The sequence below is a fragment of the Embiotoca jacksoni genome, unplaced genomic scaffold, assembly GCF_022577435.1.
Source record: "Embiotoca jacksoni isolate LCO1_2020_lvr unplaced genomic scaffold, fEmbJac1.0.p SCAF_36, whole genome shotgun sequence".
Taxonomy (NCBI): Eukaryota; Metazoa; Chordata; class Actinopteri; family Embiotocidae; genus Embiotoca; species Embiotoca jacksoni.
This window is the reverse complement of record NW_027185388.1, coordinates 700,237-844,094: the sequence shown is the minus strand read 5'-3', so window position 1 is coordinate 844,094 and position 143,858 is coordinate 700,237. Positions and strand designations below refer to the sequence as shown.

Sequence of the window (143,858 nt, the reverse complement as noted above, 5' to 3'; positions counted from 1 at the left end):
ACCCCTCCACCCCCCCACCCTTTTCCCCTCCCCCCCCTCCCACCAAAAACACACATCTGACACCCACGAAAAACCACCCTGTCTTCTAGCGTCGCGTCATCGATGCGTTGTGACCTGGTGGTAACTAACTGTTCACACTTGGCATTCAAATGCATCTCGTCCGTACTGAGCGCGTGCGTCACTTCACATCACATAAAGCGTCACAGCCCTGCACGTGGAAAGCTCTTTACTTTCGTTTCAATTTTGTTTTGTTTTGTGTGGTTGAAATGTTTCCAGGAATCCAAAATCACGAGCGTTCAATCGAGATGCGTTCTGATGCCACGTGCGAACTGAAATCCATCTCCACTAAAATCTGGACCCGCTCTGGACTCCAACCCACCCGGATCTGACCTGAGCCCTTTTTTTTTTTTTGTCTTTTTTTTTTTGTCCATAAATCTCCGCATTGTAAATAATTCCTGGGTGGTCCGTTTTTTGTTGTTGTTTTTTTTCCATATATAGCGCTGGATATCTCGTCTGCTCTGTTCTGTTCTGTTCTGAGCTGAGCTGAGCTGAGCTGTGCTGTTCCCCCTCCGGGCTAAATTTAGGGATGAGGTAAGGTGAAATGAGATTCAGGGACCTCTGGGGCTTAATGGGCAGCACCAGGGATGGACAGAGGCAGAGAGCTGGATAAATACCCCCCGTGTGTTTGTTTTTAGATCACACACACACACACACACACACACACACACACACACACACACACACACACACACGCACACACGCACACACACCGAGTCCTTCCCGGCAGAAATTTGACCATGACTATGTGCCATTGACACGCCACTGCAAAGTGACAGTGCACACACACACACACACACACACACACACACACACGCACACGCACACCCACACCCACACCCACACAGTAAAGCTCAGTTTATATGCAAATAGTCTCCAAGCAACAACGCCGAGGTGGGTCAAACGCTCGGCACACTCTCAGGAGTGTCAAGTGTTTCTGTGTGTGAGTGTGTGTGTGTGTGTGTGTGTGTGATGCCCCTCCCACCCCTCCACCCCTTACCCACACACACACACACACTTCTGCATAACTGTCCTGGAAAACAACGACAGGATGGTTTACCGAGAAGTGAGGGGTCCCCTGATTCTATATTGGTTTAATAGGTTAGGACGAAACTGTCCCAGGAACATTCCTGCCTCCCCACCGGTCCTTTTGTGGAGCGTCAGCACAGCTTAACGTGGCTCGAAACACTGTCGATGGATTTCACCGTTGCTACTGTTTACGCACAGAAGAAGAAAAAAGAAAAAATGCTAACTCGGTATTTAACGTTTAACCGCCCTCGGCCTCGACGCAAAACTACAGAGGACAAAAAAAAAAAAAAAAAAAAAAAGAGTCTCTCGAGGACTCTGGTTTAAATAATTGATCAGCTTTCACAATCAACAGGCTGCTCGGTGCTTAAACCCCCTTTTCTTTCATTTGTTTTCTTAAATAACACTGGAAAAGAAAACAGCGTTAAAACACACACACACACACACACACACACACACACACACACACACACACACAGGGAAAACATGATATGCACATTTCTCTCCTTCACAAACACCCGTACACGTGGGGAGCACATGCACACTGGCGTACGCCACCTGAAGCTCATATTACACACACACAGATCAACACGCTCAGGAAACAACGCTATCAACCATGTTTATGTGCGGATCGTAAAGAACTCCCGAGTCGCAGCGCTGAAAGCGGAGAGCGATGATATCACGAAGAGACGCTTAAAATCTTCAGATAAGTCCCACTTGTCATCGGAGCAATTTTTCCACGTACGTAGTAATAATCCGCAGCCGGTTATTTTTAGCGACTCGCTGTCATTGTGTTTGTGCGCTCGGGGGGGGGGGGGGGATCGGGGGGGGGTCAACGTTCGCGCGTTTTCCGTTATCATTTCGGGCGGCGCGACCTCGGTGCGGCGACCTCGGCGTTCTGCGCCGTCGAGTGTAAAGTGACCCCGTTCGCTAAGTCGCGCTCCCCTTCGGCAGTTTAAAGATTTATCGCCGGAAACCTCCTCAAATTATCAGATTCAAGGGATTATCGGTTTTCAAGGAGTTTGTGAAACAATTCGTCCTCGATTTTGAGACGGGGAACAAAAATCACGGCCCTTTTTATGACAGATGTTGCCCCCTTTTTTTTTTCTTCTTTTTTTTTATGAGCTTATCATTTTAATATTAACTCTGAAAAGCTGGTTGAAAACTCTAAGATGATTTCATGCCGTGAGACGTGATCGCAGGTTCGAACTGTTCGTTCCTTGTATTTATGAGCTTAATCATTCTGACGTGATCCTGCTTGTCGTTAGTTTACATAATTGCAAACTTACACAATTGTCACGCTAATATCTCAGATTTCTCTGGGGTGGGTTCAAACTTCTCCAAATCTAATAAGAGAGCAACATTAAGCTGAAGTTGGAAAATGAGACGGTGGCTGTTTATTGATTGTTTTTTAAGTTTCTAACTTTTCTGGAAACTAACCTGAGCGCAGTGTTTCATTCTTTCCTGTTAAAATTTTGCTCTTGCGAAAAAAAATTAAAAAAATCACAGCCTCTCATATTGCAAGTCACCAAACACTGGAGAAACCTGACCAATGATCTGAGCCTCGTTGTAGTTGCTAAGCTACCAGCTGCTGTCCAGAAGACGGGGTTAACGAACGGTCAGTTAGCTTTGATTTTTATCGTAGTCATGTTTATGTACTGAACTAAATATAAAGTGGGCACCAAATAAACACCTGCGTTCAAATTTGATCCAATGTGATAGATGGTTTATGAAAACACGCTAAAGGTGCAGTTTGTGTTTTTAACACGTTGTCAGGTTCGTTCCCCCCCCCTCCCCCCCACCTGCTTCCTTTGAATAATCTCCAGCGCTGACATGACTGAGTCGGAGCCAAAAGGAGCACCGGCCAACAGCGCGGACCTGTTTTTTATTACTGTACAGTTTTTGCTGCACATTATGTACCCTGATCTGTGGGCGCCTGCATGGTTGCATAAGTGTGTGCGCGCATTATTAAAATGCCAAAACCCTTTTTTTTTTTTTTCTTTTTTTTTACAGTGCGAGGTAACTCACCCAGGCTGACGAGGGTGCGCGCCACCCACAGCACGTCGGCCACCAGCGCGGGAAGGATCAGCAAGCTGCTCATGACGTTCCCGTACTTCTGCTGGAAGGGGTCCATCATTGTCATGTACTTGTTCTCTCTCATGGGCTTGGCAAAGAAAAAGCCACCTGTGAAAAAAGGGAGGGAGGTTAAAGGATCAAAGCAACGTCAGATTCTTTTTTTTTTTTTCCACACTTTGGAAATGATGTTGCTTTAAAGCCCCCCCACTCCCCCCCGGGCTATAAATTTGTCATTTAAACACCCAGATGTGAGAGAAAGGAAGCGGGTAGGCCGGAGAGCGAAAGAACAAGTGGCGAAGGAACAGTTAGAAAAACAAGTGGTCCCTCCAGATAACACAATAAACTGAACTCGGGGGTCCACTTGGCCAACAATGGACAAGAGCAGAACGGGGAATGTTATATTTCCTGATCAGAGAATGGTCTTTTCCGCTTTCCATTACTCTCACACCACGCTACTGTGACATTAAAGTGTGTGTGTGTGTGGGGGGGGGGGGGGGGGGGGGGGGGGTGCGAATGTTTTAACGGACGAGCTTGTCAGTTTGGTGAATTCAGGGGAAGGCGATCCAAGTCTCTGGGCGAACTGGTCTCCATGCACCTGTTGCCTCGAGTTACAATCCTAAACTGATTTCTCATGGCACTATTTTTATCGTGAGTGACACTTTTATTGGTGCGTGGCATCGGACGGGGAACTGGGGGAGGGGGGGCGGGGGGGCGGCGCTCCGGTGGTCAACAACACTTCACGGTTTTCTAAACTGTGCGGTATGGACGTATTTTTGTGTCTTTGATACGCGAGCAAAAAGGAAAAAAGTTTTGAAAGCAAATTTCTCGCACCGCAATTTAAGTTTGTAGGTAAAAACATATATAAACTGAGAATATCATTATTTGCATTGCAAGCAAATTTGCTTTTACAGTTGTGTTAGTTTTGGTAATAAAATTAAAACCTTTGCTTTCAAGTCAAAAACCTTTGTGAGTTGAATTGGACGTAGTGGGCGGGACTACTTTGTGTATATATATGTATATAAATATATATTTTATATATATATATCCAATGATCAAATTCCCTATTATTTCCTGACCTCTGGAAACCCTGATAGGACTTTAAATGAGCTTTAAAATAAAGGCATACAGTGAATGTCAAATGTTGACAAAAAAAAAAAATCTCTCTTCTTTCCCAACAATAAATCCTGACCTCACAAAACTTTGATAAGAATGTGAAGAAGACAAACTCAATCAAATGTCAAGCTGCATAAAGTTCACGTCTACTTTTATTTAATCCTGATATACAAAAATAGCACGCACCGTTAATTCACTTTCACTGGCACAGTTGCATCCAATTCAATTTGACCCACAATGAAATAATCTGGAAAACCTGCATAGCCGACAGATAAGCTTCGACTTCTATTGTTTACGTTTCGAGTCTGATTTGTTTTTCCGCTCTACGTGCTTTTTGTACACCAGCGCCGATCGCCGGTGCTACTCACCTAAGAAGAAGGTCACGACGTAAGGCACGGGCATGAGCGCCCACACCGCGCCGAGCGTCGGGTTGTACGTCGCTTCGGCTATACCGAGAATGAAGCCTCCGCCCACCCAGGTAGCTGCGTTGGCGGGGGGGGGGGGAAAGAGAAAGAAAAACACACGTTAAAAATAGAAGGAGAAACTGGCTTCGCACTCGAATCTCGCGCCGCATTTTTTCGCGCCATAAACACGTGTGCGTTACCGGTGAGCGTGAAGATGCCGACGAGCAGGCTGATGTTGCGTCCGGCGAGGAGCGTTATTTCCATGCCGTCTCCGCTGCTCTTTTTCTCCTCCTTCTTGGAGCGCATGGACGCCCAGATGCCCGTGCCCAAGATCAGCAGGTAGAACACCGCCATCACCACCAGACCCGGCACATTGAGAGCCATCCTCCACTACTTCTGTGTGCGTTTCCTGCCGAGAGACAGATTGAAGGCCAGCATGAAGATCTGAGATGCTAACAGCCAGAAAAAGAAACATGCAGATGCTGCTTGCAGTGTTTTGTTTTTTTTAAATAAGTGAAAAATGCAAGCAAAACCTTCTCAAATATCTTCTTTTTTTTTTGGAGGGGGTGGGGAGGGGTAGGAAATATATATATATAAAAAAATTATGATTGCAGGGCAAACATGATTCTGACAAAAAAATAAAAATACAAAAAAAAAAAACATTCATAATGTGCAGAGAGATCAAGCGCAAATGATAAAACAATGAACAGAAAACACACCAATGAAAAGAGAAGGGTGAGCAAGGTGGAAAAGAAACTACACGTCTTCTGAAAAGAAAGAAAAGTGGAATAAAAGGCTACAAATGGAACAAAAAAAAAAAAAAGAAAAGGAGCAGCAGCATTTCGGATGACCTGGCTCTGCTTGCTTGGCAGACGGGGGGGGGGGGGGTAAAGAGAAGAGGGCAAGGTGGGGGAGGGGGGTGGGGGGAGTTTGGGAGGAGGTTCGGAGGGTGTGGGGGGGGTGAAGAGTCGAAGAGACGAAAGGGGTCTCACCATCACGCTTGGCATCACTGACAAAGATGGCGGACAGATGTTGTCCCCCGTCTCCAGTGGTCGGGCGGCCCCGAGTTTCCACCCCAAACATCGAGAAGTGAAAACAACTCAGAGCCACGTTAGTTCCAACATGTGTGTGTGTGTGTGTGTGTCTATGTGTGTGCAGTTACTGTGACCCGTGTGTGTCGGACAGGTGAGAAAGAAAAAAAGACTTGAATGAATAGCGTTTATCTTTAACTGCTGCTCGGCATCTGTACTTGCACCCCCACTTCCCTGGACGGTGACACGGTGGAACATTTACTGTATTAACTGTTTTAATGCAGTCGAAGGAAAAAGTGAAGAACTACAGGTTTTTTTGGGGGTTTTTTTCCATCTAAAATATCACAATAAAGCAGTTTCTTAAGAAAATGTTCTCTTTATTGTAGACAAACTCATTTATCATAAACACAGGCCATTTTCATGTTTAAAAAAAACAAAACAAGACCCCAATGTACTGAAAACGTTCCCGGTTTTTGGGGGATTCGTCCGTGATTTATTCAGTCATTCATTCAGTCGGGTTTTTGTGAGTATGATCTACTCTTAAGCCTCTTCTAAGCAGCGCCTCCCCACTAACCAGCCCCAACACTGTTTCTGCCTTTTAATTTTCCAGCATTTTGTTTTTCTTTGCTTGTTTCCATTTTTTAACCTTCGCCTGTACGATCCAAAACAATTCCAAGACTTGCACTGATGCGCAAAAACACGCAGCACAGAGCCGTCGGGCGGACGGAGCGAGAGGAAGCTACAACCTTGGTGAGAAAGTATTTCGAGTTACGTCGGCTTGATCGTCACCCGCACCCCGAGTTGCACTCAGTTTTTGTGAGCAGCGTCGGACGTGAAATTTGAGGAGAGAGCGAACACCCGGATTGTGTGAAATGTTTGGGGAACAGAAACGGAGTCAAAATCCGGTGAGTTGAGGGCGAGAGACTTGGGAGAACCCGATTTACCACGGCGACAAAAGTTCAGGTGGTTTTGCGGCGAACGTTCGGTTCGTAAAGTCCCAGTAAACTCGGTGTTGACGGTCTGACTCCGAGGGGACGAATTCGCGGCGACGCAACCACCGCCGACGTCAAAGACAAAACCCACCCGGTTGCTTCCCGACCTGACGCGCCTCCTTCGGCCTTGGACGGTGACGTCCTGCCCCTCTTTAGCTCCGAACGCCTCGCTCCTGCTTATCGCCTCGTTGTCGTACACTTCCTGAAACATTTCAAGTGTCTTTCTTGCACTTTTAGCATGTGCTCTCTCTCCATGATGAAATCCCAGATATTCCCAGACCGCTGTTTACAAAAAAATGTGTGCCACTGTTACTTTCGGACTCTCTTGCTCCCAGTTTTGTCTTTACTTGCCTGTTTTGTTTTTGTTTTGTTTTTTTCGTCATCTCGAACCCGTTTGAGTCTCCCTTTCGTTTTCTTTTGGGTCCACTGATCCGGGCTCTAACCGAAAACAACATTTGTTTTACAGAAAGCTTTGGCTGAAATCCTGAAACTTAAAGAAGAAAGAATGCATGTAGATCCCCTGAAGGGGGGGAGGGGGGGGGGGGCAGAGAGATGAAGTAAAAATAAAAAGGAAATACTTGTGAAAGGAATGCACTGAAAAATACGGGTTGGAGGCGTATGTGTGTGTCTGTGTGTGTTTATATGTGAAGGTATGGAAGGAATGGTTAAGGGGGAGGAGGGAGAGGAAGAGGAGGTGGGGGGGGGGAGGGTGGTGGTGACAGGTGGATCACTGCTAAAGTCAACAAAAGCCTGAAGCCTCATGAGGGCCGCGTGTTTTTGCGCGTGTTCTTTAAGTCAAGTTAGGTTAGGTGAGGTAGTTACTTTATTAACATTTTTTTTTAAAGTTAATTAAGTATGTGCGTCTGTAACATACAGAGCGCAGAGCGCAAACTGAATATTCATGTGACATTACGGCGTTGATGTTTTCTGGGCTCGGACCAAAAAGAAAAACCAAGAAAAAAAACCAAGAAGAAAACTGTAAAATATTAACAGCTATCGGCTCCACAGATGTGTGAAGAGTCAAAAAACACAGGCGGGAAACAATACAGCATTTGAAAGCTACGGCACGGACTTTATACTCAATACTAATGATCTGCAGCTGCAGCAACGGGCTACTTTGCATGAAAAACTTGCAAAGTCTGCAGTAAATATGCAGGACTTGGATGATTGCGATGTTTCACAGTAGTAATATACTTGGTCGATACCCGACCGATGCTTATTCGACTCAGAAAAGGCACGTGCTCTATAAATGTCAGTGTAGCTTCTTTTTTCCCCCCAGGGAATCGTAAACTTTTTTTTTTACAAGGTTTTATGCAACCACGTCGGTGGGAGAGTTCTCTGAGGGCGGCGGGTTTGTTTTTTTTGTCAGCTTGTAAAAAGTAAAAGAACATTTAAGTTGAACTGAGGCCGGATAAGTGCCGAGTCAGTTGCTGCTGAGGAACATTCGCCTTGAAAGTAACCAGACATTTTCTGAATTCACGGTATGTGACGCTTTTGAACTCTAACCTGTGCTAATTGATACAAAACAAGTCCAACAAGTTGTTCTCGCTGCTAAACGTTTGCATTTAGATGGTATTTCGGGTCTCTAGGTCAATGCGAGTCTGCGAGCTTCTTGGATCCACTGTTGCTTCTTAAAAATGTGCCATAAAACCAAAACAGTGAGCTTAATAGAGGCTAAAATGCTGTGCATGACTAAACTGAGTGATATTTTTCCTCCGGGTTTGTTACTGAGAGCAGCCACATGTCACGTCTCATTTGCAAAAAGGTTAATAGGATTAAAAAATTCTCCTAAATATTCTTTCTCAGTCCTTTTCAGCGGGCTAATATTTTCAGTCCGGACTATTTCGGTACTGTAACAGTATGCGAGACATTTCACAGACCGACGAGAGGCCTGGAGTCCTTCGATGAAGGTATACATGTCTTTTGACCTATTTTGGAGTTGAAAATAAAAAGACCTCTTATGTCTCCCATACGCTCCACACACACTAACACTTTCTCTGCCCTCCCTTTTTTTTTCTTCATCGCGATAAACATCATCGCCAGCGATGTGGATCGTCTCGCATTTTTCCTCAGCGGGACTCGACGTTCCCCGCTCCAAACACAACGGCAAAAAAAAAAAGAAAACAAGAAAAGCATGAAATTCAAGAATTCAAAATGAATCCATCGCATTTAAGTGTCATTATCAAGATGACTCATATTTTGTTGGCTGCCGTTGAAGTTTCTGGTTTCAATAGAAAGTTAAATTTCTCCCGGATTTGCATCTCACACCAGATCAAGAACTGATCTGACTACTAAAGGGATGCCAAGTTAACATCTGACTCGTGTCAATTTTGGCAACAAAACTCACTGCAGCAGAGTTATTGGAAAGAGCAAATAAAACCCGTTGGGGTTTTGTATTTGAAAGCGCTCCAAGCAGACCCGGCTGGGGAACTATTGCTCACGGTCAAGTAAGGATTCTTCGATTTTAACCGGAACAATACATAATCAAATCCCTGATAAACGACTGCAGACCGTCACTCGACCCGTCGGATCGACTTTCATTCACTTAGATGGCGAAGATCGAGGTCAACAGATACTGGAGCAAAAATGTGGTGATTTTTTGTTTGCGATTCTCCTTTAGTGTTTTTAAAATCTGCTTCACAATACAAAAGTTGCCGTTTGTGTAAAAAGCTCGTGGCGTCAGCAAAGACGTCTGTTGCCTGAGAAAAAAAGTCATAAGTTACAAGTCGGGGCTCGGTTTACCGCTGATTTTGTGTATAATAAATATAGCTGAACATAACTTCAAGTCAACTTTGTAGCTCGTCGCGACGATGCAATCAAACTTCAGAAAACATATGCAAATAGACAAAAGGAAGGAAATTAAAAAAAAAAATAACTTCAACTCAACATTTAGTAAAAGCACCTAAAATTCTGACAACATAGTAAAGAAATTACACCCAACGTATCAGACATAAACATTTTTTTTATCTATTTTTTTTTTGTGTGTTACCGATTGACGAGTCCTAAAGTAGGTTATCCGCCAGTCTGGTTGAAAATAAACCAAAAAAACCTATGTGTTTTTTGATTTATTTTAACATTGTCTCAAAGGATTTCGATATTATTACAAATATCTCCAGTTAACCTAACGTCCCTCTTATGAAATTTAGATTTGTCGCTAATAATTAGTAGCTTGTTGCTACAAAAATCGTCATCTAAATTCATGTGCTAAAGTATTGGCCAATTTAATACCATTTTACATCCGGGGTGAAATGAGCCTTCAGTGTTTGACACGTATCTAATTTACATAACGTTCTCACTGATGGCACAAACATTTTTCTTTACGATTACGTATAATTTTATGGAGGCAATCGAGTCCGTTTATCACACGGTTCAGGTGTCGAGACAAACGTAGGCCGACATCTGTTTTAATGAAGAATTAGGATTCGCAGAAGAGTTTTTCTTTCCTCTTTTTGGTAAAAAAATAAAAATCTAAAAGTCTATACTTTCATTTTTACACCACAAACAAGAAAAAAAAAATATATCTAAATTCTCATTCAAATTAATACAAAATTAACAACCGCATGGAATAAGAGCTACTAGTAAATAGTAATTTGACATGTTGACAATTTCAGGAAGCGGAATTCAATATTGATGAATTAAAAATCCATCCAGTTGGTGCTTGAAAGTTTGTGAACCCCAGTGTTTTTTTTTTTATTTTTCAACCCTGCTGTGAACAGATCGTAACATAATTTTGTCTCATCGGTCAAGAACAAAATTTGTTGAACAACAGACTACCGATCCGTCTTGGAGAGCGGTGGCTTTCTTCTTGGAACCCTGCCATGGACACCGTTGTTGTTCAGCGTTTCCCACGACGAGGAATTAACAAACATTAACATTAGCCGTTGTGAGAGAGTTGCTTAGAGGTTACCCGGGCTTCGTTTGTGACCTCGTCAGCAATTACACACCTTTGTTTCACACCTGACTCTAATTTCACCTTCAAACTACCTGCTAGTCCTTGGGGGGAAGAGGGGGAGCGGGACGGGGGGGTTCACATAATTTTGACACTCACAAATGTTTTATTAGATCATTTTGGTCGATAAATAAACCGCTAAATATAATATTGCTTGCCTAATTTGTCAAAATGAGTTCTCTTTATCTACTTTTAGGACTGTTTTTAAAAAAATATTTTAGGTCATAATTATGCAAAGAATTCTAGAGGGGCTCACCAGCTTTAAAGCACCGCTGCTGCCGTTACTGCTTTCGAGTTCGTGACACTGCGTACTGAATATATATTACAATATCATTTGGGTTATTCAAGTTCAAGTTACTGTGCATCGTGTAGCCGTACGATACGTTGGCCACCACAGACCTGCTGGATTAAACAACAACAACAACAACAAATAAAACCCTACGTTTCTTTTTTGTTTAACTGGCATATCGACCCTTCAGCGTGTGCCAAAATCCATTTTTGTTGGCAGTTCATCCCCAGCCGACATCATCCTAAAGTTTTGGATCTTATACATTCATTAATAAAAGCAAAACAACATTCAACTCTGACCTACTGACTTATTTGCCTGTCAAATATCTTAAGTCTCCGGGTTTAGATGGACCGAAACACCGATCTACAGGGACGTGTACATTTGACTTCTTAGAGTATCTCCGGACACGAGTGTTTTCTCCGTCTAAAATACTCCCTGTGGTGTTATCCTTCATACGGATGCAGAAGTATGTCTTGGCTCTGTGACAACAGCTTTCTACAAATAATACCTCCCAACACACACACACACCTCTCGGTACTTTTCCATTCAGACCGACTCTTCAAGGACTCTTCTTGCGAGGATGTTATTATCCACTGTTCGTGAACTGGTAGCGTTCGCTGCAAGTCTGCACACGCACGCACACACTGCAACTTCAGCTGGTGAACTATGACTTTGCTCCTCTGCTGACAAGAGTCAGACAATGAGGGTCAACAGAGAGATTAGGAAGTAAAGAAAACAATCTGGCAGCTACTTCTGCTTCTTCTCCGGTACTAACATCCACCTCTGCGGTCTGAACACTTTGGGAGATTAGTTAAGTCGTAATAAGGCTGAAAACAAGAAGGACGAGAGCTACGATTTCCAGAAGTCACAGTAAGGATCACATTAATAACTGATGCGGTTTTGATAAGCACCGAACTGAGACGTCTGGGCTGAGGAATAAAACCTCCCGACTTAACGTCAAGCGCAGCATCTTTACACGTAAAAGCTAAAGAGGTTTTACACTCGCGGGAAAAAGGAGGTGACTGGGTCAAAGATTGATGAAGTGAGAGAAGTGAGTATGTGAGCATGACAAGGCAGTCAACCAGAACAAACTGGAGCTAATCTGTGTCTCAGAGAGAGCTGCTCAGCTTACACAAGGCATGGCGATGAGAAGATGTTGGCGTGAGGCTGTGGGCCAACCCTCGGGGAGAATGACTTGTACTAACAGAGCTGGGAATGATTAAAAGTGCAATGAGGAGGAAATACGGAGCGAAAAAAATTCAATAAAGTATTATTCCTCGAAAGGTGAGGACTGCCAAGAAATACCGTGAGATATAAAAACAAAAACAAAAAAAACAATGTCAAAAGTGTTTTTAAAAACTTTGCATCTACAATTAGGTACATATGCAACCATATCTAGGGACATATGGAAAAATAAATAAGATATACACAGTCACTCTAAGATATCATTTACTCAAACAGGTTGGTGGGGATCTCAATAAAAAAAAACAGCCTTTTTTTTTTTTATAACATCTTCAAAACAAAAATATCAACATTAAAATTAAATAAATAAAAAATCAGCCTGACACTGAGTGCCACATACAATCCACAGTTTGACCACAGTCTCAGCCTCAGCCACTTCTCCATTCTCACACCAAGTGCAGTGGAGATTTATAGCTTATCACAACCATTGATAGAGAGGATGCAAAAAAAACAAAAAAACAAAGATAGGCAGCTGCAGTCACATTAGACAAACCACAAGAGCCAATTTGGCACTGCAGCAGAGACCAGAGCTATTTCTAGGAGAGCCATGCACTCTCACTTAAGGTGTCCCAACCTGACTGAGTTTAAGTAGTATTACATACAATCTGTGTGCACTCAAACTAATAGTCCAAAAATGATGTACAAAAAGTAAAACAACAAAGAAAATAAATACCGATACAGGAGATGTGAGTAAGGGAGCATATTCAACGACTGAATACATACCTACGGCGAACAGTACGTGTCAGTTCTGAGTGATGATGTGAGGAGTCTATTCAGAGGACAGGCCAGGTGATAAATTCAGTCCAGGAGGAGAAAGATTCATACAACACTCATCCACAGTGTTGGAGACTGCCAGGAGATTGAGGGAAACACACACAGACACCAAAAAAATAAATTAAAAAAAAAAAAAAAAAAAAAATCGATGGGTGGACTTCAATGCCTTTCACTGAAGAGGGTTTAAAAACAAAACGTCAAATTTCAAAAAGAGTTTTTTTTGGACACAGCGCTGTGCAGTGAGGAGGGAGAAAGGAGTCAAGAGTTGATGGTTCAAAAAAAAAAAATCTCATGAGGCAGGTTCAATGAGGGAGGATGGAAGTCTGTCGAATCAACACAGCCTCCCCCTGGTTTTAAAGCTCACGGGGTGGGAGTGGTTAGACGGTATGTGGGGGACAAGGGAAGCTGCCATGACTGCCACCTGATTGGTGACTGCGGCGGTGCCCTTGTCTGCAGCCTATTAGCTGTTCTCAGAATGTGTGTGTGTGTGTGTGTGTGTGTGTGTGTGCGTGTGTGTGTGTGTGTGTGTGTATGTGTTGGAGGCGGGGCAGATCCCCCCACCCCCAGTTTCGGCCCACACGGGGATGGCTTTGAGTGTAGGGTGGCACTGGCACCTCCGGCTCCTCATGATCAGCTCATTAACACCCCCTCCTACCCCCCCCCCCACCCCACCCCACCTCCGTCCAGCTCTACTCGATCACCTCTTATCTCCCCATTCATTTCCCCTTTTTTTTCCCCCTCTTTGTAACTTCCCAGTCTTTATACCCTGCAGTTCCTCTAATAAAACTTTATCAGAAATTATTCACCCCCCCCCCCACCCGCCATCTGTCACCTACCTGCTGTGTTTCACAGCAGCTGTACAGCCAGCGTCACAGAGCCAACCGCGATCCTCAAACACACCCACCCACACACACACACACCCACACACAACCTCAATACATTAAGAAAAACATCTCCTTGTGCAGTGTTTTTTGTTTTTTTTTCTCTCTTCAGTTTTATTAGTGTGTGTGTGTGTGTGTGCGCGTGCGAGTGTGTGGGCACGGAGCAACTGCCTCTTTGCCTAGGACTTCCACAAAGCCTCGCTTGTTCTGTCCATATGGTTTAGTGTATCAGGCATTTAGTGAATCACATGGGAAGAGCCAGACAGAGAAATATGAGGAAGAAGAAGTCGCAGAGAAGAAAGAGGCCTGGGATTCGATTAAAAATAGCCTGTGTTTACAGAGGAGCTCCAGGCAGTCATTTAGTCCAAAACAGCCTCAGGCCAAATATTTTTCAGACAGCTTTTCAAATATTCTCACATCAGTGGGGAGAGATGAGAGCGTTTCACATTCAACAGACCTGACGTGAGTGAATTCCTGCCGCCTTTTTGCAGGAAAACAGCGACAGCGCTCTCCATGGTGCAGCTGCCAACCAACCGCTACAGTAAACAGAGATAAAAAAATAAAATAAAATGTGCCGATCTCCGTCACGTAAACAACACAGGCGGTGAAAAATTATTACAGCGGTGCCAATCGAACGCTGACATCGATATGGATGCAGATCGCCAGATCAAACGACAGCATCCTGCTTTTCTACAACTGACGAAAAGAGAAACAACAAAGTTGCTGACAAGCTCTTCTTCACTTCACCTGAAGGGATTTCGATAACAGTCCTTTCACCTCCTGTCCTGCCTACTTGCACATTACCTCAATTACAACCATTTAGCCGTGTGATCCAACCCACCCCCCACCCCCCCTTTGCTTTTTTTCCCCCTCAGTTTGAATCAACAAAGAGACCAGCTGTGCAGCGCCGTGGTGATGCTGTGCCTTTAAGAGTCCTTTTCCTGCACCAAGAAAAGCTCAGTAACTCTCCCCTTCGCTTGTGTGTGTGTGTGTGTGTGTGTGTGTGTGTGTGTGTGTGTGTGTGCGCTATATGATTAGTCAGTGCCCTCCTCACACTGCCTTGCATGCTTTTAAGCTTCAGTGTCTGCGTGCCTCACTCCCCGTTGGTTTGCATTTATTTCCATGCATATCTTCAGGCCTATCTCTTTGCCCTTTTCACTCAGTGGGTATAAAATGTTGAGGGAAAATTTAATTTAACCCCTCTTAAACCATTTAGAGTTTCCTAGTCAGACGTCACATCAAGTCATGATGATGTGTTATGATTGTTACGGCATGATATAAACGCAGCTCATTATAATGAATAATTATCTGAACAAAACGAAAATCACTATACCAGGCCACTCAAAAACCTGGGTGGGGAAAAAGTTCCACTTCATTCAGAGGACGTCATCCGGACGGCTGATAGCGTTCGTTTTTAATACCGACAGATACAGAAATATTACTCTCTTCTCCTTCCCACGAAACAAATATTCTCGGACCTAACGGACAGGTCCGGCGAAATGACTCATTTCCTGAGAGTTGTGATGCTTAAAAGCTGTTTATCTACAGTATTTACAGCAACAACAGAAGTTTTTGTATTTACTCTCTCAGGTTTAAAAAAAAAAAAAAAAAAAATATATATATATATATATATTCACACTTATTCACTCTGTAAAATCAGCAAATTAGTTTTTCGTTTTAGTCAAATTTGTATTAACTGTTATCATGTCTTTCTTTGGTTGGTTTTACTCAACACAAAACTGAAAACATATTGAGTCTCGTTTTTTTTTTTTGTCTTCTTCCGTTTTCCTTTTTTTTTTTGACAGCCGAATTTTGAGACTCCAGCTGTCGCCATCTTTGTTCGTAGTTGCTATGGTTACGAGTGTTCATCTCGTACGGTGACTTTAGCGGGAAAAAAAAAAAAGAAAGAAAAAAGACTCGGTGTCCGTGACTCGGTGTCCGTGACTCTCTGCTCCGTAGTAACAGCAGACAGACTCTCCACAGTAAATCCAGTAAACATTATCATGTCGAAACTCGTTTTGTTTTTTTTTGTTTTTAAACAGAACCGTTTCTCTCTTTCTTTCTTTCTGTCCTGCTTCACCTGACATTAGCACCCCCCGCTAAGAGTCCCGTGTTGGGTTTAGTTCAAATGGCGTCAACACAGTGATCATTAATTAACGAACACCTGGAGAAGGATTTGGATGCAGCCATTTAATCCTGAAATTTACCTCTTTTCTGACAAAAAAAACAAAAAAACATGAAAGATGTCCGACTGAAAGCTACGGCCTCATCTCCAATGCTACATTAGCAGCGTTTAAATCATCTTACCTACTCATGAATATCAGCTGCTCGTAGTTTTATCTCGGCTGGTTCGGCTGTTAGTTTTCTTTTGTCTCTCGTCTGCTTTTGTTGTTGTTGTTGTTGTTGTTGTTCCGGACTTTTCCACGAAAAAAAACCAAAAAAAATAAAAACCCGGTGACGTCATGTGACGTAACTGACCCAATACGTGACGTCCCTGAACGTAACGGAGCGTCTCATTAACGGCAGCGCGGCAGGTCACTGAATGCAGCTTTGTATTCAAACAGGACAATTTGCGGATTCATTGAGCAGAAAATTAAAAGCAAATTATTTTGATTTTTAATCAATCATTTTGAGTCTTTTTTTTTTTTTTTTAAATGGAGAAAAAAAAAATGCAGACATTTGCTGATTCATACATCTGCAAAAACAACAAAAAAAATGATATTATTTTAGTTGTGGACAAAACAAGCTTCGGGTAATAATGATTTTGACATTTTTCCAGATATTTTGATATTTTAAAAACAAAAAACGTATACATTTATTGACAAAATTGATCAATAATGAAAAACAACCGCTATTTGTAAGCCCTATAAAACAGTATTTTATTCATTTAAGTTGAATTGTCTGTAGTTCTTGTTTTGGAAATATTGCTTTTTAATTTAATTTTCTTTTCATTACTGTCGTGAAAAAAAAGGTCATCTAGGAAAACAGATGAAAATATCATTTGTTTTTGTTGACTAGGGGTCATAATAATCAGTTCTCTTGGTGGAAAACATTATTATGATATTATGCTGTAGGTGGAATAAAACTCCATCCAGAAGCAGCTCCAGCACCAAATGAATTCACGTTTGTTACACTGCTGAAATGTCAAGTAAACAGCCTTTGGACCAACAAAACGCTCATTGTGGGGGGCATCAGCGTCGCTCGACTCGGTCTGGCTCACCCTTGGTGAGCAAAAACAGGGAATAACAGAGTACACATGCCCACCAAGTTCTGGGAGGAGGTCTGATCGAGCTTGTTAAGTAAAACCACCTGTGTGGCTGAAACTGTGCAGGGGTTGAAATCTTTAACATCTTAAAGCAGTTTTAAAACATTTTAGCACAGAAGGAAAAGTGTACCGCATGAGATTAGGTTAGGTTAGGTAAGGTAGTTACTTTATTAATCCCCGAGGGGAAATTTGTTCGCTGCAGCAGCATACAGAAGCAATAAGATAATTACAACCTCGGTGAAAGTGAACATACTATTCCTTCAGATGCCCAATAAAACCCTTCAGATGGGCGCGTGTTCAGAAATCAGCGACTGATCGCTGCAGTCCATCTGCGCCTGCCCGTGAGCCATTACAGTTCCAGCATGTTTTGCAAGTGTGGCTGTGAGGGGATGCAAAAGAAAACAAGTTCCCACTGGCTATGTTTGTTCCTTTCTCTCTTGTTTCTGTCTCAGCTCTTTCTGTACGAGACTTACCACTTCCTTTATGGTCCGTGGTAAACGGTCCAAAACATGTCAAACTTTTGCAATTGTCTGTGGTCAGACTTAATTGCTGTCTGGCTGAAAATTACTGCAAGTAAAAGAAAACAGGAACGAGAAGTGACAAAATCCCCAAGAATACAAGACGTTCAGTTGTATTTTAATTACGTCATTGATCGTATTTTGATTTCAGTGACTAACTGCTTTGTTGTAGACAAACACGGGTACATGACAGAGAGCTGTCATAAAATGACTCCAAGTAGTAGATTTAAATTTATCTAGATTAGTCATAATTTTTGTTGTCAAAATGAATTGCCACAGAAGCAAAACAATCAATAATAACATCCGTAACCACGGCAACAACTGCAAATGCTTAGGTGATATAAAAGCTAGAAATACCAAAATGAGACTTAAAAAATATCACAGAGGAAAACTAGATGAAAGCATAATTTTTTTTTTTTTTTTGTTTGTTAACTATGAGTCAAAGTTGTGTTTCGTCAACCACCGATGGCGGCAAGGCGACCATGCAAGGCGCTCGTCTGCCATTGGATCCTGAGCCATGTCAGAAACATGCAGATAAAAGAGATCACAGGAGCAACACAGAAAACCCCAAAAAACTGGTTTTAATCTATCCTGCATTGGTGTGCACTAAGAGTAAAAGAGTGATTACACAAGTGTGCAGTGGAAGAGCAATTACACTGGAAACTAAGATCAAGATATAATCTGCTCATCGTCTGCCTGTGTTTTGTTAAAACATGAGATATTGCACCAGATGTGAGAATCTCCAAACCACAGAGGACATTTTATCCACTTCATCAAATGAAATAAACATCAGTACATCTGAGAAGTTATGCTGGGTTTTTTCTGTTTTTTCTCGGATGGTTGCTGTGTGTGTTTTTAATTAGCTGTGTGAGAGAGAGATATGCAACACTTTCTGTCAAAAATAGTATTTATTACCTGATTTATGACCCATCAAGTGACCCATTAGCCCCGCCCTCTTTTATGAAACAGTATGACCTAAAATAATGTTAAAATCTAGCTTTTTGATCCCAACAATCTTTTGTGCTTGATCCAGTTGCATTTTATGCACAACACAATCAGACTACTCAAAAGTTGAAGCGCTAAGGTTTAGATGATGAGGAGATAGGAAGTTATTCAGGATATGAGAATCCAGAGTTGTGCTACAGGTACAAAGCTGTACTGAGCCGGCTAAAGCAGAGTAAAAAAGCAAGGGACAATTCTTTTACTTTTTATTTTATATTTACTTTTATATTTGTTACTCGCCTTCAACCATTAACATGAAATGGACGGTTCTATTCACATCTCGGCTGCTTAAATATGAAATGAAGATATTTTCAGTGAGCCCAGAAACAGAACAGGACTGAACCAGTCAACCCTGCTTCTCGTCTTGCTCATCATGTCTCCACTTGTGAACAACGTTTGACTTGTCACCCGTCTGCCTGCTTTGTAAATCGTACAGCAGGTCACCACAGTCTCTCTCGTTTTCACTTTCTTCTGAAGAGGTATACTTCTTTGTGACCGTTGTACATCGTGGAAGGATGAACAGCTGACCAACAGCAATATTTGAAGATACACTGATACAAAACATAGTGTTCGTCTTCAGGAGTGACAACAAAGTGATAAAAGAAGCCTTGTTAAAAAAAAGCCATTTTTTTTGTTAGTGACATAAAGAGATTGCTGGATTTGATGCTATTTGCTCCGAGCTAATTAACAAGGTCATATGTTGTTGTGACATTGCAAATTGTATAGATTGTCACTAAATTTCCACGTGTAAGATGATTTAAGCCTTTGTAATGTTTTATAGTAGTTATTTTAAATATTTTAGCGCCTCCATCTGAGGCAGCGTTCTCCTGTATCCAAGTGAAACTTGAAAAAATAACTGGCCTTTATTGTGTGCATGTTGATTCAGCATTTACACTATTAAGATCCTGTTTCTGACTTCTTTCCACACGTTTTTTTTCCGTCGCTAACTACTTCTGCATACTCACAGATTTCAACCATTCAAATTTTAAATTGTTCAGCTCTTTCAGGACATTTATGCTGACATTCGACTTTTTCCAAACATTTATCATTTTCAAATTTTTAACATTTGAGTGAATGGGGGGATTCTTCAACTCCTCTAAAACTTTCTGTCATTGTCACAACAGCAGCCATACATCATCTCGCTTAGATTCCTAATGTTTCCCGTTTCCCCGTGTTCCTTTGTCTGACTCTGATTATTTGTCCAACGTGGGCCGAGCCGTCCTCTCCTGAGTCGCAGCCCCGCTCCTTATCACAAGTGAGTGACAAAACTGCAGTCAATGTACTCATCAGCCTCTCCTGCTGAAATGGTCTGATCCTTAAACTACTCTGTGCCAAGTCAAGCCAGGTGGTATTTGTGTGCCTTACATAACTTGTTTTTTTGTTGTTTCCTGGATTGCAACCTGTTCAGTCATCAGCTCTGATCTGCCTGGGGCCATATACGTCTTTTGTTAAGTTTAATTAGACAATGCATTTCTTTTTGTTGAATCCCCGGTGTGCATCGTCTTTGCTATGGCCAAGAACCGGGCCGTAACACAAAATATACAAATAAAAAATAATATAAAATGCTAGTCAAAACATTTCAACGTTTTAGTTTTTGTCATAAACAGCAACAGCATTCTTCATAATGCATGTAGGTAAGATTGGAGGGATATAATTTAGAGTAAGGAATTTCATTTCCAAAAGTTCTTTGTCATTTAGACTAACAGTAGTTGTAATGGTTTTTACTCAAATAAAACAATAGCAAGATCGCCAAACAATCTAATCAAAGATTGTGATTCAGCCCTTCACTCAAGGCCTTGTGAGATAGAGGTAAGATAAATCACTCCCTGGGAAAAACCGACGTTAGATATAAAGTTAAAATGAATGTACAACGTTAAATCATAACAAAATAGCCCTCCGACAAATATTTAATGCGTCCTTCAAGTGTATTCATGTTCTTAGTGTAAAAATGTTTAAACATGCATAAAAGAAAAGCCTGCTGAAATGTAGCATTAGTGATACATGAGGCTTTGAAAAAACCTAAAAAAAAGATCTATAGGTTCTGGTATCACTTACAAAACATGGCACCACTCAGACTGAGCATCTTCAGTGATGAATTACAAACTTACATTCAGCTGAAACATTGCGGCTGATTCTATTTCGGCACATGGACGCAGATTAGTCTATACTTCACGCAACTTATTACACTCTCTGGCTCAGGACTATAACTCTGCTCCTGTTTTTCAATGTGTACGAGGGGGCAATCAAAAAGTTACGAGACTGCTCCTGTGAACGGAGCACAGCAGGGGGTGGGACCTATAACTTTCTTGAGTAAGTACTCCCAAGTTATGTCCCCTGATAAACATCAGGTCTGAGTTATGCACATTTTTGGGACCACTTGTACGTGTACATTTTACAATTTCAACTTAGAGCTGAAAACTGGGCACAGTTGAAGATGAAGATTTTAGCTATTGGTGGCCAAAGGTCAAAGGTTTTGACATTATTCAACACCATAACTCAGGAACAGACAGTACCTTTAAAAGTGGTTGAATACATCCCTGTATTATATATTAAGATGTGTGTGAAGCATCCACATTGTAGAATTTGTAACTTCTTTTCAGCAAGAACCTTCAGGAGGTTATTGTAGTTCGAGGATGTTTTTTTGGGAGGGGAGTCATATGTCATACAGATTGTAAATCCCCTTGAGGCAAATTTGTGCTTTAGGATAATGAGCCGATAATAAAAATCGGATTTAACCTGACTTGGCGCTAAAGCCAGTGCTTCAGGACAAACACAGAGGAAGACCAAACATTCCACGATCCAGAGAATAAAAGACCCATCTGTGAAATCTGTGTAAGATGCCCACATGGTGTGCACACCAAATAAACAGAGTTGTAAGAGGAGAAATGTACTTGTCCATATCTATAGCTCAGTGTGCTTAGAGAGAAAAAGGGGGCGGGGTGGAGGGGGGTGGGGGAGACGGAGGGGGGCGGTTTGATGCGAGTGAAACCAGACCAGAGAGCCAAACTCCTCAAACATACAATTGACATAAAGAGCTCAGTGTGTGCTGCTGCTTTCAGTGAAAACAGATACAAGTTCATACAATATTTCCAGGAAAGATAAAGCAATCCAGGGACACCCGAGGGGACAAAACAAAGGCATGCCTCAAATGTTAAGCTGTTCTGATCAGGAAAGACAACCTTAGCGGCTCACGTCAGCCTTCTCTGATTCTGAACCATTTGTGAGGATTATTGTTCAGGTTCAGTTAATGTGAAAGTTTAGTCACCAATAAACCTTTTATTTTCGTGGGCTTTTGGCACAAAAGGGTTCGACTGACTTTAATCAGAAGCATTTGGGCTTTTTCTTTAACCAATGCATCGCTACACTTCTTCTTCAAGAGACTTAAGAACGCCAAAACATCTTAAAATGTTCAACAATTCATAACTTTACTTCCAGATCAGTCCTCCGGGGATGATAGTAGAATAACAATACAGAAGAGTTACAAAAGTCGTCAAAGCAGCAGTCTCCCATCCATTTATACGTAAGACACAGTCATGGTAGAAGGTTAGTGCATGTGGATGCAACCAACACATGTCCAGCACTGTTCGCTTTTAACCCAACAAACAATCTCGAACGGTCCCCCTCTCTGCTCTTGTCCTCGCTGCAGTGATAGTATCTGTTTGTGTTTGATGCATATCAGCTATCGCCATTTTTTTTCTGTCCTTGACAAACTCATATCTGACCCAGTAGCTCCAAACAGCTGGCTACAGTATCCCAGCATTCGTATTACATCATCAAAAGTTTAATTGTCTGCACCACATGACGTGTTCGTCCCTGATGTCATGCTTTCTTGGGTCACTCGGCTCCTAACCGAACCTTCAACACATCACAGATTTTCAGCCTAATTTGTTCTATATATTTGTCACAGAAGCTATTTCCATCAGTGGACGGACCACAGTCCAGCAGTAATGTGACTAATCATTTCCGCCTTGGACCCTTAGAAACCTCGGAGCTGCCTCAGCTCGCTCTGCCCCCTCGCGGGAGCACTTCACCCATCGCAGATAAAAAAAGATAATCCCGCTTCTGTCTGTCTCTGTCTGATCGTCTCCTGGCAGGCGGAGGTTGTTTTTATGTGCGTTAAGCTGACCCAACATTTCCCCGCGGAGTGTTTATCCTTGGTTGGATTCTGCTGCCAAAGCCAGTGCAGAGACTGGACTGGGAGGTTTTACTCAAAGATAAACAAAAAGGAAGAACCAGTGCCATGAATGAGGCCACCTGACTTCAAGTACAACTCAGAGTCCTGCCATCTGCAGAAGTTCTCTGATGACTCTGCAGTGGTAGGATGTATAAGGGATGGACAGGAGGACGAGTACAGGGCAGTAGTGGAGGACTTTGTGGAGTGGGCGGGAAGGAATCACCTGCTCCTGAACGTGGCCAAGACCAGAGAGATGGTGGTCGACTTCAGGAGGAAGACGACGGCTCCAGAACCGCTGAGAGTTCTGGGAGAGGAGGTGGACATGGTTGAGGAGTACAAGTACCTGGGTGTGTCCATCGACAACAGACTGAACTGGAAGACCAACATCAATGCTGTCTACAAGAAGGTGATGAGTCGACTCTTTTTCTTGAGGAAACTTCGATCCTTTAATGTGTGCAGCGAGATGTTGGAGATGTTCTACCAGTCTGTTGTGGCCAGTGAACTGTACTTCTAGTAGTCTACTGGGGGAGCAGCATTGGAGCCGGAGACACCAACAGACTTAACAAACTGGTTAAGAAGGCCGGCTCCATCATCGGCTACAAACTGGACAGTCTGGAAAAGGTGGTGGAGAGGAGGACGCTGAACAAACTATTATCCATATTGGATAATCCTGACCACCCTCTCCACCACCTGCTGCAGGGACAGCGGAGCACTTTCTCCAAAAGACTCCTCCAGCTCTGCTGTCACAAGGACAGATACAGGAGATCATTCCTGCCGACCGCAATAAGATTGTACAATAACTCACCTCTGGCAAAATCCATCACACAACAATAACACTTGTCTGTGTTTCTTGGTTGTCTGTATATAATATATATAGATATATATACTGTACTGTATATACTGTATATACTGTGCATTTTATATTTTATATTTAATATTTTTACTGCTATTTTACTGCTTTCTATTATTCTATTATTATCTATTGCTTCTTGTATGCTGCTGTAGCGAAAAAATGTCCCTTCGGGGATTAATAAAGTAACTACCTAACCTAACCTAACCTAACCAGCAGGCAGCATAATTATTGGTAATTTACTACACAAGGCTGGCGTAGCACGTAATGGTAGCCAGACAACAGGGCTATGTTGGCCAAACATCAAGACTACTGATAATGAGGCTGACTAAAAAAAAAAAGGGCAGCATAAAGATAAACAAACGAGAAACCGGTTGACCTAGTCTATAAACTTTACTGTTCAGACTTCAAAGTACATAAAAATAGAAACAGAGAGGGGTGGTCATATAAAAATTAAATCTGGATGAATGATGAATTCAGTTGTAATAACTTCTTTAAAAAAGGGTCCTAATCTTATTTTTGTGGTCAAACCGGCAGTTCCTCAGACGGCCACTTGAGGCTCCAAAAACAATTCTCTAAATAAACACATTTACAGCCTGGTACAAAAAACTGGTTTAGCTAATTTCCCCGTTCATAACACCTGTATGGGAATGTTTTGTTTTTTAATAACTCATCCGTTTACATTGTATTAAGGCTTAAAATTACACATGATTGAGGGCAGGCCTGCTTTCAGTGACAGGTCACCGTTGGCTGGCTGCCGGCAGCAACCAGGCTCTTCTAAACTCCACCCACTCACCACCTCTTTGCCCATTTTTATGGTCAACTCATACTGAAATGTCACGCACATATCTGTGTATAACTTTCTCCCATAACAGAACAACACAAACACACACTGGTTGAAATACATACAGAATTAACAACTTCTCTCTGGAGAGCTTTAGTCCGTGTTCGAGCTATTCGGTTCGTTCCTGCCTGACTGCATGGGATTTGAAGATGTCAGAAACGAACACTGCTGCACAGATCAGCATCGGCTATTTTCTCCGGAAGAAAAGCGCGGTCTCTGTTATGCAGGTGATTGACTGTAGACAGCGGCAACGCTTTGCAGTTATACACTGAAATTATTGATCAATAAAAAATGATTGCTTAATTTACTGAGTTTAGTGTTCATCCTTCATCATTTGACTTGTGAGTTCTGCTGAAGTGTCACAACACGTAATAAATTCAAGTAAGTGTTGTGCAGCTCCTTTGGCTGTAAACAAAAGGACTTGGGATTAAGTCGGTGTGTGTTGCGACATCACATGCTGGAGGCCAAAAGCGAGATTTTGCAACGCGCATTGTGTTTGCATGATCGCTAATATGAATATGTATACGATGATAAGGAGCAGACAGCTTACTGTTAAAAGCCACTGAGCAGCAAAAACAGTTTTCACTGTAATTATTGAGGAGGTCATGTGATGAAGGTCGTTTGACGAGGAATAAAGAGTAATAAATTCCACTTTGTTTTCTTCACCCGCCTCCAACCAGCCTCCCAAACGCGGAAATATCACTCATGAGGTTTGAGTGCGTAAGAAAGTGATGTGGGTTCCTGTTAAGTACTGAGTAAGTGTCTCGCGTGTATCGTGACATTTTTTAACTTGCATAATGTAGATTAAGTACCAGACTTACTGTTAACTTGCATAAAAGTGTTTATTTCAGCACAAACAACAATCTTTTCCCGACTCTAACCAGGTCGTTTTTTTTTGTGTTTTTTTTTTTAATCCTAACTAGTTTTTGATGGCTAAACCTGAGACACCTTTGCCTCACTGAGGATCGAACAGTGACACCGACACGGTGGACTGGCCGGTGTATCATACGTCATCAAACATAGAAATAGATATGAATAGACATATAAAAGATAAACAGACTTATGTACAGCTAATAAGTACATGTTGAATTGCTGTGCTTCAGAGTTGCACTTGAAGAATTTTTTTTCAACAACACCCGAGTCAGTAAATCACAGCCTAGCCTGGTGATGGGTACAAGAAGACCTATTATTAGTGTCGCTTACCCATGGTGTCCAATGTTGCTCAATTTAACCTGAGACTTAAGTGACTGAATTTGTGGACGTTGTTTCTAGTTGGAAATTTCAATTTTCTCAACCAACCCAGCAAAGTACCTAGCCCCAACACTTACCCCAAGTCTAACCTTATGCTAACCTTTATCCTAAAACCAATTCTTAACCCTCAAATTACCATTAAAACAAAGTAAAGATCAGCCTAAATGTCCTCATCACGTGTGTTTGTCCTCGTAGATACAGCTCTTTACCGGAAGACATGTGAACACACACATACTCAATTAATTACTCACTTGACAATCTCCTGTGAACCACATGAGATACATTTTTCCAATAACTCAGTTGGGCAAGAACCTAGCGATATACACCCATCGTGATGTCACTGTGAAGTGAAAAGCGAACATCTTGTACAGATATGTTTTCATACATCTCAAATGAGTCAGGCAGATTTTTACAAACAACTGTCTTTGCACTTAAGGCATCACTGGTTAAATAAAACGACACAGGATTTTGACATGACAGCTGTCTGCGCTGGAACGTGATGCGACGTTTACGAGTTACATGATTCAGACAAGTTTACGTAAGCGTTAACGTCACATGTAATAAGGACTTTACGAGGCTGCAACAGCGACAAGTTCTCACTGAGTTTGTGTTTATTTGCAGCAAATAGCAAATAGAGCAGCGGTGCAGAGGTTAGCTGACACACACACACACACACACAACTTACAATCTCCCCAACCGTTGGTGTTTTAGATGGACTACCCGTCAAACAGGGAAATCTGCTGTTTAGTCTCTGATAATGTGTCACACGACCAGTTTTTTTAGACACTAATTATTGCAGTTAAAATGCTTGAATTAAGCAGTCATTGGGTGTGTCCCCGGATTACCATAAAGTCCCCGTGGCATGGTGTGTACTCAGGTATAAAGTCTGTTTATACCAAACAAACACACGTACTTTTCTCAAGCTGAAACATGCAAATATTTGTCCTTCCAGAACCTCCATGTTCTATCTGAATACATTGTAAGAAAACAGAGGGAAAAAACAACAACTTTATTTTGACATCTCACTGTTCCTACAAATAGATTCTGTTCTGTCCTTCTATTTTTATTTGACTCTGACATTACTTGCAAATCACCTGAAAGAGAGGAGGAAGAAAACATGATTTGCAGAGAGAGAGAGAGAGAGAGAGAGAGAGAGAGAGAGAGAGAAGTGTTGCGCAATGACTCTTTGCACTCCAAAATAAGATAAAAACAACAAACATGTCAAACAAGCTAGAATTCCTACTTTGTGTGAGAAACAATGATCCATTAAAAAAAACTGGAGTAGGGTACAAAACCCACCACCCTGACAAGTGATCAGCTGTTTGTTTACGAGGTGAAGTCCGCCACACCTACACGGCCCCGAACAGGCTCCTCATAAAAAAATATAGTTGCTGTAGCCAACAAATTTAAATTAAATTACAAAAAACAAAAGAAAAACTCAGCCTTGAACTGACATCCCAAAACACACACACACACACACACACACACACACACACACTCAGCGTGTCCTGTTTGTCTGACGCCTGCTCAGAGTACAGCGACTGGATCGGTCACATGGAGATATGGATTCTGAACACTTTTCAGCCCTTTTTCATTAACTTCTTTTTTAAAAAGCTCCTTGTTCCTTTTTTTCGGCAAATTATTTCAAGCTTGAGGACAGACAGTGCAAGAACAACTAATTGGTTTATCAACGCTCCAGTTGTTTTGCTGGCAGGCGAAGCAGGGCGGGCCTGATACTGGACACTAAGATGGGAGGCCAGATAGGACCGAGCACTCGGACACAACGACACATTGAGGTGATTTGTCTCGAGTTGGTCAGGTTTGTGTTTCTTTTCACCTTTTATGACTGTGTCTTTGGTTGAACAGATTTTGTTTCCTTTTTGTTGCAGGGAGATCTTGTTTTTTTGTTGTGCTACTTTTATTTTTGTTGAATGTTTGTTTGCTCTTCTTTTATAAAGAGATCCACTGAATATATGATTTGGTTTGTCGTTATTTTCTATGAACCACCTTTCGTGTGTTCTGCTTTTGTTTTTCATATTGAATACTTTTGTAAATAACTTGTAAATACGTTAGCTTTTTATGTTCTCATCTTGTATTTTTGATAATAAAAGATACCTTTTTTTTATTATTTTTTTTATCTCAAAAAACTTCAGTAGATCCCGAAGCGTTTCGTGCCGACTGCACAAGAACATAAGAGCACAAACATCCGAGGTGAGACAACAAGTATAACAGCTGACTCGCTTTGCCACAGAGAGCTTGTTCAGTGTTTTTCCATGACATCTCTGCTGCATGACTGTCGGCACAGTGTATTTCCTCTTACATCACAGCGCTTAAGCAGAAATGACTTCTCGAAGCCTGTAAGGAATTTTAAAAAAATGTTTTAAAAATGTTGTATTTGCAGGAAGAGAATTGCACACACGCCACGATGATCCAACTGTGAGGTGACCGCGGAGCCTCGTAATACCTCGGAGGGCAGACATTTAAGGACAAATAGGATGTAAAAAGAGGAATAATAAAAATAAAATAACGTGCCACGGCCAGAACCTGTGAAGAGGAACCTCATTTGGGCAGTGGTCTTGTCAAGCCACAAAAAGGATGTGTGGAATTGTTTTAAGTCGTGAGCAATGATGAGAAATATGCTGCTGTGACGGAGCGCCAGGCTGAACACGAATACGTGTGCAACAAGTGGTGATAAAGAGGAAACACTTGACTCCGATGTCATGCACAGACGATCTGAGGCACGTTTGAACGCACGAGGAGAGATCCTGCCGATGTGAAATCAACAACAGGAGGCTGTCATGGGAATAATTATTCCAGAAATAAAGCTAGATTTTAAAAAATCAACCGAAGCCAAACAAAGTTTCCCCCATAAAGTATGTACGAACACAAACCACCGTGACACCTGTTTTGATTTGAGTTTCTCAGTGTCAAAAGAGCTTTCTGGGAAATGAACAGTCATTATGAAAACACGTTAAGTCATTTCCTTTTCCTTTATTCAGAAGAGAGATCGAGAGTGGATTATAATAACGCGTCTAAACGAGTAAATAACCTTGTCTCCGTGTGCGACTATAAGCAGTCATGATACCGCTGAACAGACGCTGGCCCTGCTTTCAATTACACCTCCTCTCCCTTTAATTATGCACTGTCAAAATGAATAAAGTATTCGCCTGCAGATTGTTGTGAACGTGATGTTTATTCAGTAATATAATTTAAATTGATAACTGTAATCATCTAAATAACTGCGGTTGTTTCGAGAACAGACCAAACCAGTAATGAGACACTAAATAATTAATTCAGGTCAAAAGGACGGGCCTGCATCCAACACGGGAATCCTGATGACTCCTTTAAAAGCAGGTAAGAAGTTGAACTTGGCACCAAGAGTTGAAATGAAAGGACAGGAGGTCTAAATAAGAGGAAAACAGGAGGAGTGATAGCAGCAGGAGTTACATAAACAGCGCTGGCTGCCGAGAATCAAAGGCACACTGAAGCACAGGGAGGTGTGTGTGTGTGGGGGGGGGGGGGGGGGGGGGGGGCCCATGTCAGATGATGAGGACATGTTCAAACAATGAAGTAAACACACACACAGGAGAGCAACAGTTTGGGAATATCAAAACACGAGCACATTTAACTTTGAGGTTCAGAAAAGTGGCCATGTGGGGGGGTAAAAAAAAAGTCGAATTCTGTTTGCTTTATGGGTCGTAATCTCATGTCAGTTGGTCAGCTTATCCTCCTCGGTTCAGATTTAAATACCTCAACAACTTTTTGTTGAGGTACGTTTTTCTAAAAATTTCGGATGGATTGCCCCTTTAAGAAGGGACAAACATTAATAGTAACATCACCATCCCAAACACTGTACTTGCTGAACATGTTGGCATGCCATGGGACGGTGTTCATCAACCTTTGATGTGCTAAACCTCAGCATGTCATCGGGACTGAATGCTGATGCTCATTACTGTCGTACCTCAGTACGGCCTCAGACACTTACCGAAAGAAGAAACCTAAGAATGAAGCGTGCAGTGGGGTCCGATTTATTATTGGCAGGAAAAATGTTATTGGTCCAAGAATGTATTTTCAGCCAATAATTACATCCAGTAGTGTGGAGCAAAGTGCAGGCTGGGAACTTCACAGAAACCTGGCTCTCGTTCGGGTCGGGATCTTGTTGCAATTCCAAAAAACACAATTCCTGATAAACTGGGGTTGCTGGTTGGGAAATTAATAAGAAGCACTTCAAATAATGCAAAAATAAACAACAAAGCTGGGCCTTTTGGGTACCGGAAAGGAAACAGAACATGAATTTGATGTGGACTAAAACTAGCAACCAAGAAAAAACAACAACAATTCAAATTCACAGCAAACCAGACGGTCAACTAAATTATAGTTAAATACTCTCACCGCTACCGGCGCTCATTTTTACTTCTTGTTCTCGGTTCTTTTTCATTTTTCTCAACTCCCGATAATCCGTCTCAAAGTCCGAATGATCCATGAAGTGTTCAGTCGACCATGGTTCAGTTTGATCTGGACCGAGACCACCTTAGATTGGTCGGACAAAATTTTGGTCCTTTGGTTGGATCCTTGGTCCGAGGCGCCTTTTCACACTTACTATTTTGGATTGGACCAAAATGAACCAAAACAAGGTAAAGGCGTGAAACCCCCCCAAAGATTAAAAAAAAATTTAAGGCGTTTTTGTAAACAAAACCCCCCAAAAAACACATCTATTTTTCTTGTTTTTGTTTATCTCGAGCCTGAAGTTTTATTTTGAGGCGTTGTTCAGTAAGACTTTGACTGGCGGGCAGTGGGATTATCCACAAACTTTTCACCTCTCGTGAAAGACGCTTCCATTTAATTGAGAGCTGTTGGATGACAGTTGTAGATTCTTGAAGACATTTCACCGCGGGAAGCTTCCGCTGGTCTGACCCTTGATGGGTAACTGATCTGACTGAATCCTACTATGACCCAAAGGAAGGTTGGATCTAAGGTTGTAAATGGTTGCTGATTGGCGGGCTTCAATCTTTTTCCTCAAATGTCTTAACAGCTGTCTTTGGTGGCTTCAAATACAATACGTCTCCATCGAAAGGTCAGTCGCTGAACAGTGGAGAACTATTTCTGTTTATGAATTCGGGGGTAGCGGTCACATTAACGCAGTTAGTGTTGGGAATGATCTTTATGGCGCTCACTCTCATCACAAAGTCTTTCTGTTCCAAAATAGATTGACCCATATTTTAAGTCGGCCGCCTTTTTAGGCTGTATACAACCCCATCTATCTGTGTCAGAAGCATATGGTGACAACCTCATTCTGGGAAAAGGTCAACTCCAGACATGCCATTAAAAGAGGTTACAGTGTCTTTGGCTTTAGGTAAAATATTGGCCGCACTGCGATAAGCCAGCGGGGGGAAGAAGAGGGGGTTGGCGGCATCCCTGAACTAATTAGCGCTGCGGGCGTCAGAATCCACATACCACCGTGTTTTGTAGAATCAGTTTGGCCCTGTTTAAAAAAAAAAAAAAAATCACAGGAACGACAGTAGAACAAGGTCATCTCCTGAAGATTATCTGGCCATCAAGGCTTGTGTTACACTAATGTGGGAGCAAATTTAGCTCGCTGACACGCTGCCATGATTTGTTGGGCAATGCGAATATTATTGCATAACTCCCAGCAGAGCGTCTGCATCGTACGCAGGAGGGAAATGGCTTCGCCATTATTATTACCGAATAGGAATAGTTCAAAATAAACGGTTTAATAATTAATAGAATAAAAATCAATACCAGCTTTTATGTGGAAAATGTATCTAAACGGATTAGTGGCCAAAATGTAATAACGTGTATAATTTTTGAAGCTGAAGTAAAAAAATATCAAATGGTGTCATGTAATTGGTCAACTGGATAGGTGCGGTTTCTTTAAGAAAATATTAAAAACCATCAGGGTCAAGAAAGGATGAACAAATCCATGTTTCAGTCCGGCATTTAGGATTAAAGCAAAATAAAAAACAACAACACTGATTTAAATTTCAATGGTCAAAATGTTATTAAAAATAAGAAAAAGGTATTTGTGTGTGCGACTCTCATCCTTCCTTATTTACCATCTGTACCAGCAGCCAGTTGTAATGTGTTACTCCCATCAGAAGGTGGTGCTAATGCACCTAAAGCTGTCTGCCAGCACAAAACATGAAGAACACGAATAATCGATAAATCATTGATTATTTCTGAGCATCTTTGCTTGAAATGCAAGAAAAACGCCTCTTTTTCTTTAGTTAAAAAAAACAAACAGTTCCCACAGTGAGACCTGTGGATTACCCAGAGTAACAGACACTGGTAAGATATTCGAATGGCACAGCTGGAGTAGTTTCCATCTCCATAGTGTTTGCGGAGAAATTTCAGAGATTAATATTTCAAATATCTCATCAATCAAATCAAAACTGTTGACATGATTAGCTACTGCTTGAGGTATACTGTATAATGTAATGATTAAAATGTTATAATATTGTTTAGGCCATTTATCACTGGCCTGGGTCCACCAGACGATGCAAGCAGGGTTTCCAGACTATAATCACAGTCTTTGCTTTGATTATAGTCTGGAGACTCTGTTTTACTCTAAAAGGTTGACCAATCAGCGACCAGTGAGAGTGACTAAGAGCGACGGTGCTGAAGTATATTTCCAACAATTAAAGCAGTGGTACAGTTTTGGCACACAACATATGTCAAATGGAGGTCAATAATGGTGGTCAAATAGTTTCAAAATGAACCAGAGGTCAACGCCTATAAGGATGGAACGACTGGATCCAATCCCCAATGGAGTGTGTCCACATCCAGATACTCACGCAGTAAATTCGGGTCCGGTAATACCAGGCTAACTTATTACTTAGTTAAAACTATATCTTCTTTCACATGTAGCTTGGTTAAAAAAAGTTTAAAAAAAAGCTTTTAAGATTTAAGGTTTGTTAAAAACCTTATCAGCACATATTTGGAGTAAGCAAGTAATTAAAAAAGGCAGCTTTAACTTGCATTTTTTTGTAAATAAACAAATTTATTAAAAGTAATGAAAAGTAGGCCAGCAACTTCATAAAATTAAAGAATATTGGTTATGTTATGTGCCAGCCTGCGAGATTGGCTGTAAGGTGACACCGTGTGTGTTCTCGTCACACTCCCCGTCGCTTCCAGCTTCCTCTTTGAGACTCTGCGTGACGGCATCGGCCGGCGTCACGGTAACGCCACGTTTTACTTTGAAAACGTCCCAACTCTCAGGCAGCAGGCCGCGGTCGAACACGAACGAAGCCAGCGGGGAAAAAACTAAGACGCTCGCCAAGGTGATGAGCATGGACACCGTCCTGACGGGGGACTTCTGGACGAGGACGCCATCTTCCAACGTGCAACCGGGAAGCTGAAGCACAACGGGAAGCCCGACGGCGTTCTCTCCCAACAGAATCCTCACGGTCAGCCCGACGACGTAACCGACGACGGCACCGTAACCGTTCGTCATTTTAAAGAAGAGCACGGAAACCAGATGGGGGAATATCAGGGAGTAGGAGACGTCTGCGCCAAGGAGCCAGAGGACCAGGACGCTGTTGGCGTAGAAACTAATGGACGTCCCAACAAGTCCCACCAGCACCACGGTGACCCAAATCACCCATTGCATTTCATAGTCTGAAGCCTAGAGACACAAAAAGGAGACGCTTCATTGTTCGTTCGTGTATTTAAATGGAGTCAAGTGATTATTTGGCATCGAAGGAAAGAAAAGCACACCGAGACCCGTCCTAACTAACACTTAAAGAGACACACTGCGCCACCGAGCTGCCACCGTTAGCGTCTCGCCCTCTTTACCTGAGTACGCAGGACGTTCTTGTAGATGTTAGAAGAGAAAACTGAAGTGGCGGACAACAGGCTGGAGTCGGTGGACGACATGACGGCGGCGGCCACGGCTCCGATTCCGGTGATGGAGATGTACCAGGGCGTGAGGTACTGCAGGGTCAGAGGCAGGACCAGACTGTGTTCGCCACGTTCGTATGGACTAGAGCCGTACAGTGTCAAGTTCCAGTCTGGAGAAGAGAAATCAAATCTTATAAAATGTCCTCTTCGTAACAGCAGAGCGCCAACCAGGACTGTCCCAGGAAGGGATCTCCGAGCAGAAGATCGCCATCTACTCGGTAGAATAAGGCAATTCTGCAAAGTAAAGTAAAGTAAAAGGTATCACATTTAAAGTTATAATTGAAATATCCAAAATGTTTTCAGATTACATTTGTGTTCATTTAAAGCTTTAAAATATACCTTTAAATATGGGTCTTCCGTGGCCTTGACTGTACTACACCCTCTCAAAACTTCACTATTGACTCACTATTTCTCTTTCAGTGTTCAGGACTCAAAATATTAAAAACAAGACCACTGGAGCTGCTGGTGCAGTTACAGGTCTGGCTTTAGGGGCATCTTTACGAAGAATTCTTTTGAGAAGCATGCTTGCTCTGTATGAATAAAGTGGTATTCCCAAGAGAAGCTGACACCGATGAGGGATCACATGTTGTTTTCAAGTTGTTTTCCTTGCCAAATCTCTCAAAACGTTGTGTTCTGCCGAAACGACGACTGACAAAAAAAGAAAAAGGAGAAAAAGGCCTCCGACAAATCTAACAAGTGAGCACAGTTTACATATTTACGTACTGTGTGTTTAATACATGAAGATTTCACCACAATGTGGTATTATGTTATTATATTATGTGTATTATTACAATGGTGAACAACAACTCATCAGAAGTGGGTCAGATCATGAAAACATTTCACATTCAACAGTTTATCAAAATGTATATGTTCCATGGGTGGTGAACAGTAAATAGTAGTCACGAATGATTTTATCACCTCCACCTACTTACTTTACTTTAAGTGTGATGTGCAGAGCCCATTCGAACGGGGAGGAAATGAACTGCAATGAACAGTTCACCCCGAAGAATATAAAGCTCTCTGGACTACAGTGTTTTTGTGTTAGCGTCCATTATCTCCGAACTAACGCCCACCTGTGGAGGCTGCCACAGCCCCGACCAGCACGGGGGGGATTCCCAGTATGGCGATGAAGAGGGCCGCAGCGTAGCAGGTCAGCTGGGCTGCTCGTGGCGAGGAGGCGGACAGCGTCCTCTGGTGGAAGCTCTGAAAGGAAACACTACCGAGACCCTAGAGGAAGAAAAGAGAGCGGAAGGAGAGGAGGGAGCACACACTAACATCAGATTGAGGGAAGTTTTCCTTCAATTTCAGGGTAGAAATACACAAATATTTGATCAGTATGGCTTATTTATTCTCGCAGTCGTATTCAAGAGTTGCAATCAGTCAAAGAAAGCCATCTGGTGAAGTCACTGGGCAATAAAAGAAACGACAACACACACCCAGCTGTTTCATTATTCTCAGGTCACCTTCAACTGTATATCAAACTAAAACCTGCTAAAGCTGCCAGATCGTCAAATGTTGCCCAACGTTTCCAGCCTGCTGTCCGGACTGCACTCTCACTGCCAGCTGTACGCTTGCCAATGTACCTAGAAGAAGACAAACAACTGCGCAGCCGGTGGGTACAAACTCGGATCAGCTGAACACGAGTCCACCGTGTACTCAACCTTAAAAACAAGCTGCTGGGCTTAAAAGGCTGACCGAGAACTTCTCTCCTCGCTTCGCGTCTTAAGGTGGGGAGGCTGTGGCTCAGACGGTAGAGTGGGTTGCACACTAATCGGACGGTAGAGTGGGTTACACACTAATCGGACGGTAGAGTGGGTTACACACTAATCGGAAGGTTGGTGGTTCAATCCCCAGCTCGTCCTGTCCACATCCCTAAGTGTCCTTGAGCAAGACACTGAACCCTAAAATTGCTCCCGATGGTGTACCATCGATGTGTTGTAAGTCGCTTTGGATAAAAGCGTCAGCTAAAATGAAATGTAATGTAATTTAATGTAAAAGTGTGAGATAATTATCAACGAGATGGAGACCTGGTACGGGTTACGTGCACTGAGGTGTTATGGGGGGGGGGGGGGACAGAGCCTGAACTCCAGTGAGCAACAAACAAAAGACAAAAGCTGTCAGTTAGCGCGTGAATATGATGATATTTACAGAATCAAAATCAAACTGAGTCGTCTCTTAATTTCACTGCGTCCTGTCGTCACACCTTTACCCGGGTTGTTCTGGTGTCAAATTTCCGGATCATTATATGGAGCTACGGTTTGGTGAACGGTAAACCCAGAGGTCCGTCTTGCAGGCGTCCAGCTGTGCTCTGGGCTTATAGACGGAGCCCGGAAGAACAAATCTTCAAACGTCCGCAGGTGAAGGCGGTAAAGACCACCGTTGAGCTCACCAGCATTAAGAAGTCGTCGATCCACTTCCAGACGCTGTCGCGCTCCAGAGTGCCGAGCCACGGCTCCTGGAACGTGTGGTTGAACGCGGTCTGGGCGATGCTTACCGACGTGCCGTTGAGCAGAAGGAAGGGCACGCACAACCACTGCGAACAACATATTTAGCTCATCACGATGAAAGCCTGAAGAACAACGAGCTGGTTATTCTTTCAGATGTTAAACTAGAAACGTTTAAGCCACCAAACCCCAAAAAGTTGCAGTTTGTGATGTTGGAGCTTTCTTGATTCATGAGACACGATTCAAAACTACAAATTTGCTTTTTTTTTTTTAATTTTTTTTATTGGTTTATATTATATGGGCAGAAACTGGACATCTTGAACTCTATGACTCACCAAACTGAGGAATGCCAGAGAGAGCTGGATGACGTCAGTGTAGGCGACGGAGTAAAGGCCTCCTAACAGCGTGTAGACGATGGCCACGGCTGCCGAGATCCACACGGAGTATCCGTAAGGTAAGTCCAGTATCACACTCAAAGTCGCTCCTGTTAAAACAACAACAACAACAACAACAACAATACAAACACAGATAAGAGGTTCTGAACGCTTTTAATCGCATCCAGTCTGGCTAACAGTTCCATTACCTGCTCCAGCATGTGTTTACCTAAGCCCAGCAGAGTGCAGGACACCCACAGCACTTCTGTCAGCAGACACGGCAGCACCAGGGCGGCGCTCAGCACTTTGCCGTACTTTATCTGGAACGGGTCCATCATGGTGATGTATTTCTGCTCCCTCATTGGCTTGGCGAAGAAAAGACCACCTTAAAGACAGGGTGACGTATTCAACGTTGTTCGGTATCTAACACAGAAACATGTTGACGGCAATGACTCGTCTCACCTATTATGAAGGACATCGTGTATTGTATCGGCATCAGAGCCCATATCAAGCCCATTTTGGGAGTGTAGACCGCCTCGGCTATGCCGAGAAGAAAACCCCCTCCGACCCACGTAGCTGCGGATGAAAGAAACACACACCAGCACACACTTTTTAAGTATTATGTTTTTTTTATGGACAATGTACGCAGTCACAAGCGTGAGTAATAGTTGCCCAGGTTTTTGCTGAGAGCAGATGTCTCCTATCGTTTACAACTTAGGTGGTCAGCAACATTTTCTGCCCATAATGGTCTGGGACAGTAAGTGGAAAAACATTTATAAGATGACACTGTCGTAAATAAAAAGGTGGTTTCTTTACCCTCTTTGTTTTTTCAAACTCAGCTGGGAGCTGTGAAACACGGCAGTCAGTTCCTGTGATGATTCCCTTTTAACTTTCATGTGGTTCAAATCAGCCGATGTTTTACCAGGTAAATCAACTTCATCTTCCATCTTGTACATTACTTGGTCACAATCATCTGTGAAGCTGCAGCGTATCTATTTTTATATGATGGAGACTAGTTTTGGACGTTCATTTTGGATCTGAGGTACTCATCAAAAATAAAATGATCCCTGATCCGCTTCTACTGCGCCAATACCACCAAATTACAGCCGGGGTTTCGTTAACCGTTTTATTTCGTGGTTGATGGATCGATCATTTTTCTGTTCAGAAGCAGTTTCGTTTCTGAACAAACTGTTCGGACTTTTCAAGCTTCCATCAGCTTCTGAAAGTCGTTGCTATCTCTTTGTCTTTGCCAGTCACGGTCGCAGCGGCGGAAAGCATCTAATATTTTTCCTCCTTTTGTTGTTTAATGCCGGTTGGTCCATTACCGCCACCTTCTGGCAGTGGGAGCATTAACGCCAGATGCCAATAAAAAACAAAGAAATAAGACAAGACGATTTCAAACTAAACTATTACATTTTTCTTGTATTTCCTTAACTGCAATTCCTGACTTGTTTTTTGCTGATATTGGGGCGTGTTAGATGTACGTAAAAGAACGGAGTTCCTTTTTATTAGTGCATAAGTCTGAAAGTAAAAAATAAAGACACTTGTTGACAATTAACTTAAAAAAATAATTCACTCCTGTTCAGCTACCAAAACACAAAAAATTAAATGAGTTTCTACGTCCTGCAGACCAACATACCAGTCATGGTGAAAACTCCAACCAGCAAGCTGATGTTGCGTTCTCCGAGGAGCACCGCCTCGGTCCTGTTCCCGTCGCTCTTCTTCCCCGCCTTCCTGGACTTTCGGGCGGCCCACACTCCCGTCGCCAGAATCATGATGTAGAAGAGCACCACCGCCACCACGCCGGGGACGTTCAGAGCCATGGCGATCCGACCTCCGTGGAGCACGCTGGCGGGGAGAAGGATTAGATTGGACTACAAATACAGATACTGTACGCAGATCGAGAGCGCGCGAGAACAAAGGTCACCAACACAGTCCTGAATTGAAAAAAACAGAGTTTTGGAAAGCCCTTTTGAGTTCACTTCTAATTTCCAACACACAGTTCCTGATAGTGCCGGTGTTTGGAAACACCCCCGTCCTGGCAACCTGCCTTGAGAGTTCAGCTTTTATCTCATCTACACTTTGTTTTTTTTTTAAAAGACCTCTTCTCATTTGTCACCTGAAGGCAATCGTTAGATCATTTTCGACCACTACCACCACCTCTGATGACTTTACACAACCCTTACCTCTGACCACAAACACAATTTGTACTACGACCCTTTTTGCAAAGGCACCGTTAAATGCTCCTGATTGTGCTGCTGCGTTACGAAACTCCACAGCTGAGTCTACAAAACTATCTTACTGTAGTGTGTTGACATTACAACATTATCAAGATAATTTTCTCACATATTAAACTGCTGCTTCAGACCAACAGAAAGAGATTTTTACAAATGTTTTCCCAGACTTAAGTTGTCCTCTGTCTACAAGTAAATTGATTTAGTGTTTGCTAAACTTCTTTACAGTTTTTCATTCATGCTTTTTAATACAATTAAAGGCTGACAGCCCTTAAATTCCCGCCTGCTTCCTGACGATGTTCTTGTAGATATTCGAGGAGAACAATGAGGTGGAGGTCAAATATGTAACTTTTTTCTAACTTTTGCAGGAACGCCAACCTTCTTGCTATCTTTCTGATCTCATCTTTATACTCTAAAAGAAACAAAGATACAAGATCACAAGATAAATCTCTTTGTCTCTAGCAGAACTGATGTGACCCCCCCCCCCCCTTTCTCCCTAACAAGCAGGATGCAGCACCAATGCATTCAACAAGCTCTTGCAGCATTCACCCTCCATTTTCTTCTGGAAATGCAAGTGTGAATGCTCGAATGCCTTCTAGTTTATGACAGAAATTGCCACGACATCATCTTTTGCGAGATAATCATTAATCACTCACCACACCGGTGGGAGGGCAGCACCTGCCAGGAGACGGGACAAAACCCCCTTCACTCAAAAATGTACAAGTAGTTATGAGTACAGAGTACAAAAGTTGGCGGAAAGTTTTGCTCAAATGCACTCTAGAGCAGATTTAAAGAACTATTCAAAGACGTATGTTTAATGCTTTTGGCATGTGTCAGAGGAAAGGCCAGTTCTTATAATGATTAGTCGAAGCTAACCGCTATTAGCTGCACGCATGCGCACACGCACTCTCCTCAGACAAACGCACACAGAATAAATAAATTACCGTGCAACGATTAAATACTAAACTTTTTTTTGTATGTTTTTATATTTTCTCTAATTTTTATTTGTGCAATACTTTATTTTCTCATTCCCAGTGTATAAAGATATATAAAGTTACTTTTGTTATGAAACGTGAATTTACTGTCAACACAGGCTTTATTCGGTTTATTAAAGTGAAAAAAGGGACATTTTACCGTTTTTTTCAGCTTTTACAAATTAAAAACTGTGTTTGAACGAATTGTTTCTCATCATGTAATAATCTAGTCCAGGTCCGACCTGTCTGAGTACAGTAGTTTTGGATGTGGACCAGGTCTAATGTGGACAAGATGTTAAAAAAATAAAATAAAATAAGCACTGAAATGTCACTTTTTTCTGTATGGCTTTTGTCTTTTGTCTGTATGGTTCTGGCTATTAATCCCTGTATCGTTTCAAATTCAAAGCCCTGGTTTCAAATTGATGCAGTGTTTCTTAATAATATTGCCTAGAGGAAGCATGTATACTGTAAATAGCATCGGTCCTACAACAAAACCCTGTGGAACTCCGTGACTGAATTTTGTGTGTGTGGAAGAATCAATCTGATAAACATGATGTAAACCAGCCAAGTGTGTTTTCAGATGTCTGAGTTGTTAACAGCTCCACCAAACAGGGATTTCTCTAAACTTCTAAAATTGTTTCATTTTTTTTATAAAAATTTAAATGATTTGATATCTCACCAAAAATTAAAAATCAAAGAAAAAAGTCCAACATTTGAAAACTGTTTTTTTCTTCTTTCCTACTTACTTTAACAACATTTTACTGCTCAAACTTCAGTAGTGATAAATTCTCAGTTTTCAGTTTCAGGGATACAAAAACAATTTGACCAACACAATAAATACGTTCCATTCATTCTTTATTTTTTTTCTCGTATTAATCACTCATACTCCAGCAATTATTTTTGCAATATTTACATTTTGCTTTTCTTATCATGTGTTGATGCTCTCTCTCTCTCCCGTACCAGCACCCATGATTCCCCATCACGCTCTTCATGCACAAAGACGACGGTGCCTCAGAAGGCCGGTACCCAACGGGCGTTTGGAGTGGACATGTGCCTTCAAGTAGGAATGGGAGACGGCGACGGGAAAGGAAAGGAACATTTAAAACTGAAACGGTGAATTGCGGTTGTTCTGCTACATCGCTCACATGGCGACAGATCACACAAGTTTATTCTCTTAACAGCATCTGTTTTGGCAGGTCGTTGTGCAGCATTTGGGCCAAAGAGCGAGACAACGGCAACAACACAAGAGGAAGTTGTGATTTTTATACCATTTTATAGTAATCTTTTCTATTTGAGGGGTGATTCCTGTCTATAAATCTGTGACGAAACCTTCCAAGGATCACAAATGTTGGCAAAGGCTCAAAACAGTAGCAGGACAGATGATATGTCGAGAAAAAAAATGAAGCTCACATGAACATGAAAGCGTACAAGGGTTTGACTTCCTTTTAAAATTAATTACATGTCACACTCAGATAAAAGTCTACCATCGAATTCCTTTTCCAAAGAAAAGATGATGCAAAAATCAGCTTAACGTCTGTACACAGAAAAACAACAACAAAAAAAGACATCGTATTCGATAATACTGTCTTTGTAAACAAGTTGAAACAGATGAAAAAGGTCATCATTAATACAACGTAAATATTAAAAAAAAAAAAAAAAAAAAAAAAAAAAAAAGGCTATTTACTCTAGAATAGTGTCGAGAAAAATGCTATTAAAAAGCAAAATGTGTAACTACAATTCATAGAAAAATAACATACCGTTACCGTTAAGGGAGTACCATCACCGTGACAACCAGGAGGGATGATGGGAGTCCCACGGAGTACCAAAAATAAAACCCCGAAACTGGGAGCATGTTGGTAGCATACACAGTACACAGTAGACAGACACACACACACATACAGACACACACATACAGACAGACAGACACACACACACACACACACACACACACACACACACACACACACACACACACACACAGGTCTTGTAACATCGGGGTCGTTAACAGACCCAACTCATAGACCGGGCAGCGGGTTGTCAGCCAGTGAAGGTGGAGATTAGAAGAGAACGACCTTCATCTTGTTGTTCAGTCAAACAATCTTTATATCGATTTTAAACAGTTCTCTGGTGCGAGCAGCAAATTAGATGAACGCTGAGCCGTGATTGGCCGGCGGCGGCAGCGGAAATCGAATTAAGTGAAAAACCATCAAGCGCGGCAGCCAATCAGGAGCAGGTGTGATGTGTGTTTCCTGTAGATACTCTGAAAGTTAGGGTGTTTTTTCCACATTTTCAGAGTGTTACAGAAACACATCAGTCTCTCAGGTAATGTCATTATATTTTGACGTGGCTCTGAAAACTACATTACCCATGAGCCTCGGCTTGTTTGAGTTTCAAATGTGCCTGTGCAGACTCCTGCTGCAGGTCCACCCTCCTGCCATCCTCCCCAACCTTCAAACCCTCTGCCCAATCTGAGGACCCCCCCCCCCACCCCCCCGCAAACACAATTCTTTGAGCAAAATGCTTCATCAGGTTTTTGTTTTTTTGTCACAACAGCGTCCACTGACACAAGTGAGCTGTCATAAACAGCGACATACAACAAAACAATCCTGTGTACCTGCGTATCTACGGCTAACTCGTACCACAGCGGCTCAATAGTAAGACTCCAGACAGGCGCGACATGTGACTCGGGCCTCTAGTTTGGTCTTTTGTCGTCTTTTTTACACACAATCATAAAACATATAAAACTCCATCGAGTCAAAAGTAAGAGGTAAAGTATGGAATGAAGTTAAATGAGGATTATAGAAACCATGATAAAAAAAAAAGGTGGATAACTCTAGTAATATTTTGATTCCAGCAGCTTTGCAGGCTGAGCTGTTGTTCACGCGTATGCCCACAAGGGGGCGACGCAGCACTGCACTTGAACCGAGAGCGAGTAGGTGGTTTGAACCAAGCAGGTCACTCAGTCCTTCTTCGCTCTCCTCTTTACCGACAGCTAAAGTACCCGAAAAGTACCAGACAAGTACGTTTTACTCTACTCCTACCCTACGCTACGTCCGAACACCATCCTTCGCTCTTCCCGCTTCGTGATTCCTTCTCGCCTCGCCCTCCAGTCCCCTCCCCTGCCGCTCTTCCCTCTCTTTGCCCTTCCTCTTCCAGTTTTCTACTGAACTGCTCTAACGTTGCACCAATCTTCATATATTAACGCTTTCTCTCAGTAAAGTAAACTTGTGTTTGTCCTAAATATTAGTACCGATTCACTCTCACTTGTGTTATTTAGTACCTAGCTGTTTAGTAGCTACCCAATTTTCCCTGCTGGTTCCTCCTCTTCCTCCTCCTTTCCTTTCTGAGCTGCTGCTGCTTCCTCAATCTTCCAGACTTGCACGTAACGGGCGAACCGACAGTTAACATCTGACGAAGTGGTTACCGCTGCAAAACTAAACAAATGCCCCGTCTCAGTGCTGGCAGAGAGTCTTTCTCAGTCCAGGACCCCCTCTTCTTTTTTTCTTCCTCCTCCTCCTCTTCCTCCTCCCTTCACCGCTCTGATGTCTCCGCTGGTCGCGTTTGCCCTCTCACTTTTCCATCAGTCCGTCGTCCTCCGTGATGCCCTGAGCTCGCAGCTCTTCCAGGACGTTGTCGAGGTGTCCGGGGTCGGGGAAGCCGTGGCCCGTCAGGTTGGAGCCAAACTCCGTCTTATGATGGACCTGGAAGGGAAGAGTTGAGCGTGAGCGACGACAAAATCGGATGTTGCGTTCGTCACAAACAACCGATCCAACTACTCGGGGTCTACTGGTTACCTCGTTCCAGATGACGGTGTCGGACTCTCCCGTCGTGCTCGAAGTACCGACCGAGAAGATCAGCCTGCGGTCCCACGCTACCAGGAGCAGTCTCAGTACCTGAGGACAGGTCGATACGGGTTAAATATTCAGTGAAAAAAATATCTGTATTGACAACGTATGTGGGTAAAAAGGTCAGCGGATTTGTTTACCTTGCGTCCTTTCTCGCTGTCAGGGAGGTAGCAGTGTCGGGGGAAGCCTCTGGCAGTGAAGGGCTTCCCTGGGTTCGGATGCTCTGGTCCCTGAACGCAGAGGATTAAGGTTAACGAGATATTCGCGCCGCATGTGAAGACTCAAAACAACACACGGCTGACTCGGGTGTTTGGAGTTACCTGAATGCCTGGCGGTATGTTGTAGATGATGCGTACGGTTTTGCAGTCCGGATGTCCCGGTAGAGAGTGCGGGATGACGTGGTACTCCATCTTCCCTGCCGGTTGGTTGCCCGTCTTCACGCCGTAGATGGTTTTACAGGTGGGACACTGAAGACTGAGAGGAGACCGATGTCTGAGCCGAGTCGATAAAAGACCGCGAGAGACCCGAAAGAAGAGGAAGAGCGTCGGCTCGGAAAACCTTACCTGCCGTCCTTGTTGCCGTTGTTGTACATGGCCACCAGACACTGGAAGTGGTACTGGTGTCCGCACTGTGCTAGTCGCCCGACCGACTCCGCCCTGGAAACAGGCCCCACCCCCGGACCCTTGTACCCGGATGGTCCCCCCAAAGGCTCCATACAGATGGTGCAGTCCTAGAAGAGACGTCGGAAAGAAAAAACCTTACTCCTCTTTACCGTTTACGGCGTCATTTTAGTTCGATCTACGAGCGAGAGAGAAATCCGAGTCCTACCTCCTCTGGTGGACTTTTTACTTTCTGCAGGTACTTCTTCACCACCTCCTCCGGAGTTTTACCTGCAGACAGAAAAAGGAGGAGCGCGAAGGTGTGAATTCGTTTGTAACGCGGACGGCCACGCCGACGTCACCGGTGCGGAAGTATTTCACTCTTTACCTTTACGAGCCTGTTTCTTGGTGGTCTTCCGGCAGCAGTGGCCGAGGCCCGGCACCGGTTTGATGTCGCTCTTACTGACGGGCGGCGGGTGCAGGACGAGCTTCGGAGGCCTGGTCAGGCAGACGGGCAGAGCGGCGGCGCTCATCAGGATTCCCGTGATCCCTTGAAAACGCAGCAGAGGACGAGAGAGTTTAGAGAAGGATCCCGCTCTACCGTCGCATCGGCAGCTCTCGGGTTACGCGAGTGCGAGATCTTACCGGCCAGCGCTGGGTGGACGGGACTGGATCCGTTGAGGTTCTTCACCGGGACGGTGGGAACACTGTCGGAAGAGACGCATACAACTTTAGTCTGGAGGGGTTTGTACACGCTTCCTGGACAGCAGACTCACAAACAAATACTCACTCGGAGAACATGATGATGGTCATTTTCACCCGACACCAAACTCACACAAAGACAACGACAAAAAAACTTCCGCAAAGGAACAAAACCGAAGACAAAAATCCCAAACAATCAATTCTCAGCTCTCTGCTGCTCGTCCGTCAGATGTCCGTACGTCCTCCTCTCACGGCGCACGTCTTCGTTTGGCGGCTGCAGAGCGTATGAATGACTACGTGCCGCCTTGTGTGTGTTTATGAGAGCTAATCCACGGAGTTTCCATCTGCTTATAGAGCTCAGAGAGACGGACGTCACACAGCCGCTCGATGGGGATTACCTGCCTCGTCACAAAGCCCATTATCGTCATCTCTAACCGTCCAAAACACACGTAGCACACGTACAGAATCAGGTCGATGGTTTTGATTGAACTGTGTAGAATTTTCTAGAATCTAGCGTGTATGATGGGAGGTCCAATCAGGCTGGACTCGTGTAACGCTCTCCGATCTGGTCTACCTAGAAGAGTTTCAATACCATCAGCTGACCGAGACCAGAAGGAGAAAGAACGTATTACGCCGGTCTGGTTGCCTTCATTATGTTTCCGTCCGTCCGTCCGTCCGTCCGTCCGTCCGTCCGTCCCATTCTTGTGAACACGATATCTCAACAACGGCGTGATGGAATTTGGTCAAACTTGGCAAAAACATTCACTCAACACTAAGGATGAACTGATTGGAGTTTGGGGGTCAAAGGTCAAAGGTTAAGGTCGCTGTGACCCAAATTTGACACATTCCACATTAAACAGGAAATCGAAATATTTGCCTGGTTGGAATTTCTTCAAATTTGGAACAATTGTTCACTTGGTCTCGAGGATGAACCGATTAGAGTTTGGTGGGGAAAAGGTCAAACTTCAAGGTCAGTGTGACTTCGTGTCCCTCTCGTACGTCTGTCCCGTTCTTGTAATTGCAAAAACTCAAGAACACTTTGAGGGAATTTCTGCAAACGTAGAAAAAAATATTCACTTGGTACCAATGATGAACTGGTAGGAGTTTGGTAGTCAAGGGTCAAAGGTCACTGTCACCTCACACTGACCTAAACTTGTGAACGCGATATTTCAGTAACGCCTGGAGGGAATTTCTTCACATTTATCAGAAATGTTCACTTGGACGCAAAGATGACGTGTTTAGATGTTGGAGGGCAAAGCTCAAAGTTCTGGGTCGCTGTGACCTAATATTCCTCCTCTTCCTGTGAACACAACATCTCAGGAACGCTATGAGATTATTACTTTTTTCTAATTTGACAGAAACATTCACTTTGACTCAAGATGTGTGAAGCATCCACGTTTTGGAATCTATAGCTTTTTTTGCAGCAACATCCACATTTGAAGATTCGCCTGCTGTCACGGCTACAACTTTGTGTTCTGTCAGAATCAGATTTATCGGACAAATTCCTCCAAAATCTTCACTACATATATTATATCAGTTATATATTACATATATAAACTACAACTAGAGTAGTTGGAGGAGGAAAATAACCCGTGATTTTAGTTTTCCCCTGAAGCAGAATGATATACGGCTGCAGGAAGGCCGTCCTCCGGAGCTGGCACAGGTCTGATATGTGAGACTGGGGGACAGTAAAGTACTCCACCTGACAGCTGCATGCAGGAACACAGCCGTTGAGTGGGGGTCAGCGGTAGGTTAGTCCATTATAGACTACACTTATAGACCTGGAGGCTACACCCACACACACACACACACATTGTGGGCAGAGTGTGTGTGTGGCGCTGCAGTTTTAAGGCAGAGGATTGTCTTTTGTCTTCCAGCAGTAAAAAGTTTGAATAATGTGTCTGTTCTTTTATTGACTCAAATCAGCGAGGAGCCCAAATATGGTTCATCTAAGCAGCAATAAAAACCTGTGATTCTAACTAAAAAGGCAACTCCTTCGAGCCGGATTTGAACCAGCGACCTAAGGATGACAGCATACACCACTACAGTCCTCCGCTCTACCAACTGAGCTATCGAAGGGGGTGGCAGGACAACCATTATCCTCCAAACACAAGCAGTGTGCGGGGAGGGGCGAGGAGGGGGGGGCAAGAGTGCACCCATGATCTGTTGTTTCCTGTTGTCGGTTTAGCTTTAACAAGCTTTCAGTCAGCCCACTAAGCTGCTTTCACTTCTCCCCTCACACTCAGCGACGCATGACAACGTGCCAGTGACTGACTCAGCGGTATCTGTGCACAGCGGTGTGGACGAGGGAGAGTATGAAGGTATGAAGGGATGGAGTGTGAAGTTAAGTGTAATTTAACACGTTTTTAGAGCTACATGAGAAAAACAGAAAGTGGGAGTGGAGCTGAAGTGCTATCACATCACAGGGTGGAGACAAAGGTTGGTGTTATAAATAACATTAGATAAAGTACTGTTATAATAAAGTTAAAATAAAGTACTGTTACAATAAAGTTTGGAAAAAAATAGTTATCAAGGTTTAAATAAACTACTGTTATAATACAGTTCAATAAAGTAGTTAGGATAAAGTTTAATGTACCGCTGTTATAATAAAGTTGAATAAAGTACATTTATAATAAAGGTAAATAAAGTAGTTGTAATAAAGGTAAACATTTTTTTTTTAAAAAGCACTGTTATTATAAAGTTAAATAAATGTTCCTATTACTGTTCGTGAACTGCGACCGCCCACGCTCCACGCAGCGCTCCCAAAGGCTAACGGCGTAATTACAGTTCAGTCTATTAAAATATAACGTTAGATTATTTCTAGTATAAAATTTGGTGTAGAGAATTCAGGAAATTTCGAAAACACGAAGCCACAAAGTACTTAAACAAACAGACACTACAAACCCTGGAGACGGACAGTGACGGTGCCGCCATCCAAACCCAAACCGAACCCACCACGGGTTTTAAAGCCCAACCCCGGGGACGCGTATCGACAGTAGGTGTAACCACATTTAAAAGGGCTTTACTATCACGTCTGAGTCAAATCAGATTTTCATCCAACGCTGATCAGATCAGCTTCGCCCCGTAAACACGAGCGCTCTGCTGTCGCACGCAGCCAAATGAGTTTAAGATCTTAAACTTGTCAACAAGATTTGTGACAACAACAGGGCGACATACTGCTTGTTAGAAAATAGCCTCTCGGGCTGATGACGGATGGGAAACACCCGTATTAGTGTGACGACGAAGACCGACCGCGCACACACACACACACACACACACACACACACACACGCTAATCCCTAACTGCCCGTCACCGGATCTATTCTTGTTGAAGAGGCTGCTGTGTTTGCAAGACAGGCTTTTGCAGTGTGAGGTTGGGAAGAGAGAGGGGAGTGTTGAGTCAAGTCTGATCCTGGATGAGCCTCACGTAGCTCCTATTAACACACTTTCCGACTGCCCCACTGATGTGCCGATGACGCACACACACACACACACACAAACACAAACACAAGCTCGCCTTCCTTTTTCTGGCTCCTCCGGTAACGCACCTGAAAGTGTGTCAGATATCGCTTTTGATTTCTGGAGGAAATCTTTGTACTCGCCGATGTTCGTGTTTGCAGTGTTAGTATACCGACGACGTACGAGGGCGGCACGATAGATTCAGAGAGCGTTTACTGTTGAACAGGAGGAAGCAATTAACCTAGTAAGTATTCAAAGTTACGTCTCGTAATAGAAGAGACCCCCCCGCCCCCAAAAAAACATTGTACAACAGAAATCGAAGCTCTGATGAAAACATCTTTGCCCCAACCTGGAAGTTTTTTTTTGCTAATTCCTGCAATTTTACCGCAAAAAACAAAAACAAAAAAAAACCCTCACTTCAAATTGAAAAAATGACGTTGCGTTTTTTTTTTTGTCAAAAGCCGCTAAAAGGAATCAGATTTTTTTTTTTATTTTTTTATTTTTATTGCAACAATCACAAAACAAACCCGCAAAAGGAAACACAAAAGACCTCCATCCCTGCCCTGAGGAGGCTGGGGGGACGGGGAAGGGGGAGGGGGAAGGGGAGGTGCTGCTGAATGGGACTCCAGTCTCTTGACCCCGTGCGACCTCAACCCGGGCCCCCCCCTTCACCCCCCACCTCCCACCCTCCGCCCGCTTCCCACCAGATCGCAGCTTTGTTCCACACGTCCCTCCATCCCTCCGAGCCTCTGCTCCTCCTGCTCCCCCCCCTCCCTACCCCCTGCTCGCCCCCCCGGGCCCAGATGGACATCAGCTGGATTGATTTAGACACCGGACAATAAACACACTCCCACACATTCCCACCCACACACACACACACACACTCTTACTGTTTCTCACACACGAGCAGATTTCCTCCGCTTCAGGAAAAACCATAACGTGACGTGACAGAAAGCGCCGGCCGAGTTTGGCTCTTTTTTAGAAAAATCCCGACTGCATATTAAATGCGATGCCGGTAGAAGGACGGGCATCTGTTGAATAAATGATGGGATAGAAATAGATCAGGACAGCGGAGGTTCAGAAATACTTTTTCATGCATCCTGGGGAGCCGGTCTGAAGAGTTACAGCTCATCTTACGTCTCATTAACTTTATGCTTTCTCTCTCCCTTAGGTGTTGCTTATTGTCTTGTTGGCTCTCCATTCAGTTCCCTCCAGCAGCAGTCAGACACCAGATGACGCCTGTTCGAGTCTCCTCCAGGTTTTCAATGTACGTTTTTTTTTTTTTTTAATTTTTAATCTAACTTACCCCCTACTGTCTTTAAAAACAAACTATTTCAAATACCTCAACTAGGATGTCCCCATAAAGTTTTCTTCAGTTTACTAATTAATGCAAAACTCATTAAAGTTCCTCAGTAGAAGCTCTGTGGGAGGTTTTACTGCACAAGAGAGAGCGAGTCTTTCCAAACAAAACTTTTACTTTATCAACCAAACAAACCCCCTTGTTTACAGACAACGAGGGTCTTTAAAGTTCCCATCTCATCATCACAACAAACAGGGAGCCGGCTGACCAGGAAGCGACGGGGGGGGGGGGGGGTTGTTGTTATGGGTCTTATCATGAGAATTAAGACTATCCTTTCTTTGTTATGTTTTAACGCTTTTTAAAGCATTTGAAGCTCTTTTGTTGACAGTAGATGCAGCCCTTGTTTTCTATATTATTATTATGAAGTTTTTTTGTTTTTTTTTTAACTTTGAGACCCATAGTTCTTTAAATATAAAAAAAAATGTAAAAAAGAAAAAAATAATCAGTACTTGTTTCTATAAAGTGCAGTATGCTAAATATCGTAGTTAGTGATCACATAAGGGTCCTTCTTTATTACGTAGTTGTAAAGTACAACTTTTTTTTCCTTGACTTGCAATTTAACCGCCAGAAGAATAATACAAAAAAAAATGATGTGCTGCAAATCAAAATAACACTCTTTGTGGACATTATTGGTGGTTAATGATGTATTAACAAATATGGGATATGGAAGTTGAATTTTTAGGTATATTCACCTGTAGAATTCATTTTCATGCATACAGTCAAAGTGAGTCAATGAAATACTAGGACACTACCCAGTAGAGACAGTTGTCCATGCTTTCCCTCTGTGGTTACAGCGCCCCCTGTGGGCCAGGGCGTGCTTCAAACTGCCACCAAACAGGTGCGGACAAGCCACCGCAGCTCCCCCACTTCTTATCTCAAGTCTGGATTTCTTCTGCTTCTAGCTCACACCCCCGCCTTCCTGCTTAATTTACTCTTCCTCAGTATGCTGTCCTTGCACCCCCCCCCCCACCTCCCCACACACCACCCATTCAGTCCCTTTGTCTCATTTTCCATAATCCCCCACTGGAGAGAGAGAGTACACATTCTTCACAGCATCTCCTGTTAGGATCGTCAATATTTACTTTTACTGTGTGCAAGAGAGAGAGAGAGGAGGACAATGTGTGTGTGTTTGTGTGTGTTTTTGTGTGTGTGTGTGTGTGTGTGTGTGTGTGTGTGTGTGTGTGTGTGTGTGTGTGTGTGTGTGTGTGTGTGTGTGTGTCAGCTCCCTCGCTCTTTCTCTCTGGTAATCAATCTTTGACAGTTTGCTGACTCGATTCTTTGTCTTGTTCTCTCCCCCACCTCTTCCCCTCGGTCATCGTCTCAAGCACTGTCTGAGACTGCCTACACACACACACACACACACACACACACACACACACACACCATATATATATATATATATATATTTATATATATTCCCCTCCCTGCATCAGGATTGTGCTTGTCTGTGGGTGGCGAGCTACAGTGCTGACTGGGACACAACCATTGTCTCCGTCTCCCCCCACCCCCAAAAAATATTCACATTATGAATATGCTGCTCCATCAGAGCATCCTCCGACATGACAGGGTGTTTCCACAACATCACCCCACCCCCCTTCCCATCCCCCACCCACCACAAAAGTCCATGCTTTGATAGCAGGCTTGGAGGTAAGGCATCTTTATAAACTGGTTTGAAATAAAGCTACAAAAACTCCACATCCTGCAGAGTAAAAATCAAGAAAAACAAACCTACATATAGGCGAAAAATGGAGGAAAGAATATAAAGAGGGCTGAGAAGAGAGAGAGAAAGAGAGAGAGAGAGAGAGGGAGGGATGGAGGGGGGGGGAGGAGAGGAGCCCAGAAAGAAGTGGAAAAAAAAACTAGCAGAGGCTCAGCATTGTGCTGCTAATGTGGCCCAGGCTCTGGTAATCCAACAAAGGTTACTGTGGAGACCAACAATGAGGCTCTGAGGGGCCCAGACTGCTGAGACGTGAGAGGAGGGAGGAGAGGAGGGTGGTGGTGGTGGTGGTGGGGAGGGGGAGGGGGGGCACTACCAGAAAAAAATCTACATTTACAAAAAACATCTGACCTCATCTGAAAGAATCCCACTTGTTGATGATGAACTGAAACTGAGAAACTCACATCACTTCTTGAGAAGTGCAGACGAGAAAATGGAAACACACACCTGCTTGTTTCAACAAACAAAAAAGAAAAAGGACGGTTTTTTTTTTTTATGAAATGTCTTTAGTCACCGATGCATGACATCATGGAAAAGTTGCAAAATGTTACAAAATTATCGAGAAGAATTTTGAAGAAGTTGAGTTGTGACTGGAAGTTCATTGAAACCAACTGCGGTGAATGAATGAGTAAAAAAAAAACCAACCAAAAAAAAAAAACACTTTGAAGCCTAAAAACAACTGCAAGTGCAGCTAGCCAGCCTTCTCTGGGTTAAAGTGAACAGTTGGCAGTGCTCAAAGTCACACTAGCAGTTCCTCTGAGGCACGGCAGAGCTTTGAGCTCAAATGCTTGTAACAGTCTCAGGTATGTTTACCAGCCAAGTTTTTTTTTTTTTTTTGACTGCGTGCACGCAGTGGCCGAAGGGAACCTCATCAGGTCTGCAGGTATCTGGAGGCAAACTGAAATTTCCTGAGAAGGGAAAAACGAACTGTCGCTACACGTCACACACGGGTTAAAAACCTCATGGTGACATTTAAAACACCGATAATAACACAAGGAAACACACTGATGGAGGCAACGAGGTGGACCAGAGACCAGCGAGTGCAAGATGTCTTCATTCACATTTTAACTTGTGCTATTGCAAGACAGCAGGTGGGGGAGAAAAACGCAACAGGCGATAAGCTGGTAACAGATTTAATTGGAAAGTTTTGGCTCAGATAAACAACAAGCTGAAGATAAAGGAGACATGGCAGGAAAGGAGAGGAGATTAAAAGGCTAAAAGAGTGGCGGGGCAGTTTCACTTGAATGAAACCAAATCTGGTGTATTTTGGACATGCCAAGACAACGTCATCACTTTCACAGAGCATCGGTCAACTCCGCTGTCTTCTGCAGCGGTGTCCGTCAACATGTGTTTTTAACACGCGTCTCTGATCATGCGTGTTTAAACCAACCACGTGTCGTCACGCCGTCTCGCCATCAGACCAGAAGACCTCGAGTTACACCGACTACTTGGCCTGAGAAGTGAACTTCGACAGCAGCTTGACGAGTCGGCGTCAACACGCCTAATTGGATTTTGTTTGCAGTAAACTGCTGGCAGTGAAGTCGGACAGACGGGCGAGAGAGAAAAGACATGAGAATAACTTTACAGTGTTGTTCAGGCGTCTCGCTGTGTTCGTGAAATACTCAGCAGGGCTTGCAGGGTTGCATGTTTTTTGTTTTTTCTAATTCGTCCACCTCCTGCATTTTAAGTTAATTTTAGACCTCTCTCTGCTCAGCCTATTTTCACCATCGATGAAGCTGTATGCATAACAGCTTTAGAGAGAGGGAAGCACTGAAGCAACGTTTGCGTGTATATACCTTTAAGACTTGGAGTGACGTTTGCGTGTATATACCTTTAAAACGAGAGAGTGGCACTTTTGTGTATATACCTTTTGTTATTTAAAATCACCATTGGTCTTCCAAATGCAGTGACTTCTTGTATCCATTTCAAATTAAAAGCCGTCATTTCAAATTAAAAGTCCTTCAGCGTTTCCCACATGGTCCAGTCATATATTAGGTTTTAATTAGGGCCCGAGCACTGAAGGTGCGAAAGCCCTATTGTTATCCAAGCGATTAATGATTCTCCGTAAACAACTGCATTTTTGGCAGCTTTATCATACTCAAAAATGAGTAGAATTAAAGTTGGTACACCCGTCTCTCCCGGCAAAAAATTTCGTATTTTAGTGGAGTCGCGAGTAGGTGTGGCCAAATGGCTCGCTAGCGCCCCCTAAAGAGATGCCCCGGCGGCTACATTTACCTACATGCACGAAATTCGGTGGACATGTGTATCACACCGCGATGTACAAAAAAGCTACATTGCACCATTACGTCAACTGAACAGGAAGTCTGCCATTTTGAATGTAGTCGCCATTTTTGGCGATTCACACATGTTGTACTTTAACAAACTCCTCCTTCAGATTTTGTTGGCCAGACTTGAAATTTAGTCTGTGCCCTCATAACATGTTTGGAATTAAAAGTTATCATAAGAATTTGTTTTCGTCGGTCGGTGTGCCCGTGGCGTGGCGGCTAAAAAGTGACCCAAAAGTCATGCCATAGCATGTCATCCAAAATGTGATATAAGTCATACTATAGCACGTTGTCCAAAAAGTGAACCAAAAATGACTTTTAGGTAACTTTTTGCTGTAGTATGACTCTTTTTTTTTTCATAATTTGAATGACATGCTATGGTATGATTTTTTTTTAAAAGTCATAACAAAGGGGGCAATTGAATCCCCAACCTTCTTACTGAGAGGCAGCAGTGCTAACCAATGCCTCACCAACCTCCCTGAGAGATAGTCAGCATTATAACTCCACCGTCCACAAATATTCATTCAAATGTAACTAAAATTACCACAGACATTCTTTGGACAGTAAATATACGTGTTTTCAAGGGGTTCTGCAGTGATAGTAAAATCTTCCTGTAATATGTAGTGTATGTAAAACTTTTTCAATTTCTCCAAACGTTTCAACTTCACCAAAAGTTGAATCACCATTAACAGGCCAAGGTGGAATTTGAACCATTAATAGCAACCTTGGTGAAGTAGAATCTTTTACCTGTTGAGTTAACCAGACTGTCGGTTACCTAAAGTATGTTGTTAACCCTAATCCTAACCCTAAGGCTCTGAGTGAACTCCGTGAAACACTTTCTCCTGCCAAGACACTTTAACTGGCGCCGAAGATAGTCCAGCGATTTACGACGCCGACCCCCAGCTGAAACAACCTCATGAAGACACGGGTTCGAGCCCCGCTCAAGTGTCACACATGGTTCATGGTTTACGAGTCCCCTTAATAAGCCAACATGGTTCACAGAGAGCAAGACTTCCTAAGGGTAAGCCACACAGCTTCGGGTTTGTACGTGCAGTCATACCAATCCCAAACCAAAGGTCAACAACAATACAAAACACCAAAAAAAAAAAAGTCCAAAAGAGCCTATTTTTTTCATTGTGCACTGGTTAGAGCCAGTGATAAGTGACATGTCAGTTCAGAAAAAGGTCATCCAAAATATCCAAAGTATAACAAAAAACTCATACTGTCATCTGAAATATTAAAAAAAAAAAAATCATACGTGGCTATTTTTTCTTTTAAGAATAAGGAACGAGATCGAGAATTTTTTTTAAACTGCAAGCGGGAATATGCGGACCATGGCGTGCAGTGTGCGAGGGCCCGCATATCACTGCTTGCAGTTTTAATCTAGTCTTGTTCTTACAGCGCAACAATTAAAAAAAAAATTCTTTCATTTTCTTTAGTTTATTGATTTTTTTCCCCTACATGTAAATGAACATAAGGGGAAATCATTTCCCCAGCCAAAGGTTTAAGCCCTCAAACTGCTTTTTTTCCTCAATTTTGATGTTCTAGGTGGCTGTTTTCAACAATGTTTTATGTGTTATTGGTTTATTTAGAGGGCATCTCAGGTCATAAAGTAAAAGTAAATATGTATATATAAATATATATATATATACAAGTATATAAATAAGTGTTTCAGTTTCTAAGGTGACAGGATTTGCTGCCTGCCGACACAGGTAGATAACATTTGTCTCAGTATTTAAAATTCTTCTTCGCTTTCTTCTGCCTATTAAACCTGCCTGTCACCTTCAGGGGGAATTAATTAGCAAACATCACTTTCACATCTGTTGAGTGCATTTTGCACGCACCCAAGATTCTATTTTTTTTTTTAATCCAAACAGATTTCAAGATAGAATTGAACCACAACAAACAGAGAGCAGAAATCTGCAACAGTGGATGTACACGAATCTGAAGAATCACACCTCTGAAATGAATCACTTGGAAGTCCAACATGACTCATTGCAACACCACAACAGGGAGTATGTAGTGTATCGTGGACATATTTTGCATCTCTTGCCCAGGCATGTGTACGTTTAAGAGTGTTTTTTATTTTTTTTGCGTGCTTAAACATGCATGTGCAAATGTCAACCCCGAGAGCATTTCTGTGCAGATTTAATAACTGTCTGTGATTGCAACGGGACAGCACGACGTGGGGAAAACATCCAGTATAAGATACGCTTCTGATACTGCGACGACCGCATGAGATCCGGCATTTTTTTTTTTTCAGTTTTAAGCGCCTCAAATTTGACACGTAAATATCACTTCCGATGTGTGCAGTCAATCCAAGATGTTTTTCCACACACCACATAAATAAAACCAGGCCTTTAACGAAGCTTTCAGTGTGTGTGTGTGTGTGTCTGTGTGTGTGTGTGTGTGTGTGTGTGTGTGTGGGTGTGTCGTCGACTCACCCTGATGCTATGAGCGCTCTGGACTGAGCCATGGCGATCCTCTGTAACGCCGGTCTGCTCAGCCCAGCTAAGCTCGATCGCTGCGGTAACGGGGCGTGGCACATCGTTGACGCGGACGACGGCGTGCGCTGCGGCTTCATCACCATCGACGACGGGGATGGCACGGGAGACGGCGGCGTGGTCACGTTGTTGGAGGGCGTAACTAATGTGGCGGTTGGCACCGAGTCGCTGGCTGAGGATGAGGCGTGCTTGGCGGGAACGGACGGAGGGTTGAGACTCGGGTTGGACGTGGGAGGCTGAGGCGGCGGGAGGGACGGCGGGGGGGGCCTGTTGGAAGACACGGAGATGCCCATGGAGGAGGTGCCGGCGGTGAGGGCGGCCAGCGACTGGGCGAAGAGCTGGGCGTTCCTCCTCGGCGACGCGATGTTTCTGGAGATGGCGAGGCCGTGCGGCAGCGTCTGGTAGTAGTTGGAGTTGGAGTTGGAGTTCTGCTGCTGTCCTCGTCCCAGAGTGGCCGATTTAGACGGACTCAGGGGTTTGGGGGCGCCGGGCACTGAGTTCTTGGCCCGCTGCATGGTTAATGAGCGTCTACCCAGAGTCTGTATCCCTGCGCCTCCTCCGAGCCCTGTTCCTCCCGTGTTGGCCTTCACACTGAGGACCAGCATGCATTGCTGGCAGGAACAAGGCTGGCCCAGTCCAGTAGCCGGTAAGCCTCCGTTGGGGTAGACGGAGTTTCCAATCCCCATGCTGGCCCCTGACACCCCGACGCCCAGCAAGGCTCCCGTTAGCCCTCCACTTCCTCCTCCTTTGGGTACAGGAAGAGGACCGGACACTAATGGATAGGCCAGGTCGGCTCGCCTCTGGATCCTCCGACACCTCTGGCTCTGCCTGTTCACCTGCAGGACGACAAAAAAAGAAAAGTAAAGTGTTCAGAGTTCAGCGTTACAGAGGAGGTTTCGGGTTTAGTTACCGACGTCGGTGCAAAGAGCTGAAACCAACCTGCGTCATGTTCTGATAGTCAATGAGGTAGCAGAAGCCGAGCGGTGTCAGGTCGAGGCAGGGCTGCTGGCGGTTGTGGGCGCTCTCGATGGCGATGGCTACCTCCATGTCGTACGACGTCCACGTGCCCGCGTCGTTCTCCCACTCCCACTGCCAGCCCTGACCTGGACCCGAGGCCGGGTCGTAAAAACTCCTCCGCACCGGACGGATGGTTCCTGAAAGACGAAGAGACGGAAACGTTCAGCAGCTTCGTCCAGTGTCTTTTTTCGTTAAAAGAGACATTCCAAGTATTTCGGTGGATTTGCTCAATACAAAAATTTCATGGATGTTTAACAGCAACAATATCACACTAAATAAAAAGATGCCAGTAAAACCTTTAAAATCTCGTTCTGGGTCATGAAAACAAAGTTCCAATGAATAACACATCATTCCTCTTGCCAATAAACAGTAAAACATGTCTAAACATTTATAATCAGTGCCCGTTTTATTTTAGCAAATTTTAATATACATTCCACTTATATGTAAAAGCTCTAAATCAAACATGGGAAAAAAAATATAGTTTGAGAACCAGAACCGGCGTACGACATCCTCAAAGGAAAACTAAATCACCGCTAACAATCATAAGAGGCAGCTTTATGTATCTTAAGGCTGTGGTTGCTGTTTGACTCGATTCCAACAGGGGGCGCACTGATGGAGGCGGAGCTAATTTGCATCAAGGCAACAAGCAGCAACACTCACAGGTACTTCAGTTTTAGCCGGGCAGAATTTGTAGCCTCTTGAAAGATGACTGAGGCCATTGATGGCACATTATTTTGATCCTACAGACACAGCTGTTCCTCAGATAAATCGATCGTCTATTTAAATCCAAAATGACGCCGTTTTGATTTGGACCTCAGAGTCAGCGGATCGACACACTGGACGAAGTGTTTTCTAAAGGAAAGTTCTTGTTTTGTGAAACAAAGGCATTCTGGGCTGGTAAGTAGTCTTGTTTCAAAGACATCTGTTTTAACTTTAATTTGTCCAATGCTCACTTTATCTAAGTCTGAAGGGCCCTCCCCCGGGTCTACATGGATCAAGACGTAACTGTCAACCTGCAGGATAAGCATCTGGAGTATCTCTTCGCTGTTGTAACCAGAGCATGTCGCAACCGGCAACACTGCATAACACAGAGTATGTTCAGTGATTGCTGATTGAATTTCCTGTAAATAGGCAGCCAGAAAGACCAAAGACCCTGAAAGAGCCTGAAAAAGCTGGATTTTCATTGAAAACGCTCAGATAAGAAGATGGACGTATCCTCCAAAAACAGCGTTACGAAGAGATCCTGCAGGGTGGCGAGCTGCACGATTTAAAGAGCACACACTCACAATCCTCTATTCTCACCTGCAGTCCGACGACGCTACAGTGGCAAACACGCTGCTAATGATGTGAGCACCAGTGAATAAATCATTGAAAATGCGAATAAATGACCAGGACAATGTGTCTCTGTCTCCCAGAGGGGGCAGAGGAGGGTCCCCGAAACCAACCAACCAGAAACTACCTCTGTCTCCAGGGGGAATGGGCTATTCAGCCAGTGCCAGGACAAGCAGAGGAAGGCATGTGTGTGTGTGTGTGTGTGTGTGTGTGTGTGTGTGTGTGTGTGACTATTACAAAAGAGATGATGTTGGCATGAGTGGCAAGACTGCACAGACATCAAAAGAAAGGGGTTGAATAAAGTGAGACGGCGACAGAGCGAGTGAATAATCAAACTGAGACATCAGCCGCTGTTTAGTGTCGACAGTTCATTCGCTTCATTTACTGTTTAAGATATTTCTACAGGAGTTGTTTGCAGCCTTTGGATCCGTCGTAAACTAGTTTTACAGGTTCTTTGTTCCAACCGTAGACTATGTAAAAGTGAACGTAGCTTTCATGTACGGTTGAAAAATGACACCGAAGCGCCTTAAGCTGCAGTACCACCAAGTGCCACTAGAGGTCGGCTCCAAAAAGCCTCCGGCTCCGTAGACTCCCATTCAACTTCTCTCATAAAAATTCTCAGTCAATTCATTTTCTCCACGAGTTATCTCGGTGTTGTCAGCTAAAGTCGCTCCTTCTTATTAGTTTTCTGGAGGTCCATCTGAAAATAATCCCGTCATCAATTAGAAAAATAAGCCTAAAAAAGCCGTCTTCTTGGGGGCGTGTCTGTTTGATTGACAGGCCTGTGGAGCAGTCAAGGTTACGGCTATCGGTGGGTGGGACATAGTATCGCATGTCCCTCCCACCCAGCTCGTCCAAATAAGGTCACTTCTGGTTCCAAACCGCTCCGAAGTAACAAGATGGCGCCGAAAGAAATCCGAACTTGAGGCTTCATAACGGCCGTTCACAAACCAACGGGTGACGTCGCGGTCGGTTGCCGCTTGTTTCCAACATATTAATAGGCAACACCTAGATTTCACGTTTGTCTACCGTATATTGTGAAAACGGTTGTGACAAACATCTCATCCACAAAAAAAAAGGAAGTAACGGCAGATGATCTGAATTAACAATCTTTCAGACCACATAGCTTTAACTTCTTTCTGTTGCGCAAGAGAGCTCAAATGCAATCGAAAAAAAAAAAAAAATTGAACAATGTGCGCCGTGTTGCTATTCACACTATAAATGTTCAAATGTTGTTCACACCTCCAGCGAGACGTCAACCCATGGCTGTACTTTAATATACGGGGAGGCTTTAAAATGTGTGTGAGACGAGGATAAACACAGTGTTTGTGAAACACACACACACACACACACACACACACACACACACACACACACACACACACACACACACACCCCTTCCTTCTCCTCCGGTCTCACTCTCTGTTGGACGAAGCGAGCACAGCAGGCGGCACTTGACCTCCTGATTACCATGTGAAATGTAATTTCTCTCTTCTCAAGCTGCAAGAGTCCATTCGGCGTCAGACAAACACCAGACGTTCGCTGCTCTCCGTCTGTCTGAGAGTTTGTTTTTAGTGTTTCGGGCACCGCTCCCACCACGACCACGAGAATGTAGAAGTTGAATAATGTGTCCAGATGTGTTCTGAACTTTAAAAGTCGGAGAACTCGCACGGTGTCGTAATGTCCTCAAAGTTTGTTGACACAAACGACTCAAGTCTCGTGTCTTTAACACCGACGTAAACATTTCTGCAGCGTAAATTCTAATTTTATCAGGACAAAAAAATAAATTAAAAAAAGAGGTGTGAGTGAAGGACATGCTGAAAATAGTGAGGAGGCTTTATATGAGGTGCAGGTGGAGCGAGGGGGGGAGGAGAAGGCGTGGCGGGGGGGGGGGTGTGATTGATATGCATGAGGTCTTTTATTTGAAGTCCTGATTGGTAAAAATATGATTTTAACCGAAAGTGGAAGAAATTTAAACTTTTGACGCCAAAGAAAATAAAGAATGAAAAGTTTCTTTTTGTAATTTAAATGTTTCATATTCTGTTCGTGTATTTTAATCTTCAGAGGACGACTTAACCTGAAAACCACCATCTACCGCAATAAAGGTGTCCGCTCCGAGAGGACAGAAAAAAAAACACATGGCTGCTCTTTCATAACCTCTCCATTATGCTGCTAATAAAAGGAATAATGTGCAGCTTTATTGATCCCTGAAGGGATATTCTCTTTGTGCATGCATGAATACAGGAGGAGCCATTATGGGGAAAAAAGGAGGGAGTCGTTCCAGAGCGGCCGTCAAACAGCATCTGTGTAGCTGAAGCTGGCCTCTCGCTAATCGGCCCAAGGACTCGTCTCAGAGAGGACAAGCTGCCTTTTGTCTCTGAACACTGTATCAACACCTGAGCGCTGTGTGGTGTGCAAATTTGGTGATGAATGTGGCTGCTCCTCCCAGCGTTTCTCCAATCGGGGAGTCATATTTCCAGCGTTTATTCACGAGAAAACAGGCATATCATTTGAAACGCATGGCAGTGATTTAAAAGTCGGGTCAGAAGGACACCACCTAAACTAGGGATGGGTCACGAGGAGTCGTTTTAATCTCCAAAAATCGATTCGTACACTTATTATTTCCCCCGTTTTTTTAACCGGCGCCATGGTTGTAATGCGTTACTCCCGTCAGAAGGTGGCGGCAACGCGCCTAAAAGCTGAAAGATCAGGTTTGCGGGTTAAAAACTATCCCGGCGATTAGATGTCCGGGTGCGAACATGACGGAAACATGCAAAGACGACTACAGCCGTCAGAAAGTTGTTGTGTGGAACTCCTTCAAAACATGAATAACGAGGACGTGCAGGTAAAGTTAGCGTACAAAGTCTTCCACCGCCGAGCACATTCAACACCGAGCAATAATATTCGAAGGAAGAAATTTGAAGAAAAATCAAACAGTTCAGAGCGAATTTCGAATAGTAGTTTTGCTTATATACTTAAATAAGTTAATTTAGCCAAGTTGTGGCAATATAGCGGCGAATGCACGTATTACATTCTGACCCGATACAGACTGAAGCCAGTACTGATATTGATATTTCAGAGTTCTCTGATCTGTTTATCAACAATATATTGGCTGTTATTCATTTTCTCTTAAACTACCAAGTTCAGAGACCATTCCCGGACTGTGGCGCCATGGCAACAGGGTTCTCCAACACGATCGTAGCTCCCCACCACCACCGACAGCAACCCAGCTAAACGGGAAGAGAACTGATACAGGTACACATCTGCAATGAGTTGATATCAACATCAGCCTGGATGACCTGTCAATCACATTCTTACACACACACACACACACACACACACACACACATACACACACACATCAGCCATGATGTCACAGATCCACGAGGAAGGAACCAATCGACTAGAAGTATTTATATAATTCTGTTTTACATCAGTTACAGTTTTTCGGTCGTGGCAGACCGCCAACTCAGGTTTTTACAGCCAAATCAGGTTTTTACAGCCAAATTGGCCCCTTGCTGTTACCTCACATAAAAAAACAGACAACCCTGTGAGCTCCATGCAGTGAAGTTGGGTTTAAAAGATTTGGGAAAATTTGGCAAAAGAATAATTGGGGATTTAGCTTTTTGTCAGTTCGGCTCCAAATCTGTGGAACAAACTACCTGTTAGATATCAGGGAAGCTGCTCAGTTAATACTTTTAAAAGAAAGCTCAAAACATATCTCTTTACATTAAGCCTTTAACCAGCTACTCTTGAAGCTCTCTCGCACTTTGAACTACCGTGCCTTTAAAATGCATATTGCTTATTTTATATTTTAACTCTATTTGTGTTTAAATTCAAGCATTTTATCTGGGTTTTTTTAATGCATTTTGTCTGTTTCTCATGCACCTCATTCCTTTTCTATATTTTTAAATGTTCCTTTGAATCAGTTTTTTTTATGTGAAACGCTGCATGTAATTCTCTTTTGCTGTAAAGCACTATGAGCAGCATTTCTGGTGTGAAAGGTGCTATACAAATGTATTATATTATTATTACTGTTATTATCTATATCGGAACAGTCCTTAATACAGGAAGATATCATAAGAGCAGGCGTTAAGAGGGAAAAGCTGGGACGCAGGCGGCTCTACAGTGCGACTGAACTGCTCCACAAAGACAATATGGAGAAAACCGGGCTTCAATTTGATGAGCAAATTGCTGCCGAGTTATTCAGCGCGCAGGAGATTGTGGGTGTTCTTGTGTGTCAGCGTGCATGTAGGTGTGTCCCGTGTCGACAAATTAACCCACACTTATAAGATAAAAGCAGGTGTTTTCGTCTCTTGACGGTTACAGCTGCACGGATGAAAGCGTTGCATGTGTGAGACAAGCGTAAAGCTCTAATCCTGCTGCTCTCCCTCGCAGCAACCACATCCCCCTTTACTAATTTTCATTAAATCTGTCAAGAGTCGGATCAGCCGCGCTGCTTTCGCTCGTCAAGTCACCGTTGGAATCAAGCGCAACACGTCTGGGCGCGGCCGCCCCGTGGTGTTGTGCCCCATCCACCCCCCCCCATTTCGGCCGGATCGCTCCTGTGCGAGTGCAGAGGTTTTCTAAAAAAGACAGGAGCACGTGGTTTAATCCCATAATCTACTGGAAATGAAAATTAAATCATAAATCACGAAGTGAAACAAAGCAAATACACGCTAAGCAGGTGAATGAACCGTCGTCGAAAAGAAAAAGTAAACAGTGTGAATATTAAAAGGAGCAATCTGGGAAACTGAAGAGGGTAAAAGCTTATGAAGGGGCGGGTGGTGGTGGTGGTGGTGGTGGTGGTGGTGGGGAAACGAGCACAAAGAGGCCTGAAGCAGGTGGAGAAAGAAGACTGGCCATCTGGTCTTTATTGTTCTCTCTACCACTGACCCCTCCCTGAACACTACACACACTAGACACACACTAGACACACACACACTAGACACACACACACACACACACACACACACACACGGCTGCAGACTGACCAGCGGGCGAGCACATGTTCGGGGTCGGGTCATGCTTCATGCATGGAAGGAAGGCTTCTCTCACTTCTTGTGAAACAACAGTAACAATGTGGGGGAATTCAGCATCTGGGATGAGCCAGCACTTCCTCTTCCTCTTCCTCTTCCTCTTCGCGTAGCCAGTTGCAGACAGATATACGTGTAATTCAATGTGATCACCGCAATATGAGCTTTAAAGCTTTCAAACGCGTCCCACCCGGGAACATAACTCGCTCTTTTTCCTTGACTATCTCCGCAGCCTCCGTTTAAGTTCGCTTGCTTTTTTTTTTGACTTACGAGGTTTTTCCGCCCGTGCGGCGACAATAACGTCAGAAAGCTTTTGGAGACAAGTTAATGGATCCGAGTCTGCAGCGAGTCGCATCTGTCTGATGTGTCACTGCCACGAACCGACGACAAAATATGTTGGTCAGGAGAAGCTGGCGTGAGATCACTTGACGTCTTAAAAGTGGAAACCTGCAAAATAGAAACGGCAACACTCCCGAGACTGTCCGTGAAAAACCGGTTGGGGACGGGAACCGATGGCGTGTTTTATCCACCTGGTCGTCAGACGCCTCAGCAGTTTTATCGATCAGTACACCGATTTTCCACTTGTGTGTAGTGTCACATCTCCGGTGTGCCCTCTGAATGTAAATGTAGTAAAAGTATTAGACAAAATGCAAAAGTATATGAACGACGCAGCCAGTTGTTTATATGAACAGGTGGTTAAGAATTAACTTCTTCTTTTACTCTACATTTATTCTACATATATGTCTATTAAAAAAAGGCATTCAAATTCACGTCAGATACAGTGAAGATCTGAAGATAATCGTTAGCTGGAGCTGAAATGTGATGCCCTGCATATTATACAAATTCTTAATTAACCACATCACATCCAGTTTTAATATTTGTGAGGAAAGCAAAATGTCCCGTTTCTTTAAAAAAAAGATTTGATTTTTTTTTAATGTTTGATCTGAAAAATCCTATTTTCTGGTGACGGTGGAGAGATTGATTCTGGAACATGCTGCTTGGACTTCATGGAAATAAAGAGTCAATGGAGCAAGAATCTCTGGACGTCAAAGAGCAAAATGAACTGTTTTCGCACTCATCGTGGTGACGAGTGTTGGGAGAGGCCCGTTCACGATCGTCCTGGGCTTTTCCCTGCTCGGCTCACGCTCTTAAATCAGCCGCAAGCAAAACACTGCGACCTCACGGCTTCGTGGCTTTTGAAATCATCCCTTGAGAGGAACACGGAGATTCCCCCTCCCCTCTATCTTAAAACTTGACGTGTCCCCGTTCGAACCCCCAGAATGATTTCCGTCCCGAAACCCGAACCCGGGCTGAGATTCGCAGCAATTTTACAAACGATAACTTAAAAGCGCTTCTCCAAAATATTCCTTGACCTCTTGCTCCGCTTCTCCATTTATCATCTTCAAACAGCACCGAGTGTCCTCGAGCAGCTGACGGCTGAGGGGAAATGACTACAGTGATGCGCAAGGAGAAGGGAGAAGCCTGAGATAAGAAAGTAACAAGGAGACGGGCACAGAGGGAACGAGTTAACAAATTATCTCCAAGGTCAAACTGACGCACAGTCGCCGAGATGAAACCTGTTTTTTTTTTACAGCATCACCTTCTTATTTCCTCTTATTAACTCCTTTCTTCATCACTTTCTGTTCTCGTCATCTCTTCCTATCGGATTATTTAATATCGGCACCAAGATCCAGTTGGAGGTTCGTCACGATCAATAAACTTCATTTTATGTGTAAAAATCAGTCGACTGCCCATTTAAATCTCCATGTTTAAACCCCCCCCCCCCCCCCCACACACACACACGACAAGCACCAGGCCAACCTTTCTGTTTATCTGATCTCACACACACACACACACACACACACACACACACACACACACACACACACACACACACACACACACACACACACGTTCTCTGGCACGACTGCTTTTCCTTCATTTCATTTTTATGTTTCTTTTTTTTTTCCCCTCTAAATCCCGTCACATGAGAGTCATCAGGCAATCCTGTGTGTGTGTGTGTGTGTGTGTGTGTGTGTGTGTGTGTGCGTGTGTGTGTGTGTTTCACAGTTGTGACCTGGCCGACGGGCTTATAAAGCTGCGACCGTTCTGCTTTAAGTGTGAAGTTACAGCTGACGATCAGGTGTTAGTTACAGTTGGTGAATTTTCAAGGTTCCCGTTTAGTGTGTTTGAAGCTCAACGGGTTCCATGATAACATGTAAATATTTACCGATCTCTCTCACGTGCTTACGTGTGTGTGTGTGTGTGTGTGTGTGTGTGTGTGTGTGTGTGTGTGTGTGTGTGTGTTGTGTTGTGGAGCCCCCCCCCCCAGTAACAGTAACCCGACACGCAGAGTTTCACAACAACCCCTCGGAGAGGAAAAGCTGCGCTCTGACCCCTCCGGCTCCTTCATCGTACTCTCTCTGGGTTTCTTTTCGCTCCTTACGGAAAAAACAACAACCCAGGAGGACGGTACAGAATCTGAAAACAGCCAACAGGGCTCCGTCAGCTCTACTTACGCTTGTCACGACACCACACGGTACTAAATAGCGCAGAAAATCCCTGATTCTTAATACAGAGGCCCAAAAAAACATGAAACAATGAAATGAGTGTGTTTCACCCTGCACCCCCTTTTGTTTGGGGAGGAGGGGGAGGAAGGGCAGGATGGAGGCTTTAAGTAATAAAATACATTACTGTTAAGTCAAACAAAAACAAAAATACTGTGCCTGAAACTAAAAACCTATTTTATGGTGGCAAAGCATTTTATACAGAACTGAACAGTCCTGCTGCCTCAAATATGAACACAAGAATACAAAAACAGTGAAATGTTTCCTTTGAATATTTAAAACAAACCGTACAGTTTAATAAAAACGTAACTTGCACGTCTGTTTGTAAGCTGTTTAAATGATCTGTCTTTATTTGATGACTTCGATACCTTTATTGAATACCAATTTTATCAAATTCGTTTTAAGATAAAGAAAATGGCCATCTCTGCAGTAATATTGTTTCTCACTGTTTAACTTATATTTCTTATCTCTCTGTCTCTCTCCCCTTCAGACTTTGTCACGGCGCCTCCTCCCTTCAACTCTCTCTTTCTCTTTCCCCGTCTTTGTCTCTACTTTGTCTCACCTTGAAAGAGTCCCGTCCCCCCGAGTGTTGGGCTCAAGAGTCAATTTTCAGCTTCAGAGGGTGTGAGAGAGAAAAGCAGAGAAACGCTGCGATGGCCGAGGGAAACGGAGAGTTTGGATCAGGTGGACCAGAGGAAGTCCGACATCAAGCGGGAGGGGTCGAGACAAAAGGAGAACCTAAACTTAACGAACGGAGCCCAAACAGAAAAGAGGTGTGTGAAATTAACACGATTCCTACCGGAAGAATCCAGGTTAGTGTCTGAGTGGATCTATGGACAACAAACAGTTTTCATATTCACGAAACAGGCCTTTGGAAAACCGTAAACACAGTTTGATTTCATCATATTGATTTCATGGTTTCAATCAGTAAAAAAAAAAAAAGACTGCAAAACAAAATCTGATTCATTTACATAAAAATATCCAAACTCCCTAAATGTTAAATATAAACACAAAAATTCAGGTTCAGAAACTCGAGGTGTTGAAGATGTATGATGTATTTCATGTTTGTCAATGTCTGAACACTCAAAGTTTGTAATGGGTACTTGGGCAATGACATCTTAAAAACGGTGTTACCAGCATTGTGTTTGCAGCAAGTTCAACTACTTGAAAGTGGCAGAAAAATGACTATTTGAATCCAAGAATGAACACGCAGACGAGAAGATAAAAAACCCTGACCGGACATTTCAGGCCGGTTTCTGTTAGTCTTATTTACTCGCTTCCATGGCGGTACGGAGGTACGTAAACCCGCAGTTGATTCCCCGTCATAACCTTGTTTGTTTCCAGTGACCTGCCCTGTGGTTGCGAGTCAACAAAAGTCAGTCTAAATGTTTTGGTGACCCTCCCTCCCCCTCCCTCGGTTCCCGTCACCAGAATCCACCCCACACCCCTCTCCACCATTTCGTATTCCACATCCACCCACCCATCCATCCACCCACCCACCCACCCAGCCTCCCCCTCCGCCGTGACCCCAGCGCCTCCCCCCCCCCGGGGGGCTTTGTGGGGGTCTGGGAATGTGTCTCCTTCAGACTGATGGCACGTCACAGTCTCTGAATACTTTTATCTCCATGTTAATTTTAAAAAAAAAGCCACACCGGTTATCTCGGTTACTGCGGTCCGATTGGGTTTGAGTGTCTTTAATTCTCCTCCTCAACTAAAACCTCAACACGAATACATATCTGTCCGTCCCCCATCGGTACCGACGCCGCATTCAATCAGGGAGTTTATTCAGTCTGGTAAACCACAGCAGCTGTTGTGTTCCCGAATACTAACAATCACTTTCTGTAAGTGCAAAGTTGAAAGCAACAGGAGGCAGATCTCTAATCTCCCTTTCCTAATCGACAGGAAGTCGTGTTTGTTGCACTCTCGGGACGCAAACAACCGTGAACGAGCATGTGAGCGATCACAGGACGCACAACTTAGAAACTCAAAACAGCGGAGAAAAAAACAGTCATCGTCTCAGGGCAGATTTTGTATGAATATACGCCACTTTTAAGATTTTTTCTTCTTGCAAGCCGACACCGATGTGTAGCAGTTAAAACTCGAAGCCGTCACACCCCTGCGGTGCACAAGCAGCGCCGCGTGTTATATTTCCTGGTTGTTGGTTTTTTTGTTGTTTTTTGAGGAAGAAAAGAAATTTCCACGACGGAAACGAGACCTCAACTGAAGAAACCACCGTCCTCGTCTGACGCTCGATCTCTGGGGAACGCTGCTCTCCTCGAAGCCGCAAGCGGCAGGAGATTTTGCACGGGGATCCGTCACAGAAAAGACAGACTAAGACCCTGTTTCCACCTGGCGTTATCAATCCGTCCAGTCACGTTAGAAAAAGGCTTTCACGAGAAGAATCAAATACCAAATCCTTTTTTTCCCCTCTCGTCTTACAGAGTCCGCTTCGAGTTAACTTCAGCAATTAAAAAGTCTCAAATAAAAACAAAAAAGATCCTGTCGAGATTTTTTCCGATCGCAAAGATCCCGGAGGGACCCGACACGTAGCCGAAAGGACAGCGAGGAAGCCGCAGACCGCACCGATGACATCATCCATTAGTTTCTCGGGAATAGAGCGAGACATGACCGCATCCCGACGCTATGCCAGACCGCGGCTGGATGTGAGATGCAGTCTGTTTGAGTGTGCGGCAATCTTATAACGCAGCATTTAAGACCGCAGTGCACCCTTTAAATGGCCTTCTTCCCCCCCCTCTAAATATTAAACATTTACCATCCACCTGTTTTGACACAGTTGCACAAAAAGAAAAAACGACCTCGTCGTCTCTGCTTTTGGAGTTTGGTGAAGAGTTGCTGCTTTCTGGCACAAACACATTCCTGCGATGACGTCGCCCCCCCCAAAAAAAGCCAAACAGATTCTCGCCCGATGATTTTTTTTTTCCAAAATACCGAACAACAGGTGTTTAAACTCGCTTTATAAGAGCTGAAACGCTTCAAAGTTCTGACCCAACGTGACAAATATTTCTTTGATGGGGGGGGGCCACTTCCAAAAACGGAGACTTCATCAGTCTCATCACTCCGTTGATCTGCACGGAGACGATCAAACGACACCGACTTACAAACAGAACTCGGCTGCTCCCTGTTTTCTGCGATCGCTTCTTTTCATCTTTTACGTTTCTGGGTGGATGCCGTCGGACGTTCACAGCGTTTTCACAGTTTTAAAATTGATTCCACGAGCAAAACTTAATTCATCACGAAAACCTAAATACACTTTCTGCGAGACTTCCATGTTTCCTGCCCGTAAAGTGACCTTTTTAATTAAAGGCAAAATGCAACAAAGAAATACGCGAATGCACGCGTGAACAACAATTCCCCTGCAGTCCACACAAAAGCATAAATATACATAGAAATATAACTCTCTTTGCACATTAAAAGGAGCGAGGAGAAATGAAATGTTTGATATGAACTGTGTCATAAGACCTGAAAAAAAAACCATCCCAACTTTGAAGTGGATGCTGAGTGGAAGTGACTCAAGATAACCTCATCTTTGACTGCCCTCCTTTTCTCTCCTTCATCTTCCACTTTCTCCCCGAACCGAACAACGACTCCTCTCTGTTCTCAAAACTCTCCTGCGTGCGTGTGTGTGTGTGTGTGTGTGTGTGTGTGTGTCATGGAGCCACAATGGAGGAGCTGCTCACATCTGTTTGGGAAAGTCCAACAATGGTGGAGGAGTGAAAGACGGAGAGAGAGAGAGAGAGAACACACTCCCGAATTATCTCACTCCTTCTTGCAACAACAACCACTCCTTCTACACCCCTACACACACACACACACACACACACACACACACACACAGATATCTTTCTATCTCTCCCATGTCGAAGCAAAAAAAACGAACTACCCCCGGGACTTCAGCCTATTGACGAAACTAAACACTTGCACAAGAGCGGGTGTGTGTGTGTGTGTGTGTGTGTGTGTGTGTGTGTGCGCGTGAGGTGTGGGGGACCCCAAGAGGAGGAGAGGGGAGGGAAAGGGGGGACAGACAGAGGGGGAGACTGAGGGGAGGACGACTGAGGCGAACTCTCTGCTCATTAGGCCCTGAAATATTCCATTCTTTCCACCGAATCAGGGTTTTTCTTTTCTTTCGTGTAAGGAGGGTGCAGCTGTTGTGTGTGTGTGTGTGTGTGTGTGTGTGTGTGTGTGTGTGTGTGTGTGTGTGTGTGTGTGTGTGTGTGTGTGTGCAATGCCGTGATGGTCACTCACAGCTGCTCCAGACCATCATACTGTTGAAACTCAACCCAATGCGGTGCGCACACAGTTTTGTTGTTGTTGTTGTTGTTGTTGTTTAAATCGAAGCGACTCTCCATTCAACGTTTCGTCCGCGTCAGAGAATTTATTCAGAAAACAACCCGACGAACAACATCGGCGGTTTTGTTGTGGCGACTCTCTGCTCAGATGTTACTGGTTAGGTCTCGATGCTGCGATCCAGATGTGAGCGGAACGAGCATCCTCATCCCCCCCGAGAGGTACAAACAGCGCTCCAACCAGTTGTGCGATTCCACCTCGAATGTAAACGTTTGAGCCGTGCGTGTCGGTGTAGTTCAAATTGAAATCAACAAGGCAACTAATTAACTTTCTCTTTTTTTACTTATTAAAGTTTGCTTATCACTCTGTTTGCTCTCTTTTTTTTAGGGGGGGGGGGGGTAAAAGCTCTGTTTTACAGCTGCGCCGTCACGGGTCGCTGGATCCGTTCGGAAAACTCTTAACTGGGCCAAATACGAGTCCACAGATCTACTCCTGTGAAAGAAGTCACATTTCAGTGCAGCTGCACTGGATTCATCAAAGCCACGTTGACAAAATAAAAGTGCCCCGGGACCTGCTGTTGAGTAACATTTATTCACATAGCTGAGCTCCACCCAAAACCAGCCGAATAAGTTTATTTTAATGCGAACAATAACAAATTGATATTCAACACAGATTTTGCATCGCAACAGCACGCGGTTTTTTTTTTTTTTTTTTCTCTCTGCGCTTTTAATTTGAAAAGTTGTGGAATTCAGACGACCGTTGGTGTCACCGGATCGGTCGTCCAATCTTTAAACCGGTCGCGTCGATAGCAGCGCTCTCTTGGACGGACGTATGCCTCGGCGGCCCGCCCAAAGTGAGTCCACGTGTGGGAAGCGAACCATCTACTCAGAACCGGGTCGCGCTCTTCACCGCTGGATCGAGAGCTAAAGGTTGGAGACCCCTGACGTAACGTACGACTACGTCATCCAAAATTAAATCTTCCAATTTGTCAACTTTCAGAGAAAAGAAACGAGCACCAAGACGGTCGAACCGTCCCCGCTGGGGTCGAACACGTGACAGTTACCTTCCTACGGAGAGACGAGGCCAACACTCGGCTCCTGCACCGTGAAAACACACAGATGGGGTCTTTGATTTCCCCTTATTGCATATTTCCCTCATATTGACCTAAATAAATCTCGTGTCAACATCTGGCAGGCGGTTTGTTGGACGATAGCAGGATCACACGGGGGGGGAAGGGGGGGGGCCCGCGGGCCAAATTCGGACCGCACCTTCTTTGCCAGGGTCTTGTCTACGAAGAATAACGGTACCCTCTCTCTGTCCTACGTCACCGACTTCGGGCTGCAAGTCGAGACAGAGACGAATGTTTATGACAATAATTTCTGCAAAGTAATCAAACGACGCCGATTTGAGAGTAGTATTTTGATATTTTATTTTAGATTTAGAACGTTTAATTTCTGTAAAAAAAATGTACCGAATTTGAACTAAATGTGATTTCACACAAGATGAACGTTTTATTTTTGTCCCTCCGTCCAGATTAATTGTTGGTCCTTTATTTGGGCACCTCGACTCTTATCTCCTATAATATTGAGTTCATTGTGTGAGAAGAAGTGCTGAGACTTTTTCTAGTTCACACAGGTCTGTTGATAAAGGTGTTGGTTTTTTTTATAAAAGCTTTTTGATCATGATTAGCAACACCCAGATGGCAAAACAGCAGATTTCACATCAATGCACTACCTGTTAAAGTGCCATAGTACCGTTTTAGTGCCAGTTATTACACTCTGCTGCAAGTTTTATAGCTCTAAACCTCCAATGAAAAGCCAAAACACGACAATCGTGCACAATGCATCATCTCCCAGCCCACCCGGGGTCTTACCCGTGTCCTGCCTGAACTGGTGCATGGACTGGAGATCGATGATGTACGGCGAGAGCCGGCTGTCCACCTGGCCGAGGACCACGCTCCCTCCGCGGGGGTCGCTGCTCCGGATGGCCGCCTCTATCTGGTGGGAGACGGCGGGGCTGTAGGGCCGCCACCGGCCGTGCTCGTTCAGCCATTCCCACACCACCACGGCAGAGGCCAGGAGCATGTTGTTACTGTTAGCCCTGAGGGAGGAAATTAGTCATGAGATAAAAAACAGTCTGGAAGAAGAGCTGAACCCCGTCGGATGATGTGAACGGGAGGAGAGGGGGTGGTGGTGGTAGGGGGTCGGGGGGTGTTAGCCTCAATACCGCCCGGCTGCTGGAAGCAGAGGCCGGACACAGTAAACAAGGTGCCTTCCGCACACAGCAGGCTCTTTATCTCGGTATCAGTTTGAATCTCGCCCTGTCTCGGTGTCTGAGCGCCTCTCTCCCCCTCGTGATGAACCACTAAAAGGCCGAGTGTGTCCCGGAGCGGAAAAAAAAAAACAAAAAGCCAGGTCTGGTTGTCTTACATGGAGCCGCGGCGGAGCTAACGCCGGGAGAAGGCGACACATTCTCCGACGAAGATCCGAGCTCCTCGCATGGCCACCGGGGGAGGTGACGGAAATCGCGGTTCCCCTCCGCTTCGGCTCCGACCTTCCTTCGTTTGTAACGCCGTATAATGCCGGCGCTTGGAGCAGCAGCCCCGGAGCGCACGGAGACAACAAAGCGGCCTGGATGTTGTGCTTTCTGTTTGGCTCCAGACGCGCCGATAGCCAGGATTTTTTTTTTTTTTTTTTTTTTTTTAACAGCCACAGCCTTTAACGTTCATCGGGAGGGGAAATGTCCTCGGTGTCGCCTAAAAAAAAAAAAAAAAAAAATTTAAAAATAAAAATAAACAACGCTTCTGCGGTTCCTTTCTCGGGGACGTGTCGGCATTTAAAACCCGGAGCAGGGACCAGCCTCGGCGGGGACGATGGGAGCAACAGCCGGAGTGTGTGTGTGGTTTTCTTTTTTTTCTTCCTCTCGTAGTTTGGGGCGTAGCAAAACGAAATGTTGGGAAAAGTAATTGCTTCCAACAGCGCAACCTCAGTAGTGACCGAGCCGGAGCGACCCATCAGAACAGGTTCAACCGGTCCGGATCTCCGGCAACGCTGCAAGAACCAGAAGGAACCAAAAAAGAAACCTGCGCCTTTTGGGCTCCCAATACTTTTTATATTCCGTTATTACTTCTTTTTTTTTCAAATTTAAAAGTCTTTAATACAGTTTTCATACCGACACTTTGGTGCCCTGACGTCTGTTTATTTATTTACTTTTTACAACATGTTAAGACTCGGAATAAAAAAAAAAAACATTCACACCTGTTGATGGGATCTTCTGCGTCCAAGTCCGACACGTTTGGAGCAAAATCCAGGAACCACAACGAAACCACTTCATGAATGAAATCTACCTTTTCGGCTCCACCATGGCTCCTTTCTGTCTCTCCCTCCTCTGACCCCACAAAGAAAGAAAGAAAAAAAAAAATCCTTCTTCTTTGTGCTTAAAATATTTAAAGAAAAATACACAATCCACACAGAGAGGAAACGCAATCCCTCTATTGGGTTATTAAGGGTTGGAAAAAGGTGCGCCCATGGTGCCCTGAAATAAACTCTTCCATGTTTATTCTCTTTTCTATCCCTTCGCGTCCATCTTCACTTTGTCGGAGGAAAAGTTGGTATAAAGCTGCAGCTCCTCGGTCCCCCCCCCCCCCCCACACCCCTCTCCACGCCCCGAGACCCACCCGTGCCCCCTACGACCAATAGAAAGGGGCTCCCAACACATGCCATGCCATCGCCATGCAACACTATCTATTGATTGAACCCTGTGGTGTGACCTTATTTTTTTTCTGCTTTGACCTTTTTTTTTTAATTATTATTATTATAGAGCTGCACTTGCATTGCACGCTTGTCCAAATGAAATATGACACAATGCATGTTTTTTTTTTTTTTTTAAATATATATTTAAATCAGTGTTGCAGTGAAATTAAAACTTAACTTTCCTTTTCGGGCCACTTTGGAGATTCACTGGTTGGTCACATGCTGCCGCCTGGTGGACAAGTCAGAAATTTCACTTTGGGCGGGCTAAAGGCAAAATATGGAGAAAAAAAAAAGACATAAATAAAAATATAATAAAAGCAGAGATACACAAATACATTTTTATAAAAAAAAAATATTTGCTAAGAATACGTTTAAACGAGTTTTAAAAGAGGACGCTTGACGTGATACCCGATTCCCAGTGGACGTTTATTTGTATTCGAGGCTCCTACTCGTCTTTCTCTTGACCTCCTTGTTCCTGTTTACCGTATCAGAGTTTATCTTTTTAATATAAACACCGAAATAAATAAATAAAAACATCACGTGCGGACGGAACACAACAATTTAACCAAATATGACGTCATGAGCCATCATCTCAGGCTCCATAGCTCAGGGGTTAGAGCACTGGTCTTGTAAACCAGGGGTCGCGAGTTCAAATCTCGCTGGGGCCTGCGAATTATTTTTGATTCAATTTTTTAATGTGGATATGATTATACTGGAATTACAACAAACCTATGATTATTTTTTACGACATATCGATTATACATAGAACACACAGCGCACCATTCTTTTTAAACTGGAATTAACTGTCTGTTTAGAAATATTTCATTTTAGATGTTTGAAATAACTGAATTTAGTCCTGTAATGAATTATAATAATTTTCCCCAGCAGGTAAATTTCATGAAATAAATGGAGAACCATTTTGACAACGTGAAAAGTACCAGCTGTTCAGCGGTCCTGTAGAGAGCCAATGGCGTCGCTCCATTCTACTCAGCCAATCGTGGCACTTCATTTCAATTTCAGATGACGTCGGGCGCTGGCAACAATGCTCGTCTTGTAAATTTGATGATTTTCTTTGTGGATGTCATGACAACGAACTTATAAAATGCCGTTTACAGCAAAAGACCGCGTAAAGCTAAAGTAAAGTTAATGGTAACTAACGTGTCAGTATGTATTATTTAGTGTAAGAGACGGACAGACTGGCATGTTAATTGACAATATTAACAACATTACTGAGGCTTCACAGAGCCCGGATAGCTCAGTCGGTAGAGCATCAGACTTTTAATCTGAGGGTCCAGGGTTCAAGTCCCTGTTCGGGCGCTCATCCTTTTTGTCCTTTTACTGCTTACAAGCCTGCCAGTTTATCGTGAAATCCAAAAGGCAACCCGGTAACCTAACGGACGCAGTCCCACATTTATAATTACAGCAGAAGAGCTTAAGTCGTGAGCAATTGCATGACACAGGAAGGCAAGCAACCTGGCAAAGTTATTAATGATTTACAATAAAATAATTTACAAATGTGCTTTAAAAAAAAAAAAGGCTGTAAATTTTTTTTTTTTTTTTTCTACACTTACATTTATTTATTTTAATGTGGATTTATTCATGATATAGTAAACACTGCACTGCAGAATAGTGGGGGCTGTATTCATATATATCATCCTGCTACTGGGGTCGAAACCAACCTGGATGGTTACTATTTCTTTAAACCATGTCAAAATCATCTTAAACAGTGCTAAGCCCGGGATGCAGCAACAGTGTCTTTGTAAAATCCCCACAAAGGACTGAAAAGAACCAAGCAGGCCTTTCTTACAGCACAATATAATATATAGCGAAACCTTGACATTTTCAGCGTGTCATAAGAGGTGTTCTTGTTGTCGTTGGCGGTTCTCTTCTTTTTCTTTGGACTTCGTTTTCCAGCAGCTGATGCAAACAGCCAGCACCATAATCAGCAGCCCGGAGCCCACACAGAGACAGTACCAGTGGTGGAAGGGAAGCCGAGGGAAATCTGGACCTGAAGACAAATGAAGCTGAGGCTTTTTTCTGCTTAATTCATTTATTATTATTATTATGAATCAACTGAGAAATCCCAAATCTGTAACTGATTTGTGCCAAGAAATGACAATCCCCAAAAAGGTGAGTTTTAACTTTGTTGTAACACTTTGGGATCTTTTCCATTCGTGCTTCTTGCACATAAAAATACACATTAAGACATGCAGGCGAAAAACCCCAAAATACCTACTAGCTACTGCTAGTACAGGGTGCACCTACTGTGCATACGGGAGAGAAACATGCAGGGAAATCTACAGCTTTAACTGAAAGTTAAGGAAGTCATTGAGTATGACAGATTTAATTGCCTGAATATATAAAGCTGTTTTCATTGTGATTGGCATGTAAACTTGTCTGAATTAAAAAAAATCTGAAAAATCTCAGAACAGGATTTTCTATCACAAAACGACTCACCCTGAATTATGGTTCCGCTCCCAACCACTAAACAACTGTTCGCATTGCCCATGCAGTAGTACAGCCCCAGGTCCTTTTCCTCAAAGCCAGAGATGCTCAGAGCCAGAGACCGGTTCCTCAAGCTCACCGAGTGACGAGAGCTGACCTGGAACTCTGAAAAAGATCACATGTAGTCAACTCATAATCGCTGCAGCTGCGTGTTTTAAATCAGCATCTGAAATTGTGTCCTACTTAGGACTGGGTGTCCCTCTTTGAGGCTGGTGCAAAGGACCACAGTGGGCGTTAGATCCGGGTTGTGCTTCAGCCATGTTGTATCGTAAAGGTAGGAGATGTTACAGGCCAGAGTGACTGTCGAACCAAACTGGACGTGTTGGACCTCCGCAGCCGGCACGAACAGCATCCAAAACCCGGTCACGGTGATGAACCCTAGACGGAGTCAAAATGGAAGTCCACATAAAAAATATGTATTTTTTTTTAAAATTATTTTTTATTTTTTATATCACAACAAAAACGTGAAATAGACACACTTTGGCCTGTCTAGGAGTGACAGTCACACGTTTTCCTGTTGTGGACAAAAATTAAAGCCCACTGCAATACGTAGAGCCGTCTAATTTACAGGAAAATTTAAATTATAGTTAAGAAACAACTCAAAAAAAGCGTTGTCACCTCCTGGATTCGAACCTTATCGTCCAGCATGGCAATACCACCAAAAAAAAAAAAAAAAATCAACCAGTCAACGTTGCAGTTTTCCATCCACGGTGACGCAAACTTGTATTTTTTTTATGTAGTGAAGACTTTTAAAAGAATTCGTCCAATAGAGCTGATTTTGATGGATGTCAGCTGCAAAGAAGCTACAGACGTGGATCCTTCACACACGCAGCACAGAAGATCCAGACATCCATTAGTGTCACCAACTATCTGACTATCTGAGTTATGTTGCTGAATAACAGACAGAAAAGGGTTTCTGCGGGGAGTTTTCCTCCTTCTGGTGTCCCTCGGGGATCAAACTTAAGTTCCTACTGTTTCCTTTTTTACACTCATTCAAAGGGCCACAACAAGAATTTACCACCCGAATATAAACAGTAACGGCAGCATCTGTCTGGATATTTTGAGATCACAGTGGTCTCCTGCGTTAACCATCTCTAAAGTCCTTTTGTCGAATTTTGCCATTATGCAGACGACACTCAATTTTCTCTGAAACTTAAATATCATGCCACATCTTTCAAGTTCAACGGCAGATGTCACATAATTTCTTACCTTTAAAAGTAATTCTAAATTTGTAGATCTTTTCATGTGCTGCCACTCGTGTTATCTCTGACAGTATCCAAGTAACTCCAAAAAAAAGCAACATAAAACCGAGCTGCTGTCACAACAGTCAGCACAGACAAAAAAAAAAAAAATCCATCTGTAAACACATCCTTCGGATCATCGCTCCGTGTCTGTCAGTCCACTTGATTTTAGTTTCATCTTTTATAAAGTGGAATTTCTTCATCTATGAATGAAGCTTATTTTTCTGCCTGTAATCTTAATTTCTTAGTGTGCTATCTGGCACATTTTCTTTACTCACCGACAAGAATCGTCGTACTCCAGGAAGACGTCATCTTCTCGTACCTTTATTTTTGTCTGTCCTTGCCAGCAGTGAAACTTCAGTCTCTCAGACCACAGAAGACTTCCTTTAACTGCCAAAACACTATTTTCCGCGGTTGGCCCACTTCTGTATTTTGACCAAATCTCTTCACTGGTAACCTTTTTCAATTCAGCTATGATGCTAGATTTCCATCTTCCTTTACAGCTGAAATAACCGGACTGTGTATCTGAGGGTATCGCTGCAACTACCATGCTGAAACGAAGTGCTAATTCGTTGCTGCACTTTTACTGATTTGTTTATGATGTTTTTTCTGAATTTGATCTTTAAGTTAAGATTATTTTTCTTTTACTTACATGTTTTATTTGTGGTAGTCTCCTGCAGCCTGTTTAGATTTCTACTGTTCTATTTGTCTACACAACTAAAATGTTATAAATTCAAGTGTTGACTGTATCAACTGTGTTGACTGCGTTGAAGACGACAAAGGGAAGTAACAACCACAAAACTGACAGGTATTCTGAAAAAACACTTCACCCTGGGCAGCACAGCACAACATGTGCCACTTCTGTGTGAAACCCAGAGAGACAATGGAGGCATGTAACAAAGCGAAAAGTCTTTGGTTCGGGTTTGAACTGTTTATCAGAACAATGTCTCCCAAAAACGTGACAAAAAAAAAAAAAAAGAGACTGCTGTGCTTTTTGTTTGTTTTGTTTGCATGTTAGCTTTGTGCCTTTTTGTCTTTTTGTTCCTTTGTGTTTGAGTCGGTAAGTTTCCTTTTTTATTCATTTTTAAGCGCCAAAAGGTTGAATATGCTCAATTTCAATCACATTTTACTGAACTGTGAGGTGGAAATAGAATTCAGATCTTTTACAATGTGGAAAGTACCCTAACGGAAAAAAAAAAAAAAAAAAAAAAAATACTCCATGACAAGTAAAAGTGTTGTATTAGTACAGAAATGTTAGCAGTAAAATGTTGTTAAAGTATGAAAGTCTTGGTTTGGTCTTATTATGTTTGACATCATTAGATTAATAATAGTGAAGCATCGGTGCGTCAGCAGCATGTGAGTGTTGTTGCTGCTGCAGGTGGAGCTCATTTGAACCACTTTATATCCAGCAGCGAGGGGTCATCAGATGATTACTGGGAGAGGAAAGACCAAAAAACTAAATTCTGATTCGCAAATATGTGAATCTTTGAATTTCGGTGCGATATCGGATCATTTCAACACTTAACACCTCAGAACTTAAACGTACTTAGTTACTATGCAGCACAAGTCATATCATATATTACACATTTTAAAAGGCATGGCAAGGGAAGTTTATTTGTTGAGCACATTTCAACAACAAGGCAATTCAAAGTGCTTCACATAAAACCATTAAAAGCATCAAAACACAAGGCAAAAGAAAAGGACATTTAAAAACAATTAAGAACAGCGATTAAAACATTAAAAACAGTTATTAGTTATATCATATATACTTTTTTTTTTTTAGAAGATTTGATGAAGGACGCAACCACTACAATTTATTATTACTATCATCATTACTCGATGTAATATCAATGTTGTTATCCCCACCCAGCTCTCGTTGTTGTCCTTTTAAGGGTTTCCGTCACTGATGACGTAGCAGGTCAAAGGTGAACGCCCAGCAGCAGCAGCAGCAGCACGGAGCTTCAATCAGAGCAGCATGCAGTGAGCCAGAACAGCTGTGTGTGTGTGCGTGTGTTTGTGTGCGCGCTGTATGACAGCCACAGCTGGTCGACTATATATATATATATATATAAAATAAAAACAACAAACCTGCTTCAAATCTATCGGACTGACTCAAACGGAGGAGCTACCGGATGTAGCAGCGCTTCGCAGGTGAGACGCAAAGCTAGCATTAGCATGTTGTTGTTTTTGTTTTGTTGTTTGTTGTGCTCGCGACCCGTCAACGCAGCTGTTAGCTTTGACAGCTGACACGTAAAAACACCCGACGGCTGCTTGTTTTTTTTTTTTTTTTTAAGCGGCGTTAAGACGACCTGTTACAGGAGAAGTTAAGAGATTTAATTCATGCTCGCGGAACATTTTGACATGTGACGTCACAGATTAACACGCTGGCTTCTTCTTTTTTTGTTGTTTTTTTGTTGTTTTTGACGTTTGTAACCTGAATAAACACGTGGCAAGGACACATGTCACGTGTCGTTTAAGCCTTCTGGAGGTGGAGACTGAAGACAGAGCTAAAGACAGGTTAGTCTTTCTCCACACCTTTTTATTTTTTAATTTTTAAACACCTTGTTGTTGTTGTTCTGGTCCGGATTTGAACACGCCTCAGCAGAGTGGGATTTATTTATTATTATTATTTATTATTTTAAACGTTTTCACAATCAATAGAAAGCTTTCATACATTTGGAAATGTGTCATCAGCATCATTGTGCTTCTCAGACAAATCCAGTTTTACCAGTTTAGCAAGTGTCGGGCTTTAATAAACCAGACTCAAGTTTTTTTATTTATTTATTTTTTTTGTCTTGGTGGAGAAGTGATTTTGTTCTTTCATGTGTTTTTTTTTTAATAAAGGTTTATTTAAAGGTGGGATCCATGGCTGTTTAGTGGGGGATGTCCGACACGATTTCTCAACGGTAACTCGGACAAAAGGTTTTGTACAACAGACTTCAGCAACAAAAGCAGTTCAGAGTGCGTTAGATGAAATGTGAACATTAAAAATAACGCGTAGAAAGTGAAAAACGCGGACGAAAAGGTCGCTCGGTATTGGGGAGTCGGGTTCCCTTCATTTTCTCTCGGCTGCTGAATTGGAAGCATCGTGACGGTATTCGGGTTTGGCACTTTTTAGAGTTTATGCGTCATCGCTGCCTGAATCACCGGGTGTGAACTGCAGCGTATCGACGGCTTTCCAACCGTGTTCAGAGGATTTGGGTTGATGTCAGGAATTCGCCTTGAACGTCAAGAAAAGTTAAACAGATGGTGTTTTCTGTGTTAAATTCAGTGGTTAAATAACGAGTGTAAAATGTTGAAACTCAAGTGTTTTGTCATGAGAACTTTTTTTTTTTTTTTTTTTTGAAACTAAAATGAAATCATGTAAAACGGTTCTGGGGAATGCAATACCACCAAGAGCCACTAGGGGCTGCTTCGGATAAAAATCACTCCGGCTTCCGCAGACTCCCGTTCAAAAAAGCGCCAACTTCTTTTCATAAAATACAAAGTCAATACGTATTTTTCACAAATCATTACGGTGTCCTTATGAAAAATAATCCCATCATTAATTAGATATTAGGCCTCAAACAGAGGTGTTTTGGGGCGTGTCTGGTTTGATTGCAGTCAGTTTTCAGGTGTAGGAGCGGGCGGGGCATCGTGTCTTCGGGGTAACCCGACAGATTGAGTCAGATTCAACGCTCGCTCTTCCCCGGTTCGTCCAAATACGGTCACTTCTGGCTCCTAAAAATAACAAGATGACGACGGCTGAAATGCTAAACTCAACAACTAGGCTGCGTTCTTCAAAAGTACAATTACAGTTTTTGTTAATGGAGTCTGGTGGCTTTCGTACCAGTTTCAGGGACCCCGTGGAAAAAGGGCCATCTGAATCCTGTGGGTTTTTTTTTTTTCCATTCACCCCTGTATACCATTTCACCACTTGGAGAGCGCAGCTGTCCGACTCCCAGCCTTCAAAACGATGACGACAGATATGGCTTCACTCGATTCCTCAAAGTTTATTGCCGACAACAAACAAAACATAAAAAAATAAAATTGGTCACAGAGTTGACTGAAGCTGAGGTCAATGACGGTCTTCGCTGTAACCCGCCTTCTGCCCCCATAACGCCGTCGCGCACCCATTTATAATAATATCACCCTCATTACCTGTAGCACACTGACAAAAAAACAAAAATCACTCCACAGTGATATTGAGAAAAATCACCTTAAATACGACTCCTGCAGAGATATAAAGCACCTTTTATGTAGGATTGGTTGACAACTTAATGTGATAGCAAATGTCAGCAAATAGTTTTCTGTACGTTGCTGATGGAAAAAAAAAGATTTGTCTCTTCCTCTTATTTGCATTGTGACTCCGGAAAGTCTCTTCTGTTTTCTCTTTTATTTGCAAGTGATTCCTTTTTGTTTTACTTTCTGCATCTAATTGCCGACTCCCCCTGTGTCCTTATCTTGTGACCTACAATCAACTCTGTATTACCATACGAAAGCAGATACAAAGGGAACGGGAGTGACTTGTCAACTGTTTGTCACTGTATAAAAGCTGCCCTACGGAGGAGATCTGGGACCACTGCTGCACATCTTTCTTTGAGGGTGCATGTAGTTGCTCCTTCTTGCAAAGAATAAATGTCCGATATGTTTTGATTTTTTTGAACCAAGCCTCTGAGTAATTTTTCTAACAGTTGCTGCACAGAAGTCCTATTCCTTTGCGAGGTGCAACCGTTTGACCGAGCGGTCTCTTGTTGCAGGATGGCCGGAGTGTTTGACATCGACTTGGAGACGGAGGACATCAGCGACACGGAGGTTTGTTGCACGTGACTGTTATTGTTAAAAAAAAAAAGACTTCAGCTTGTTCAGTTAATACAGAAACGGTTCACTGGTTTCATCCCCTTTTTATTATTGGCTTTATTCACATTTTGATCGCGCGACACTTCGCTGCGACGTACGTGTCTTTTGTGTTTTTATGGGTAATTTGGTTAAAATGTATAAAGTGTTTGACTCGCTGTTATAAGTTAAAATAATAAGTTAGTTCTTTACTTACTGTTAAAACCGTGTTTAACTCCGTTTCCTGTCTACAGGACGACGTCTGTGACTTCACGGTGACAGAACCTGAGAAGTAAGTGGAAATTTGAAATTTATTTATTTATTTTTTTTATTTTTTTTAAACGGTGCTACTGTAATACAAAAAAATGATTCATACTCATCCTGCTTGTCTTCTGTGTCGTGCTTCTTCCTCAGTGTTCAGACGGAGGAGGTGGAGCTGACCAGTGAAAGCGTCAACCGAAACAGTGAGAGAGTCGGACCCGACTGCTTCGAGCTGCTAACGGTGCTGGGAAAAGGAGCCTATGGGAAGGTGAGCGGGACTGTTAAATACATATATGCATATCTTTTGCTTTCCACACACTTTATTTAGAACTACTCAGAATATTAATCCTAGAACACAGTTTAAAGTAATATTTGATTGTTTATCTCTGAACTTATTGGTCTCCACACATGTTGCAGTAGAACAATTTTTTTTTTTTTTAAAAAGTATCTAAAAGGTGTTCATGCTGTAGGCCTGTGTTGAATTAATATTAATTAAACAGCTTTTAAAGCTCTTATTTTGACAGCAGCTGTAGAATCTATTAGTCACAGACATTTAGAGTCACTATGGTTTTATTTAAGTTCAATAAATAAATAAGAAAAGATTATAACAAACATATTTGAGATGTGCAACATGCTTATTATTAAAGGAAGTGATTACATATTTCTATTTATTAGGTAGTTGTTAAAAAAAAAAATTTTTTCCTTGTGTTGCGATTTGTTTTTTCTTTCTGATTTGCTCAATTTCACATCACATCAATATTTTTGAGAAAATCTGCCGCAAAATGAAAATTTTTTGATCGCAACCATCACAAAAAAAAAAACACCTCGGTGAAATCCTGGAGGGACTTTTTAATACAAACAATACTGTAAACATTATAGCATTATGATAATTAACAGAAATGATCTATTTACAGCGATATAAATCAGAGATGCGGTCATTTTTAATTTTTAATGGAACCAGCAAATTCTTCACGGTATTTATTACCAAATGACTCAATCTGGATTCATTTACTGTTATTCACCTTTTCATCACTGATTAAAAATATCAATTTTAGCACAGTCCCGCAGTCAGTTGCCTCTTTACAACTTATCGCTGCCCTTCTGTCTCTCGAAGGTTTTCCAGGTGAGGAAGGTTCAAGGCGCCCAGACGGGGAAAACATTTGCCATGAAGGTCCTGAAAAAGGTACTTAGTCGAGGCCTCTACGCTGCTCCCCCCTCCCTCCTGTCCTGTTTCTGCCTCGCTCCACATTTGCACTGTGCCCACTCCCACTGTTTGTCTCTCGCAGGCTAAAATCGTGTGTAACGCTAAAGACACGGCACATACGCGAGCGGAGCGGGAGATCCTGGAGACGGTGAGACACCCGTTCATCGTGGATCTGCTCTACGCCTTCCAGACCGGAGGGAAACTCTACCTCATCCTGGAGTGTCTGATCGGTAAGGTTGGAGGCGCTGATGGGTTGGAGGGAGGACCGACACCAGATCCCGTTTGACCCCCACCCCCACCGTACACACTTTGCATTAACGTCCGATCTGATTCGTTCTGGCGCGATCGGATCACAAGTGGTCGGCTAAAAAGTTTTATATATATATATATTTTTTTTTTTTTTCCCCCTTTTAGTTTATATCGTGTAACTTCCGACACATCAGACCCACAGCTGTAGAAAAGCTGCCGCCCGCTCCCGTAGTTCATTAATCTACAGCGGTGGAGCTCGGCGTGCTGGACCAATTTAAGTAATCTGACCCTAACCGATCTGGTCCTGACGATTCAGGTTGTAAATTACAAATGCACTGAACCCGTGTTCAAACATTTACAAACGTTAAATACTTCCTGAATTTTCAAATAGACGGCACATTACAATGAGGTTTCATGTCCTCCCACTTCTTTTCTCGTTCTTTGATTGTATGACGTCAGGACAGATCGGTACGGACTGGTAATGCTGGGTGGAAACAAGGTCTTTGTTTTTAACATTCGTAACAGGATAGAAGGGAGGGGGGGGGGCAGAAATAAAGGAACGTGTAGAGGAACAATGTCTGTTCTGCTGTGTGTCACCAGGAGGAGAATTGTTCATGCAGCTGGAGAAGGAGGGCATCTTCATGGAGGACACCGCCTGGTAAGATGCCACCTCTGCCCACCGTCGTGATGATGTTGAATAGTTTCACTATAAATTATTCCTAACATTTTTATTAAATTCAAATAAACTCGTGTGTGTGCGTAGTTTCTATCTAGGAGAGATCACGTTGGCCCTCGGTCACCTCCACTCCAACGGCATTATTTACCGGGACCTGAAACCTGAAAACATCATGCTCAATCACCAAGGTAACGCACCACTCTTTGTGTTTATCCAAAAGCGCACTACGCATAGATACAATTCGACCCAACACAAGATACTCGGTGGCACCGCCAGGCTGCTGGGACGTGAAAAAAAAACAAAATAAGACCAGTGCTTTCGATCTTACAGCCGAATTAAGCTCGACATGATAATCGATAGTTCTGTTTGTTTATCGGGGAAATCACAGGTGGAACTGGTGGCTTTAAAAAACATCTGCAGACGTTTTGACGAGTCGTCGTAGGAAAAGTACAGCTTCTTTCCTTGTGTATAAATAAATGTGTTATAAATGCAGCCTTTACACATCAACCACTGATAGCCGTTTTCTTCGATATGATTTATCTTTTTCTTTTTTTTTTTTCAAGGTCACATCAAGCTCACCGACTTCGGCCTATGCAAGGAATCGATCCACGACGGCAGCGTCACACACACCTTCTGCGGCACCATAGAGTACATGTAGGTAACGGTTCGAACACACACACTCTCAAACTCGTAATCTCTGTCGTAATAACCTGTTTGTGTCAGTTCTGTACTCCAGCTTTATTTTCCATAATCGTCCATTTAATAAAGCAAACACAAATTTACTTTTTTCACTTCATTTTTCTCCCTTAATTTGCTCACTTTCCCGTCTTCTGGTCTTTCAGGGCTCCGGAGATCCTGACCAGGACGGGTCACAACAGAGCGGTGGACTGGTGGAGCCTCGGGGCCCTCATGTACGATATGATGACCGGATCGGTGAGCCGGAGTGATTAATTAATGAGGAAAACTACAGGAAATTACGACGGGCTTTTCTTTGTCATTTTTCTTTTTGGGGTTGAATTGATATTGGATAAATATTATACTCGCTCCAGATCTCTCCACCTGAGCCCTGATCAGTACTGATCGTACCAATATTAACATTAACAATGTGTTAATATTCTTTTTAATTCCATTTACACACAACACAACAAAACTTGAGCCGAAGCGCTTTCACAACATTAAACAGAATCAAAACGAGTCAAATCGACTTGACAACAATTACGAATGAATAAAAGAACACAAACAGTTACACGAATAAGAAATTCATAACAATATTAAGAAAAACAACACATTAGGATAGTCAATAAAGTACATGAGCTGTAGTTAATACTAAAATGAATTCATCCTTAAAATAAAATTGGGTCTAATCTGGAACAGCCCTTTGAGAATAACTGTAGTTTCACACAGATCTGTAACAAAGGTCCATATTTTACTGCTTATATTAAAAACCCTTCAAAAAAACAGATTTAACAATATAAATACACACGTAGAATAATTTCTAATTCACTCCGAGCATCGTTTTCCAGCATTATGTTCTTTTTAGCATATTGAGCAACACATACGCTAACACCAGTACGTCTGTCGTAGGCTGATGTCAGCTGATAAAATGGGACAGCTGATATGTTAGTTGAGCTCTACTCGCTGCTAAACTCATGCTCAAACCACCTCAACCTCAATATGAGTCGTCTCTTTTAGAGCCTTTTAGGTAAATTCTTATAGTTTTACTTTACCAATAACATCTGACGTGTGTTTAAAAGGGGGCATTTTTGTAGACTAGGTTTTCTACAGAAGGAGATAAACAGTGAGGCAAACAGTGCTTTGACTACAAAATGTGTTTGTTTATTGAAGTTAAGAAACACTTTAACTACAATACTCAAAAGAAAAAAGTTGTGACTGATTCAGACAGACAACACGTGCAGCCCTGAAAACTTTGGTGGAACCGTCAATTATTATTATTATTATTATTATCATTATTATTATTATTATTATGTCGTTATTGTAAAAAGGTTTTCTAATGTATTACAAGCGACGGATCGAACAATAGTTTTTAATCTCTGAACTCTTTCTTGTCATTTCCGCCACCAGCCTCCTTTCACGGCCGAAAACAGGAAGAAGACCATCGATAAGATCCTGAAGTGTAAACTCAACCTGCCGCCGTACCTGACGATCGACGCCCGGGACCTCATCAAGAAGGTCGGTAATGCGCGATTGGCAGTGAGAATATCGTTGGTGTTGTTGTTGAGTACAGGAATGCAGAGTATCGGTTGTATATAAAATCAATCTGCACAATATTTGCGGGGAGCTTGCAAATTTGCCAAATTCCTGTGATTTAATTTTTTTTTTTTTTCACCAAAAACTTAAATTGATTTCAACAGAAGCTCCGCTAAGGGTGTTTGGGAACAACACAAGTTTTCCAAACAAAACGTGCTTTATCAAAAAAAAACAAAAAAAACCCTCTAAATATCTGGGTTATTGGGGTTATGGGAAATGTGGTCATATTATGGGATTGAGGAACATTTATACATGTTTTGTGCAAACAGTATTTTGTTTTAAACATTTGACAGCAGATGGAGCTTTTTTATTTTATATTACTGTCACAAACTGTTTTGTAAAGAGAAAATGAGAACTAGAATATTTCTTTGAAGTGCAGCATGCCTATAATCACAGGAAAGGATTACACATGACTTTTTTTTTATTACTGTAGCTCATAGTTTAAAAACAATGACTTTACATTTTTGCCAATTCCCAGCAATTTTACCACAAAAACATCAGATAAAACTCGAAAATGTAAAACTGCATAATCAAGCTATTTTTGATTGCAACAATCAACCAAAAACACTTTGAAGGGTTTTGATTTGTAGCTTCTTTGCAGCAAACGTCCATATTTGAAACATCGTTTACGGTCGCGGCGACAACTTTCAACTTAGTCGGACAAATTCCTTCAAAGCCTTCGCGACATATATTATACGAACCTGGACGGAGATGACGGACCGTGACGACTGTTTGTGGATTTGGTCTCAGATCAACGATCGCTAACGGTCGGTCTTGTGTAGTTTTCGATTTCCTGCGGCTCACCTCCTGCCGGCCGCCTCCATCCTGTCGTCTCTGCCAAGAAAAAGCTGGCCGTCCGTCTTTCTCGGCACGCGGCGGAGAAATTTACCGTCTCGTGTCTTTTCTTTGTGCCAAAACAAAATGTAGGACGCGCTCCAGGAAACACGCAGCGAGCAAACAGAAAGAAACGTGCCCAGATTTTTCTCCTAATTTCTCTTTGTAGAATTTACTTTTTTTTCTTTTTTTTATGATGGATGTTTTGAGTGCAGATCAGACCGTAGAACAGGCTTCACCTTTCAGCTTTTATAAAAAGTTTGTGTTTGCTCGTAGCACCACATAGTTCCTGTCAGCTTAATCGCTCTCTGGCGGCGTTTGTTTTTCTTCACGACTACCACAAGTTAGTTTTCATGTTTGTGGAGCCAAAGCTGGGCTCGTTCTCCTTTTCTTTTCTCACAAGTTGGTAATCTGTGACCATAAAAAAAAACCCAACATGAAAACATTCTGGAGGATATAGACGTCGAGAATCTGAATCAGTTGGTGGTTTGTTTCGCCACAGTTTGTCTCGCGATGCTTCAAACCCAGCTCGTTGGTACGAGAGGAGAAACTTAAAACGAGGGATAAATGGTAAACCGAAGTTATTTATTCATTAAAAGGAGATTTAAAAAAAATAAGTTTGCACAAACAAATGAGGGAAACTAAAAAGGCAAACAGTGCAAAAATCGGTGCTCCGAAAAAACAAAACAAATACAACTCTGAAAAAGAGTTTTTACCCACTTCTATAAAAAAAAGAAAAGAAATAAAGCCTGCCCTATTAAAATTTCAACAAAACTCTCACAAAACTGACGGGAATTAATTCAAACTTTGTCTCTGGTTAATTTTTACAGTGACACGATACGCCACTTTTTTCTTTTCCCAGCTGCTGAAGAAGAATCCAGCTCAGAGACTTGGCTCCAGCAAAGCCGACTGCGCTGATATCCAGGTGACTAACTTCTCTTTTCACTCACACATACTTGGTTATTATTATTATTATTATTATTATTATTATTCAACATGCCAAAATTACATCAAATCCACATGTAAAAGGGACCCAAGACCTGTTGAAAACTGATAAATCAAAAACAATCTGAAGAATCAACATCCATCCGTTATTTATACCAAGTAGGTAGGTAGGTATTTACTTTATTAATCCCCGAGGGGAAATTTTTTCGCTACAGAAGCAATAAGATAATAATAGAAATAATAGAATAAAATAATAGAATAGAATAGAATAATAGAAAAGCAATAAAATAGCAGTAAATAGCAGTAACAAATATAAAAATGCACAGTATATACAGTACATTATATATCTATATATATTATATACAAACAAACCAAGAAACACAGTCAACAGTGTGTATATATGTATGAAGCCATTATAGGCAGCAGACAGGCCAAAAGTCATTTTATAGTCAAAAGGTTTCAAGTATAACGATTACAGTGTGAAAGATTATTATTATTGAGATCCACAGTTATAATAACAATCCGCTCAAGCCATTATCAGAGTAGTCAAGTCAGATTTATTTATGTAGCACATTTAAACACAGCAGAGTTTGACCAAAGTGCTTTGACATAAAGCAAACAAAGTTTAAAAACAGTCAGGTAGACTTGATCATGAGGGAAAAATAAGCAATCACAACAATTCGATTATGAAATTAAAAGCAAGATGAAGCCAATGTTAAGCACACGAGAACGTAGGAGCTGTAAATAATAAATTAAATGGCGGTTAATGTGGGAAAACCCAGTGCCCAAGAAGACGACGCTCTGATTGGTTTATTTCGCGTTAAGTGCCGTTGACACACATCGGATCAATTAAGAGATTAAATCCAACCCCGTTGAACTCCAGCGCTTCGCACGGGATTATCCGCCGTTAAACGAGCAAAAGTGGATTTTGGACACAAACTAAACGCGATTAAGATCATTAAAATAGAATCCTCGCTGCCGTTTATAGGCTGTCCGACACACCGCGTAGACGGAGAACGGTCCGCTTTCCTTTTCTTTTTCTTTTCTTTTTTTTTTTCTTTTCTTTTTTAATGGAGTGATTAAAATGCTTCACAAAGACACAAACTCAAAAGGTCGCTTGCTTTTATTCTTTTCCAGAAACATCCGTTCTTCAAGCACGTCAACTGGGACGACCTGCTGAACAGGAGCCTGGAGCCGCCGTACAAACCTCAGCTGGTAGGTCACCGCTCGTCTTTCTGTTCTACGTTTCTTTGAAGTTAGTTCATCGACCTCTGCTCACCTCACCCGCGGTACTTCCGTTTCATGTTTCCAAACCTCTCATCGCCTTTTGTTTCACATTTTATTTTTTACAGACTTTCATATCACCTTTTATAAATCCTATGTTTTTTTTTTTTTTGGGTCTCTGCAGCAGTCGGACGAGGACGTGAGCCAGTTCGACACCCGGTTCACCCGACAGACGCCGGTGGACAGTCCGGACGACACGACGCTCAGCCACAGCGCCGAGCTCGCCTTCGCTGTGAGAGACTCCTCCCTTTTCGCACTCTCACACCTGTTTTAAAGTGGGGGGGGGGGGAAGCGAGCGTCGTTATGGTAACCGTTTTTTTGTGTTTTTTTTGTGTTTTTTTTTTTTTTTACCCGTCAGGGTTTCACCTACGTGGCTCCGTCGGTCCTCGAGAGTCTGAAAGAAGGCTTCTCGTTCGAACCCCGAACACGACACGTACGCCGACACAACAGCAGCCCACGCACACCCATCAGGTAACACACACACACACACACACACACACACACACACACACACACACACACACACACACACACACACACACACACACACAGAAAGCTCTGGTTGTTCAGCCCAAATAGCCGGTGTGTTGGCAGAACAAACAGTCCAAAATGAGAGCAGTCGACCGGCTTCAAACACCACTTTTACCTGCAGTCTGTTACCTCATTGGATCCAAACTATGTTGATATATTTTTTTGGTTTATAAAAGGGGATGTTTGATTTACATGTACAAGTCTGATTTTAGAGTCTGAATGTCTTTACACACCAGAGGGCATGAAGAAATAAACGACTTCGAAAATGCGAAATACTTGCAGACACAAATTTCCCATCCTGATAACGGCAACGATGTGAATCTGCGACGCTTTCCACGGTTTTTCAAAATAAAGTTCAAATAGATTAGAGCCGGCTCATTTAAAACAGCCAAAAATATATTTTTGATAATCAGCACGGCTGGTATTAATGTATTCAGATATACTAGTGTGTGTGAAACAACAGTTCGAAAAACAATTATTGATATGTAAATTCATGTCATGGAAAAAAAACCAGCCCCGGTGTATAAAGGCCCTAAAAGGGAATTTGTTCTGTTTTTATGGAGCCCCTCAGTTTAACCTTTGTGAAACTTGGCATTCGTAGCTTCCTGCTTTTTGTCCCGATTCACTTCTCTCAGATCCAGAGCAGTAGTAGCCGCATTTCACTTCTCTCTCCTCAAAATGTCAACTTCTCAAACAAGCCAGAGTCTGATTTGAAAAACAGGAACAACGGCAACAACCCACCGAACAAACTCGGCTACAAAGGCAACGGAAAGGACAGCTGTTGGTGCTCGAACGATCTGATGTCCGTTTGATGTGCGAGATCAACTGCGAACACGGAGTTCTGCAATATTTGATAAATTAAACAGAGTTGGTTCATGTCCAAGTTAAAAAAAAAACAACAACAACAAAGAAATACACACATTCGGTACACGAGGGGCGAGGCCGGGCCCTCGGTTGGCACCGTATTAAAAAGAGACACAATTCTGGAGTGGAAATCACTGCAGAACATTTCTAAAAAACAACATGGTCTTGTAAGCACAGTTCATCGCTGCATTCAGAAATGCGGGTTGAAACTCTGCCATGCGAAGAAGAAACCAAATATAAACATGGTCCAGAAGCCCCGCCTCTTTCTCGGGTCCCGATCTCATTTAAGACGGACCAAGGTGAAGTGGAAAACTGTCCTGCGGTCTGACGAATCAAAATTTTATATTCTTTTTGGAAATCATGAATGCAGAGTCCTCTCGGCTTAAGAGGAGGGGGACCACCCAGCTTGTTATCAGCGCACATTTCAAAAGCCAGAATCCGGATGGTATAATTATATCGCGCCTTTGGTGACGCTAATCTCGGGTGTCTACTTTTGAAAGTGTGCTGATTGAATAGATCTTCTTGTGCTGCGAGTTGTGTGAAGCATTTTAAAATTGTTAGCTTATTTGCAGCAACGTTATATTCGAAGCATCGTCTGCCGTCACGGCGACAGAATCCGATTTTATTGGACCAATTCCTTCGAAGTCTTTACTACGTTTATTATGCGAGTCTGGAGAGATATTGACGGGACGGACACCCGACTGGTTGAAAAAGAGAAAAACGACCACGAGGCGACGGTGATAGTTGTCTTTGTTCTATTTCTTCCAGTCCTCTGAAGTTCTCTTCCACCGGGCCCTTCAAGTCCAGCATGGACGCAGAGCCGGTCTTTTTCTCTCCCACGTCTCCGCCGGCCGCTCCGGTTTCGGCGTCGCTGGAAAACGGAGCCGCCAGTCAGCCCATCAAGACTCCTTCGAGGAACAAGAAGCAGAAGGGACATCGGCGATGAAGAGGAAAAACCTTCAAAGGTGCCGCTCTCGTCTGATTTAACATTTTCTATGAGCTCAGACCGTGAAGTGTTTATTTTGCTGATGTCATACTTTTTTGAAGTGGTTTAACTCGAAGGAGGGGGGAGGGGAGCGGGGGGGGGGGGGGGGGTACTGTCCAGCACTCCCTGTTCGTCATTTACAGGAGGTGAGTCGCCTCTCAGATTTCATGCTTTTTTCTTTTTCTTTTTTTTTTTAAACCAGATGGAAGAACTTCGGCTTCCTCACTCGTGTCACGTGGTCACTTTAATTCATAAAGCTTCAATTTACAGCTTCAGCGCTCTTGAAGTTAACTGATTAACGGGAAACAATAAGCGATATAAAATATTTTCTACCGATCGCACCGCGAAGGTTTTTTCCGGTGGTCCAAGGTCGGGTAAATGACGGATCGATCGGTAGCGGTGTTTCATCTCGCGTGTACGTGCCGGTGCAATTACAGCAAAAAAAAAAAAAAAAAAAGGGAAGTTGTGATGTGAAGTTTTTGCGGGTTTAATTAGTTCATCAGAGTTTAATTAGTTCATCAGAGTTTGGGGTGTAGCAAGCTGACGTTTTAATTAGAGAACTGATGAAGGGTCGCGTGATTGAAGTGCTGATTCTTTTCCATTAAGGTTGAGACGTGAAGCCGACCTTCAGACTTCGGGCTGTAGAGGAGTAAGAGGAGGTCCGATGTGGGGGTGGGGGGGGGCTGTATCGTGTAGAAAATGTACTGAATAATAAGCTAAATCGCACATAAGATGATGGATGAATGTCAGTTTGATATATTTCTATCTGAACATTGTGACATTCATCAGTGTTTATTCCTCTTGATCTGTGTAATCGGAGCATCTTCATGTCTACTGCCAAAGTTGTTCATACATGCTGTCCTCATATTGTACAGGCGGACCAATCACACTGCAGCAGAGTGCACTGGATATTTAATAATCAGGGTCAATCAGGAGATTGTAACTCATCAGCCTTCCTTAAATTACCCCCCCTCTCCCCTATAGTAATGAAAACTTTAGGTTACAGAGGTAACCTTGGTTCTCTGATAACATGAGTGGATAAACGCATAAATCCATACAATCAGTACGATGTACAGTCAAACCATGCTTGTATAAAAAGAGTATTTTGGGTTACTAACAAAACCTATTTTTACACGTGACACGTAGGTCAAATAGTGTTAATTAAAAAAAAAAAAAAAAAAAAAAAAAATGGTGTTTCATGGCTCAATCATGTTTGAGTTGTTTCTATCATGGCTTGACATACCTGTAATGGGGGACGCTGGGTAAAGTCACTGCAGGCATGCTCAGACGATCACTGATTAAACGCTTGGATGGATCACATCATAATGTAAATGTAATGTTTTGATTGTCATTTGATGCCTGAATTCTTGCAGCTTTTTTATTTATTTTTTTTATTTGAGACGAATGAAACCAAATCCCGACCCTCGCGTCTCTGTCGTACTTTTACAACAGGAAAAACAGGCCCTCACAAATATTACAACTTATTCTAGGATAATCTGCGTGAATCTGTTGAACCGTACAGCTTTAAGACATTGTCTCTACTTCAGTGACGTACAGGCAATTAAAAGTGGAAACAGCCCACCGGTTGACTTGAATCACTCGCTGACAGAACGCGCATGTTTATATTTGGCGGCTGAATCGGGACTTTGCTTCAACGCTTTGACGTATTTGCCTGCCCGTCGTGGTTTACTGGAGAATAACGAATGTATTTTACCAAATGTGAACTATCCTTCGCATTGTATTGAGATCTAAAGTCATCAGAGTTAGCAAATATCTCATAAAGAAATCATTTGAGTTTTTTGGGCTCTGGACGAGCAGATTTCTAAAGATATCAGTCGGTCCACCTCTTCAGGTTCAGCCAGAAATATCTCAACGGCTACTGAATGGATCGAAGTGACTTTTCGTTGTAGACGTTCGTGGTGCCCAGAGGATGAATCCTCTGAAGGTGACTTCTTCCTGAAGCTCCACCAGTAGGTTTCAGGGAAAAAAATAAAACAGTGCGCCCAACTTCAAATCTTGACACCAAACAATACCAGCACTAACATTTCAGTAACTTCTATTTATTGTGGGAAAAAAACAAAAAAACACATTTCAGTTACTAACCATCATCAGCGCAATCAAAATATGTGTTCAATTTTGTATCTTTATTTACACAATTATTGTTTAAAAAGTTATTTATATTTATATATAAATATTTATATATATATATATATATATATATATAAAATATAAATATTTATATTATATATATATATAATATAAATATTTATATATATATTTTTTATATATATATATATAACTTGTTAAACAATAATCGTTGCTGTGAAAAGGATTTTACATCTCGGGAAACTTTACAAATGTATATTAAGATGGAGGAGATTTGGGCTTGTTTTTCTTTGTCGTGTATTCTTTCTTCTAACTGATGAATGTGTGAAAGAATAAAAATGAATTAACTGCTGAGTTGTTGTATTGAGAACTTCCTTCATACCGAGTCAGCAATTCTCCGTTTTTTCTTTTTTTTTTTAGTTGCATATTAAAGTAGAAGCGAGTAAATAAGAGCTCTTTGCGAGGCCTCGAAAGGAAACCACGGTGATGTTTTTTTTTTTGGGGGGGGGACAGAAACACCGTCGAGATCTTGTGCTTAAAACTTAGAGCTGATTCATTTGTGAGAATTTAATCAACGATAATGTTCATAAAGTGTTCTCGTTGTTACGGAAGGTCATGCAGCGTAACATGTTGGATTTTTCTTTTTATCGACACAGGAGATCTGTTTGTGTGTTTGTGTGTGAGCGTCAATGTAGGTGATTTAATAGAAGGCACTAATTAAAGCCCCACGCCATCAGGAAGCCACATTAGCTGAGAAAGAATGAAGTACTTTTAAGAGTGGATGTCGATTGAAATGGGTCATTATCCTGCATGGGGGGCCTCTTTAACATGGTAATACACACATTTAAATATATATTTTCACACTTTTTTTTTTTTTATTCAATAAAGGACTTGTTTAACTTGTATAAAAAAATATCAGGGCCTGTCAAGGATTATCACCGTGACTATTTAAACAGATCAGGCTCATTTTGTGCGTTTTCCAGCCTCCATATTACACTATTATTACTGTTTATGTGTGTCAGACTTTTGATACAAATTATACAAATATTTGGTCTTTTAGTTTTGGTTTTAGGTTTTTTTCCGAGACAAAAATGACCATTGTATATACTGTATTGGGTTGTGGTTACACAGGGTGCCCATGACATGACATGGCATGATGAAGAGTCGGGGTGGCTCTGCTCTCCTGCTGCTACAACAAATATTTACACTTTTGAAAATATACACAGAAAGTGGATTACAAGGAACTTATTTCGACATTGTGACACACTTACAATTCTTTCAGTAGTTTCACGATTTAATTTTCCACCACAGGAACCACCCGGCTTCAACTGTGACCTTCGCCAACCGATTCGCTTTGTATTTAGTTCATTTCGCAGCTGGCAAATGCCTGCAGAAGAAAAAAAACAACAACATCCGAAACACTAAAATATCAACCTCTTAATTTTCACTTTTATTTTGTTGATTTCTGATTTCCTGATGCCTAGTATCTTGAGTATAGGTTTGAGTTTCTTCTTGAACTTCCTGCACAGCAGATTGAATTTTCCTTCCGACAGCTTCCAGGAACTGCTTGACTAAACACTTGATAAATTGATATCTGAACAGAGGTCAACTGATTCGTTCACCACATCCATGAGAATGAGATGTGTTAACGTGTGGGACCGTAAAGCCCGGAGATGTTTGGTATAGCTCCCTGTTGAAGACCATCTCTCCTTAACCACATCCAGGTAAGATGTAATTCTGACCTTTTTTTTTTTTTACAAAATAAATGCATCCACAAGAGCCACGGTTTTTGTAGGGGAAATCACTCCATGGGCTCAGGAACACTTCCAAAAAAAAAACATTGTCTGTGAACACAGTGTTTCTCTGCATCCAGAAATGTAGGTCGAAACTCTACTATGCAAAGAAAATTGAAATTCTTTTTGAAGATCATGGACACTTCGTCCTCCCGCTTAAAGAGGAGAGGGATCACCCAGCTTGTTGTCAGCGCGTAGTTAAAAAGTGAGCATTCCTGATGGTACGAGGATGTGTTGCTGGCATCATATTCAAAACAAGCACATAATTAATGTAATAATCGGAGCTCTGCTGTTGCTGCCGCGCTTCGGCTTCTTTTTTGAAGCGTCTGAAGCAGCTGCGGAGATGGAAAAAAAAAAAAAAATGCAGACTGTTCCAGCCGAACTAAACATCTTCCGATGCGGGTGTGCACACATCTGCTAGTTGCTGTTTAGTTAAATTAGTAAATGGACTAAATATGAAGTGTTGTTCCATTGTGGCGGAGCGTCTTGTTGAGCTTGTTGATTGTGATCGCGCTGGAAGCGGATGTGGAGATGTTGTTGTGAGGTTATCATTTTTCAGCAGTGAATCTCCCTCCTGTTAGCGGCCCTCCTCCCTCCTCTGCAGCACTACGTTCAATATAACGTTTCCTTTTCTTAAGAGCGTCTTAAATATTTATCAATTTCTTTATATGCAAAGGAAACCAAATCGTTTAAAGATACAACAACCCCCCCCCCCCCCCTCCCTCCACCCTTATGAGACGCTGAGGAGATTGCTCTCGTTTCAGATCACAATGTCAAACTCGTACAGCACAAATTAAACAAGCTTCATCTGTTACATTTGAAAAAAAAAAAAAGTGACATAATACTGAGTTATACACGAATTTTTCATTGTTTAGTCAAAAAAAAAAAAGATTTGTAATTTTTGATTAGTAAGTCACAATTATGACTCATTATTTGCTCATTTCTTTTTACCTTTTAGTCCCGACTACTCTCCAGCACCGACACAGCAACGGTGAGACGACGGTATGTCTCATCTTGTTCAGGTCTTGTCATCCACCTTCATGTGAAAAGATTAGTGATCATTTTTTTAAAGATTTTTTTTTTTTTTTTTAAGATGCTGATCGTTTTGTTGATTCTATTCAGAACTCCCTCCGCATTTAGCGTAAGACAGAGTCAGACTAAAACAGGCCCTCTGAGGTGAACCCCCCCCTGTGATGAAACGGCCTCGGCTCGGTTCGTTTGCGTTGTTCAGCTCACACCGTTGGGACTCCGTTTTTTTTGTTTTGTTTTTTTACGAACACAGGAAACAGAGATCCATCCACTGAGGAGAAATCAGGAAGTGAGGGCTGCAATTTCCACCGGTACTGACTTATGACTGCTAATGGCGGGTCAGCCCGAGCAAAATACACTATTAGATACACACGTGAAGTTGGAAATCCATCCCCTCTGTGGCATTTGATTATTTTCAATGCTTTGATCGTTATTTTTGGATAGTTTATGTCCAGAAGTCAGCGATAACGACGCTGTGCTTTTACCTCCGGGGCCCGGCGGTTATGGATTGGTGGTTCCTGGTTCCATAACAACAGCTGGAGCGCAGAGCCCCCCGACAGTTAGCGACCTCTGCCTGATACTCAGTTCTTAGGGAAGGAAACACACACACACACACACACACACACACACACACACACACACACACACAGAGGCGCTCAGGGACACTAATAACACCGTACCAATGGGTTTCACAGACCGCAGCAGTGAGTCAGTCGGCCTGCAGTCAGAAGGAAAGTGAAAACAATAGCGGCTCTGTGAGAACGTTTCAGCTCATCACACACGCGGACTTCATTTTCAGAGTGTTAATAAATTTTTTTTTTAAAAAAAGCTTCGAGACTCTCGTGTATGTTTGGTCGTTTATTATCTGCACGGCTCCGTAACACTCGCCTCCTTTACTTTTGGCCTTTTTCTAATCTTTGTTTTCACAGAGGGGCGGAGGCGAATTCCCCCCGCAACGCGGGCGGCTTCGCCTCCGTCGATGTGAACAACTCCCAACGTCTGCAAGTCTTTTGTTATTCCTTTCGAATGGCCAAAAAAAACACATCAGGGATGTTCGAAAGTCAATGAGACAGTTTGTTCATGTTTCGTTGTTTTGTTATTTTTCCGTGCAAAGGCATCCGTCTCCATCTCGTCTGAATCACAACACTGACATGATTCGATGCTGTGAAAGTTCTGAGTCAACTGATCAAAAATTCAAAAACATTAAACAGATTTTTGAAACATTTCCAAAAGGAAAACCAACCTACTAATATAGCTAACCACTGATTTCACTGAAAAACACCTAAACTCAAGTTAACAACGCAAACAACCTGTAAACAAAGCCAAGAAACTGCAAATTTTGCTAAATAACAGCTAAACTCGAGTTAACAAACCGCTAATAAACCCTCAGACGCTTCGGAGCGTCAACGTAGAAGTCGTCGTCGTCGTTGTTGTTTTTTTTTAACCTCGCTAAAATAAAAATGAAACATGACATACTACAAGTGAGACATTTATATCAGTGGTTTTTTTTTGCCGTGATGTGTCCCCCACGGGTGTCCTCATCTTTGGTCCGCACGTGTCAGCAGAGACGCGGTGTTGATTTGATATGTCATCATGGTTTAACTGGATTTGACTGTACGGGTGACCTGATCCACTGATCCGGGACCTGCTTGCAGGACTTGTGTGCGGACAAAGCGGCAGCATGTTAAAAGAGTTTAACTTTGGTTGCGACATAACATCTTGTCGACAGATGTGTCGGCTGTGGGAACTGCAGCTGCTTCGTGTCATCTGTTTGTGGTTTATTCTAATCCAGCTGAGAAACTTTCACTGCAATGAACAACAACAGCAAAAAAAAGTTGCACAATCACTTCTCTTCATTATTTAAAATATTTTAAAGAATGACTTTGTTATTTCGGTTGTACAGTTTTCATCGGGTCTGATGTCGCGTGCGTTGTATACTTTTAAAATTTTGAGGCTGAGCAGCTGTTTGAGGTTCATTTTCTTGAGCATCTTTATTTTTTTTCAACCGTGTCTGTTTGTGCTCTGCAGGAAATCACATTACATTAAAGTGGAGTTAAAACAGCGTGTAGTTCTGCCTTGTGGCCAGCTGGGGGCACTACACAGCTGCTGCGGTTTATAGCTTGGAGTCAACAAATATTTTATTAAATATTTTGCCCTTATTTAGTCGTTTTTTTGCTTTCTTCCAGCTGGCTGATATGAAGTTCACATCATTTTGAGGTACTTTCATTTTGAAGTGAAAAAGGATAAAATGCCCCTTCCTTTCCTTCCTGTCTTTTTTTCCTTTTCATGCTTCTTTTTTTTATATTGTCTCTCTCGCTCCTTGCTCTGTCTCTGTTTCCTTTCTTTTCCTCAGACTGTCACAGGTGGAGACGTTCACCTGCTGTCCTCTCAGGAGTCCTGAGCGGTGGTGTTGCAGACATCCAGCTCCGTGCTGCAAAAAAAAACAAACAACAACTCCTCCGTTAATCTGCGTGACCGTACATCGCAAGCAGGTTTTTGTTGCCGCAACTCGACTCAGGGAAGCTGAAAAATAAGTTTATTTTTTTAGCAGAACTAAAAGGGAAATAATCTGACTTGCAAATGAAACAAAACCAAACACGAGGTGGAAGCCGAAAGAGAGAAAAGGGACTGGCTTGACCGCTTATTACCCTTTATAGTGGAGCCAGGATCTCCATGACGGCCCGACTCGGCCCACCAGGCTCCTGCGGGAATCGGTCGCCTCAGAGGCTTCAGCCTCATGTTAACAGATCAGCTTCAGTGACATCGCCGTGTTTCTGTCCAGTATTACACCGTGACCGTATTTTTGTATATTTGGTCTGATGCTGAATTGGTGACTCTCTTAATCTTGGACGTTCAACTTTGAAAGGATGCTGATTTCATAGATCTTCTTTCATCGAAGGAACATCAGTTTTAATCACCAATAACTAAGTGACCAGATTACGCAGGTTTTAAGGGCGTCTGCCAATGAGACCGGGTGGCACAATGAACTCGGTCTATTCTTAAATCACTCAGCATCTATTTGGAGCCGTGGCCTTAATCTTACAAATGACGTCGGGCTATGTCGAGAAAGAAATGGGCCTCAAATAGCCGTGTTGTTCCACACATGGACACCGGTGTTCATGCAAATTTGTTTTCATGTGTGTGTGTGTGTGTGTTTCCACATTTTAATTAGGATGAATTTTTTAACGTGTTCATGTCTGAGCTGCTGTTTCACATTATGTTTGAGCATCTGATCTGTTAGTGAGGATGATGAAGGAGCCCTCGCCCGTTTGAACCGTGAACCTATAAAACGCACTGAAGGTGACGGCAGCTGTCCAGCTAACGGAGAAGAAAGCTCACGTGTTGAAACTCGTAACGTTTCTGGAGCTCCTGATTCACGTGTTTTTCCAGGAACGAGGGTGAAAGATGATGTTTCTACCGAGGCTTGAATTTGACAGAACTGTCAGCGGATTGATGTTCGATATCAGCGACAAACTGTATTTTTTAGATTTCATTTCAACACAATAATGCTCAAAAGAAAAATGGAGCGAAGTCTAATAATTGGTTATTGAATTAATTAAATACGAAAGAGAGAATGAAAAATAATCTATTTTGATTTAAAAGGACCCAATTTCAAGGGTAAAATTGTATCTGCCCACCTTGACGTCACACGTCGGTTTTTTGAAGCCTCAAGTCCGACATTTTTATCGTCGCTATCTTGTTTTTTTTTTGGAGCCCGAAGACGCTAAGCCCCGCCCACCGATAGCGGAAACCTGACTACACCACAGGCCTGTCAATCAAAGCAGACATGCCCACAAAAAGGCCCCAACATCTAATTGATGATGGGAGCCAAAGTCAGCCCCCCAGTGGCTCTAAATGGAAATTTAATGGAAATATCTTCAGAAGAACCACCAGAACTTTGATCGGGAGGAGGGAGTTTAACTAACGACACCATAATGACTTGAGGAAAACGATTACTGACTTTGTATTTAATGAGAGAAGTTGATGCTTTTTGAATGGGAGTCGATTGGAGCCAGCGGTATTGCACTTTAAAGCACTTCTGCATTGTCTTCACTTTTAAGACCGGCAGGCTATGAACATTTTTATATCCCGTCTGTGGTCTAAACTCAGTAACCCAGAATCCGTCCCTCCAAGAGTTTTATTGAGACCTAAAGTGTTGGATTTTTTTTGGCGTCTTTTCTCAAAAGTGATTTTTTTTTTTTTTTTTTGTGGGAAATATATTTCCCCCAACACAAACACTGACGAGTATTTTGTGTTCTTTAACCGAACCAGGACTTTAGAAATGTTGTTCGTATTTGAGGGTCCAAACAAACAACTTTTTAAAGTCTGTATTGGTTTGGAGGACTTGTTGAAATACACATCCTGTATTTGTGCATTTTAGTTTTTTGGCTGCAGAAAAAAAACCCGGAGCCACAGAGAAGCCGCCACGTGGCCTGATCGGATTCTCAGGTCGACTCAACCCTTTGGCTGCTTCGCGGTTTCCTCTGCGACAGCCTTCAGCACGCTTGGTACCACAGTGAGTCGTGACGCGTTCAGCGTCTACAGCCGGTCAGGAAATGTTACACATCTGATGTTCCTCCCCGCTGATTCATCTCTAATTTACATGCGAAGCAAATAACAGCACATCCTTCGTCATCGTCATCGTCATCATCATCCCAACTTGGAGGAACTTTGAAATTAAGATTTAATTCTATTATTTATATGTAAAATAGAACACTTTGGATCTCCGTAGATTTGGGTGAAATGTGTATTTTATCACGATGGAAGTTATCTCTAAACTCTCACCACCATCACTTTTCAGTTTTTATAAATTTCGTTTTATTTCTCTCCATTATTTATTTCAAAGATTCCGTCTTTCTTTTTTTTTTGCTCTCCTCCCGGTTCTTCTTATTTGCTCCCACTTTCGTTTATAAACTGCACATTTTTAAATAATTTAATTTGAACGATTTGGACGATTTGGATTTGGAAAGTGAGAATTTCATTTGCAGCAACAATTCGTGCCAGAAATATCTTTCCTGGAAATCAAATTTTTTTTTTTCTTCTCCAGATTCTCCTCTTAGCTGATCAGGAGTAATATTATCTTAATTGATTAGTGATTAGAGTGAAGCTCTGTCTCTTTTTCTGGGGTAAAAACTACACCAACTATTCCTCGATTGCGAGCTTACAAAAACATCCCGCGAAGCTGTTAAACTGAAAGAAAAGGAAATTCTCAGACTGACGGATTGAACCGCAGCCTCGTGCCAAATCGATGCGACCTCCATCTGTCAACGGTGCAGCTCGTAGCTGCGAGGGTGTGAGCTAACATGCTTTCCCCATCGATAACCCCACTCGCCGATCACCTCCTCACCCCCCACCGACCACGTCCTCACCCCCTCCTGATGTACGGTACATCCCAACCCACATCCACCATCCCGGCTCCACTTTCTTTCTCTGCCAGGCTATATTTGGCCCTCTCAGCCGAGCCAGCTAATGCAGTCTAAAAGCTCCCCTCGCCCTCGCCTCCCCCACACTCCTCCCCACCCCCTCCCCCGGTCGGGCTTATCCTCCTGCAGGGCTTACAGAATCACACCTCCCATGTCACCGTGACATGCCGTGTACATGCAGAGAGCCTCAGACTTGCTGGGTGAAAAATCAGACAGGAGAGGAAGAGGAGGAGGAGGAAGAAGAGGAGCCGTCGAACAGCCCGCAGGTGAGCGTACCAACATGGAACCATTGTGTGTTTTTCTGCAGGGAGTCCAGTTTAAAATCTTCAGACTGACCTCACTGAGTGTTTTTTTTCTTTTACTTTTGGTGGTGAAGTTTCTGGGAAATAAGTTACACAATCTGCCCGCAATTACATGGGAATGACACTGAAATGGAGTTGATTTAGTTGAGTTTACAAGCAATGGGAAAAAAATGTTGTTGCTTCGTGTAAACAAAGCTTACAGATATCATAATATAGACAATAAATTGTGTTTTGCCGTGCCGATGGGGATGTGGGGGTCGGGGATGATTTAGTGTTTCTGAAACTCTTCTTCTAACATCAGTTAGAAAAGTTTCCAAAGATATTCAATAAATTATCATATTTGTCAGTATTTATTAGTTTAGATTTTTTTTTTAAATGTGTTTCTAGCTTGAAATCTTTGGACTTTCATATAAACATAAATATACTGAACTGTGTTCATGTTTAATTTAAGGTATTCAAGTATTTTTCAAATGTGCATCCTTTGAGTCTCTAGCGAGGGAATACCCAATACCAATACCCAATACATTTCTGTATTACTGCTGCTTATGGAGGACTAAATAATGCATTTAATATGAAAGATTTAAGATTATTATTCTGCAGTATTTGTCAATACCCTGACAGAAAAAAAAACACATGGCGTTACCATGTTTTCCACTTGGGGCATATGTGATGTTTACAACATGTTGCAACATAACGTGGAGAAGTTTTTTACATGGGAATCCAAATGGGCTTTAAACATTACAACATTAAAATGTTCCAAAACATGTTTCACAGGTGCAAAATACACGTTGATTTCCACGTGCTCACGAAACACCGTGATGTCGCTGTGAAGTTGACCTTTGACCTTTAGGACATAAAATGTCTGCATTTTATCTTGTTAGACATTTGTGTGTTAAATTGTACGAATCTGGTAGTTGTGGACGCAGACCTGTGAGATCACAGTGACCTTTGACCCCAGAAATTTCCACGTATACAATGTTTTTGCCAAATTTTGAACGTGACTGACAACATGAAAACATAATGACAATGGTTAACAGTGTAAATATTAGCAATGCAATTAGAGTTAAAAAAAAAAAAAAAAATCGATTTATTATTTTTTTTTTTTGGGGTGCAAATTCAAGAGACTGAGGTCAGGTCTGTGTCAATCTTTAACAAAATCAGTTCAATATTCATCACCACTCACTGTTGATTTCTTACAGAAAGTTTGCTCTTTTAGGCTCCTCGCATTTTATCGACCCGTCATGCTTTAATATTCACGTAAAAAAATTAAAAAAAAAAAAATATCACCATAGCAACATTAAAAGGAGGTGCCTTGCTCTGCAGGATGAAGCCCAGATGCCTCCGCTCCGCCGTGGACAGACTTCCTACCATCAAAGAGACGCAGGAGAGCGACAAGGAGGACGGAAACTCCGCCTTCTGCCTCCACACCATGGAGCAGTACGTGGACTCCATCAAAGAGCTCTCGCATCCGGCGCCCTACCCGCTCCACGGGCCCCTCAGGGGTCACCGCCGCTGGATAGCGCGCAGGCCGACGCCCGCGGCTCCGGCGCGGCTCTTTAACTCCTCCAGGACCTACGTGCCGTGGACCCCGGTGGACCTCTCTGACATCCTGCTCACCTTCTGCGACCTGTCGAACTGTGACACGTCACTGCGTTTCAAGCAGAACCTGCAGGACATGTTGGCTGCAGAGTCCCTGTTCGCGGGCCTGGTGTGAGCCCCGGAGAGGGTGGAGGAGGAGAGGCGGGGTTTGGGGAGGGGGGGGGGGGGGCGACCATATTCCTCCGTGGACTGGTCAAACTGGGGAGGAACGTGAGGGGTGCGTTGTTCCCTTAAAGTGCAGATTACTGGACATGTTATCCACCTGTGGACGCGTCGATTCGTTCGTGTGCGAATAGTAACTGAAGTGAAGTGAAGCGCTGAACGAGTACAAAACACATGAAGCTAAAGATGAAAAGAGGAAAGAATAAGTCTGCGGAGGGTCCGACGCACGGCCATTCAAGTGAACGGAAAATCTCTTTTGTTTTTCTTATTTAAATATTTAATCATAAACTCCAAGACTTTTTGCTTTTAAGCCTTTCTGTTGAAGTTTTGAAATGCTGATATAAAAACAAATAAAATGTTGCCCCACCAACAATCAGAGGCCGACTGAAATGAACTGGGATAGAACTTTAAATATTTACTGCTATGTCTTTGTTTTATTTTGTTTTATTTTAGGCACTAAAAAAAAAAACCTGTCTGAAGAAGAAGCTCGTTAATGAGTTCAAAATTAAAGAATAACGTCCAAAGGCTTTTCAATTGTATTCTGTATTATGTTCAATTTGAAATAAACTTCAAATCCGACCGTCCACTTTTAAGTTTCGTTTTCCTTGAAGTTCTGTGACTGCTGGAGAAAAGTGTCTCCAGCTGGGTCTTGGCAAGAGTCGCCTGAGTTCGGTCCAACAAGCGCGTGGTGAGCGAGAGCGAGAGCAGAGCAGACCCCCCCGGAGACACTTCCACAGAACAGGCCTCCAACCCAACCCGTATTACTCAGACCACGTTGTGCAACGCCGCATATGTCCAGCGGCTCCGAACACGAAGGATCCCTCGGGAGGGTGACAGTCCTGCACAGCCGCGAAGTGAAAGGTGACGCGCCACGATGCTCTGAAGAAATAACCCGTGCCCGTTCGTCAGTAAATCTGCGCGGTTGAGGAAAGATTGCGCAACGCCGCAAAGTTGCTGCTTCAGCAAGAGCGTCTGTTCTCTCTTAAATTGAAGCCACAGTGACGGTGCGAATATCGTCTGCTCGCCAAAACTCATTCGACTGGAAAAAAAAAGCGAGTCACGGCAGCGAGGCCGAGGAGCCATGAGAAAACAGGTTTGCTGCAGTTTGATTGCGACATCCCTTTGCGACGGATTTAAATGCGAGAGAAAGCTGCGGGTAATCACAGCTTTGTGTGAGAAAGATCAAACCACAACTCATCAACACCCTGAGATACAGCCATTCAACTTTTTAGAGATAAACGTAGGGATTACAGGTCAGAGGTGGCGGGCTTCCAGTCGAGACATGCGACGACGGATAACGGTGTTTGTTTTAAAAAAACTGATGACAGACTAAAACAGTCACGCTGCGTTTACTTGGCATGATCGGATTATTTTGCAAGACAGAGAGTTACGTTGTTCTTTTGATTTAAGGCATGACTTGATATGATCAGATTCAGTGTTGCTGCAGCTTCATTGATTTTCCTTTTTACTTCTAGGTGACAGCACAACAAACTGTCATGTTACTGCAAACCGCTCCTTTTACAGGAAATAAACCGTCACGACTGTCCCTGCATGTGAGCTTCTTCTGCTTCTTCTGTGAAGACAGTAATAAATACAATTCAATAACTGCAGTCGAGGTGAAAACAACAGCATCGATACACAGAAACTGAATTCGATCTTTATTGGGTTTTTTTTAATTTTTTTTTTATAGATTTTAAGTCTCCCATCAGGTCAAAAAGTCGTACGTGTGCGCAAAACGGACCGACTATCAAGTAAAGATAGTTGGAAAAAAATTGATGCAATAGAAATCATCGCAACAGTCTAAATAAAATACCCAGTTTCATATTTGATCTGGTTTCCATTCTGCAGTGATGACGACTCGTCTTGTCTTCTGATAAGCTGATTGCTTCGCTATCAGACAAACATGCGGTGGTTTCCATTCTTCTAATCTAAACCCCTTATTGAGAAAACGGAAGTCTGTCATTGTCTGGATTTAACATCCGTCTTTTGGTCTTTATCTCAGTCTGGGTTTTTTACGGTTTCCTGTACGGTTTCATTTAGTCACTCGTGCCATAATTTATTGTTTTCGTCGGGAGACCGGTGACACTGAAATCATCGTTCACATTAGTGGCGAGAAGCTGCCGATCGTGGCTGCAGAGGGAAATATGACCGATGCACTCCGTCGTCCTATTGGCTGACATCATGGAACACATCGTAGGATATTGCAGTGATAGCGTGGGGCGGGGATGGGGGTGAGGAGGGGAGGGATTAACTTAATGCGGGAAATGCAAAGTCACAGAGGGAAAAGATGAGGCTCTACGTGACTAAAATTACAATATATTAGCTTAACATCCTAAAAAATGTACTTCCGTGATCTCTGACTTTTCTGTAAACGAAAACCGCGTCGCAACTCGCGAACTCGAGGCTTATCGAAAACGTCCAGTTCTGACTACAGAATACCACAAGAGGACGCCGTTCATATGGACTCTTCTCGTGTACACGGTAAATACGAGCCCATTTGAACGCAGCGTTACGTCAACCTAGGCAGGTAAAAACAAAACAAAAAGGATGCCCCGCTATTAGGCCCGTTTGTCGTTCCCAGTGTTCATATTCGGGGATGAAAATGTGTCAAACTCTAGTTGAGTTTGTGTAGTCTGATCCCAGTTTCACGTCACTTCCTGCCCTTGTGTGATGGTTTCAGCTGTCCCTCGTTGTCCTCCTCTCCCTGGTGTATTTAGTCTGTGCGTTCTCCGTCCGTTTCTCTTCCAGAGCATTTTTGTCTTTCGGTCCTGTTTGTTGTTTCAGTTAATCACCTTAGTTTACACTCTTAGTGTTTTGGTGCCTTTGTTTTTTTGACCTTTGCCTCTTAAGTAGCTTTTCTTTTTTTTTCTTTTTTTAACTCAGCTCCTGCTGGTTCAGAGGATTTTTGGATTCCTTACAGAGTTTGAGATTTGCGTTTGGACATCCAGCTCGTGTCGTTTGCTGTTAACGTTTGCGTGAAGCCACCTGTTCCCGGAGTTCCTCTCCTCCTGTAAAAACAATTGTAAGAAAGTGTATTTCACAAACTGTCGAAGGAAAGGAACAAGAAGCTGCGTTTATTTTAAACAGCACAGGACAACCCCCATTTTAATGTTTTTTTGTTCTTGGAGTTTGTATAGTTAATACTTGTATTAAAAAGGTGCTCAGTGGTTTCCTTCATTTGAATTGGATTTCACTGTAAAACTTTTGAATGTTCAGCGTTAAGTTTGATCTGAGTGATAAATGAAGTCTACCCGATGTGTCCTCTTGTTGCTGCGGAGGTCGATGATGTGTGGAAAATAAAATCTGTTGCAGATTATAAAGTAGTTTGTGTTGGCTGGCGTGTGTTCGACTGTGTCCGCGCTCTTTATTCTCAACGTGGCTTTATTAAATGAGAGGTCGCTGGACTGAGGGCCTTGCAGATTGTTGTGTGGATCATTGCCTTTTCTTGGCAGAATTTACTTCTTTTTTTTTTTTCTTTTTTTTTTAACAGTAAAAATAGCGTCCTGCCTGCTGCAGCACAGGAACACTGCCTCCATGTTTATTGGGAACATAGATGAATAACGCTGAGGAAGACTTGGTTTCAACTTTACTCCTAAAAGAGATAAAACACCTCGTAAACATGACAAGTTTTTAATGGAATTAAATAAATTCCTGAAGCCTCCCACGTGGGAGTTGGTGACGTCACTAACAGACACGTAAAACTGAAATCTGTGGATTTCTTACGAGCTGAGAAAATAAAGTTATTAGTAATTGAAAAAAACAAACAAAGAGGGGGTTAAATCAATTTCAGTCTGACTTTCTACTGTTTTCGGAGAAACCGCAGAATGAGTGATAATGGAAGCAGAGACATCTGCAACAGGCAACGAGGAGGCAACATGTCGCAGTAATCACAGACTCGGCTGGACTGCAGGATTGCAGCTGTGACGGAGCTTCTTCTGATTTACAGCAGAGGATTCCAGCGAGTTTCAGCGGCTGTAAAAGTCCCGTTTTTTTGGTTGTGAATCATTTCGCTGTCCTCAGCTGACTCACAGTGCCAACAAACATGTTGACCCACCTCTTTTTTTTTTTTTTTTAAAGTTTTTTATTTACACCCGGCCACAGGAATGTCAAATATCAGCTCGTCCACCATCAAACGCCGCTGCAGTTAGTGAGTTTGGCCCCGTGTGGCAGCCATGAATCCAGTAAATCCTTCTTAGATAAGACCGAAAGTTTCCAGTTTTTTATGTCCGCCTGCACCAACGCTGTTAATTACATATGAAAGTAATCCAGCGAGCTCCAGGCGATCGTTGATTAAAGTGCCCCTTGTAGAGTTTGTCCATGTTCTTTTGAGTTACCACAAACAACTCTGGGACAAACACAGATGAAAAGTTTTAAGCTGCTATCTAGAAAAAAAACATCTACTAACCTGCTGTTTGGTCTTCATGCCAAAAAACAGAACCAGTAAAGAAGCAATAATTTCAGGACATATACAGATACTACAAGATATATTTTTTTTGTTATTTTCTGAAAACATTGTTGGCTTTCTATTTTTTTCTCTTAAAGGAAACTTCTGGTTTACAGTAATGTTATCTTGCATGTTTCCCATTAATGTGCTTAATGAGCTCACAATATCACAGCAGACCTGATCCAGGTGATTCGGGGACGCATACCTGGCTGCTCACTCCAGTAAGTTTGTCCCCAAAAGTCCAGTAGACCTGCATTAAAGAGGCTAATTGTAAGATTTTTTTTTTTTTAGTTTAAAACATTCAAAAATTGGACTAAATGTTTTTAAGTTAACATAGTTTTGTCTGTGACACTGATACATGTCCCTTTAGTGGACCGGCGGGAGTATTACACGCCAGGTTGGATGTTCTGCAGGGATCAGGTTGACCGAGGAGAAAATTCTTGTTCTTCTGTTGAGCCTCTTATGCAACATTATTTTTGTCACGTTACAAAGATTATGGTTTCTGTTCAACTTCATTTATGTCTGCTTTGCTTTAAAAGGGAAAACATTTTTACGTGTAGAGTAATGTAGAGTAATAATCTTCAGCGCCGCACCCTTCAAAAATAATTTTAATACTTCAGCTGTGCCAGAGATTTCCACTGATAAATAAACTGTTGAAATACGAGCAGATGCTTTGACTTCTTGTTTTCATTTTGAAGAGCAGCACTGTTTGTGTTGCACCCGTCTTGAACGAACACCAGCCCCCCTGGCGACATGACAGCGTGAGTGACAGCCGTTTTACCTGTACGGATTTGTGATTTCTGTGTGGGCGATGGGAAAGAAAAACAGTTCACACGCTGTGAGCTGTTAACTAGTGAGCGGCATGAGACTTGTCACAGCACGTTTATAGTACGTGAATACGGCGTGTCAATACCGTTAACAGGAGGAGATTCATCAGCTAAAAGTGAAAGTGTTTTCCAGCGGGCTCCACAGAACAGGTTCTGTTCTGTCTGCTGGCCTACTTCTATCCAGGCCATTCAGAGTTGAGAGCCTCATCCTCCTCCTCATCCTCTCCCACCCCTCTCCCCCTTTTCTCTTTCCACTGTGACACCGCGGTGTGTCATCGTGCCAGGAAGCATTAGCCAGCGCGAGGACTGTAGAGGAATGCAGAGTGTTTATCTTCTAAAAGATAGTCCGTCCGTCCCATTCTTCTGATGCAAGTTTCCCAAGAACGCCGAAAGTAAATTTATTTAATCTTGGTAAAAACATTAATTTGATACCCTGGATGGACTAATTAGATTTTGGGGCGCACAGGTCAAAGGTCAAGGTCTCTACGACCTCAATTCTATACATTCACGTGAACATAATATCTAAGGAACACCCAGATGGAATTTGTTCAACTTTGGCAAAATCATTCATTTGCCCTGAAGAATGACCTGGTTCAAGTTTGGTGGTCAAAGGTCAAAGCTCAAGGTCACCGTGACCTCCTGTACTTCTTATCTGTCTGTCCCGTTTTTGTGAACGCAATATCTCAAGAACGCCTGAAGTAAATTTATTTAAACTTGGCAAAAACATTCACTTGATACCAAGGATGGACTAATTCGATTTTGGGGTGCAAAGGTCAAAGGTCAAGGTCTCTATGACCTCAATTCTACACATTCACATGAACATAATATCAAAGGAACGCCTGGATGGAATTTGTTCAAATATGACACAATCGTCCACTTGGCGTCAAGGATGAACTGATTAGAGTTTGGTGGTGAAAGGTCAAAGTCACCGTGACCTCATGCACTTCTTATCTGTCTGTCCTGTTCTCGTGAACGCAATGTCTCAAGAAGGCCTCGAGGGAATTTCTTCAAATTTGGCAAACACATTCACTTGATACCAATGATGAACTGACAAGCGTTTGGTGGTGAAAAGTGAAAGGTCAAGGTCACTGCGACTTCACATTGGCCTATGCTTGTGAAGGCGATATTTCAGAAACGTCTGGAGGGAATTTCTTCAAATTTGTCACAAGTGTTCAATTTAACTCAAGGATGAACCGATAAGATTTTGATGCAGAAAAGTCAAGGTCACTATGAGTTCACATCCGTTTCCCACAATGAAGGTGATATCTCAGGAACGCCTCGAGGAAATCTCTACAAATGTGGCACAAACATGCACATACATGAACATGTAAACTTAGAGTTGTCAGCCATACAGACACACAACCGCCAGGCGGTAATTATAGTTTCAATCAATTTCAGTGTTTATTTAAACTTGCCCCAAAGTGAAGTCCTGCAGGAGACTCCCATCTCAGTCTTAGCTGACACACCACATGGTTTATTTAGGGTTTATGGGTTTTGATTTGTCCGGACATGTTTAGGCATAGCTTGCCATGAAGTATTTATCATCTCAATTTGTGACTCCCCCAACCCTCTCCCGGTCTCTGTTTTACTCCGGCTAACTAACCATGTCAGGAATCCACTTAATGATTGCACGGTTTTGTCTCGACATCTTCCTCAGGGTGCTGAGCTCACTCTGCAGTGTGTTTCCAGCCCTAGTGTGGAAATTCCAGAGTAAATCTGTTTTTTTTTAGGCTGGGGCTTTGACGGGAAACAGCATGGACTTTGGGAAAACCCATTTTGCCTCTGCCTATAAAAGCAGGAGGCTCGCAGCAGCTCCTCACTCCTCTCACTTTACTTCAAGTGGATCCTGGAAAAGCCCGCTCGAGCTCTCACTTTCTCCAACGAGGGATTTCTGGACTTGTTTCACTCTCGACAGATAATAAAAAGAAAAAATGGACTTATCGCAGAAAAGCTGTGTTCTCCTGCTGGTTGTTGTGGCTGCCGTTTGCACAGAGCTCTATCAAGGTGAGTTAACCTCTCATTCCCGCAGGAGAACGTGATGCAGTGACCTGCAAAAGGTTAAGAATTTACGATGCATTGCTCCGTCATGTCTGCGACTCTCGTGCTCGGAGTGCAACCGTACTTTGATAGATGTTTCTGACTTTTGCTGAGGCTGCACATCTAACCACTGTCTCAAAAAACCCTTCTCCCCTGCAGCTCATGACTTTCTGGGACGCTGCTCATGTCCCACAACCATCAAGTTCGTCAAAGGCAACATGTCAGATTTCCAAATCCTTGAGAGGCAGCCTGGATGTGATAAAACTGAATTAATGTAAGTTTAAAACAAGTTTTTTTTGGTGGGGGAGGGGGGATATATGCTTTAGAGTCCCGTCAGTTGTGTTGACTTTGATTCTGACTTCTTGTTTGGGATATTTCAGCATCACCATGATGAGGCCAGACAACACCACCCAAATGTTCTGCATGAACATGGAGGGGAAGATGGCCCAGGCTTTTGTCAAGTGCTGGGAAAGGTGAGTGGCACTTTGCACACGATGCACACAAAACATCACCGACCGTCATGTAGGCGCCACCATCTGCACTTTTTCTTCTTCCTTCATGCTGCTGAAAGTTTGAAACACAAAAAGTAGGCACACAAACTTTTTTTTCTCCATAAATGTAATAAACTGCATCTGAGCCGACTGAATCCTCCAGCAGCTGCACGGCTCTCACACAGCGTCGGGGCTCTTTGTTTAATTTGGCCCCAAGATGCGGAATAGATTTCTGTGGCTCCAAGTTTACTCTGCAAAAAAACCCTGAAATCTTTCTGCAGATTTGCAGGGAGGGAGTTTATTTTTAATTTTTATATTACCTAAACTCAGCTCAACAAATCTCATGACACATTAACATGTGACTCCCCTCCACGAACCTCCAGATGTTTTGTATTAAGTTCTCTGGCTCACTCACTTTTTTTCTTCTCGCTCCTCTCAAGGATAAACAAAAACGAGAGCCGTAAGATGGAGTGCATTGACAGGAAGAGGAAAGTGGACCACAGGACCTCGGACGACTGAAAGGACGCCGGGTTTGGGAAAACTGTCTGGAGAGCGAAGCTTTCACCGAACTCCTGGGACGAAGAGGAGGAGGAGGAGGAAGAGGAGGAGGTGATGAAGACAGGAAAGGACTGAAAATGATCTGTACTGCACTAATAGCAGCAAGTCTGTGTAAGAAGGCCACTGTTGAGATTATTTATGTTGATATATTTATTTAAAAGTTTTTTATTGCAATCCTTTTTTTTTTAAAACAAACGTCCAAGCAAATAAACTTGATTTTCATACAACTCTGTGCTTTCTGGTTCCTTTTTTTTTTTTTTTATGTTTTTTTTTTTTTATTTTGTTCTTTTATCGTGGCCTTCTGGCAACGAGGAAACATTTAAATTCCTGGTTTGGATCCTGCGAAGCATCTGTTTTTCCTGTTCTGGCTTTTACTTAAACCCTCCTAATGAAACCTGTGGCTCACCACCAGCCAGCGTTTTCTGCAGCAAACAAACACGTTATCGTTGTGCAGAGAAGACGCAGCTGGCACCTCGAGGACACTGAGGTGACTTCGTTGCAGGGGGGACGGAGGGGGGGACGACAAATTAATTGTTATCGTTGAAAAAAACTGCTCGCTCCTCTCGGAGAAGTGGAGGGGAGGTGCGGGAGGGGTTTTGCTTTGCACGATGACAATTAAATGATGCCCATGAGAATGTTTGACCACAGCTGTTTGCAGCAGCTGCAGGCCGGATGACACAGAGAGGAAGGGGGGGTTCCGGAAACGTCTTCGTGATGAGTTACGGCAAAGAAAAAAAGTCTTAAAATTTTTGTCTTTAATGTGAATTCTTGAGATAAATGTGTCCCCTGATGGCTCAGGAAGTCTGCCGGCGTCTGACAGCAGCCGGCAGGCCGAACGCAGATCAGTAAAAAACCCGCTCGCTCTTCTCTGACCACGTTTACGAGCCTCCGTCAGTTTTTTTTTTTCGGCCCTTGAAACTGCGGTGCAACAGGAAAACTGAAGGTGGTCGTTGAAGCGATCCCGCAGCTGGTCGTGACGTCGGAAGTCAGATTAAAAAAAACAGCTTTCCGACGGATTTTCGCCTAAAGATCCTTTCCTATCTCGCACTTACAGCTGTTGCGTGTTTTGCATGCGTGTGCATATTTTTACATATTTCACGAGGCGATAAAACAGATCGCGGACATTCAGGATGTCTCCGTGTCTTCCTCCGACTGCCTCCATGGATCAAGGCTCTGCGGGGGGCCCCCCCACCATGTGCTGAGGGGCCTCTTCCATGCTGAAGATGGTTCTTTTATGACTCTGTTTGAGGTCCCTTGTCACATGCGACAGAATAAATTATCATCCCCTCACGGTATTTCTTCATAGATAAGAATGTGAGCATTTTAAAGTGCCTGAAGTTTGCTCATAAGTTAACGCCGAGCTTTCTGTTTGAGTTCTACGAGCCAGCTGGGCTACCTTTATTATATAAGGGCTGCCAACTCTCGAGCTTTTCAGGCTCGGTCACGCTTTTTCACGCTGCCTTAACAACCTCACACCGAATAAGAGAAAAACTCAAAAGTCGCTCCTTTAGCCGAGCGTTTTTTCCATATTTCAGCACCGACATTCATTCGCAAAAAGATTCTGTTTCAGTGGCTTTAGAGTCAAAACGTGACAAAACAGATCGAATGTATGTTGAGTTTTGTCACAATTCTTTGCTCCATAATTTCATTTTACAAACTATAATGAAATGAGTTAGATGACGGTCTGATCAGGCGTCACATCTTGCATCTCTTCTCTGGGAGCTAATTAAAGGGTCAGTTCAACCAAATTACTACTAAAGTCCATATTTTCTCCAAAACTTCCTTTAGTCTCCAGTCTGGCATTTTTATCGTCGCCATCTTGGTTTTTTTGGAGCCTGAAGCGATCTCATTTGGACGAGCTGGGGAGGAGCGAAGGGTGGATCTGACTGTTGAACCTGAGGACAATATGCTCCGCCCACCTATAGCACAAACCTGACCTGCACCCCAGGCGTGTCAATCGAAGCAGACAGGGCACCAAACATAGCTCTTTTTGAGGCCTAATAACTAATCAGTAATGGAATTATTTTCAGAAGTTTGTGTGTGTTAATTAAGTTCAGGGCCAAGAAGATACTTTTGTTTGTTCTTGTGAGCAACAAACAAAGTAAACTGCTGGAGCTTGACTGATTCTGTGCTGCTGGCCCTTCTAAGAGCAGGAAGAGCGGGCATGTTTATATCTCTGCTTCCCCCAGAACCAGGAACAAAAACATGCACCTCAGGTTGGTTGGCGCCGCGGTCGTGGCAGCCTGTTGCAGCAGCTCCCCCTCGGGAGGCTGCTGTAGCGAAATAATTTCCCCTCGGGGATTAATAAAGTACAATAAAATAAAAAAAAATAAAAAAAAAATAAAAAAAAACCCAACCCTCCCAATCTCACACTAATTGATAGTGGAAATTTGACAGTTTAGGTGTTTCTTGTGTTAAAGTCAAGTCAGCTTGAAACGTGAAAATTCAGCCAGAGGCCGTGTTAGCTCGCACGCCGCTCGGGGAAAGTTTGTCTTGTTCAGTCAATAAACTCAAAAGTAACCAGCTGAAAATGGAAAGCCTGCTTTTGTCTACCTCTGCCACTGTTTTTGTCACCATTTTACTATTTTGGAGCCAGAAGGGACCATATTCGGATGGGCTGGGGGAGGAGCAAGCGGTGGATCTGACTCAATCTGATTGGGACACTATGCCCCGCCCACCGATGGCGGAAACCGGACCTCACCAAATGTCAACTGAATAGTCACGCCCCCTAAACATACCGGTTTTTGAGGCCTAATATTTAATTAACAAAGAAATTATTTTCAGACGGACCAGAAAACTAATAAGAAGGAGCCACTTGAGCGAATGACGCCATAAAGACTCGTGGAAACAATATATTGACTTATGAGAGAAGTTGAATGGGAGTCTATGGAGGTCAGAGCCTTTTTTTTGGAGCTGACCCCTGGTGGCCCTCAGTGGTATTGCACTTTAAGGCACTTCTGTATTGGCCTAATTTTTCAGACCCGTTAGTTCACGCAGTAAATTTGGGTCTACCAAAAATCGACATCCCCTGAAGAAAACCCCTGCACGGGGCGCTGTCACTGCAGAATTATCCTAAGTTATTTCTTTATTTTTGACCAAAGCCAATCAAAACAAGGTGACGTGTTCTACTGACACCGGAGCATAAATCAAATGGACTTTTATTTTGGTTTTAGCCTCATTTTTTTATGTAACCGCTCATAGACACACGTCATCACAGACGGCAGACATCGTTTCTCAGGCTGATAAAAGGCAAAAACATTGATTGATGAGATAATGTACAAAATGACTGCCGCACTTTGTACTGATCTCGAATAAAGGCAGCACATTCATCCCCCTCGGCTGTCTGTCGATTAACGCCAACGCGGAGATGCTGAGTGGGTTATCGATTGGCTGGATTGAGCTCGTTCGGCCTCTCAGCGACGCCGGCTTCCTCCCGGCGATCGGCTGAGCCAACACGTCTTGATTTTTGGCCATTAACTTCGGCCGGACAGATAAAGTTTGCTGGAGAATATCAGAGCTGCCGCGGCTTCACTCCGGGGAAATCAGAGAGCGGAGCGGTCCGGGTCGGACCACGGGAGTGTGGGAAAGAATAGATCCTCGATAAGCCCACTCCTTCTCCGGGTGCTCGGGCTGTGCTCGCTCCGTCTGGCTCTTCACACAAACACACACACACAAACACACACACGGTCTCACACAGATACAAGCACAACAAACGTATGCTAAAATATAAACTACATGGTAGAAAAGTCCCCCACGGGTTCAAACAGCCTCCACAACTGAGCCGCTGCACGAACGTTCACAGACACTCGGCAGTGCTGGTTCACTGCTCCGCTTCAAGACAACAAACAGGAAGTCCTTCAGCAACAGACCGAGGCTGAGCTGAAGGCTGAGACCTCCAGGTTTAGTTACCCAGGTCCCATCGAAAAGGTCTCGAAGCTTTACACGCCGGCCACGATATTCTGGACCACATTAACATAAGCCAGCTCCATCATCTCAATGCCAACTGCGAGATGTGGCTGCGGGAAAGCATCGTCTTGGTAACAGTCAACATCTTTTAGATGACCTCAGGTGACCATGTTGCAGTGGCATCTGTTCTGGGAGAGACCAGATGAATATCGAATACAACTGAAAGCTCAGGATAGAACCAGAAAGCGGTTTCCACATGACATGTACTCGCGTAGGACACCAAAGTATTATTTTGAGGAACTTTACTTGAGTATTTCCATTTTATGGTATGCTACACTTTTACTCCTTTGTAATTTAAAGGAAATGTCTGTACTCCTCTCTTTAGTCCACTATCCTTTATTTACTAGTTACTGTGTAGAATCATATTATTAATACAAATTCTAATATTCAACTAATAAGTCATGTTGAGATGGTGAAAGACTCCAGTGGATTAAAACGTAATACAAATTAGGCCCATCTTTACCAGCTAAAGCCTTAAAGTGATGTATGCAAACCCTAACCCTTATTCTGCATAATATTGAGGACTTTTAGATTTGACTTTATTCATCCCACAGTGGGGAAATTTACTTTTTTCACGTTATATTTTAATCCTAATCCTTCATATTTGCTTTGATTTAAGTAAAATTGCCAAAAGCAGGGATTGTACTTGCTGCTTTTACTTTTTCCAGTCATGCTGAGCCAAGTCTGTGGGCAGGACGGGTGCGCAGGGTGCTGCTGCACCCCCTGTTGGATGGTGGAGGACCTGCACGTCCACGAATATAAATTAAACAAAATAAAATAAAAGAAGTTTTGCTTTATTTTTATTGTTTATGTCAACACATTAATTACGTTTTTCTGTTATTATGTTTCCGGTCGGTCGAAGTCCGATTTGGAACCTTCCGTCTGACCGGAAATTACGTAAGAGACCGGAAAGGCCGAAGTGCAACGTCAACAAAATGGCGGCTCAAAAGCGATTTTTCTTTTTTCTTTTTTTTTCTTTTTCTTTTTTAGGATTTCTATATGACGCAGATGAAAATAAAAGAGGGGAAACCGAGCGGATTAGAATCAACAACTGACGAGAACACACAATGACAGACGAACACACTCCTCCGGGACTGACTGTCTGTAAGGGAGCTGACGGGAGCTAACGGGAGCTAATGCTAACGGCGCCAAGGAAGGACCGGAAATAAGGTGAGTTTATTTGTACACAACATTTCATACACAACTGCAGTTCAAGGTGCTTCACACGAGGTATAAAGTGACTTTCGGCCCGACATGACTGTGTTTCAGAGGCTGTAGCGGTCTCAGTTTAAAAGCTCCTCTGGAGATACTGGGGTTTAACGAGAGGCCTCAGCTGGAACCAACCGGGTCCCGTCAGCTTGTCGGGGAACAACAACAACAAAAAGGGAGTTAAATAAGTCGACAGAGAGCTGAACTGCTTCTCAAATTGAAGGTTCAGGTTCCAGCTGTTAGTTGTTGAACACCACTTCTGTGTGGCTGATGCTGTTGACCTGCTGTCCCCCCCCCCCCTAAAGACTCCCTGTCCCCCCCTAAAAGAGACACAAACTGGTCTGTGGTGGTCTCTGAGGGTTCAAGGCAGAAAAATACAACCAATAAAACAAATATAAATATAAATATACTCTATATACTATATAGAAATATAAGAAAAGTCAAATAGTTTGATGCTTTTCCTGTGAATACTGGCTCACGTCAGCGGTCGAGACTCTGACCAGCAACCAGCTTTTATTTTGAAAAGTTTTCTGACATAATTATTTGTCCTTTGAATGTTCATCAAGGTAAACAACTTATATTTTTTTAAAGGGTCCTAATCATATATGTATGAAACATGTCCAACCACAGCAGATATCATGTGTACAGATCTCCCCCCCCCCACACACACACATTGCGTCATGCCCACAGTACACCCTCCCTCCCCTCCTTCCTCCCCTCCTTCCTCCCCCTGTGTGCAGAGCTGAGGAGTGCGAGGGTTCATAGTGCATTTAAAATCATGCAGTGTCCCTCTGTTACCATTTGGAGGCGCCAACGTGTTGAGTTACTCAGCATTTCTTTTAATTTTTTTATTTATTTAAAGCCGAGATCCCCCCCCCCCCCCCCAAAAAAAAAAAGACAAACAAAAAAACCTCATCAGAATACACATTCACACCGTGATGTCTTGATGTTGTTCAGTGGCTCAGGTGAGCACAAATGTTTTCCTCCTTCGCTGCGAGGACATGAGTTGGATGTGAAACGGTATCTGTATTTATTTATTTTTTTTACATCCCTTTAGTATCCTACTCTGCGGTGAAAGTGCTTCACAGGTTGTAATTGCAGGTACATGCTGCATTTTAATTAAGTCTCAGGCCAAAATAATTAGTTGTATTCTTACTGGATTAAATCTCAACACGATCGAAGTATCTGATTTGGTTCATGGCTGCATTCGCTCCTCTTTAACTTCAAAATGACTGAAAAAGCTTGAATGGGAGTCTATGGAGGTCCTGTGGTAAAAAAAAAAAATAGTGTGATTGAACATATATGTGTTGCCATAGATGCCAGCAAATGTAAGAAACCTGCTCATTACAAAGCGAGGAGCTTTCGTTCTGGTGCTTTTGGGATCTTAAAACGTTTTACCCCGTTTGAAAACGTGAAGCTTTGTGCTTTCAAACATTTCAGAAACGGGCCGACGCCGTTCAAAATCCAGCTGAAGATTTTTCCTCTTTGCCTGCGTTCAGGGTCGTTGAGGGGTTAATTATCAGATCAGCTGCAGACTGGCTTTTTTAAAAAAAAAAAATTTATCATCTCTTAAATACTTCTCACAAAAAAAAACAAAAAAAAGTCTTTGTGGTGCTGCAGTGAAAACAGTCACAGCTTCCCAGAGTCTTTCGGCCGGAATTCTTCAGACATTTTTTCTTGGCTCCAGTTTTGGTGCATTTGCACTTTATATGCCATCTTTTAAGTTTATTATAATTCAACATCAGTCAGTAGTTTCTTAGATGCACGTCTTCATTCCTTTTTTTTTTTCTTTTCTAAATGCTGCGTGCTTTACGGGACTTTGGGCCCCCAAAATAATGAAGAATAAAATCAATGTTAACAGTTGTGCGCACAGAAAACCTTCAGATGTTCGCCAGTTAATAAAACAGCCACACACACACACACACACACACACACACACACACACTCACAGCCACACACTCACAGCCACACAGCCACACACACGCGCTGGTAGATTTAGCCTTAAACTACTTTGTATTAGAAGTTTTTTTTAATTTTTACTTGATATTGTGCTGCTCTTACTTCATATCGTAGTTGTACTTGCTGCTGTGCGCTCTGGAAAGACAGCAGGCTGTATATTAAGTGTGTGTCCCTCCTTTGTTGTTCATCCTGAGGCTTTCTCTCTTTGTCAAACAGTCACGGGTCTGAAGACCGGGAGGATGTCGTATCTCGTCAAGACGACAAAAACCTCTGGATTTTGTCTGTGCTGCAGCTCTCTCTGCCTCTCGGGCAAACAAACACATGGATTTGATCACACTATCATGAGGCTCTCCTCTTAACGCTCTCCCATCAACAGGGCCGCTCAGCCATGTTGAAACACACCTCCTGCATATTTCAGTGTAATTACCATCGTGAGCTTCGGGCCTCTGTCTGCAGCTCAGAGGCTGTAAACCTCAAGCCGCAAACCAGCACATGAAAGGGAGGGTTACTGAGTGCTACGAAAAAAAAAAAAAAAAATCCTCTTCACCCCGGTCGGAGCCGGTCCTCCGAATCGTCTCTGACTCAAATTGCTCCCAAAGACGCTGATCCTTAGCATGTTTGCAGGCCCCTGAGCAAACTGCCGATGGAGTCGGGCTGCGCCACCTGTGAACCGGCGAGCAGCTCACTCTCGGCCTCCCCCTTCAAGTCTCGGCACCAAAGTGGATGCTCTCAAGAAGGTGCCGACTCTCTTCCTCTTATCGATCAGCGAACATGATGTATGAAAGCGCTGTCATCCTGTTGCTCGGTGTTTCAGCTCTTAAGGCACTTATTACACGGCTCTCCCCGGCTGTCAGGCCGTCGTAGGCTCTTGTGAAGTGATTCCTTTCCCCCAACAAAGCAAACACTTGCCCGACGCACCATCTCCAATGCTATTCGATCTGTGTGTGTGTGTGTGTGGGGGGGGGGGGGGGGGGGAAGCATTTCATGTTCTCACAGTTGCTGCTGATAATTTGTCAGGCGCTTTGTAAAGGCTGCGACAAGCATGTTTAAATTTTAAACATTCTGCGGCAAAGCGCTGGTCCTGAAAGGAGACTCTGCATTTTATTTCCATGATATTATGTGTCGTTCTCTTATCCCTTTGAAGTTTATAGATAGCTTTGCGAAGGAGGGTTAAAAAAAGACCAGTGCTACTGTCGCCCATGGAATAAAATGCACTCTTGTACGCTGGAACAGATAAAAATCAAAGTTATGTGAGAGCTGTCACTCGGCTCTCTGTAGTCCGACACATCCATGCGGTGCATCAGATGGAGAGAAACTTTTTTTTTTTTTTAAAGGAAAAAAAAAGAAGCACACATTGTTCCTCCTGATGTTTTATTTATGTGAATGGAAGCCACCCAGTCGCTTGTTGATGGAGCTGTCAGACAAAAGGAAAAGTGTAAATTGGCCAAACATGTTTGTGTGGTGCAATATTTATGGAGCCCTGTTGGAGCACTGGCTTTCATGCGCTCTGCCATTGCTCCGGCAGGGGGCGGGCGGGGGGTTGAACGCGGACACCGATTCAACGCGGCCCAAAAAACAACAACAAGAGCAGGCACAACGCAGAAGTATGTCGAGAACGGCGCACGCAAGAATACGACTTCTTACGCGATGGAAACGTGTCAGGACGTCGCTGTCGGCTCAGGAGTCACTTTCGTACCCGACCCTCCGGTCGTTTGGCACGTCGGAAAACCTTCCACCTCAGAATGTGTTGATTTATTTTTTTTGTTACCTGCTCGTCCGCAGGTTGGATAAATCCCACCCTTCTCTAGGTGAACACCACAAAAGTTGTCAAGCAAAAAGAGCAATCCTGACAAGGTGACATTTGCTGATGTTTTTGTGTGTGTGTTTGTGACAGAGTCCTGGGTGTGAGACAGCCGGAGGCTTCAGGAGGGGAAGGGGGGGCCGAGGGAGGAGGGGGGGGGTGGGTGTTGAGGGGTAGATGGACCTCTCTGCCAGCCCAGGTTGTCAGTCATGGCTGCTTCCTCGCTCCATAAATAAAGGATGGTGCATCCACCCCAGCTGCTCCCCTCGCTCCCCACGCCTCCCTTTTTCAGCGGTGACTTGGACGCCCGGAGTCGTGGGAGGGTGGGGGGGCCGCGTACGTGCCGCTTGTCATTGTGCGGGTAGGTGGGGGTAGCAGAAAACACCGAGCCCGGCCCGCTGTGGCAATCCCACCGACTTTATAACTACTGAGTAAACACAAAGCTGCTGGCCCGTGACTCTGAATGCTGAACCACATCGCAGGATGAATGAATGATGCGGCCTCACGGGGCGCTCAGCCAAAGATACTTTCCTTGGCAGTGTCACACAACGGCAACGAGGTTATCACGGCAGCGACGCGCTTTTCAGCCCGGGCCGGCTTTCCATACGAGCGGATTTCGGAATGATTGTTTTAATCATAGTCATAATAGCCGCCGTGCACGCTATGCAAATAATATTTCAATCAAATAGATTGGATTTTCTTTCCACCTGATGTACCGCTGGCCGACTCGGGAGCTGCACGCTGCGCTGCATGTGGCTTTGATTTACAAGGACGAGAGAGAGAGAGAGGTTGGGTGGGTGGGTGGGTGGGTGGGAGGGGGGTGGGTGGGAGGGGGGTGGGGGGGGGGGAGAGCAGAAATCCACAGCCTGCCTGGGGATTGTTTCTGGTCACTGGTTCAGGTCCCTCGCCGCTGACGCCCTCTGTCAAGTTGTTGAGATGCAGTGTGAGATGCAGCAAACACAAATCCTCCCTGCATCTCTTTTTTTTTTAACACACACACACACACACACACACATGCAAACACACACGTTCGTGCACACAGAGACACAGTGGCAAGTTTAAACTGCGCCTCTCTCTAAGCCTCTCCTTTTCTCTCTATCTTCCTCGGCTTGTTGGTGAATTTGCATGTGCTGCTGCTCACTGACAAGATTAGTTAGAGGGTGCAGTGATATCTTACAATGCAGTACTGTTCACTCTGCCTGTTTTTTTTTTTTTTTTTTTTTCTAATCCCACTCCGGTCCTACCGCACTGCAAATGCCGCAAAATGAGGCTGCCATTAATGTTTTTTAGTTTTTTTTTTTTTTAATTCCAATGTTTTGATGCCAAAATAATGCACACGTGTCTGGAGCTTCAATGAAAGTCGTCAAATTGCTGATTTGCTTCAATTGTGATAAGTCAGCCTGTCTAGAGAAGTAATCTAATTAAAGATATATTGTTAAATGAAATCTGACACTTCCCCCCCCCCTCCCCGCTCCTCCCTCCCCTCCCTTCAACACACATGCCCTGCACCTGCTGATCTCCGCCTTCAGGGGGCAGCGACACCCTCCTCTAATGGCGGCGCCGTCATCAGCATGCTGCTGCAGCCCCGTGCTCCCGCCACCTCTCGCCGTGCCCACTGTAAGAAGGAGTCGCGGCTTACAGCGGTGAATTCATTAACCTTTTCGCCACTCCCACTGAAAGCACACGGCGGGCCGGTCGGGAAACAAACCCCCCCCTCATCACTCGGAGCAGTTTAGTGGAAGAGGACGGAGGAGGGAGGGGGGTGGGAGAGAAAGAAAGAAGGAAGCGGGGGCAGGACCTCATTTGTCGTTATCTTAAAAAAAAAAAAAAAAAAATGTCATTTCACATCAGATGGTTAGTTATTCAGCGGCGCAAGGTGTGTTTACGGGTGTGATGAACGATCGAGGGGCCGTCCGGAGGTCGACGCGGTACGCTATCAGACAGGCGGCAAAATTTTGGGATTGAACTTATAATTGTCTCACTTGAGACTGTCTGATGGGCTTTCTGCACTTCAGGGAGCTTTCAGTTGCTGTTTGTGTCAGTGTGACCAGTGTAGCAAAGGAGAACCACCAGGAGAGTGACGGAGCGCCTCATGTCGTCTCGCTGCAGAGAGAAAACGGCCATTTGTTTAAAACTTCAGTCTCAGATTTGAGTCGTGCCGCGTCGTAGCTTCTGTTAATATCCACTGCAAAACGCACGCGCACTCGCTTCAGACATTTTTTGCTTAAACTTGGTGTCATAAACCTTTAATTACCCTGCGCACGGAGGCAGCTGTCGTTCCTGGCTTCTGTCGCGACTTCTTTATCAAAAGGTTGCGGCTATAGAAGCACGTAAGGCTTTAAAATATAATAAATCAGACTGTTTAATTTTTCATTTAAATAACAAATTGCCACGACAAAATCATAATATTTTGTGACACCGCATTGTCAAGATCGCATTTCTGTTTTGTCACAGAACACATCATGAGGTGGCCGGAGGCCTATTGCAGAGAACAGAGGATACGCTGCCGCACAAATATTACATTACAAGATCCAGAAAAGCTGACAGAATTCAGTTTGAATGTGAAGCGACGTCCGTGTGAATCTTGTCCTGCGGGCACCGAAGTCTGCCAGAGAATTAGAGGGAGACAGCCATGAGATCAAGAAGAATTAAAACCGGTATAGGAGGATGTGCGAGTCTCCTGTGAAAGGAGGTTAACGCAGGAGACAGTTAGGCAGGAAGGAGGATAAAAAAAAAAAAAAAAAATGAAGTGACAAGGGGGAGGTGGGAGAACTCTTGAGTTTGGAGTTGGAGAAAGTTCCAGAGGCCAGCGTGAGAGCTAATGGGGAGGAACCGGTGTGACGGGAAAGGTTTTAATGAGCGAGACTGGAGAAGAGGGGGAAGAGATGAAGGTGAAGCCGAGGGTGGAAAAGGGCAGCCGCTCGGCCTCCGCCCACGAACACGTGCTCAAAGCAGCCGACCTGCTCCGATAGGAACTACCGCGCCTCGTTCAAACCTGCCGAATACCTGCGGCGTTATGATAATGGCTTGTACAAAGTTCAGACCTATTCGTCTAATCCGCGGCAGGAAAAACAGTCAATTCTTCGAGCTATTCCTTTGAATACGAAGCTACAGCTAGTTAGCTTAGCTTAGCAGTGAAGACAATAAACGTACATTTTTGCAGTTATGACGAGTTTTTAAGCCTTTTTGGACAGGCTAGCTGTGTTCCCTTTGTGTCCAGTTTTTGATGCAAGGCGAATGATCTACTTACTTATCAGCTAACTCTAAAATTGGCGACCTATTCCTTTATACATTTAACCAAGTCATCCTTATAGCCTCAGACCCTGATTTCAAATACGAACCTGCATTTGCTTTTGTTGAGATAAACTTAAGCATCTACTGTTCAATCACAGACTCAACTTGGAGAGCAGAAATGATATTATTCCACTACTGTGTGTGTGTGTGTGTGTCGTTGACAGTCTCGGCTGTACGAACCGGCTGTCGGCCTCGCAGGCGCGTTTCTTTTTCTTGGACAGCGGCGGTGTTGGAAAGCGTTGCCTCTTGACTGATAGGTCAACCACACCCTTAATTGGTTCAGAACTCCCTGGTGCCCAATTTGAGGATCTCCTGCTCTCTGTACTGTCCACCATCACTGTGTAGCTCAGGTGGGAATCTTGTCAGGGAGATACTGATCCCTCTTCAGCACTCTGCTCTGAGTCACCCACCCACACACACACACACACACACACACACACACACACACACACACATTTTTTTATTCATATTTTTTTTGGTCCAGAGTGTTGTTGCAGATTCAACAAGATGAAAATAAGGCCTTTGAGTTTGTTTTGTTCTTTGAGCTAACAATTAAAAACCAAGTGTTACTAAGACAAAGTAAATCTGACTCGATCTGATTGGAAACCAGACGGTACTACGTCCCGCCCACCAATGGCACCACAGGCCCGTCAATCAAACAGACACGCCCCCAAAAATGCTGCTTCTTTTTTTTTTTTTTTTTAAGGCTTATTTTGTAATTAATGACAGGATTATCTTCAGATTGACTGACAGAAAACTAATAAGAAGGAGCGACTAGAAAAACCTAAATTACTTGTGGAAAAAAAAATTGACTTCGAATTTTATGATACTAGTTGAGTGGGAGTCTATGGAGCTGGCTGCTTTTTTTTTTTGAGCCAACCCCTAGTGGCACTCGGTGGTATTGCAGCTTGGCCCCGCTGATGTGGAAGACATTTATTTCTGCCTAAAACAAAGCAGAAGTTTTGCTTTGTATGTGTGTCCTAAAAGATTGAAATTTTGGCACTGAATGACAAAGCCTATCAAGAGTCGATAGCATTTTCCGCCGTTCGCTCGATGCGTTTACCCATCTCTAATGCGGCCCAAAAAAACAAAATGTGTTGATTAGTGGGAAGGTTGGTGAAATAAACGGTACTGTGCGATAACGACGTAAGAGACGTTAACAAGATGGCTATCGGCGGTGAGCGTTTGATTAATGCTGTGCCTTCAGGACATCGCATGCTGCAGTACATGTGGACCGAAACTCATTGGGAGGCAGCTAACGCAGTCACTAATCAGCCCTGGAGCTGCAGTGTGTGTGTGTGTGTGTGTGTGTGTGTGTGTGTGTGTGTGTGTGTGTGTGTGTAATCATGAGCACACACGGAGGGGGTGGGTGGTGGTGGTGGTGGTGGGCAACAAGTAGACATCCCTTATTAATGGCATTCCTGGGAAGAAGTGTTAGCTGAGCCGCGGGGCTGGTGGACTTAAAGCACAATTAATGTGATCCGCGGTAGCAGGTCTTGGCCCGCATTCAGTTTTCTCTCAATCAACCCCGGCCGACACTTTATCTGTTCCCGTATCCACTAATCTAATCAGCTGGGTGATTGCTCTTTCTCCCTGTTCACCTTCCAGTGAGTGATATTTAAAAAAAACAAAAACAACAACCCACAAAAAAAAAAAAAAAAACCACGAGTCGGCTGCAGCGCCCCCCGAGACTGTAATCGTGCTCCGGGTTCCCAAGACGTCCGCCCCTCCGCCATTATCGTGCCGGACGTCCGCTGACGGACGTGCCGCCCACCGCTCCCGACGTATGACACGCTAAGTAGATGTATTGTTCGAGGACGCTGTGAACACGGCATACAAGGGCCGTGTGCTTAACAATATGAAAATGTATCGCCCTCTTCACGCCTCGTTGGTTTCGGCGCCTCTCGGCGACCTCATCACTTTGAAATTGCATCTGATGAAAAGGGAGAAATATCATTTGGTTTGAAATAGGCACGCTGCATTTCACAGACAATTAGCCGCGTAGCCACCACGCCGGACTTTCTCCAATTTCGCACCGCGAGTCAAAAGAGTCACCCCAACCACGTTTGGCCCGAACAAATTAAATCCCCTTGTAGCTATGCGACTGTGAAATTAATAGTAAAAAGAGACCCTCTTCAAAAGTCTATTAAAGTGTCCACGGTGATACTTCAGAGTTCAGCCGCTGAAAGAAAGAAGTGGGTGCTGATGAGACCTCTGGTTAGCCACCAGTTATAACTGTTAGATGCCACTGGAAGTTCGACGTTCATTATCTCCACCGACGCTGCGGGTTTAATCAAAACATCAACAGTGTCAGAGTGTCCGCTCGCATCTTCCATCTGCAAAACATCTGAATAAAAAGAATAATCGTAGTTTAACTGAAGTGTTTATTCAAAAAAAAAAGAAAAAAAAGAAGTAAAAATCGGTCTTTAAGCACTCAAACAGTGAATGCGCTCTCGTTGATGACGTCAAAGATCAGAAGCTACTTTTAAATGTAGATTTAAAACTGTTTACATTTTGCCTCTTGCCTGCAGGCTAAAGGACGCACGATGCTACGCTCATACGTTTTTATCACTTATACTTAACGTAAAGCCGCCCAAAAAAAAAAAATCCCAAAAGATTTTGGTGAAACGGCTTCGCCGAGATCATCTTCTCGTTCGCTGATTTACGACGGACGGCGGCGAGGTGTCCGGGCCTCCGATACGACGGACGGCAGTAAGTGGTAGCGCGCTCAAAGCGGTTCACTTCGGACGTTACGCGTCGATCAGATGTGGCGGGAAGTGTTTCTCGACCGAGGCGCCGAAGTCCAAACGGGCGCCGTGACATCGCCGACCTCGGGCGTGGCCACGAGTCGCAGACATCATTGAATTGAATTTCAGCAAACCCGAAGTCGCCTGAATGTAAACGGGAAAATATGAAGTTATATTCATGGCTTCTCCGTTCCGCTGTTTGCTTTTTAAAGGGAAGCAAATAGCGTCCGTGCGCCTCCCCGTGACTCCGGTCGACCGAATGTTGTTCGCTGCGAGAGATAAGAAATTATTTACCGAGCTGCTTTTTTTTCCCCCTCAAACTTTCCTCCCCCCGTATCTTTAAAAAGAAAATCATTTCCCATCCGGCAGATACAAAAGGCCTCGATGGATTAGCGTTGCGTGGTCTCGTCGGACATCAGTGTTTCTTTTGTTAATCGGCCGCTGAAAAGCCCCCCCTCTCCCCCCACCCCCCTCCACCCCCGCATGCTCCTACCTGCCTTCGGAGAACACCGGGGACTCATTCATGAAAAATTGATCTCTTTCTCATGTAGCATTTACCAGGGGCTTAGAGTTCAAGACCTTCTGCATTGTACAAACACCCGGTCCAAGCCCCCTCCCCCCCTTCTCTGCCCCCCCCCCCTCAGGGTAAGGGAGACATATGCATACTGAGGTGCTCTGAGGTGAGACATTAAATCAGTCTCGCTTTTGCGCTCAGAACATTATACTTTCAGTTTTTAATTTTCCCGGAGGAGCCCCACAGAATAACGCTAAAAGGTTTTTTTTTGCATTCGGGGACAGTCAGGTGGATGAATGGGAGATAAGTTGGCTGCTCCGACTGCTCTGGCGAAAATGCGGAGGGAAGATTCTATTGTTGAACAGGGAATGAGAAATGGAACAACAATAGCGCCGCACAACAATCGCCGGGGCGCCGGCTTTATAGACCCTGTTTAGCCACGGGCCTACACACATATTTCGCAGACAATTACCTGCGCTGCCATCCTGCCTGCAGCCCCCTCCCCCCCCGCCCCCCCGTCACCACCTCCAACCCCCATCCCCCCCCCCTCCCTCCCGCCACACACACACACACACAAGCACACACACGGGAGCTTTTGTGCCGTTCCTAGTTGGGCACCGACAGATGAAATCAGTCAACATATCAGCATGAAGTGCCTCGTGTGATGCTGTCTGTTCATTGTGAGTTGGTTTCATTACTAATCCGTTTGTACCCCGGAGAGAATACAATTTCTCGCCAATGGAAAAAACTTGTATATCTACTAAAAGCGATGGAATAGAAATGCCTGATGGATTCATCATGTCTTTAAAAAAGGCAATCTGGTTCAACTCAACGCAGCGATAATGTAGCATGTGTGTCACGTGCAGGGGAAACTTCCCAGACGTGTTTGCTTTCACAATTATTACCCGAGTTGACTGCGATCATTTTGCGTAATTATTGAAATTGTTTCCATTCATGTCTATTAAAACAACTTAATGGAACTGTCACATTTTCCACGACGTTGTTTGAGGTTTTGACTCCTTTAACGACGTCATCTCGTTGCTCTCTTCTTCTTCTGTTTTGGTTTATTCGCACGAAAGAGGAGGACGGCCGTAACCTGACTGCACCACAGGCCTGTCAATCAAACAGACACGCCCTCCCAAAAAATTCCACTTTTTGAAGCTTCTTTTGTAATTAATGACGGGATTATTTTCAAATTGACCGCCACAAAACGAATAAGAAATAGCGACTTTAGCTCAAAACACAGAAATAACTAAATGTTTTGACTTTGTATTTAATGAGAAGTTGAATGGGAGTCTATGGAGCCGGCGGCTTTTTGGGGCCGACCTCTAGTGGCACATGGTGGTATTGCACTTCAAGGCTCCTTCGCAGCGGCCTCATTTTTCAGACCCAGTAACTACGTCTACTTTTCTACACAGTCTAAGGCTCCAACGTCGTACATTGTTTATCATGATCATTTGTTTGGTGTATTTTAGTAATACACCTGATTTGCCTTAAAGGAAAACAGAAATGCAAATATGCTCAGATGTTCATTGCCATTGAATTAACTCTTCTTCAAATAGTGCATTATTAAACATGATTAAACTGATTACTCTCATACTATAAGATTAGCATAAAAGCAAAAGAATTGGGATTTTAATTTAATTTTAATCTTACTCTATTTTATTTGTATATACTGTGCATTTAATTTTTTTTTTTTTTTTTTATTTTTTTTTTTTACATTTATACTTTTGCTACCTATTTTTATTCTGTAATTTTCACTGCTTTTGCCGTATCTTCCACGCTGCTGTAACGGAACAATTTCACCTCGCTGGATCAATAAAGTATATCTATTTATCTATCTATTACGTTTATTTATCAGCTAAAATGGCATGTTCGTGTCGGCCCCGTTTGTTGGTGGGATTCCTCCCGGGGTTCCCGAAGAAGTTCATAAAGTGCTGATACTCCAAAATCTCTGAATTGAAAGTTTTTGTTTTTTTGTTTTTTTTTCAAGCAGCAAATCTGAGCCAAAGCAATTATTGCTGAGAGGGAAGTTTGTTGGCAGTGATTCCAGAATCTCTTCAGATAATGTTTAGATATGACCGTCTGAAATTTCATGATGGGCCGCGATGAAAAGAATCTCAACTGTCTGAACCCACAAAACACAGAATAGACCGGATACCTCGTCAGAAGATGATCACAGGACAGTATTCTCTTTGGTTGACGATTTACAATTTGGACACCTTCAGTTGTGGACAAATCATACTGCAAACACTCTGCTGCCTCGTCTGCCTGGGGGGGGAAGAGAAATGATGCAATGTTCGTATACTTAAATATTTCACCTGAATACTGATTACAGAAGTTTCCGCAGGCTGCAAATCACAGCACCCAGCCTGCATTCATTTTTCTGGATGTGTTTTTTCCCCGGCTGTCTTGTTTATCTAGGTCGTATTGACTCTCGCTACACGATGAACCCATCTCTTCTTTCAATTTTTTTTTTAGTTTTCCGTCATCTCTCGGATGTTCTTTTATTTTTTTGTGCAGTTTGACGGGAAATCAAACACACCTCCCGAGTTATTAAGGGAACATTTTGTCTCCTTAAATAAGGTATACAGAAAGCTACGCTTTGCAACGCTGCTAATTGCTGCTACGTAAACCCATTATAGTTTTTGTTTTTGGTGAAGCCAGCTACACGGCAACCCTTTAGCATTGCGTTAAATCAGGTTAAGACACTTCAACTTCCTCTGTTTACGATGTTGCTGTCTATATCGTATGTGGGGATGAGAGCTGGATCTGAATGTTGTATGTCCGGTCTGATTTTCACTTTGAATCTAATGTTTTAGTCATCGCTCTGAACACGTCCCTCTTTTAGCTTGTGTTCTGCGTCCTTGCTATTGACGGGTTGTGAAAATGCGGGCTAGTCCTTTGCATAGATGGATTGTTATTTGCCTCCGTAATGTTGCGCCATTGTGATTTCAGGATTCGCAACTCGTATAGGTTTAAAGAAAATCTTAAAATAAACAATCCCGATACTCAAATGAATCGAGTATTGTTTTTATTCCAGTGGCAGTTTATTTTTTTCCCCCTTAAAAACATTTAGCTTTTGGTAATTGCTGCTCTAAAACCACAAGTTTAATCTGGAAGCAATCCACCCCGCTTCGCTGTTTCGACATAAAAAAAAGAAAAAAGAAAAAAAGAAGTAAGAAGCACCAAACTCGCATGAATTTAAACTTTCCCAATTATCTGTGACTCCCGTTGTTCTCACAGTGTGGCGAAGTCATAAGAAGGAAGCAGGTGTTGCAGCCGTCTTTAATAAAAGATAGAAACTAGAGGAAAAAACAACAACCTGTGCTTCCTCTGCAGCGTTTTCTGTTTCAACTCGTATATATACACACAGTACGGAGCAGGTAGTTGAGCTGAATCATTACATTCGACTTCACAGATACGGAAAATAAAAGGCCTTTCGTCGGTGAATGCATGTGCACGAATGAGTGTGTGTGTGTGTGTGTGTGTGTGTGAACAAATGTATACCGGCTTGTGTGGGTGCTCGAGTCATAAAGGCTACGATAAAAGCTCTGGGCCGAAGGGACTCGTATTTCAGCAGTGAAGCTCTGCGCTCTCGCGGTTGACTCTTTTTTTTATTTATTTTTTTCCTCCACAGAGACCAGCGTTCACCGCCGCTTCACAAAAAAAAAACAAAAAACAAAAAAACCCACAGAAGGCAAAAACCGCGTTACCGTTTTCTCTTGTTTTTCTTATGGGGGTAAAAAAAAATAACGACAATCCCAATGAAATACGACAGCCTCGGATGAAGTTGTCATGTATATCTGAGAGCGTGGGAGGGAGAGGGTGTTTTCTTCTGCTCAATAAGAAATCAATTCTCAATTCTCTGCCTCATTTGTTGCTGCTGGCAAAACTCCTGCGGAGCCTTGAAATCCTATTTAATAATCAAGCATGAAAAGCCGTGGATAATGGACTATTATGAGATGCAGTTGAAGAAGGGAAGATAAGCTTATACTGTAATTGAAATATCATTCACATCACATGTACTTAAGGAGCACCGTGGTGAGATCTGTTAGTCACACGGAGACCTTATCTCTGGGCTGTTTTTCATGGACAGGCGGGATTTCACTCCCGTCTCCCCGTGAAAACTTGGATTACCCTACTGGTAATAATCATTTATTTAACTGATTAATTCATCTGCACATTTCACATATTGCAAGATAATTGCCACTGACTTTTTGGGCCAAAAGTAGGAATATTGCAAACCCCCAAAGACAAAGCTAATGAACAGCCGAATACTTCAAACGGTTAAAAAAAAAGAAAAGAAATTGGATTTTATTGAAAGAAAATTAAAGGGTAGGTTCACCCAGTTTACCAAAAGACAACTTTTTTTTAAACATACCTCTCGTGGGAAGGTCGTTTTATCTTTTTGAGATGCCAGAGATTTACTGTCCCAATACAATGGCGGTCCAGAAGCCTTCAAAACTGCATTTAAAGCCGCATTAAATACATATTTTCATTTTTGCAGTGGACCAGCAATGTGTAATGTTAAAGTGGTCGCTGATAGTAATGAACTCACAGGAAATTATGACTCAAATCTGTTGCTTCCTTCAGCTCTTCAAAGCCTTTTTATGCCCATTTTAGCTCATTGTTTTGGTTTTGTGGTGCAGCACCGAATGGCTGACAGACAACATTGATTTACTATCCGGTGATAATAGTGAATCATTTAGCAGATTAAAGATTCGGTGGAGACCCAAGTGGAGCTGAAAGGCAGAGTCGATGTTGGACTTATATTTATCGAAATATCAGAATCTTTTTTTTTTGCCATTGACATTGGTGTTTACAATTGTGGATTTGATGTGGTCTTGGTACTGTCGGTGTTGTGACTACATATGCATCATATGGTATTATGAGGTCTTTAAGATAAGATGGCGCTCTGGTTTTAAGGACCGTAAACATTGGTGGACTAATAGATAAAGACAGCAATTATTAGCTGAAGGTTTCATACACTCGAGACATTGATTCATTTCCAGCCTGCAGTCGGAGGTAGTTGTTGGCTGCTGGTAATTGTCATGTTTTCTTCCAACATGAGTCATCTGGCATTGGAGACCAAAACAAGCTTATGAATCACCAAAAAAACAGTTCACAAAAAAACCTACAGATTTATAGAAATAATCCTCATTGGGTTTGAACTATTGGCCCGTTTTGCCTCTTATGTGTTCGGGTTCATGGCCACATGCAGAGAGCAGCAGCAGCAGCATGCACAGCAGCACTACATACTCTCAGGTGGCCGGTTGAATTAATAATAAGGTGTGACTCATTCTTAAGCTGCTGTTCCCAAGAAATGGAGACATTTGCTGCATATCTGATTTAAAACTGCTGACTGCTATTTGTCGAGCGAGGGTCAAGGTGACAACAGGGCGCAGGAACAAAATCCCTTTTTTTTTTAAATTTTTTTTTTTTTATTCTCTCCAAAGAAAAACTTCCAACAAAATGTCACGTTGGCGTTGGACCCAGCTGGTGAAAAGTCAGCTCCTTCACACTCCTTCCCCCTCAGCGCTTCACCATCTGCTATTGGTCCAAAACATCATGTGGTTGGTTGAGTTCCTGTGGGATAAAGTGCATTAATTTCCCTTTTCCAGTTCAGTTTTATTTACCACTCACTGCTCACACCTCGTCAGTTTGATCAGGGCCCCGTTTGGAGCCTCGTTACGTGATAGTTACGCCTTTCAAGACTGATCAGCCGCAGTCTAAATCCTCATATTTCCTCAGCCGCCACTGCTGATCTTTCAGGTTCAGTCACCGCCGTCTCCGCTTTCCCGGCGTACGCCGCGGCGAGAAACAGTCGAGGCGGCTTCGTTTGTAACCGCAGCGGCGGGGTTATTCGAGGTGCCGGATGTAAGACATCGGCACGCAAGATAATTAGAAAAATGACAGAACCCCCCCCCCCCCCCCCCCCCCCCCCCCCAAAGCTTGAAAAAATAACAAACAAAGGAAACGCGGAGAAAAAAAAATTGTGAGATGAGAAGAATGAAATTGAAAGAGCAGGGGGCACATTTTGATGTGCAGTTAAAATAATAAGTGACGAAGACCCAGTTCCCATTGAGAGTTTATTCCAGCTCTTTGTACCGTGGTCTGATTTAACTCTGAATATATCATAGGAGGACGTATACATGCATATTTTGTTGTTGGTGACATCAGAGTGTTTCTAATTTGGTAACTTTCACTTTGCAGTGAATCCAGCAACGTTCAGTGTAATTTAATTTTTTTAAATTTTTATCATCTTTACATCGGGCTTTACGATAGATAGATTGATAGATGGATTAGACTTTATTAATCCCACAGAAACTTTGTCGTCACAGCAGTATAGAAACACAGGAAGAAAAAAACTAAAATTACAAATACGTATACAATACAATAAGATAATTGATAAATAGAATTGTTTTGGAAAAAGTAAGACCAATTATTAAATACACACACACACACACACACAAAATAAATGAATGCAGCTTGGGATGAATAGAAAGTGGTTTGTGGGAAAGGATGCGTTCAATCTTCAAAAAGGAAGACATGTCACAAAAACAACTTTTGGCCCCCCAGGATCTCAGATCCCCAATCGATTTTGGTAATTTGATCAAATGCAAATTTATTAGAGAATCTTTGCGCCGCTGAACAACAATATCCACTAATAGATCGGCTTCTTCCCCGAGGGCCTTCTACAGGTCTGAACGCAGCCCGAGTTAAAATGGCAAATGTCTCATATCGTTCAGCTTTAGTGAACTTTAACAGGTGAATCTGCACCTTTGATCAACATAAAAATCATCTCGACACGGTTGCCCTTTCAAAGGCCGGCCGGCCGGAGAGTCCAAAACAGAGAGCAGTGCTTTTCTGACTGGAGTCTCCTGTACAAATATGTCTTTTAGATGAACTAATGACTGAGCTGAATTTTTTTTTTTTTTTTTTTTTTTTTTTGAGGGGGAGAGAGGGGGGGAGGGGGTTAGCACATCATTAGCAAGCTCATATCAGAGAGCTTCTTTCTCTCTCAAACTTCTTTTTATTAAATGTACTGGTGAACAATATGCTGAAAGGCTGCTCACTGCAGAGCCAATGGGTTGATTGATTGTGTTAACTAGTCCCTAAACCTTAACGCTCCAACAATGTACGGGTGGGCTTAGAGGACTCTCAGGTTTGACTCCTGCTTTTATGACCCCGGTAAAAGAGTTTATTTACACATTTATGTGCAGTTTTTAGTGTAAATAAATGAGCAAGTGTTTAAAATTTGAGCTGAAATTGACACCAAAACAAAACAACAAAACAAAAGCACATACAGCAGCCTGTAAACGATCACTGAATTGTGAGAGACTATTTCTATTTTAACAATGGATCAAATTACTGCGTGCTTTTATTAAAGTGGTCGCTCATAGTGGTGAATTCACAGAGCTTTTTAAGCCCATTTTAGGTCATTTTCTTTTGCTTATTCTGGTCTGTAAGCTGCCTGTAAAGCACCGAACGGCAGACGGACAAAGTTCACTGACGATCTGGAGATAAATAGATGGATAGTGGATCATTTAGCAGCTGAAGAGTTTCTCTGGAGTTGGTGGAGACTCGAATGGAGCTAAATATCAGACTTACATTCATCAGACAGACGGGAACAAGACAAAGTCTAAATTGATTGATTGAAGTGTAACACACATGTAACAGACTCGGGGTTCTCCGTGACATTTATTGGGTGATAATATGTCAGCGTTTTGTTTTCTGTCTTAAAAAAGACTGCTTTAAAAATGTCAATATTACCAGAAACGGTGTGAAACAGTTGTTTTTTTAGACTTTTTTTTTTTAGCTCTTTAAGATGAGACGGTAATGCTCGATACAACAGTTCATTACGCTTTGGGGTTTTGTTGTCGCAGCCTTATTTGGTTTGAGGAAATGACGGAAAAACTTTATACCGATATTGTTGCGCGAGTCCGTTTTCCGACTTTTCGACTCGCCTCTTAATGACGCTGCTGTTCAGCCCTTTGTTTAATACTTGATGTCACAGCGGCTGCTGTTCAGCAAAAAGTCGCACGGTCTCACTTTTAAGATCTGCTGAATGATCTGAGCTCCTTTTTCGGAGCTGCACAAGAGTTCAACGCTGAGTCAGTATCTACCTCGGGAAGCCCCGGCTGCACCTTCCAAACCACAACGGAGCAGGGATGGGAATAAATAAATAAATTTCGAAAGAAAATCAAATGGACAAGGTGGGACCTCTGGTGCTCAGCAAGTTCACCTCTGCCACGGGGCCAGCCCTGAATATAGAGGATAGTACAGATACAAGGTGAGAATAATGCAGCCGTGAAATGTACAAATTACACAGACCGTCCTCAGTCGGCTCGCTGTGTTGCGCTGTAGTTTGAGCCCTTTTAATGTGGCTCTCTGGGGATTTCTTTCAATTGGAAATCTAAGATTTCACTCTTGTCTTTTATTCTTTTTCAGTTGGATCAACTGCAGGCTGTCAATGCGTAAGTGGATGCGGTCCTCCTCATGTCCCTGCGGTGTGGCGGTGGACGTCTGCGGTGGAGTACGGCCGGACAGACGGGAAGACGTTTGAGGAGTCGTTCGAGTCAAAAGGTGACGCTTTGAATTTCCTCTCTTGTCTCTCTCGTTTCCGTTTCCGAATCAGTGCCCGCGGACTTGTGTTGTTGGCTCTGGCTGTCAATATGTCTCATTAGTATCACCCTTTCCAGACAGGTAAGTAATGACGGGGGCCATTAATGGGAGTTTTTCCACTGTGAAAGTGTAAAACACATCTGCACATGCCCCCCCCCCCCCCGTCATGTCTTCAGCTGCCAACTTTTCTCCAGCAGCCACATTTCTGCAGCAGTTTTTTATTTTTTTATTTTGGAAGGCAGATCTTTTCTTCCCCGACTTCCCTTTGATTACCACGAGTTTATCTCTGTCTAAAGTTCACTCAGCCCTCAGCTGAACATTCTCAGCTCGGAAAGTTGTAACCCGTTGTCACGAAATGCTCTCCAGAAAAAAAAAAAAAAAAAAAAAAGACTACATGTTCTACTTCTGCCTCAAACCAGAGTTAATGTTCTGGGGTAGCTGGGTGCAGCTTGCACTGTATTCGTAGCACCGTCGTGAAAGAAAAAAAAAAAAAAAAAAAATACAGATAGGAAGGGCTATATATATATATATATATATAAAAAAAAATCTGTCTAAAAATATTTTTCTTTCATTATAGAAAGAAGTTTAAACAATGCCGTCCCGTAGAGCTGGCAAATTGGTTCCCAAGATATTTCCTCTTTGAAGAGACGGGAATCCAACAAGTCCTAGCTGCTCATTTTTAGGTCAGACATGCTCAAACAGCAAAATACTGCAAAGAATTGAGTCTCGAAAACAATGTCAAGTGCCGCACGAAGGCTTGTTTACGCTGTTGTTTGAATCGTTAATAGGTGCGTTGTCGGCTATTGTCGCTGTATTAGCTTTGATGGGGAAAGCGAGGGGTTACTGTATGTCTGCGCCTGTGCTCTGCTCGGAGAACAAGGAGTGGATGTTTAGAGATGGTGGAAGAGGGGAGAAAAACAGCTGCTTCGTTATTCAGTGTGACGGGGAGAGAGAGAGAGAGAGAGACCGAAAGAGAGGAAGAAGAGGAGGAGAGGAAGAGAGGGTGTTTTGAGGCATTAGGCTTGGAAGTGTTTCCATGTAATGTCAGAAGCTATCGTCTTCATGGAGCTCCAATCCCATTACTGCATGTGATTTTGTGTGATGCTTTCGGCATCGTCGTCGTCGTCGGGGGCGGCGCTCGGGCCGACGGCTGTGAAAGCCGCGACGGAAGAGGTTAAATGGAGGATGAGTCCACGGCGACTCGGCGGACGGCGGCTCAGGCCGATCCGTACCGAGGTGTTCTCTCGTGTCTGGAACGTGGGGCGCGTTTCATTTAGGATGCTTCTGTTTGCACACTTCCACGCAGTCCTCCCTTACCTGTGCGTAGTGCACGAGTTTGGACAGGTGTTGTCTAAAAATCAAATCGCAGGCGAGTGTTTCCCCTCCCGTTGTCTTGGGAGAAACTGGGCTGACGTGAAACCGGTGCAGTGAGTAGGTTATACAAAAAAAAAAAAAAAAATAGTAGTTACTGGATGTAACTTCAGTTCTATGAGTACATTTTGGGTCATTCACTTTAATTTCTATACGTATATACAAAAAAGCAAACGTGTTTTTTGGAACATGTAGTTTTTATATACATTAATTTTTTATAAAAAAAACCCCGAAGTCATTTATCTGTGTGTGTGTGTGTGTATATATATATATATATATATATATATATAAAAACTAAAACATGAATGACCCAAAATGTACTCGTAGAACTGTAGTTACGTACAGTAACTACTTTATATATTTTTTTACCTACTCACTGTGCACCGGGTTCATTTCAGCCCAGTGTGAGAGTCGCTCATGCAGTTTCTCTGTCACTAAAGGTCGTGGGTGGATGGGGGGGGGCGCCTTGAAAAACACTGCAGGCGTTCTGCATGTACTGGAAATCAATACAGCAACATTTGAATGCATCACCTGCTGAAAATATGTCTGATTTGTGGGCTTGTTTTTTCTCGCCTTCTGTTTCACAAAACAACAAACTCAGTGGCTTCAAGCAAATATTCACTTTTGTGAGGACGTGTACAACTTGAGTTTGAATCGTGCCGCAAACGAGTTAGAAACAGATGGCGGTCTCTCCGCTTCCATTACGTCGCAAACTCATCCATATGTCTACGTAGGATTAGCACGTTAGGCTAACAGTACGTGCGAGCTCTGCGAGTTTATATTTGCGCCGTCGGGTCTTTTAGAGCGTACGCAAACACCGTAAACACACCGAACATCTGACTCGCCCCTTCAAAAAAAATAGTTTTGTTTTTTTTACAATTTAACAATGTCATCAGGTTTGTTTTTTCAATTTAAAAAAAAAAAAAAAAAAAATGTCCCTTGACAACAAACTCATCTTCATGAGTGAAGTTAAAACAACAAAGAACTTTTATTAATCTTGATGGAAAGTCTTGCACCAGAGAGATTACTCAGACGTTGGGAGACAAATATTTTCTTCCTAGAAGTTTTGTAGAAGTTGTTGTGATCGAAGGTTTATGCTAATGCACGTCGTCATCGCTTTTTTTAAAAAAAAAAAAACAACCTTGCGAGCTTTCAGAGAGGACGGCTTGTTTTTCATGCGCGTGGACCAGGATGAACCGAGTGCTGCCATTTTTGCGGGAAGAGTTGACTGATCTTTCCCCCCCCTCCTCCACCCTCCTGTGTTTTGTTTTTTTTTGTCTCCAAAAACCTTTGACTTTGACTTATGTATTGTCACCACCGCTAAGTTTTATGACTTCATTTGCACATTTATGCCTCTTTGAATTAATCCGTCCGTGTGTACAAGGCACGCATCGCCATCATGAATTTTTTTTCTCACTCCGCGTAGCACTCGGGCTTCCAAAAACAATTTTTGCCCTGCATATATTTTATCTCGTCCCCTCTCTCCCTCTGGTATATTTAGCCGCGGAAGGTTTATCACCCTCCGCCAGCAGGAACGACTGTGGGCATTTGTACGATATTTCAAAATTCAAATCGGCGAGGGGGGATGGGGAGGGCGGTGGGAGGGGGAGGGGAGGGGGGGGGGCATGCGGCCGCGGGTTGACGGCCGCCGTTTGTGCATCCCTCAATCACCGTAGAATGAGCACACACGGGGGAAAAAAAAAAAAGAAAAAAGAAATCACATTAGCATAGTAATCTGGAGGAGAAGTCGTAATGACTTATTTGCTTTGAATCACCAACAACTGAATGGTTTTGGTCTTGTGTACATATTATAACAGATGCGCAATCAAACATTTATGGACTACAAAAACAGACGCTATTAATTTATTTGTCAGCTCCGCGTGAGAAAGTCTAATTTCCATTCTCTCCCGGTAATAATACAGGATTTGTTTGTTGTTGTTTTTTGGTCATGTATATGAAATAAGTGGCTTTTACTGGGTTTTAGGCCGGCGCTGGGGCTGAAGAAGTGCTTGTTTTCTATTTATCTGAGGCTGCTGTTGGCAGTTAAATTAAAAAGCTTGTGTCAGTGTTTAGTCGGTGCCAGTAGATCTGTCCTGTAAATCTCTTAAGAGAAGAAGAAGTAAGCTGTAAGTGTCTTACTCTGTACTGAAGCAGCTGATCTAGTGATGATTGGATCCCTGGTCGCTACACAGCATTGGCTTCCCACTGCAGGGAGTGTTTTAGGCCCAACGAGAAGAGTTTATTTTTTCCTGAGTGCAAAGACAGAAACAGACAGTGGGATATCGTGATGGCTGCAGAGTGAATCCTCCTGTTCTCCAGTCCTGACAGTTGGTGTCCGCAGACATCAGAGCGATCAGCTTCATCCTGATTGATCGGCCCTTTCCCAGAAAGCTTCTGTTTTTAACAAAGCTCTCAGTCAAAAGCTTGTTTCTGCTGCAAGTGAACACAACAGCAGTGAGATCGGTCCTTTCTAGATAACTCTACAGTAACGGATGAGAATAGCCGGCGTGGTCTTTTTCCATCTCCGTACTCCACCTCTCTAAGAACACTGTTGGACTCATGGTGGAGAGTTTTAAAATGAAACGTGTGAAAAATGAATCCAGCAGAAGCAGAAAATGTTGTCCCATGATCCCGGTGATCAGTGGTCAGTTACTGCGGCAACGTGGTGTCAAACACTGGAGCTTTTTTTGTTGTTGTTTTGATCATTTTAACCTGTAAAGTGTCTTTGAGTATCTTCAAAAGCGCTATACAAATAAAATGTATTATTATTATTATTATTATTATTATTATGAGTAAGAATGCTGGTTACGTACGTAACTCCAGGTCCTGTGAATGTTGGTGAAGCTAAAATGGTCCTGAGAGGAGTTGCTGTTTGGTTTCGCATGCGCAGTTGTGAAGCAGAATTTTAATGCGCCACAATCCTGTAATTACCACTTGTGGCCACAGAGGCCGCTGCTGCTCTTCCTCACCAAATGCAACATGTTTTTGATTTAATATCAAATTGTTTACGAATACACATGTTTATTTGTCTAGTCAAATAGACTGTTTTGAAATTATAAAATGATGCTGCGTCTGAGACTGCAGACATCATATCTCTTGCCTGTCATCCCCCCGTATTATTCTGCCGTGTACGTAGATAATCTAACACAAGACTGAGCCAAAAAAAAAAAATCATCAGCAGCCGTGAATCTTAGTATGCAGCTTTCACAAAACATTTAACCTTTCCTAGAAGTCTTTAAAAGTGTCTCCCGTCATCCTTTTCACCTCCTGACACGTTAAAATATCTTTGAATTGGTTATACTTTAATATTACATTACAACGTGTCCCCAGCTGCGCACCTGCACTTCATTCTGACTGAGCAGCGGAAAATCACACGGCATCTCATGAGATGAGAGGTTTTAAGAAATGTGAACGCTGCGAGGAGGTCACTCGACAGAGGCTTTAATGATGCATCACTGTCAGGCAGCCGGAGTGACCCGGCACAGTTCTGTCGGGGACGGGAGCTCTCTTCAAAAGCGTTATGACTCAGCGTTGCATTGTCATAATCTTTTCTTTCTTTTTCTTTTTTTTAAACGCTCATTTGCTAAAAATATAAGCTTAAAGCAATATATCTAATTCGAGATTTCTCTGAAGTACAAAATGACGACGTGACAGGACGAAGGTCGGTGGTGTTTTCTTTTTTTTTTTTTTTTAAAGCTGTGGAAGCTCTTTATCTCTGAGGTCAAGTCGTAAGAAACGTAACGTGACATGTCGTGACATCCTGCTGTAATTTCTAAAACCTTCAATATTCATCCCTCTATAATATTCTGACTTTGAAAACAATTTTGTTTTATAACTTGTCTGTGCAGAGTTTACCACAATAAAGCTGTTTTCAAAATCAAAAGTTATTGAGCTGTTTTGTAAGCATGCAAAACAATTGAAACTACTAAAACTATCAAAGACCTGACAGACTGAGTCTGCTCTCAGATCTTCTGTGTTTCCATGTTTGTGTTAACAGGTGAGTGCTCGGTGGTAAAAGTCTTCTTTTTTTTTTTCCGGACAAGCCGCTAATATATGCAGCTGTAAAGCAACAAAAGCGTTCGCATAGAAACTGGACTTTCAATAATATATCGGTCACGTGGTGCGAGTCAGTTTAAAGTGTGTCCAAATCCACTTTTGGTACATTTTAATGATCTTGAAGTAAGATCCACGGTTCAGAGGGGGGTTGTACTCGGTGTCTTAATTAATCATAAGTGCGTTATGAGAGTCTTCTCTTCCCCTTTAAGCGCTGCGTGCGAGTTGCTTTTAAAACGGTGGAAAGGAACTCGTCTCCGCAGAGGAAACCGATCCGTTGTTGTGCGGATTGATAAGATGGATGTTCACAATAATTACATTTTTACTTTAAAACCATATACATGTGTTTGCTTGCTGCATATCCCCTATGTGTGGAACAAGTAGAGCGTATAGGTTGGGATGCACCTGCGTAGGTGAATAATGCGCCCCTGAAAATGAAAAGTACATGACACCAGATTGATACCAATAATGCTGCTGGCAACACTAACACACCCACGGGGTGCTCAGATGGGTGCAAGTGCATTCGCTGTTTAAACAACATGGGCGCTGAATGGGAATCTGAAACTAGTAAAGACTCTTGGTGCTGCTTTGAAGATATTATTTGAAAATGTCTGCAGCTGTGGTCAAACATTTACCGTGACACTTCAACTTTTCAGGTAAAGTATGATAATCAATTGTACTTCTTTAGTTTGCATCAGCAGAAACTCCAGCCAGCTTCAGTT

At 43.0% G+C, this 143,858-nt stretch overlaps 4 protein-coding genes, 1 long non-coding RNA gene, 3 other non-coding genes and 1 gene segment (V, D, J or C); 4 read left to right on the top strand and 5 right to left on the bottom strand.

The window, feature by feature from the left end:
• LOC138208121 (high affinity choline transporter 1-like) overlaps window positions 1-13,299 on the bottom strand; it is a 17,964-nt gene extending 4,665 nt beyond the window's left edge. For 2 of the 3 annotated variants that reach the window (XM_069165822.1, XM_069165824.1), the window contains exons 1-4: window positions 5,669-12,895; window positions 4,877-5,085; window positions 4,641-4,754; window positions 3,112-3,267 (exon numbers count right to left, since the gene is read on the bottom strand). In XM_069165822.1, the coding sequence (XP_069021923.1) occupies window positions 3,112-3,267; window positions 4,641-4,754; window positions 4,877-5,085; window positions 5,669-5,683 (494 nt within the window). In that variant the 5' untranslated portion in view covers window positions 5,684-12,895. The other variant, XM_069165823.1, reaches the window with a different exon arrangement.
• A 13,973-nt stretch (window positions 13,300-27,272) lies between these two features.
• Window positions 27,273-28,903, top strand: LOC138208173 (uncharacterized). 2 transcript variants are annotated; one of them, XR_011179072.1, is made up of 3 exons: window positions 27,273-27,557; window positions 27,895-27,949; window positions 28,140-28,903. It is a non-coding gene; the product is annotated as an uncharacterized lncRNA (long non-coding RNA). The 2 variants fall into 2 exon arrangements; XR_011179073.1 differs by having other exon boundaries at window positions 27,892-27,949.
• Window positions 28,904-32,735: 3,832 nt separating this feature from the next.
• On the bottom strand, window positions 32,736-38,733 carry LOC138208239 (high-affinity choline transporter 1-like). Its single transcript, XM_069165989.1, has 8 exons — window positions 38,113-38,733; window positions 36,936-37,049; window positions 36,703-36,858; window positions 36,435-36,583; window positions 36,045-36,188; window positions 34,729-34,882; window positions 33,551-33,765; window positions 32,736-33,380 (listed from the first exon to the last, which is right to left on the bottom strand). The coding sequence occupies exons 1-8, from the start codon at window positions 38,294-38,296 to the stop codon at window positions 32,817-32,819; spliced, it is 1,680 nt and encodes a 559-aa protein (XP_069022090.1). The 5' UTR covers window positions 38,297-38,733; the 3' UTR covers window positions 32,736-32,816.
• A 1,786-nt stretch (window positions 38,734-40,519) lies between these two features.
• Window positions 40,520-73,755, bottom strand: LOC138208116 (E3 ubiquitin-protein ligase DTX4-like). 3 transcript variants are annotated; one of them, XM_069165817.1, is made up of 13 exons: window positions 73,667-73,755; window positions 72,839-73,164; window positions 72,283-72,509; window positions 57,092-57,306; window positions 56,093-56,988; window positions 44,771-44,832; window positions 44,514-44,675; window positions 44,355-44,416; window positions 44,090-44,256; window positions 43,847-44,000; window positions 43,667-43,756; window positions 43,476-43,574; window positions 40,520-43,382 (listed from the first exon to the last, which is right to left on the bottom strand). In XM_069165817.1, coding segments are annotated over exons 2-13 (2,268 nt in total). In that variant the 5' UTR covers window positions 72,841-73,164; window positions 73,667-73,755; the 3' UTR covers window positions 40,520-43,250. The 3 variants fall into 3 exon arrangements, with proteins under 3 accessions (XP_069021918.1, XP_069021919.1, XP_069021917.1); XM_069165818.1 differs by lacking the exon at window positions 72,839-73,164 and having other exon boundaries at window positions 73,667-73,748; XM_069165816.1 differs by lacking the exon at window positions 73,667-73,755 and having other exon boundaries at window positions 72,839-73,435.
• Window positions 46,820-46,906, bottom strand: trnay-gua (transfer RNA tyrosine (anticodon GUA)). Its single transcript is given in 2 exon segments — window positions 46,820-46,855; window positions 46,870-46,906. It is a non-coding gene; the product is annotated as a tRNA-Tyr (tRNA).
• Window positions 73,756-74,756: 1,001 nt separating the features above from the next.
• trnat-ugu (transfer RNA threonine (anticodon UGU)) lies at window positions 74,757-74,829 on the top strand. Its single transcript has one exon. It is a non-coding gene; the product is annotated as a tRNA-Thr (tRNA).
• Window positions 74,830-75,405: 576 nt separating this feature from the next.
• Window positions 75,406-75,478, top strand: trnak-uuu (transfer RNA lysine (anticodon UUU)). Its single transcript has one exon. It is a non-coding gene; the product is annotated as a tRNA-Lys (tRNA).
• Window positions 75,479-75,728: 250 nt separating this feature from the next.
• LOC138208197 (Ig kappa chain V-V region T1-like) lies at window positions 75,729-78,339 on the bottom strand. The segment is given in 4 exon segments: window positions 75,729-76,169; window positions 76,619-76,771; window positions 76,850-77,044; window positions 78,186-78,339. Coding segments are annotated over 4 exon segments (540 nt in total).
• A 1,504-nt stretch (window positions 78,340-79,843) lies between these two features.
• LOC138208166 (ribosomal protein S6 kinase beta-2-like) lies at window positions 79,844-92,901 on the top strand. Of its 2 annotated transcripts, XM_069165888.1 has the most exons (17): window positions 79,844-80,058; window positions 80,362-80,424; window positions 82,647-82,701; window positions 82,977-83,014; window positions 83,137-83,251; window positions 84,098-84,166; window positions 84,270-84,417; window positions 85,037-85,094; window positions 85,200-85,300; window positions 85,676-85,766; window positions 85,955-86,045; window positions 87,195-87,302; window positions 89,077-89,139; window positions 90,297-90,374; window positions 90,568-90,675; window positions 90,802-90,914; window positions 92,607-92,901. In XM_069165888.1, exons 3-17 carry the CDS (start codon window positions 82,648-82,650, stop codon window positions 92,782-92,784), a joined length of 1,413 nt encoding a protein of 470 aa, XP_069021989.1. In that variant the 5' UTR covers window positions 79,844-80,058; window positions 80,362-80,424; window position 82,647; the 3' UTR covers window positions 92,785-92,901. The 2 variants fall into 2 exon arrangements, with proteins under 2 accessions (XP_069021989.1, XP_069021990.1); XM_069165889.1 differs by lacking the exon at window positions 80,362-80,424.
• Window positions 92,902-143,858: the final 50,957 nt, after the last annotated feature.

Excerpts from the sequence above, each read along its gene's own strand:
- LOC138208239 (XM_069165989.1), bottom strand. The coding sequence starts at position 38,296 with ATGGCTCTGAACGTCCCCGGCGTGGTGGCGGTGGTGCTCTTCTACATC. Across the intron at positions 37,050-38,112 it reads TGGAGTTTTCACCATGACTG|CTACGTGGGTCGGAGGGGGT; the intron begins GTATGTTGGTCT and ends TTTCATCCGCAG. Across the intron at positions 36,584-36,702 it reads CTGCACTCTGCTGGGCTTAG|GAGCGACTTTGAGTGTGATA; the intron begins GTAAACACATGC and ends TTGTTTTAACAG.
- LOC138208116 (XM_069165817.1), bottom strand. Across the intron at positions 43,757-43,846 it reads ACATACCGCCAGGCATTCAG|GGACCAGAGCATCCGAACCC; the intron begins GTAACTCCAAAC and ends CTCTGCGTTCAG. Across the intron at positions 43,575-43,666 it reads ACAGCGAGAAAGGACGCAAG|GTACTGAGACTGCTCCTGGT; the intron begins GTAAACAAATCC and ends ACCTGTCCTCAG.
- LOC138208166 (XM_069165889.1), top strand. The coding sequence starts at position 82,648 with ATGGCCGGAGTGTTTGACATCGACTTGGAGACGGAGGACATCAGCGAC. Across the intron at positions 84,167-84,269 it reads CCATGAAGGTCCTGAAAAAG|GCTAAAATCGTGTGTAACGC; the intron begins GTACTTAGTCGA and ends TGTCTCTCGCAG. Across the intron at positions 90,915-92,606 it reads AGCCCACGCACACCCATCAG|TCCTCTGAAGTTCTCTTCCA; the intron begins GTAACACACACA and ends TATTTCTTCCAG.